Source organism: Diplotaxodon limnothrissa, linkage group LG17 (assembly GCF_057381915.1).
Source record: "Diplotaxodon limnothrissa isolate DT_005_m linkage group LG17, D_limnothrissa_male_GT1.1, whole genome shotgun sequence".
Classification (NCBI taxonomy): domain Eukaryota; kingdom Metazoa; phylum Chordata; class Actinopteri; order Cichliformes; family Cichlidae; genus Diplotaxodon; species Diplotaxodon limnothrissa.
The window spans coordinates 19,336,843-19,458,738 of NC_140612.1; the positions used below are offsets into that span (position 1 = coordinate 19,336,843).

Below are 121,896 nucleotides of genomic sequence, written 5' to 3' on the forward strand. Positions count from 1 at the left end.
CCTCGAACAAATGGCCATAATTTCCTAACCGTAGGGGCTAGAATGGACATTTAGACATCGTTTTGTTCAGAAGAGATGGGGGGAATCTTCAGGTCTTCATAATTCAGAGATAAAATATAAATTGTTAAAGATATATGACTTGTAAAACACTGTAACTAAGTAGAGGTGAAGCAAAAACTGCCTTGACATGCCCTCAAACAATGTTTTGTAACTCTAAATCTCTATGGAGCATCAAAATCATTCTTTCACCGTAAGAAACAGCAGGCTTTGGTAAACAGTCATGGAAATTTTCAGGGCTCTGTGGAAATCCATCAAAAAGATATGATGAGAGAAAAAAGTGCCTCATTTCCAGAGTTTTAAATCTGATGAAATCTGAGCGAAGAACAAATTTCCTACCCTCAAACAAGTGTAACTCATCTCAGAACGGTAATAGGTGAGAAATATATTCTTGAATTGTGAGCATCAGGAGTGTCTGAAGATATATTGGCACAAGCCTCATGTCTTAACTTCTAGTTGTGTGGATGCCTTTGAGGGCATCCACACAATTAGGTCAAAATTCGTACTCATACACAGCAAATTCTGGTTTTTGGAATAAACTCTCTGGGAGTTCAGATTAACTACATTTGAGTGTACATGCGTGACCATCGAATAAACTCTAGTGCAGAGTTAGAGTAACTCTTTTCTGGGAGTTGATTTTTCAACTCTTTATAGGAGTTAAAACTAAACTCTCATGGAGTAAAATTTCTACTACCATAAAGAGTAAAATGTAACTCATAACTAGAGTTCATTTTGATATTAACTCTTTTATAGTGTTACTCATCAAATGAAAAAAGGTTTTGGGTGACAATTACTACAAAAACACAATACTGATTATTATGAATGTATGAATTTTATTTATCAAAAGTATTGTGGAGGTATGTAACAACGACAGGAGAGGTCTCAGTGTCTCACTCCAACAACTTTATTAACTGACAGAACTTCACATATAGTCAGCGCCAAAATCTCCACCCCCACACTTCCCTTCAACTTGTGTGTGAGTGGAGCCACCTGGTGGTCCGCCACACATACCCCCCCTAGAACACACAGTCAGGTCTCCATTCAGTCCAGGACCCTGGGTCTAAGCAAACGACCCGCACGACTGAACCTGGGAGGGAGAGAACAGGCAGAGGAAGGTCCATCCTGTGAACGAGGCTGGTGAAGGCGAGCAGGAAAGGCAGGAGGAGGCTCAAACGTTGGTGGTCCGGGGGTAGTCCTGGGGGGAAAACCAGAGACTGTCAACCCCAGCACAGGAGGTCTGCCACGGCGAGGGGCCTGGGCCGGCACTACATCACTGTCCGGAAGAACATGTGCTGGTTTAAGTCTGTCAACACACACAGTCTCCCTTCGACCCCCAAAATCCAAAACAAAATGTTTCTGGCCCGGTTCAATAACCCTGAACGGGCCGTCATACAGCGGCCGCAGCGGTGTCCTGTGGGCATCGTGCCTGACAAAAACAAACTTAGCAGTCTCTAAAGTCTTTGGAACAAAGGTGTCAGGCACGCAATGGTGCACCGGACCAGGAACCCGAAGCGAGTGCAAAAGCGGGGTGAGAGAGAGCACCGATGGATCGAAGCAGGGAGGAGGATTTTCAGGCAAGAATTCTCCAGGCACGCGGAGGGGCTGACCAAACACTAGCTCAGCTGGGGAAGCGCCGAGATCCTCCTTAACCGCAGAGCGCAGCCCAAGCAAAACCCACGGGAGGCGGTCAACCCAATTGCCATCCTTTAAGGAGGCGCGAAAGGCAGCCTTCAGCGACCGGTGGAACCGTTCACACATCCCATTAGCCTGCGGGTTGTATGCGGTTGTGCGGTGGACTTTAGCCCCCAGTCCATCAGCCATGGCCGACCAAAGCTCGGAAATGAACTGGGGGCCTCTGTCTGACGTAATGTCCGCGGGTGGGCCGAAACGCGAGACCCAGGTCGACAAAAACGCCTTGGCCACCACTGCTGCGGTAGTGGACGCCAGGGGGACCGCCTCCGGCCACCTGGTGGTCCGGTCAACAACAGTCAAAAGGTGCGTAAAACCTTGTGACTGCGGCAAGGGACCCACCAGATCGACATGCACATGATCGAAACGTTTGCCGGGTATGAAGAACGGCTCCAGGGGCGCCTTGGTGTGTTTATGAACCTTCGCGCGCTGGCAGGGAATGCACGCCGACGCCCATTCCTTAACAGATTTGCGAAGGCCTGGCCAAACAAATTTAGAGCTGACCAGTTTAACAGAGGCCCGGACCCCTGGATGAGAGAGAGCATGTACCGAGTCAAAAACTTGACGACGCCAGGAAGCGGGAACCACAGGGCGAGGGCGGCCGGTGGAAACGTCACAGACGAGGAGGGGACCACCGTCCTGCACGGGTCTGTCCTCCAGTATGAGGCCCGTCTGGGTGGATTTAAGCGCGAGGATGTCAGAGTCACCGCTCTGATCGGCAGCCATGGCGGAGTAGTCTATGCCGAGAAAGACGGGAGAAACCAGCGCACGGGACAAACAGTCAGCCACATGATTGGATTTACCAGCCACGTGCCGAATGTCCGTGGTAAACTCAGAAATGGCTGCCAACTGGCGCTGCTGGCGTGCACTCCATGGATCGGAAACCTTGGACATGGCAAACGTCAAGGGTTTGTGGTCCACGTATGCGGTAAAGTGACGACCCTCGAGAAAAAACCGGAAATGACGAGACGCCAGGTGGAGCGCCAGTAGCTCCCTGTCAAAAACGCTGTAATTGCGTTCGCTGTCACGTAGCGTACGGCTGAAAAAGGCGAGCGGTTGCCAGACACCCGAGATTCGCTGTTCCAGCACCGCACCCACCGCTATGTCCGACGCATCAGTGGTCAACGCAATCGGCGCTGAGGGGGATGGGTGGGCCAGAAGGGCAGCATTAGCTAACGCTGACTTAGCATCAGAAAACGCTTGGATGCTGTCCGGAAACCAGTCAACGGGGTCATTAGCTTTTTTACCCTTTAACGCCCCATAAAGGGGCTTCAGCAGATGTGCCGCTCTGGGGAGAAAACGGTTGTAAAAATTCACCATCCCCAAAAATTCCTGCAGTGCCTTAACAGTCGTGGGACGCGGAAATTCCGAAACAGCTCGGACTTTGTCAGGCAACGGAACCGCGCCCTTGGCGGAAACACGGTGCCCAAGGAAATCGAGAACGGGCAACCCAAACTGGCATTTAGACGGATTAATAATCAGTCCATGCTCCGCCAAACGCTGAAAAACCTGACGCAGATGGAACATGTGCTGCTCTTTCGAGCTGCTGGCCACCAGTATATCATCAAGATATACAAAAACAAAGGGCAGCCCGCGCAAGACCGAGTCCATCAACCGCTGGAAGGTTTGGGCGGCACCTTTCAGGCCAAACGGCATGCGCAGAAACTCGAAAAGGCCGAAAGGTGTAATTACGGCGGTTTTGGGGACATCCTCCGCGCGCACGGGAACCTGGTGATATCCCCGTACCAAATCGATCTTAGAAAAAACCGAGGTCCCCGCAAGATGGGCGGAAAAATCTTGGATGTGGGGAATGGGATAACGATCGTTCTCCGTGACATTATTAAGACGGCGGAAATCCCCACAAGGTCGCCACCGACCATCAGATTTAGGCACCACGTGTAACGGAGAAGCCCAGGCACTGTTCGAACGCTGCACGATGCCCAGACGCTCCATGGTGGCAAATTCTTCCCTAGCGACAGCCAGTTTGGCGGGGTTGAGGCGGCGCACGCGCGCGAACACCGGGGGCCCTACTGTAGTTATGTAATGCTCTACCCCATGCTTTGTCACCGTGCTCGAGAAAGTGGGGACAGTGAGTGAGGGAAACTCAGAAAGCAAACACTGAAAAACGTCACCCGAATCTACTGAGTTAGCATGCACCACGGGCTGAGCACCCCGAGTCAAACAGGGTAATGAGGAAAAGGACACAGCATCAATTAAACGTCTGTTAGCCACATCAACCAGTAGTCCGTGAGCACAAAGAAAATCAGCGCCTATTATAGGCACAGAGCTAGCAGCAACAACAAAGTTCCACTGAAAGTCACGGTCGTGAAAGCAAACAGTCACCAACCTTTCACCGAAGGTTTTGATGGGAGAGCCATTAGCCGCTGTTAGCAATGGCCCGCAACCCTCAGCTAGCCTGTCCGAGCCAGCCGGGGGAAGAAGGCTCTTCTGTGAGCCGGAGTCCACCAGGAAACGCCTCCCCGAGCGTGAGTCCTCTAAGAAAAGCAGCCTTTCCTTGTTGCCAGCGGTCGCGGCTGCTACAGAGCGCTGACATGCCCGTTTCCCTGGGTCTGGAAACTGCAAGGCGGGAGGCAGCGCCGTGCCTTCGCTCCAAAACGCTGGTGATAAAAACAAAGCCCCTTTCCGCGGTGCCGCCGTGCAGCGATTCCGGCCACAGTGGACGAGTCGGAGGGCCCGTGGAGCATCGGTGAGGGGGAGGGGGAAAACGCTGGTGGGTCCTGAATAACCGTCTGGACGCCGAAAGTCCTGGTAGCCAGGAGGATGCGATCCGCCTCTTCCGCAAGGGAGCGGTAATCCTTCGTGGCCAATAGCGGGGAGTTGGCAAGGCCAGCGCGCACTGGAGCCGGCAGCTGTCGAAGAAAGAGGTGGGTGAAGAGAAATCCTCCGTCCTCCGCACCCAGCAAGGACAGCATGCTCTCCATGAGCTCGAGGGCGGTGCCGTCGCCCAGGCCCGCGATGGAAAGGAGTTTCTCGGCCCGCTCAGCATCAGAGAGGGAGTAACGCCGCAGCAGCAGCCCCTTGAGGGCGGCGTACTTGCCCTGGGCTGGGGGATCCCGGAGGAGAGTCATCACACGGCGGGTTGACAGCGGGTCAAGTGAGGCCACCACATGGTGGTATTTAGTGTCGTCGGCTGAAACTCCACGAAGAGCAAACTGAGCTTCTACGTGCATGAACCATGAAGGAGGATCGTGAAGCCAAAAATCCGGCAATTTAAGCGCCACAGCAAACGCAGCCATCGGCGTAGGTGAAGGTCCGGCGGCCGCCGATGCTTCCAGGCCAGAGCTGGCTTCGTCGTCGAGCCTTAGCATGTTCACTACAGGGGTCACCAATGTGGAGGTATGTAACAACGACAGGAGAGGTCTCAGTGTCTCACTCCAACAACTTTATTAACTGACAGAACTCATACATTCCCAATGATAAGCTAATGCAAACTGATGTTTCCTTGCAAGTGATACAGTCAAATTCTTAAAGTTCTTAACACAGTCTTTGAAAAATTTGTGTTTGGCTTCAAATCTCATGGTCCAGATATGAATGAGAGGACCAATCTTTCGAATGCACCTTGGATAGTGGACCATGAAATGATGTTTTGGAATTAAGTTGTTTGATGGGTATAGTTCCTTAAAGAGTCTATGGTGTTCAATAATCAGGTGCTTTAAATACACAGTCATTCCTTCAGTGATAGAGTATGAGAAAACTATGTTTAGAATGTGCAACAACAAAAGCAACAAATGCCAGTGCAAATCATCCTCTGGTACCAGGTCACCAAATATCAAAGGTATGTTTGTGATCAAACAAAGTGTTTGTGATGCATTTAAACCTATTCCATGCCCTGCACGATCCAGGTTAATATTCGTTGGTTTATTTTTCTTTTCCATATAGCCGTAATTAAAAGCATATATCCTATTTAACAAGCTATCTTTAGAGATGAAGTATTCGATTAAATATTGAAATAGCAACTTGACTTCATATTGACCAACCCCTTCCAAAATATCATGCATGATGTCAACGGCATAATTTTCCGCAATATTGAAATATTTTAATGAATTAAGTATGCTCTTTCTTTTTATGCCGAATGAAGATGTTAATGTTGGATCATCTACCAAATTATTATAATGTTGGTTATTCAGAATTGGTGATCTAAGAGTTAAACATGGGTCGTCCTCTGAGAAAACTAATTGAGCTGAAGACTGATCAATTAAGCAAAATCTACAAAAATAATTAGCTCTAAACGATTCCAAAAATCCAAGAATGCTATGCATCCCCAAGTTATCACCTGTAATTTGTGCCAGAGTACCAAATACAGGAAATTTAGCAAATGGAACAGCAATCCCACTCGTCTCTAATATTTTCAGGTCCTTTACTAGGGGCTTCAGGATTTCATCAATTCCATATTTTTTTGCGTCTTGTGCATAAAATAATGATACCAGATGAATGTTCATTAAAGCCGAATTCAGACTGGGAGGAAGATTTCTAAGGATGAAGTAAAGGCAGCCAACTTTGTGTATACCCTTTTTTGAACCTAAAGGATTTGCACACTCAAATTCGTCATAGTACAATTGGACTTGGATAGCAAACTTGCTACCTGAAAACAAAGGATGACTTTTGAAGTAGCTTCCATCACAGAAGTCCTGATATGTGTCAGACTGGGTGCATATTTGCATCATCTCACAAATACTTTCATTCTTAAAAATGAACTGGAGTGTTTTCAATATGGGAATATATATGAATTTGTCATTTACTGGGACTTGCTCATAGGTTCTAGTTTTGGTACATCGTCTAGTATCGTATCTTACTCCTAGGTGCAATTCAACTGGCTGTACCATTTCCCACTTATCTCTAAAATATTTTTTACATTTGCTTTCAGAATTCAAGTGACTAAACGGATTGTCCAAATTTTTAAATAAATCTGCAATGGCTGATCTGGAGGGACTGTCATTTGGTAATAGGGTCAATAATTGTTCCTGAATATTAGATTGCCAATCTCCCACAAATTCCTCTAAGTTCTGAACTGTAGAAAGAACTACAGTATTTGGTACACCACTTCCTAAAAGTCTGGCAATAATGGAGGCAGACATGTCCTTGCTCTGATTTGAGAATGAAGGGCCTGCTTCAGAATTTTGGCACTGAGATGATGTGGATGGTGTTTCATCATTTAAGCACTGAGAACTACTAAACTGTTGGGTATCATGGTCAGAAGGGGTCTCATGAGGAACACATGTGCTAACAGTAGCATGTATCTTATTCAGATGTCTTCTAAATCCAGAATAACTTGAGAATTGTAAACAACATCCTATCTGACCACATTTTAGTTTCAAATTTTTGCCAGGATACATTCCATGAACTAGTTTTAAATGTCTGAACAAAAGTAAAGCTGTAGCAAAGGATAAAGCACAGAGAAAGCAGGTCAACATTTTGAATGCATAACCTGGTTACTACTTATTCAACAGCTTTGCTCGCAACTCTTTGACTCTTGGACTTTCCACTGTTGTGCCTACATCAATATTGTACACAGTGGTCTGCAAAAATGTGTACAGGCTGGACAGAGCGTCTTCATATTTCACACTGAAAACAAAGTGGCACTTGAACAGCTCATCAAATGCACCCAGTGATGTGCCTGACTGACATGGAAGAAGCTTTCGATCCAAGACTATGTAGAAGCTGAAAACCTGTGCTTTTGAAGTCCCTGTGGCCAGGAGATATGGCTGAGGGTTTCCTTCATTGTTCATGAGGTGATCCTCAAGGCGCTGGCAAGACTGAAACACAATAAAAAGCATCACTTTATAAACCCTTAGGTTAAGAAAAAGTGTTCCATGAACCACAGTATCTGGAACTGGATCACATTATCTTGACAAACCTTGTGAAATTTAACCAGATGATCTATTGCCTCTCCAACACTCATCTTCTTTGGCTGTTTCCTTCCAGCTGGTTGTGGCGTGAGAAGGTGCAGCAGAACAAGAAGAGAAGCCATGTCGCTGTCCCACTCTGCAGACAGTGTTAAGGAGTTAAATACTAATGCTGGAAAGGGGAGACAGAACTGAACTTCACTAACATATAAAAACTGGTTGAGGGTATGAGCAGAAAATAAGTGATCCATACACACATTATCCACACTGCTGCTTTTTTGATAACTTTTAAAAATGAAAACTAAAATTACTACACTAATAAAGTGTTACTTTAGGACACTACCTGGCTCATCAGCATCATCCATTTCTTCGTTCAAAGCAGATTTCAGCAATCTTTTCAGAAGACAAGTCTCTTTAAGGTCTCTGGCTTCCCTGGCAACCTTGTCTTTAAAACTGGTGTTCCATTTTTCCAGGAACCTGGAAGCAGTCTCTACTCCAAACATCATTGCAAAGTCCTGCAAAATCTAACAAAGGAGAAGTATGTCCATTAAAATCAATTTTTTTAAGTCAAGTATTTTTCAGATCCCCATTTGTTTACCTACCAGTCCTTTAGTGTCCAAAAACCGAGGAAACATCTGAAGAATGTTTGCTGATTCTTGTGGGTCATGGAGTATCTGCTGACGATAGTAGAATGTCTCTCTCATCTTCTGGAAGACTATATCTTGGTCAGTGGTGTGATGAAGAAGAGACATGGCTTCCATACATTGATCTCTTGTTTGCTGGTCATTAGTGAAACCAAACTTCCTTCGTGATGTGGGCCCTCCTTTCAGTTCCACCCTGTTCTGTGATGCAGTGGGGGGTTTGGATTGACGTTGCACAGTCTTGATACGCCACTCAAGAAAACCTTTGTTGCTCTGAATGTCATAGAAATGCTCCTACAGAAAGAAAGAAATTGCATACATTGTAGAGTATATATATAAATAAAATATATATATATAAAATATATATATATATATAAATATATATATATATATTTATATATATGTGTAGGGAGAGAGAGAGAGAGAGAGAGAGAGAGAGAGAGAGAGAGAGCAAGTCTTATTACACACTACAGTTGCAGAGCAAACTCACATATCCCTTTTTGGAGTACGGATCCTTCAAAGATGGGAAGAGTGACACGATTCCAAGTGCATGAAACTCCTTCGTTGCTTTACTTACAGTTCTCCTGCAAAAGCAGAAGTGTTTTTTGATAAGATCCTTGCCAGTTTTAAAAATGAATAGAATAAACATCATTCCTCTTACCCTTCCTTTTCACGCATGTGAGCTACAATGATGTTCACCATTAATCGCCTGGTGGAATCTTTCAAACTCCCAGTTTTTTCATACTCATGGATGACAGTCACCCCTGCTGGTTTGGAAGTCAGAATCTGCTCCACTGTCTAAACACATTTGATACAAAGAACAAAAAAATTGACAAAAAATGAGACTATTTTAACCCAAACAACAATTTCAATCTGTGGATTATACATATGAACTACATGAAATACTATATCAAATTATTTTTCTCTAATCTGTTTTATCTTCGTGTTTAAGCTTTTTCAAGTAATGACAACTAAAGAGTCAAATACAAGTCTATTAAGTAATGTATCTACATTTCTTGCATGTATGCTGTCCAATAGAGGCTGAACCATTTGAAGTCCGGCATCGCTTGTGTCACTGCTCTGACTGCTGGTGGTTGAGACAGACAATGTATCTGTTAGACTTGGAGAGGAGGGCTCTTCCACATGTTGCTTCAGGACAGTCAAATCTGAGGGTGACAAACAAAAATATTACAATATAAGGCATATACAATCAAAAATCAACCACAACAAAGCTACCATTTACGCACATAGGCACATACGTAAATTGTATGCTTTGATTAAATTATACTTTCTCCCAGGAGAACAGATGGTTATTTTGTATTTTATTATGGTAATATACAATTTACATACCACAAGGTGTGAGTGTCACATAGTGTGTTAGGTCTGAGCAGTCACGCAGCTTCTTGGATGATTCTGTTTCCAGGATGTCTGAAATGCATGTGATAAATCCAACTTACTGTTGAGCCATGAAAGCAGCATTTTGTGATTGTTACCACAGGATATTAGACAAATTAAAAAAGGTTTATTTAAGAGTAACTGTAGAAATCAAATCCCACAAAATCTATCAGAGCATATATTTACTTACCTTCAGCTGTATAGATGACAAAACACACCTCTTTGACTCCTGCAAGTTCAGGAAAGACATCCTCATCCACCTCTATACCCTGCTCATCTGTGACTTTCAGTGCTGCATTTTCTGGTATGAGAAACTTCTGCTGCACTGAAGTAAAATCATCACTTAGTTAATAACAACATTATCATTTCCTCTTTAATGACTTGGTACAAACCATGTATAACTTACCTGCACTCATAAAATCTGTGAAGCTGACTTCTTCCAATTTGACATATTTCTTTGTCTCTCTGTGTTTTACTTTTATCAACATCTTGGCCACCTATGGAAAAAAACCTTTACTAATATGAAACATAACATGTGGAAGAAGAAGAGGCTGTTTATGATAACTTTATGTGAACTGTGTATAACGTAATCCATAAACACTTTCTAACATTGAGCTAGCCTGTCCACACTAGCTACTGCTTAAAATCTATTTAGCTAGGCTAGGTTTAGCAGACAATGTGACCGCATGTTTGCCGCGTCCTTGTCTTTTCAGGTGTGGCGAGTGGCGACAGGGTTGTGTGCATATCTGTGAAGCAGGACTAACTAACTTATGTTAATGGTACCTTGATATCTCATTAATGCAGGCTGCACCTCTCTTTGGTTAAATACGGCCATTACCATGAGTCTAAACATAATATTACTGTAGTTAGCTAACGTTAAATGAAACATTAGTGTTAAAAAAAAAAAGAAATACAAATGAACGTTTTCATTGACAACGTGAAATGTGTATCTTCAAATACAGTAAGATAAGTTAGTTAGCTAACTTTTGACTAATGTTAGCCTAGCTGCTATCAATGAATCAGCGTAACATGCAGAAAACACGTGTAGTGCTAGTTAGTTAACTTTATATTTTACTTATGCATCCATGTAACTGAATATATATATATATATATATATATATAAATAACATTACTACACTCACAGAAAATTCCAAAATAAATAAAGTATTTTTACCTCCTACATGTCGGAGTCCAAGAGACAAGCACAGATAGACAGGGTAACGGTCGACAGACAAACAACACCAGCAATGTGTTGAATTAGACTCCTTAGCACTCAGTGAATGAACACCTAAATATTACACCGCTTGAGAGTACTCCCCAACACTAACTGTAGTATAAGGTGAAAAATAAACTCCTGGAATGTAACTCTTGTGCACTTTTATGCCTTACTCCAAAATATTTAACTCCAGAGATTTGCTGTGTAAGTTGAAATCCACACACAACCAGGAAACCTGGGCACAGAGTTTTACACAGTTTTTTGCTTTGTATCTGTAACCAGACCTTAACAAAAAAAAATTGTAACTTGTATAAATACTTTTTACAAACAAATCTTTCTACACACACACACACACACACACACACACACACACACATACTCGCTTAAGTCCCGTTTGGGGTCGCATATCTTAACTCCCCCCCTTTGGGGACACCACTTTCTGTATGGTTTAGAAGCAAGCTGGCAACTCAGTTTTACTCCTCCAAGACCACAGAAATAAAAAATCACTTGAGATTTTAATTTTAAGCAACTTTTGTCCAGACAGTATTTTTACCTTCCCATTGGGGACTTGGAATGTTTAATGTCCCCTTTGGGGTCTTCAGCGATACACAGATAAAAAAAACTATTTTATGCCACTTTTGGGGACCTTACTTCCATTTGGGGTCTTCGGCGACACACACATACACAAACTATTTTATGCCACTTTTGGGGACCTTACTTCCATTCGGGGTCTTCAGCAATACACACATACACAAGTTATTTTATGTCAGTTTTGGGGACCATACTTCCCTTAAAGGCAATTCCTTCAAAGTACAATGTAATGTTAACTACCCAATCTAACAATAATCTAAACAATAATTAAGGTCTCTATTTATCTTGAAGAAATCAAAACTATGTCCAATGTCTCGGCCACAGAACAATTTAAATTTTTGACTGCATTTATTACTACTGTGTTGTTTTGGGAGTTTATATGCACATCATTAATGCAGAGAAACTTGGATAAAAAAAAATCATCTGTACTATTGAGTGTTGGTTACCAGCAAATTGTAAGGCAAGAACTTTGCTTCCAAATATGTTCACTGGGAAGAAGTCCCTGGTCCCCTGTCTTCATCTTGATCCGTTTTCTTGTTCTATTGTGTTTTTGTTGGCTCCATACCTGACAGAAGAGACTCAATCTCATTGCTTGAGGAATCTGGATTTTGCAGATCTTTTTTTTTTTTTACATTTCAGGCATTTCTCATGATGCTGCTTCAGCTTGGTTAGTCTTGAGTAGATAAACATCAGTTAAATAGGCAAACATTAGACAGTTAAACTAGTTTTTATATTCTATTTAAACTAAAAGAAATTTCTAATTTCACCTATGAATTGTTAACACAGATAATTTGAACACAATTACCAAGAGTTCATTTGATTTTCAGAAACTATCCAAACCTATCATAAAAGATCTAATTTAATTATTAATAAACACACTACTTTAACCTACATTAGAAGCAATCAAAATATCCTTTACATCAGGGCACCAATAAGTACAGTATTAAAGATCTGTGAGTGATAAGACAAGCTGTACGATTTTAGAATGGATATCTTAATTTTAGTTTTCACTGATGTTACGAGTAGATTTAACATGAATAACAAATAGACAAGCGACAATTAAAAACTGCCAAAGAAGATGACTCTTATGACTTCCGGGGACATTTCTAACAAAAATGCACTGCGTTAACCTGAATGAGGACAATCAAAAGGATATACATAAATGAAATTGAATTGATATAGTACCAGAGTACAGTGATCATTAACTGATCGTCATTCCCCGGGCGCCCAATGGCTGCCCACTGCTTCACTGAGTGAATGGGTTAAATGCAGAGAGCAATTTCCCCACGGGGCTCAATAAATTACAATAAAGTACACACTTTCTTCTTCTTTCTTTCTTCTTCTTAACGATCAGTGACCATTAACGGTTTTGTCACTGATCTCAAGGGTAGATTAATACTAAATACAGAAATATACCTCCATTTAAAAATTGCAAAAACATATGCAACAATAGTTATTGGTATACCTGACTCTTATGACTTTTGGGGACGTTTCTAACACAAAAACACTCCGCTTTAACGTAAATGGGGACATTCAATGGGAAACTTTCCTTAGGAAACTGGTTAATACAATGAACTCTGATCATTAAACACATGCATATGTTAAGGTATGTGTAACTACTTTTCGGATTGATTTCTTTATCTTAGTCCTCATTCTGATTGGTATTTGTTCTGTATTTTTAAATCTTAGACATAATGAAGGGGTTGTTCTTTCTTTTAACATAACCCTTGCTTGAGTGTGGGGATCATTGATAAATTGTTTACAGACTTCATGGATAGATTTATACTGAAAAAGGGACATGATACTATTTTTAGAAAAAAAATCCCGCAACATATCCAACTATAGTCATTAGTATGCCATATGCTTATGACTTTTGGGGACGTTTTTAACACAAATGATTTGGGGGATGGATTGCTTTATCTTAGTCCTCATTCTGATTGGTAACTGTTCCATATTTTCATATCTTTGACATAATGAAGGATTTTACAAATATAACCCTTACTTGAGTGAGGAGATCACTGATAAATTGTTTGTTGACTTTATTGGTAGATTTATACAGAAAAAAGGAACATGATAACATCTTTTAAAAAAATCCCAAAGCATATCCAACTATAGTCATTAGAATGCCATAAACTTATGACTTTTGGGGACGTTTCTAACACAAATACACTCCGCTTTAACCTAAATGGGGACATTCAATGAGAAACTTTCCTTAGGGAACTGGTAAATACAACGAACTCATTACACATACCTCAACATATGCATATGTTTCATAATGAAACATATGCATATGTTGAGGTATGTGTAATGATTTGGGGGATGGATTACTTTATCTTAATCCTCCTTCTGATTGGTATTTGTTCCATATTTTCATATCTTTGACATAATGAAGGATTTTACAACATAACTCTTGAGTGTGGTGATCACTGATAAATTGTTCTCGAACTTCATGTATGGAGTTATACTGAAAAAGGGACATGACACTATTTTTAAAAAACAATACAAAAACATATCCGACTATAGTCATAGGTATGCCATATACTTATGACTTTTGGGGATGTTTCTAACACAAATACACTCCTCTTTAACCTAAATGGGGACATTCAATGGGAAACTTTCCTTAGGGAACTGGTAAATACAATGAACTCTGATTATTAAACACACGCATATGTTAAGGTGTGTGTAACTACTTTTTAGGATTGATTTCTTAATCTTAGTCCTCATTCTGATTGGTATTTGTTCTGTATTTTTAAATCTTAGACATATTGAAGGTTTTTTTTTTTTTTAACATAACCCTTGCTTGAGTGTGGGGATCACTGATAAATTGTTTACAGACTTCATGGATAGATTTATACTGAAAAAGGGACATGATACTATTTTTAGAAAAAAAATCCCGCAACATATCCAACTATAGTCATTAGTATGCCATATGCTTATGACTTTTGGGGACGTTTCTAACACAAATACACTCCGCTTTAACCTAAATGGGGACATTCAATGGGAAACTTTCGTTAGGGAACTGGTTAATACAATGAACTCTGATTATTAAACATCTGCATATATTAAGATATGTGTACATATGAACATAATGAAGGATTTTACAACATAACTCTTGAGTGTGGTGATCACTGATAAATTGTTCTCGAACTTCATGTATGGAGTTATACTGAAAAAGGGACATGATACTATTTTTAAAAAACAATACAAAAACATATCCGACTATAGTCATAGGTATGCCATATACTTATGATTTTTGGGGATGTTTCTAACACAAATACACTCCTCTTTAACCTAAATGGGGACATTCAATGGGAAACTTTCCTTAGGGAACTGGTAAATACAATGAACTCTGATTATTAAACACACGCATATGTTAAGGTGTGTGTAACTACTTTTCGGATTGATTTCTTAATCTTAGTCCTCATTCTGATTGGTATTTGTTCTGTATTTTTAAATCTTAGACATATTGAAGGTTTTTTTTTTTTTAACATAACCCTTGCTTGAGTGTGGGGATCACTGATAAATTGTTTACAGACTTCATGGATAGATTTATACTGCAAAAGGGACATGATACTATTTTTAGAAAAAAAATCCCGCAACATATCCAACTATAGTCATTAGTATGCCATATGCTTATGACTTTTGGGGACGTTTCTAACACAAATACACTCCGCTTTAACCTAAATGGGGACATTCAATGGGAAACTTTCGTTAGGGAACTGGTTAATACAATGAACTCTGATTATTAAACATCTGCATATATTAAGTTATGTGTACATATGAACATAATGAAGGATTTTACAACATAACTCTTGAGTGTGGTGATCACTGATAAATTGTTCTCGAACTTCATGTATGGAGTTATACTGAAAAAGGGACATGATACTATTTTTAAAAAACAATACAAAAACATATCCGACTATAGTCATAGGTATGCCATATACTTATGACTTTTGGGGATGTTTCTAACACAAATACACTCCTCTTTAACCTAAATGGGGACATTCAATGGGAAACTTTCCTTAGGGAACTGGTAAATACAATGAACTCTGATCATTAAACACATGCATATGTTAAGGTATGTGTAACTACTTTTCGGATTGATTTCTTTATCTTAGTCCTCATTCTGATTGGTATTTGTTCTGTATTTTTAAATCTTAGACATAATGAAGGGGTTGTTCTTTTTTTTAACATAACCCTTGCTTGAGTGTGGGGATCATTGATAAATTGTTTACAGACTTCATGGATAGATTTATACTGAAAAAGGGACATGATACTATTTTTTTTTTAAAAAATACAAAGCATATCCAACTATAGTCATTAGTATGCCATATGCTTATGACCTTTGGGGACGTTTTTAACACAAATACAATCCGCTTTAACCTAAATGGGGACATTCAATGGGAAACTTTCCTTAGGGAACTGGTTAATACAATGAACTCGGATTATTAAACGTCTGCATATATTAAGATATGTGTAATGATTTGGGGGATGGATTGCTTTATCTTAGTCCTCATTCTGATTGGTAACTGTTCCATATTTTCATATCTTTGACATAATGAAGGATTTTACAACATAACTCTTGAGTGTGGTGATCACTGATAAATTGTTCTCGAACTTCATGTATTGAGTTATACTGAAAAAGGAACATGACACTATTTGTAAAAAACAATACAAAAACATATCTGCCTATAGTCATAGGTATGCCATACAGCATTCTTATGACTTTTGGGGATGTTTCTAACACAAATACACTCCTCTTTAACCTAAATGGGGACATTCAGTGGGAAACTTTCCTTAGGGAACTGGTAAATACAATGAACTCTGATCATTAAACACATGCATATGTTAAGGTATGTGTAACTACTTTTCGGATTGATTTCTTTATCTTAGTCCTCATTCTGATTGGTATTTGTTCTGTATTTTTAAATCTTAGACATAATGAAGGGGTTGTTCTTTTTTTGTAACATAACCCTTGCTTGAGTGTGGGGATCATTGATAAATTGTTTACAGACTTCATGGATAGATTTATACTGAAAAAGGGACATGATACTATTTTAAAAAAAAAAATACAAAGCATATCCAACTATAGTCATTAGTATGCCATATGCTTATGACCTTTGGGGACGTTTTTAACACAAATACAATCCGCTTTAACCTAAATGGGGACATTCAATGGGAAACTTTCGTTAGGGAACTGGTTAATACAATGAACTCGGATTATTAAACATCTGCATATATTAAGATATGTGTAATGATTTGAGGGATGGATTGCTTTATCTTAGTCCTCATTCTGATTGGTAACTGTTCCATATTTTCATATCTTTGACATAATGAAGGATTTTACAACATAACTCTTGAGTGTGGTGATCACTGATAAATTGTTTGTCGAACTTCATGTATGGAGTTATACTGAAAAAGGGACATGACACTATTTTTAAAAAACAATACAAAAACATATCCGACTATAGTCATAGGTATGCCATATACTTATGACTTTTGGGGATGTTTCTAACACAAATACACTCCGCTTTAACCTAAATGGGGACATTCAGTGGGAAACTTTCCTTAGGGAACTGGTTAATACAATGAACTCTGATTATTAAACACCTGCATATATTAAGATATGTGTAATGATTTGGGGCATGGATTGCTTTATCTTAGTCCTCATTCTGATTGGTATTTGTTCCATATTTTCAAATCTTAGACATAATGAAGGATTTTACAACATTAACCCTTACTTGAGTGAGGAGATCACTGATAAATTGTTTGTTGACTTTATAGGTAGATTTATACAGAAAAAAGGAACATGATAACATCTTTTAAAAAATCCCAAAGCATATCCAACTATAGTCATCAGAATGCCATATACTTATGACTTTTGGGGACGTTTTTAACACAAATGATTTGGGGGATGGATTGCTTTATCTTAGTCCTCATTCTGATTGGTATTTGTTCCATATTTTCATATCTTTGACATAATGAAGGATTTTACAACATAACTCTTTAGTGTGGTGATCACTGATAAATTGTTCTCGAACTTCATGTATTGAGTTATACTGAAAAAGGGACATGACACTATTTGTAAAAAACAATACAAAAACATATCTGACTATAGTCATAGGTATGCCGTACAGTATACTTATGACTTTTGGGGATGTTTCTAACACAAATACACTCCTCTTTAACCTAAATGGGGACATTCAGTGGGAAACTTTCCTTAGGGAACTGGTAAATACAATGAACTCTGATCATTAAACACACGCATATATTAAGGTATTTGTTCTGTATTTTTAAATCTTAGACATAATGAAGGGGTTGTTTTTTTTTGACATAACCCTTTCTTGAGTGTGGGGATCATTGATAAATTGTTCTCGAACTTCATGTATGGATTTATACTGAAAAAGGGACATGACACTATTTTTAAAAATACAATAACTGGTAAATAACTGGAACTGGTAAATACAATGAACTCTGATTATTAAACATATGCATATGTTGAGGTATGTGTAATGATGTGGGGGATGGATTGCTGTATCTTAATCCTCATTCTGATTGGTATTTGTTCCATATTTTCAAATCTTAGACATATGAAGGATTTTACAACATAGCCCTTACTTGAGTGTGGGAATCATTGATAAATTGTTCTCTGACTTCATGGATAGGTTTATACAGAAAATAGGGACATGATATCAAAAAAAAAAAAAAATACAAAACTATATCCAACTATAGTCACTAGTATGCCATATTCTTATGACTTTTGGGGACGTTTCTAACACAAATACACTCCACATTAACCTAAATGGGGACATTCAAAATCCTGCAGCTTATTTATGTTTCTTTGTTTCAGAATAATAAATAAATAAATTAAACAAATAGCATAATATTCCTCTTTATAAAGCTTATTTATTTTTTCCGTTTCATTAGCCTCTCTTAATTAACAAGATAATCCTCATTGTTAGCTTGCACATGAAAAACTTAAGGATGCTAATAAACATCCTTTATTATTTTAGAATCATAAAAGCATAAAAAAAATTAAATCCCCTAAAATATTGAAAGTTTGGTTCATTCAAACATCCCTTGATGTTTAATCCAAGACGGCTCTGAATGTGTAACTTATATGTGGCTAGCTTTTTCGGGCTAATTAGCTCAAGTCTTTTTTTTCCCAAATCATCAAGGGCCCATCTAGCAAACCAGTATTAGCAGTTATTACTAAATAACTTTCTTACATTCAAACAGAAAATGCTGAAACTTGTCAGCAGAACCCTTAAGATATAGGTATTAAAAACTAAAAAAGTTTTAATCACTTTTCATACCTTTAAAGCTGCTCTACATGCTGCTGCTTGCACACACCTCTATGGCTGCGATCAAGGCCTATGGTGACATAGAGGTCTTACCTCACCTCCTCTATCTTTAGGCTGTCCCTGCTCTGTCCCTCTTCACTCTCACACACACACGAACTCCAGACCTGCATTCATCTCTTTCCTCTGAGCCCCCCCACCCGACAGACATACAAAACTCTAAACATCGCCCTTTGACTGCCCCACCCCCACTTGCACATGAACTCTTTCCTGAAAGCACTCTGATTGTATGACACTAGTGTTCATTGTATTATGTTGTACATAGGACTTTTGTTTTGTTTTTATCTTTAAGTTTTTCACTGTACACTGTAGACCGTGGGAGCATTACAATTTAAAATTCCTGTGTATCATCTGTACATGTGGGTTTTCACAATAAATTTGACTTTGAACTTGACTTGAGTCAAGCTCTGCACATATCTCTAAGGCCCAGTCAACCATGCTACAGAAGCTAATCTTTCCCACTTGTATCCAGGATATAATTTTTTTTCTGTCATGATCCATATGTAATGACCATTGTCTTACACAGTTTTTGATCAGCTCTTAAAGAAACTTTGGTGAGAATTAAGTTTTATGCCATATGCTTGTGACTTTTTATGCCTTTTAGGCAGTATTTTACATACTACCTAAAAGGTATTAACATTGAAATTTAAATTTAGCTCAGCTGTTTCACCAAATTTTGGATCCCTGCACCATCCAACAGAAATTCAAGAAACATCTTAAATATTTTGCAATAAAAGTATCAAGAATTTAGAGTAATTTATGTCAAGCTGCAGTTCAGAAAGCAAATATGAACCTAAAGTGCTCCATTATTTCATGCATCTGCTTCACATCATGCCAAATAATTCTTTAAAAAATATTAAAACTATTGATATCATAATTACGTGAAATATGACTCTTTTGTATTTTCTAGTGTCTTCGTTACCCTTTGAAAATATAATCTACTAAATAGTCTACTGATTTCTATTATTTAGTCAAGAGAACAAATGTTTGTTTATATAAAACCATTCATACAGAAGAATGTTGAATAAGATTTTCAAAAAAGATCAGTATATTAAAAGAAATCTTACACTATAATAATATAAGGGTTAGGGAGAGGTAATACACACACAAAAAAATCCAAGATATGTCACTTTTGGGGACAGTGGAAATTCTTGCAATTTCACACACTTCCACTAGGGGCAACATAGAGTTATACACAGATTGCAAAAATTTTTGGGGGCAATGTCATACACATACACAAAAAATCTAAAAAATGTCACTTTTGGGGACAGGTGAGATTTTTGGATTAAAATATGTTTTAGAGCATGCTGAACGTTGTTAGAGGTAAATCTAATTGGGGACGGTGGTTTTGGTCCCCAAAGGTAGAGGTGTCCCCAATTGACTGGTGTGTGAGCTGACAGAAGTCCCCAATTTTGACACAAGCAAACTCACACACACACACACACACACACACACACACACACAAATTCTCATCTATAAATGCACAAACATAACTTTTTCAGATATTTTGGTTTACAAGGTCACAAAACACAGTTCACAAATATGCATCTGAAGTACAAAATATTTATGACCGCAATTTGAGCCCATAAATATCCACAAAATGTGTCTTTTTTGGCTACAAATTAATAAAAAACAAACATGAACACAAATTCAAAATTCTGCAAATGAGCTGAATCCTGAATACATGTACACAGAGGGGCTGAGACCTCTGTGTCACAGTCTAGCTGCAAAGCTGACTGTGTGGACTGAGGAGGTGGACCCAACAGCAACACACGAAGAGACAAAACAAAACTTGAGTGTGGCAAACGAGCCGTTTATTTAAAAAAGAAGACAAACTAAACAATAACCTAAACTGGGTGAACTAAGACTGAAAAACAAAGAAACCTTGAACATGGGACCAGGCATGGATACATGGAAAAAAACTGGAAACATGACGTGAACTTGGCAGACGTCCTGACGACGAATGACTGGAAACACACAGACTAAATGCACACATGAGGTGATCAGCGGAAGTGGAAACACATGGGGGAAAAACCTGATATGAATGAACAGGGGGAGAGTAAAACTAAACACATTTGAGCGTAGAAACACAAGATCTCATCAAAATAAAACAGGAAACATAATGAGACGCAGACATGACAACAAGAACTTGACAACACAAGACATGCAGACATGAAACACATGAAGGGCGAGGAAGACTTAACACAGGGGTTGAAGACACAAGGGGAATCTAATAACAAAGAACTATAACAGCAACCTAGGCATAATAGAAATGGACTTAGAAAACCTTAATGGACTTAAACATAAACCATAAACATCAAAATACACTAAAACTCAAAATGCTGGGTCAAAAAAAACGCAGGATAGTGACACTGAGGTTTTTAGACAGCACCAGATCACAAATCATCAGAGTTGCTGAAAGGAGGCGTGGTTTCATGTCTGTTTATTAAAGGGGGTAACTGCATCAGCGGCAGAGCCAGGCTGCTGACCTTGAGTACCAGCTGCAGCTGAAGTTTGGACATTTTTATTTTTGCCTGCCAGGAACTGAGATAATACGAATGAGAGGTTTATCAGAGGGATTATGTGGAGTGTGACCAGGCCACTGCTACAGGAGTGTACACTCGCCTGCTACAGGTAGCTCAATTTGACGTGGTAGACCGCCTCCTGAGCCAGATATTTCTTTCAGCTGCATCCTCACATGGCACTAACCATTATAGATTCATAATCATTTTCCTGGACAGACGCAGGGGTTGTCCTTTCTTCTTTTGAGATACAGTTACTACATACACAAATACTTAAATACATGTATAAATGACAGCAAAGGTTGCTAATGTGTGCCATATGATTTATAAACGAAAGCTAAAATAATCCAAAACAACAAGGTGTAATGGCTCGATACATGCCTTATTATCCATGTTAAGAAATCCCAGAAAGTTAACTTTGTTCATAACACACACACACACACACACACGCCTTTATTGTGAGTTGATGCAAAACAACTAGAAATAAAATTAACATCTGATTAAAAACCAAATAAAACGGCTTTTTTGTCTGTGTGTTTGCATCTAAATCTGTGCTTTTAATTCAGCTTAGACCTGAACGTCACTGACGGACCGACCTGTCACTGTTACTCACCTGTCACGGTTTCTCTCCACAGACTGCTCTCAGCCATGACACAGGCGGTTCCTCCGATCCTCTCCATCACCCCGAGTCGGGCTTTGGTTGATGAGAAATTTCAAGTGTTGGTGGAGAATCTTCCTCCAGGATGTCCGGTAACCCTCCACTCCCTCCACCACTCTGAGGACAAGGACGACTGGGAGGCATATGGTCACTACGTCAGCGACCACAGAGGCGTCGTATCAGGTGGGTCACCACTGACTTAGGATGCTGTCTCAGAGCTGGTCTTTGGAGGGTGAACAAGCTAAAAATGTTTGTGTTGGACAGTTTTTATTGGAATGTGAACTCGACTCCCTATGTGAGCAACTTCCTGTCCTGCTCATCATGCTTAACCCTTGTGTGGTGTTCGTATTTTTGTTACTCAGCCAGTGTTCATGGGTCTGGTGGACCCGCTAGAGTTTTGGCTTTCCAAATTAACACTATCAAACAATTTTATGTTAAATTACTCAACAGATGTTTACTTCATCCCAATTACAAGACATATGAACAGCAAACATGGTTAATTTTTTCCCTTTACCTTTGTTAGATCACATTTATGAATTAATGTGCTTCTCGTTTTTCTTTTATATAAAATGTTATAAATAAATCAGTTATAATCAAGTGGAGTGAGTGGAAAGACACAACACATTTACACGTGAAAAAATAATTAATTGTTTAATTTTTCTTTTGAAAAAAACTGAACACGGGTCTCACAGACCCGAACACCATACAAGGGTTAAAGAGATTCTCACTCTTTTTACCTCAGTAAGCTTTAAAACGCTTACCTGATGTTTTAGTTTGGGGTTTTGGCAGTTTGTGTTTCTTGGTTGATGCTGATGACTTCACTAAAACTGCTTTATTAGATTTTCTTTAATACAAAAAAGGCACTGTTGAATTTGGAGTGTGCTTTCTGAATTTATGTGTAACTCATTGTCTGTTTACATTAATGATCAATGCGGAGATAGGTGACTTAGATTCTTTGAATTGTCTGCTGTTTAAAGAACATGTCACAGTTCTGTCTCATTGTGACTCAGCATTTTGAGTTCTTATGTTTTGGTTTGATTTAGCATTACGGGTTGTATTCCTACTTCTTAGGTTTTGTTATTGTGCCCTCGTGTTTAGTGCAGGTAAGGTTCAGTGTCTAGTCTGCATCTTTGTAAATTGTTTCTTGTTCTCTGTTTTATTTTGAAGGTCCATGTCTTATGGCAATGCTACTCGTTTCGCTTCTTCTGTCTCGTTAGGTCTTATTTCTCCCGGCTGTGTTCCCACCTGTTTCTCATTCCCTCATGTTCTTGTCTGTGTATTTATAGTGTGTATTGTTACCTTAATACAGTTTTACCCGGTTCGTAGATTCCTCAGGCCTCCAGAAAGAACACCGGGGACTCAGTAGTCAATCTACAACACTTTTATTAATCCACACTCATTGGTTACACTTATTGATTACACCTTCTAGAAGGGAGATGTACAGGACCCCGGAACTCCTCTGCAGATCTCAACCCCTTTGTCCGTTTCCCTCAGTTTTGTAGAAGTGACCCCATGATAAATTGCATACCCCATGGTAAGCTGCAAACTCTGTGTCTGTGTGTATGCACAAGCCTGTGAGTGCCTGTGTGTGTGCGTACCCGTATGTCTATGTGAGTGCATGTGAGTGAGTGTATGCGCGTACTTGTGTGTATGTGTGAGTGCACGTGAGTGAGTGTGCGTGTGGATGTGTGTGCGTGACAGTTAAAACACTATGTGCGTATATTTCTATGTATGTGCCTTCTTGAGGGCCATAAAAGTCCATCTCCCTCCCAAACCAAAGATATTTAGTTACAAACTTTGAGACTCCCACCCAGGCATGGCCTGAGGAATTTCCACTCAACATTAACTCCTTTTTGTCTTAATCTCACAGTTCAAGTGGGGGAGGGTCTCCTAGAAATCTACTTCTAAGTTCATGACACAATCAGGCCTTTATTACATTGAGGGCAGTGTCAGTGTCTCTACAATAATTCTAGATTCTATGTTAACACATTTCTAAACTCTAAATCAGCTAAACATTCCTACAGTATCCTCCAGTGTTCAGCGTTGTGTCATCCCTCATTGCTGTGTTACGCTCCTGGTGTTTCCTCCTGAACTTCGATCTCCCAGTATAGTTTTGTTTTGTATGCTTTTCCCCTGCCAGCAAATAGAGCTGTGGGGTTTTTTTTTGGTTTGTTTGTTTGTTCAAGTTACCGCGTCTGTGAGTAATGCATTTGGGTCCTTTCCTGCCTGCCTTCACACAGCACATTCACCGTGACAGAACATCAAATACAGTCTTGTGCACCCTGGAAGATTCCTTCCCTGTCTGCCTTGATTTAGATAAAAACCACTGAAAACCGAACCACATCTGGACCTTAATAATCAATAAACTAACTTGTTACATTGCTTGATTTCAATTACTCAAAATATCATGCTCATGTATCATAATTAGGGAGTACTACTAAAATACTAAGTTTATTATTATTAGTAGTAGTAGTAGTAGTAGCTGTATTAATAATTGCTGAAATTATGATGCTTTCATTGCTGTGGGAATATTTAAATCCATTTATTGTACCTTCACACAACATTGATGTATGTGTGTGTCTGTGTCTCTTCAAGGTGAGTATCACCTGCTAGTCTCTTAACAAGTGTCACTGGGTGACCTTGATCAAGTCCTATTCGTGAATCCCAGGAGGTGGAAGGGCAGGACTATGGGCAGATGATCAAACTACTGACTTCGTTTACATTATATACAACACTGAAAATTAATTTACCGATGGCCACCTAATAAACAGGGTCTTTCTCAGGATATGGGGGCTATTTTTGATTTTTGGTAAAGGCCATCTTCCGGATCCTATTTCTGTGATATGGTTTGGAAGCGATTCTGAGATTTTAGTTTGTCCCATTTGATCACTGGCAGAATATAGTTAAACCCACTCACACAGCACACTCATTCTTATATCCCATATGTTGATATCCTCCTGTTACAGTGATTTTTTTCCAGGTTGTGTTGTTCTTGTCAGTCTTCTGTGTCCTTGGCACAGATATGCTGTCCTGTTTTGTTAATTTAAAAAAGGGTGGGAAAGAAATTAAGATGGTAACTGATTATTGTCAGTGTGAGCTCTGCTCACAGACTTTTTACTGTGGTATTAATCAGTAAAGTAAGTAAGTAAAACTCTAAATGAAAAACAGTAAAAGAAAACACTAGAAAGAGTTGAATGAATGAATGAATGAATGAATATGAATGAATATTCTTTATTGTCATTGTCACAGGTACAATGAAATTGAAAGATGTCTCAGGTACAATGAAGTTAATTATGATACAATCAGATGGACTGGTAATGTAAAAAGATATGAAATAAAAATGAAACCAAGTCAAATGGAATAAAATGGTTTTTATTTTCTTATAGTTACCGAGGATTTGAGTTTTGGAGGCACGTATACGGGAAAAGAGCCCATGGGCTTGCTGTGGAGCATGCGGCCGGTCCCAGGCAGCCGCGAAGGCCTCAGGTAAGGATTCGGTGGTCATCTTGCCGAGCTCGTGGCGTGTAAAGGAGCTTAAGTTATCACATCAATATTTATGTCGATTATACCAGTTTCGGCATGACAAGGACTGACTTGTACGCCTTTCGGGAGGTAACAACAGACATAATTAGGCTGCATAAAGCCAACGGTGAAAGTCTTTGTTTAAGAAAAATCCTGTCTCCATAAAAAAAAACAGCAGCCTGTAATGTCATAATAAGGAATTACAATACTCATCTTGGCAACACTGTACAGGGAAAAGAAAGGAGTAATAGATATTTGTTTAATTTTGTGCATTGAAGGACATATGACTAACTAACACCATGACTAGTGTGTGTGTGTGTGTGTGTGTGTGTGTGTGTGTGTGTGTGTGTGTGTGTGTGTGTGTGTGTGGGTGGACTACCCTTTGTTTATTCTGTTCAATAACTCGTATCATTACTGGTCAGGTTAAGGAAGATAAACGTGTGCACACCAATGCTGGTCAACATCTCAGTCCACAGTGGACACGAGGACTTCAGGGACCGGACCCCTCTGGCATCAGCACTCGCAGAGAGATGGTACATGGCTCCTGGTGTCAAGAGAATTGATATTAATAAGCAAGGAGTGCAGGGGACCCTGTTTATACCACCAGGTACACCGGAAATAAAACATTTACTACTTCTTTTTTTCTTCTTTTTTTTTTTTTTTTAAATAATCTGGATTTTGTGTGATGGATGGGTGACACTTCTGACCCCGAAATTACTACATGAGGAATATCCTCTTTTCCTGACATCAAACTGTCATGGTCCTGGGCGTTTTGTGTTTAGTGATTATTTTCCTCTGTTCTAGTTATTCTGTGTCCTCCCCCCTTGTGTCCGGTTCGGGTTCTAGATTTCCTGTTTTGTTCTGAAAGTCTGTGTCTGTTGTCATTGTGTTCAGCTTGTCTCCTCCGGTCCTCATGTGTATTGGGTTCAGCTGTTCTTCCCTCCTGTGTGTGATTACCCAATTACCGTGTGTGTGTGTGTGTGTGTGTGTGTATATTTAGTGGGTGTCGGTCTGTGTTCATTGTCGGCTCGTCTGCGTTCTATGGTGTTCCGTTCCCGTCTCTGCGGCTCTCTGCCCCACACCCCTTTTGTATGCTCTCAGGTTTGTCATTTAGTTCTCCCAGTTTAGGTTTCTTCAGTTGTTTTCTCATGCTTCGTTGTCTCTTCTGCCACTGTCACCTGTAAATAAACCCTCACTCATATCATCAGTCGGCTGCCTGCATTTTGGGTCCTCCTTTCACTCCACAACACGACTGCTGCCCCAGCCGTGACACAAACAGAACTAAGAGTAGAAAAAACTGACTAAAATACTGTGTTTGATTCTGTTTTTTCCCCTCAGGTCCTGGACCCTTCCCTACGCTGCTAGACATGTGGGGAGGCGGTGTAGGGCTGCTGGAGTATCGCTCTGCCTTATTGGCATCTCGTGGTTACGTTTCTTTCTCGCTGGATTACCTAAGGTCTGAACACCTGTCAGCAGATGTAGAGTTTAAGTACTTCGAGGTTTGTGCGATTTACATACTAATGTGTTTTATGGGGTTTTTTGTTTTGTCTTTTTGGACAAATAATACTTTTCCTTTTTTTTTTTTTTTTTTTTTTTACTTACACTTCCAGTTTTACATGATTAGTAATTAAACTCTGGGTGAAATCATTAAAAATAATAATAAAAAAAAAATCTTTCAATCTAATTTTTCTTCAATGCCGTAATATCTAACACATTTCATTTATTTCACACTTGGTTCAACAGTTTCCACAGAGTTCTTTCAGACAAACCAACCACACTTTCTCTCCGTATAGCACTGCAACTATGCCTGAAAAGGAGCAGGAAGAAGAAAATATTCTTTTTAAACCCTGCCCCCTATCTGCAATCCAATTTATATTACAAGTGGGCACCAAAAATCAAGGAACAAACTAACATTTATCTCCGGTTCTAACGCAAACCAAACAACAAATTTACAATCAGCAATATACCACTTCACATAGTAACAAGGAGAAAAGATAAGTAAATAGAATAAAATGAGGCAAAAAATAACGGATCCTTTTTCAATTAACTCCAATTTCATTCATATTCTTCATATTGAGTTATCGTTTTAGACATGTAACACTTTTTAAAACAATGTAAATTTATACATATTAAAACCTTGTTTTAATATCTCATTAATTTCCAGTATCACTCTCCTATTAGACAGCATTTAACATTATTAGGAACCATCCTCAAGTGATACCAGACAGAGTTGGAATTCTTGGTATTTCCCTGGGCTCCACGGTGGCCTTCAACTTAACAGCCTACAGCACCATTATTAAGGTAAACGTGGTGGGTAAGATTTCCTTCCTTCTTGATGCAGTGATATTGTGGATTGACAGTGATGAAACTGATTGTCAGTCTCTCGTAACAGTTTGGTGTCCTGTGGATTTGGTGGCTGTCAGGCGTGAGGGCCCCGGTGGTCTGATCGCCACTTGAAAAGTCTGGCTGTAGGTACTTAGGATGTGGCTTCTCTGTTAGGAAAGGAGCCTGAACTTCTTAACCACCAGAAAAGTCAGAAATGAGACCGTCTTTAGCATCCTGAAGAGGGTCTCGACTCTTTCACTATGGAGTTGCCCTTGGTGAGAGGCAGCATGCAGGTGTGGGTATACTATTTTCTACTCGGTTTAGTGGGTCCTGACTGCTGTTTGCACCTAATAACAATTTTTCTTAGACTGGTGGATAAGGTGCTGGAATGTGCTCCATCTTGGCACTCCATTGTCCTACTGGGTGAATTTGGCACTTATGTGGGCAGATGAGGTGTAAAGTGACGATGCTTGATGGACCTGGCCTGCCCAAACATACAGGGAGTGCAGAATTATTAGGCAAATGAGTATTTTGTCCACATCATCCTCTTCATGCATGTTGTCTTACTCCAAGCTGTATAGGCTCGAAAGCCTACTACCAATTAAGCATATTAAGTGATGTGCATCTCTGTAATGAGAAGGGGTGTGGTCTAATAACATCAACACCCTATATCAGGTGTGCATAATTATTAGGCAACGTCCTTTCCTTTGGCAAAATGGGTCAAAAGAAGGACTTGACAGGCTCTGAAAAGTCAAAAATAGTGAGATATCTTGCAGAGGGATGCAGCAGTCTCAAAATTGCAAAGCTTCTGAAGCGTGATCATCGAACAATCAAGCGTTTCGTTCAAAATAGTCAGCAGGGTCGCAAGAAGCGTGTGGAAAAACCAAGGCACAAAATAACTGCCCATGAACTGAGAAAAGTCAAGCGTGCAGCTGCCAAGATGCCACTTGCCACCAGTTTGGCCATATTTCAGAGCTGCAACATCACTAGAGTGCCCAAAAGCACAAGGTGTGCAATACTCAGAGACATGGCCAAGGTAAGAAAGGCTGAAAGACGACCACCACTGAACAAGACACACAAGCTGAAACGTCAAGACTGGGCCAAGAAATATCTCAAGACTGGTTTTTCTAAGGTTTTATGGACTGATGAAATGAGAGTGAGTCTTGATGGGCCAGATGGATGGGCCCGTGGCTGGATTGGTAAAGGGCAGAGAGCTCCAGTCCGACTCAGACGCCAGCAAGGTGGAGGTGGAGTACTGGTTTGGGCTGGTATCATCAAAAATGAGCTTGTGGGGCCTTTTCGGGTTGAGGATGGAGTCACCACCACAACAACCCTCTCAATCCTGCTTCTCCGTGATTTAACACCGCAGGCGTGATCTGCAGGTGCGTCCACAAGGCACCACAGACCACGCCCCACCACACACCCCATCGCTCAACTGAGGCCAGGGAGCCATCCAGCTGAACCTACCTACTTCCCCCGCCCCACCGGCCTCAACCCAACGACAGGGCAGTGTCTTTTGCTGAGGCCGCCCAAGTCTCCTGCGGTGATGGCAATGCTGGTCCGGAGGCCGGCCACACTTATAGCGGCAACGCTGGCCCGGCGGTCGGCCACCTGGCGAACTGGCATGACCGTGCGGGCACAGCCGTGAGCACCTGCTCACTGCCGGCTGGACCGGCATCAGCCTGTGTCTCGCTCTCGGCCCCAGGTCGTGCAGGTCCCCCTAACACGGGGACCTCCGTCTCCCCGCGCAGCTCCTCCATCGTCTCTGGCTGGAGCAGCTGCTCCACTGCTCCACCGCTCCGCGCAAGGTGGTGCCCAGGGGCATCTTTTCAGGTGGCGCTCGGTCTGTTCCCACAGCTCTTCCTGCTGGTGACACACCTCCACCGCCTGCTCCCGCTGGATAGCCGCCGTGCCAGCGATCATATGGGACAGCTCCTCCCTTCCCTGGCTCTGTTGTGGGCCTGTCATGCCGCATCCTGGGTTTCGGCACCAGTGTGGTGGGGTTAAGGCACGACAGGACCACAGATCCGTGTTTTGAGCCATCTTTATTTTTACATCCATCCGCATGGACCACAGACCACGCACCACCACAGAGTGCTATCGAGCTTGGATATCTTCCAGAACTCTTGCTGCAGCTGACAAGTGCTGGCAGGCCAAGCAGAGTGCAGCCCTAGAAGCCATGGAGGAAAACTTTCAACTGGTCTTGAAGCAGTTCCAGAAAACCATCAGGTGTCTCAAGTAGGGGAAGCAATGCTGTACTCACACTGTGTACAGTATGCATGAGACCCAGTCCGGGAGTCGAAGGAGTATTTCAACAGTCATCTCAATCACACCTACTCGCCTTCTTTAGAGAAAACAGAGGCGGATAATGAGGGGGACGACTCGCTCACAACTCGTGGAGAGGTCAACCTGGGGTGGACCAGCTCTTTATCCTCTTAAAGACATTTGAGGGTCTGTGGGAGTTTGCGCAACCAGTCTGCATGTTTCGTAGACTTAGAGAGGATATGCCCTGGGATGTCCTGAGGAGGTTGGGATCTCTGTCTGATTGTTGCAGGCTGTTCAGTCCTTGCCCAACTGTAATGAGAGCTTGGTGTTTTTTTTTTTCCAACAATAAGTTGGACTCACTCAGAGTTTGACCTGAAGTCAGTCAGGTCTGCCTTTTATCACAAATTCTGGTCTCAATTTATGGGACAGAAATTCTAGGTGGAACCAAGTGGCAGGCATACTCCCTTTTAGTGGTGTCAGGATCACATCTGGTTTTTGCAGGTGACGTGGTTCTTCTGGCTTCATCACCTGATGACCTCCAGCTTGCACTGGGACCGTTCACAGCTGTGTTCCCAGTTGGAAAAGAGTGGAAAAGTTTTTGGTTGAAGTGCAGCTTAGTATTTTCCATTAATGTGTCTATATGGGTTCTGCTAACTTTGTGCAATTGAGAAAAAAAGATGTACATTTACATTTTTCAGTATGACAAAAATAAGCACATAAAAGAGACCTTCAATGCAGATGGTCAAAATGGCAATTCCAGGAGGTTTAAACATTCCATGTTTTGTTGAAAACTAAGTTGGAAGCTGGTCTTTGGGTCTTTTAATTCAATGTGCAACATCAAATGTTTTGATTTATCATTGTGTTCCAGCCTCGCTGCATTGTTTGCATCAGCAGCAATCACTATCACCCACCTGGGACCCTGAAGGCCGGGTTTAAAATACTAAGCAAGTACGTACTGTTGACTGTTTGTCATGAAAATTTAATGATAATACAAATTATTGTTACTAATATGTATCATAGGCATTTTCACAAGGCACATTTCGATGAGAACAACTATATGAGCTGGAGAAGTTTTGCTCTGGATCTTATCGCTGACCCCTCAAACAACGTGGAAGTGAGTGCTGTATTATACTGCATTATACTACCAGTAGACCTAATGACCTCTCCAAACCTGAGTTGGACCTCTTAGTTCCTGTGGGATTTTTAAATCTGCTTTGTTGACAGGTGGGGAGAATTAACTGCCCGATGCTGCTGGTTAATGGCTGTGACGATCAGAACTGGCCTACAGTGGAGACAGCGGAGGAGGTTAGTGATGCTCTAAGACACGGGTCTCAAACCCGTGGCCTGGGGTCCACTTATGGCCCACGTCATCCCTGCTTGCAGGCCGTATATTGACATGAAGAAATATAATGCAATTTGGCCTTTGAAGTTACTTTTTTTTTTTGTTAGGGAGAATTTGTTTTTTGTTGAAAGCAATATTAAAAAAGGTTCTTTAAAAAGCAAAACATTATTTAATATAAAGGCAATATGAGCAGAGAGCCCAAACATGTTGAGGGACTGGCTGTGTTAGTTCAGTGAGAGAGTTATTTGTAAAGAAAACTATTTTCACTAGTAGTCCAAAACTAATGCGTACACTTATTTCCGCATTTTTATTTTGTTAAATACAAACAAAATTATAGCAGAAGTGCTGCCACGTGTCTGGCCATTAAGAGAGAGTACCAGTTTGTTTATTTGGTAGTTTAATGAAAGTTAGTTAAGAGTGGGGGGGGGGGAAGAATATTTCGTTCACATTCGAATTTATGGTTTGTTATACAGTATTTGAAATTTAAAAAAAAATAAAAAATTTGTGCGTGGTTTCTTGTTTTTTTTTTTTTTTTTTAAAGTTTGTTTTCTACTTGAACACCAAAGTGGCCCTCCAATGAGATGACAGTGCCAGCAATGGACCACAGCTCATTTAAGTTTGAGACCCCTGTTCTAAGAGCATTGGTTTAAAAGATGTATTCACACTCCAAAAACAATAAAAATTTCAGAATATGAACTTTGTTAAATGATGATGTCAGCATAAAATTAAAGTTGACCTCTGACCCACAGGTGGCCAGGTTGTTGCGTGAAGGTGGAAAGGAACACCTGCTGAGCAGATTAGCGTATCCGGGTGCTGGACACCTGATTGAGCCGCCATTCTCTCCTCATTTTAGAGCTACGAAGTTTATCATACTAAACAGTAAAAAGAAGGGTCAGTTTCTTTCTCTCTCTCACATACTCACACACACTTCAACCTGACTTCCAGGAAGAATTTCTGGTTGTAACCACTATACAGGGAGTGCAGAATTATTAGGCAAGTTGTATTTTTGAGGAATAATTTTATTATTGAACAACAACCATGTTCTCAATGAACCCAAAAAACTCATTAATATCAAAGCTGAATGTTTTTGGAAGTAGTTTTTAGTTTTAGCTATTTTAGGGGGATATCTGTGTGTGCAGGTGACTATTACTGTGCATAATTATTAGGCAACTTAACAAAAAACAAATATATACCCATTTCAATTATTTATTTTTACCAGTGAAACCAATATAACATCTCCACATTCACAAATATACATTTCTGACATTCAAAAACAAATCAGCGACCAATATAGCCACCTGTCTTTGCAAGGACACTCAAAAGCCTGCCATCCATGGATTCTGTCAGTGTTTTGATCTGTTCACCATCAACATTGCGTGCAGCAGCAACCACAGCCTCCCAGACACTGTTCAGAGAGGTGTACTGTTGTCCCTCCTTGTAAATCTCACATTTGATGATGGACCACAGGTTCTCAATGGGGTTCAGATCAGGTGAACAAGGAGGCCATGTCATTAGTTTTTCTTCTTTTATACCCTTTCTTGCCAGCCACGCTGTGGAGTACTTGGACGCGTGTGATGGAGCATTGTCCTGCATGAAAATCATGTTTTTCTTGAAGGATGCAGACTTCTTCCTGTACCACTGCTTGAAGAAGGTGTCTTCCAGAAACTGGCAGTAGGACTGGGAGTTGAGCTTGACTCCATCCTCAACCCGAAAAGGCCCCACAAGCTCATCTTTGATGATACCAGCCCAAACCAGTACTCCACCTCCACCTTGCTGGCGTCTGAGTCGGACTGGAGCTCTCTGCCCTTTACCAATCCAGCCACGGGCCCATCCATCTGGCCCATCAAGACTCACTCTCATTTCATCAGTCCATAAAATCTTAGAAAAACCAGTCTTGAGATATTTCTTGGCCCAGTCTTGATGTTTCAGCTTGTGTGTCTTGTTCAGTGGTGGTCGTCTTTCCGCCTTTCTTACCTTGGCCATGTCTCTGAGTATTGCACACCTTGTGCTTTTGGGCACTCCAGTGATGTTGCAGCTCTGAAATATGGCCAAACTGGTGGCAAGTGGCATCTTGGCAGCTGCACGCTTGACTTTTCTCAGTTCATGGGCAGTTATTTTGCGCCTTGGTTTTTCCACACGCTTCTTGCGACCCTGTTGACTATTTTGAATGAAACGCTTGATTGTTCGATGATCACGCTTCAGAAGCTTTGCAATTTTGAGACTGCTGCATCCCTCTGCAAGATATCTCACTATTTTTGACTTTTCTGAGCCTGTCAAGTCCTTCTTTTGACCCATTTTGCCAAAGGAAAGGATGTTGCCTAATAATTATGCACACCTGATATAGGGTGTTGATGTCATTAGACCACACCCCTTCTCATTACAGAGATGCACATCACCTAATATGCTTAATTGGTAGTAGGCTTTCGAGCCTATACAGCTTGGAGTAAGACAACATGCATGAAGAGGATGATGTGGACAAAATACTCATTTGCCTAATAGTTCTGCACTCCCTGTATTAGGTACACCTGAAAATCAAGGGTTTGAATTTTGAGGTCCCTTAAAAATATGTTTACACACCAGGTTGCTAAAATCTTCTGCTTTGTGCTTTATTAGTTAGCTCTGTAACTGTGTGTTTTTCAGTGATATTACTGTGGGGAGGACACACTAAAGCTCATTCAGATGCTCAGGAAGACTCCTGGAGGAAGATCTTGAGTTTTCTGCAGCTTCACTTGTACCATAGCCCGAGTGTTAAAGCAAAACTGTGAGAGTCACATGATGTCGAATCACTGGTGTGATATACTGACCATGGTTTCATTCTGCAACTGCTTTACTTAGATGAGTCAGGCTATGTCCACACGTACACAGGTATTTGTTAACACTAGGATTCTGTGTCAAAAAAGCTCAAAGTGTGTTGTTGTTTAAATGCAGGCATGAAGCCATAATAATTTTATAACCATATTTCTTATTATGAACCTTGCTTGATTATGTAAGCTCATAGTGAGTACGTGTTTTCCCCCCATATCATTAGTCTAAACTGTTGCTTTAAGACCCTAAAAACACCTTTCATCCATACACAGTACTTTCAATGCTAAGAAATATTATTATATACACTACATACATACTTTCACTGATATTTTCAGTAATTTTATTCTATTTAAGACAGTGTATTATTGTCTTAATGTAATTGTTTGACTAATTAACCTCAGGTGAAGCCATGGTTGCCCGCCAGACAACGAGAAAACAAGTAGCTATTGTACGTAATAGGCAGTTAAATAAAGAAAACAACAAAATACATAAAGCCGTGAGAGAAAGAACTCTTAAAGATACCTGGAAAAGAAGAGAAGATAAACAGAGACCATAGAGTCCAGCTAGCTTAAACACCAATGCTAGCAACTCAAGCCAACCAGACACATAAAAAGAAAAGTGTCAGTATGGCTCAAAGTCATGTGACACGAAAGCGGTTTGCAATACTTGATTCACCGCGATATGGATCTCTCAGCAAAGTGCAAGGATCTCCAAAACAGATTGAGATGTATGGATCTCAAAAGGAAGTGAAGGAAAGGATACGGTCAGGTTTGTGAAACAGCTACTTCAAGAATGATAGTGACGTTCCTCAATGCAGCAATAAAAGATAAGATTATAGAGCAAGCATGGAGCCAGAGACAGGTCTTCTTCCAAGATAAACGGATCTTCTTCAATCAAGACTACACTCCCAATGTAGAAAAGAGCTAAGGTTCACGAAATCATAAAACAACTAAAATAAAAAGAAAGTGCAGGCGAAATGTCTGTACCTGGCAGAAGTGAAAATTAAATTGGATACCACAGAGAAGACCTTTGCAACACTAACAGAGGCTGCTGAAGGAGCTCGAAGTCAAAATGCGCTGCAGAGAAAGAGGGGCACGGAGCTGTCAACACATTGTTAGATAGTTAAATATGTTTATTGTTTAAATAAGGGAAGCATATATTATTGTACAGAGATTATGACTTATTTACATTTTGTAAATTATAATGTAAGCAGAATCATTAACCCAATCAAGAGAAAAAAATTTTAAATGTGTATGCCCAAAATGAAGACTGCACTTTTTAAAAGGGATTGCACCTTTTGTGGCAGATAAAGGAGGAGGAATTATACTCAGGGGAGGAGATTTTAATTTGTACTCTGAAGACTAAACTAGACATATTACTGGTAATAATAAAACCTCAGTCCAAAATGACCTACTAGGCATGATGACTGAACTGGAACTGGTGGATGTCTGGTGTCATTTTCATCCTAACAACAGAAATTTTACATTCGTGTCCCAAATACATGGAAGATACACAAGGATAGTGAAGATATGCGTACCTATTTTAGAGTTTAGAAATGTGTTAGAATGTAGAATTATTGTAGAGACACTGACACTGCCCTCGATGTAATAAAGGCCTGAGTGTGTCATAAACTTAGGAGTAGATTTCTAGGAGACCCTCCCCCAGTTTGAACTGTGAAAGTGAGATAAGGAGAGGTTAATGTTGAGTGGAAATTCCTCAGGGCATGACTGGGTGGGAGTCTCAAAGTTTGTAACTAAATAACTTTGATTTGGAAGGGAGATGGACTTTTATGACCCTCAGGAAGGCACGTACATAGAGATATACGCACATAGTGTTTTAACTGTTACGCACACACATCCACACGCACACTCACGTGCACTCACACATACACACAGGTACGCACATACACTCACTCACGGGCACTCACATAGACATACGGGTACGCGCACACACAGGCACTCACGTGCTCGTGCACACAGACAAAGAGTTTGCAGCACACCGTGGGGGTGTTATGATGGGGTCACTTCTATAAAGCTGGCAGTAAATAACAAAGGAGTGAAGATTTTGCAGAGGGACACCGGCCTGGCAAGTCTTCCCTTCTAGAAGAATGCATGCTTAAATGAAGATGAATAAAGGTTTTGTGAAATAACTACTGAGTCCAGTGCATCTCTGGATGCTCGAAGAATGAAAAAGAACCTGGGTAAAACTGATTTCCCAACAATAGACTTTTCATGTCAAAAATCGACATGTATAGGATAAAACAGATGACAATTGAATCAATCATTGTTTCTGACCATAGCCCAGTTGTTATGAAAATGAATATAAGATCAAATGACAATTTAAAGACAAAGTAAAAAGACTAGAGAGAGAACATCAACAATATACATTTAAAAAGCTAAAAGAAGCTAGACAACAATTAGATGAGCTACTACCATACAAGGCAGAAGAGGGTCTCAGATATTAATAAAAACTGTTATTGGCCTTTCAGCTCAGAAAAGCACAGTTCCTAAGATCAGAAATCAAGAAATGAAACTCAAACTAAAGAAATATTCAATACTTATGTAAAATATTACAGACAGTTGTAAAGGAGGAAGCACAAAAACCTCGGAAACAAAAAAAATTGAGTTCCTTAAACCCCTTAAATTGGCTAAAATATCAATGATGGAATAAACTAAATTAGTAGTACCTATCACAGAAGCTGAAATAAAATAAAAGAGTCAATGCTAAATTTAAAAACAATAAATAACCCCCCATATTATGCAAAGTATATAACTCTACACTAAACTCAAGAGACGCCAAAATCATGGCTGGATGCAATTATTACAGTCATGCATATGGAAGGAAAAGATCCTATGCATATCATACCGTTCATGGTAACACCGGTATAATGTTGGGCAACGATAAGAAAATGAAATATCGCGATAGAATATGGGTAAACGCGCATGCGCAGTGCCTTTGTTTTCATACGCACATGGCGGGAAAAGCATGGCGGCAACGGAAAATGAGGAGGGCGAAAGCGGATTGTTGAATGAAACGGATGAACCAGAATTGGTTTGTAAAAATGCTGCAACTTCAGTGGTGTGGAACTGGTTTAGCTTTCGTCTGTCAGATGCACAACAAAGCACTATTTTTGGTAGAGCATGCTAGCGGGCCGTCGTTATTACCGTGTTTTTTGGAAAATACGGCGCACTTAAAATCTGAAAATCGACAGTGTCCCTTATAATCCTGTGCGCCTTATTTATTAATTCTGGTTGTATTTACTGACCTCGAAACAATTTTATGTGGTACATGGCGCTCGAAAATCTGTCTAATGTTTCAGTCCGACTTTGCTAAGCTACGAAGCCGCACCACTTGATGGACTGTCAGAGAACCGCTTCAGGTTATTAGGAGTGCACATCATTTGAACAGTCTTTACAGGCCAAGCATATATCTCCATCTCTCTGTCTAACAGTAAGATGTCTGTGATATATAATAATCCAGAAACTTTAAGCCGAGCATCCCGAGGACTCCAAATCCTGCTTCCTTCCCTGAGGATGCCTTTGTGTAAAGTGAAGGCTAGGAGCACGCTGGTGTTCAGTCACCTGAGCAGCATAAGAGTTCGAATGTGCTCGACAAGTCTCAGAGTGGGTCGGCTGATAGGATAGTGAGGTGGCAGCTTCACTTCAGAGCCCGACGGCATCACAGAGTATCTGCAGGACCAAAACAGATCTGAGCTGTCAGACTTTGGAGCATTTACACATTTCTTCTTTATAATAAGAAGTTAACGTGAGCACGTATGTACTTAGTGACTGTTGTGGCTGTCTTGAGCATACCTGAACTCCTCTCTGAAATGCGAGCGCAGGTGCTGAGCCAGCTGGCTGTTGTACTGCAGACAGGCCAGCAGGAGGTTGAGGCGCTGGAACAGCAGGACGGACTGAACGGGACTGGGGACCGACACTTGCAGGCCCGTCAGAACCAACACCACCTGCTGGACCTGGTAACCAATGAAGGAGAGCTGCGGGGACGGAGAGGGTCAGCGTTTGAGTAATTCTTATCATTCTGACAGAAATCACAGTTAAATCTGATGAGACCTTTACCAGGTGGGGATGAGGCTGCAGGACTCTGAGGATCCAACCGACAGACAGGAAGTTTTCAGCAGAGACACACCTGCTGGTCTGAAACACGAAGAGTTGAACAAAAACTGTGTTTGTTTCTTGTTATGTGGATATTCAGAGCTTTCTTGGACCATATCATAGCAAATAACAAATGTTTTAAAGCTATGCAATCTGTATATAGCAGTTGAACTTTTTAGATAAGTCTACTGTGTACACAAGAATAAGAATAACTTAATGTATTAAGCTAAACTGGCTGACACTTTCATATTATTCTTGTGATTTCTTATTGGCCCTGTTTATTTAATGCAGGCCAGGTGACCCTTTTCTGGTTTAAAAAGGATGGCGAGCCAACAAAGGGCAGGGAGCAGGATTCTTAACACATCATTTCCCCCGTTTATGGACAATAGCGCTTGGACATTTCTCATGGACACCCAGATAAAAATCATGGACTTTCTCTCATCAGTGTGGACCAGTGTTTTTGAATTGGTGGTGTGTTATTTATGGGGAATATTATTGAACTTGAGAAACTGTATTGCTTGATCTAAGCTACAAGACTGTTTAGTTGTCTTTGTGCACCTTAAACCGGGCACCACTGCACCAGGAGTAATTATTTAAGTTTTTCCTTTTCTTTCCTTGTTATTTTTCCTTGGTTTTGTTTAAATACATTGTACCTGCAATAGCGTTCTGTGTTGTGTGTATTTATTGATTACTGACCATCAGCTTCAGTAGCCGTTCTTTAATCTTCTGATTAATAATATTCTGCTTAATACCTGACGTGTATTAATTCATTAGTGCTTCATCAGTGTTACAGTTGTTTAGTTTTTGTAATTCCCAGGAGAGCCTGAGGTGTTGCATAAACACATTTTACTCACAGCTGAGAAGCGCCCCCGTTGTACGCTTTATCAAACTCACCACGTGGCCTACGAGCAGCAGTTCAAAGAGCAGAGAGGCGGCGGTGTCCAGATACTCAGGGAGTAAGGCCTGAAGCTGTAAGAGGCACAAGGTTTAATGCATCGAAGGCACATGAAAGACACTTGATGTGAGCAGAGAGCAGCTCACCTCTGAGTACGTCAGAAATCCTCCGCTGTGAGTTTGTGGCTGAGGGTCACATATTAAGGCAAGCAGCATTCGGGAGGCCAGAGCACCTCTGCAGGGAAACAACAGTTAATGCAGAAAAGGGAAGGTGTGCTAACATCTGGAAATGAGCTTTATAACTCTTCTCTGGGTTTCACCAGACTACAACAAAGGAAAGCAGCTCCAGCTGCAACCAAAGAAATGATAGAAAATCTCCCTGAGAATAATCACATTTATTATTTTCTCACTTTTTATTTACTATTGTTAATAGATAAACCTCACAAACACACTGGAGACACATCAGTCTATAAGCCATGAATCTGTGTACATTTCTCTCATTTTAATACAGAAAAAAAAATAAGTAAAGACTCCTCTGGAGCTCAGACTGAATTCAGTTTTTGCCATCACACTGGCATCATTATCCATCTATCGTTCAAGCCTGTATGATTCAGATTTATACCAGTTTTTACAAGAATTTTTCTTTTATAATATTTCACAAAGACACCAGTCTTCTTTTGTAACCACATCCTCTTCAAAAAGGCAGAAATCCTAAACTTCAGCAGTACGGGGAATCTCATATCTCGGCATTTTAACTTTTCCTCAGGTACTTTGGTTTCTGCACTGCCTCCAATGACTCGGACGATTTACTCCTGATATATGATTAAAAAAAACAACTGATGTTTACTCGCCACTTCTTTAGTGGATGTTATGAACTCAACCCTGAACTTCAGCCTCGTGTGATATGCCAGTGTTCTCTTCCCATTTAACTTAATGTGTCCAGTATTCATTTCATTTTGATCCTAAACCCTTCGAGTAGTTCTGTAGTCCTCTGTGTCATTGTGTATCATCACTGTGTCAGTTAGTGTATTGACTTCCTTAGATGTGGATCCCTCACTTGTAGATACATAGAAAATCTCTTTATTCCAATCTAAGCTCCTTTTAGGCCTTTACAGGAGCTGCCAACAGATATTTCAACATACCTGAAATGAGGACTGTTTAATGAAAGGAACAAACATACACTGTGTTCTGTTTACTTTTTGGCAGAGAGCAGGCTGAGTCTGGCAGCTTCGACCTCCGTCTCTCTGAACATGATGGCGAGCGTGTCAACGATCAGAGAGCTCAGTCTGAAACACAAACAGCAGAGCTTCAGTCACATGCTCATCATCATCGTCATAGCAACACACAGCAAGGAAGATATGACCTGCAGTTAGTTATTATATTGTTACTATAAATATTATCACAGTCGCAGATTCTTTCAGTGTTTTAGGTAATATTGCGGTCTTCATCCACTCACTCTGGATTTGTTCCTGAACAAACTGAATCCTGTGAATACTGCTGTTGTTGGTATAACCGCACGCAACAATAACAGGACCTGTTCTCAGTACCGATAAGTGCGAACATTAATGGGACTATAATGTAAACTTCAGCTCTTTACATGTTCTTTATTATCTACTTTATGAATGAGGAGGTGAAACTGCTTCAGGCTCGACAGGAGAAGGCAGAGAGAGGAAACCTGCCAGTGAGCAGGTTAGGTTCACAGTGTGTTATGCTGTTAATGCAAACTAAGTTTAAGTTAGCTTGTTTAAAGAAAACTCAGTTTCCCTCATCTCAGGCTTCAAAAATCTGAAGTTTTCACAAAACCCACTTTCTGGAAACAGCTGTGAAATAATGCACATCATCTCTGTAATCGCCACGCTGAATACAGTCAAAGAAACACCTTAATGAATCTGAAATCTCGCCTCTGTGGAGCTATGAACACCTGCTAAGGGGCTTACAGGAGCTGATCTGCTGTGTAGAGTCCACCGAGGCTCTGGCGGCCGTGAAGACATCCCTCCAGAGTGCAGAGCAGGAAAGTACACACCTCACTGGACTGGAAAACAGAAAATGAGTCATTCACTGCAACTCACAGGCACGTTCTGTACGTCAAACACACAGTGCCGAGCAGGTTTTATAAACTTTACCCTCCAGAAGAGCCGGCGCAGGGTAACGCTGCGGTGCGCGGCGGTCCTCAGCTCCTGCAGCAGCAGGTACATACTCTCCACGCTGCTCCCGTCCTGCAGGAGCTCGGAGCTCAGCTGGCCAAACAGGTGAGCCGTCCGCTCCCAGCTTAAATATAACATCAACATTAATACCGACGTTTGAGCCTGTTAGCAATAACAAGTTTAAATGAGCCTAAACTCGTCACAGTCCGCTGTGATGAACCTTCAGGGCTCAGATGAGGTTTCTCAGAGCAGGTCGAAATCTCTGGAAATGTTTTTATATAAATCTTTATATTGGAATATGAGCGCTACAGCTCAGCACAGCCAAGATAAAATAATATTTCAGTTCATTAAAAATATTTCATGGTCTCATTATTTAAGCTCCACTCAAATGTAAACTAAACAAATGTACGTGTTTGCAAATATTAAATGTGCAGTGAAACATCTGGAGCTGATGCAAAAGAGGTGCAGTTCTCCTGAATGTGAACTTCTGCATGATTATGCGTGGCTGATGCAGGCGGCTGTAGCTGCCAGCTGTCTGATAGGCTTCACCTCAGCTAACTGCAGTCACTGAGCTGGAGCTTTGTGGGGAGCTACCATACTGTAATCTACAGCTACTCCAGGACGCCTCGGCTTCAGTCTCAGAGAGTATCCACAGCACTAATCAGTAGAGTGGAGTCCAAAACCAGTGGGTGCCGTCACAGTGGCTATGTCCAGTGTAGTCTATGAGTGAATGATTTCTGTTTCCACAGTAACAAACTGACCTGTGACCTTTATTCTGACTGGACAAGCAGGAAGTTGTGTGTCTGCAGTCTGCACAGAACAGTTTATTACCTGATGGCAGCAGCAGACAATGAAACGCAGTTCCTCCTTCTGTAGAGCGGATCTAACAAAAGGGTGGACCTCTGAACACACACACACACACACACACCTCAGAAATCTGAGCGAGTACACCATCAGACACATGTTTTATACTTTTATACTTTTTCATTTTATACTTCCTGTTTTTTCTTATTTTGTATTTTCTTTGTGTTTATGAGCCTTTCTGATCTTCTGGTTCTTGGTATTAGTTCTTTATCGTTATAACTAAACTAGTTCTCAGTGTAGTTACAGATTACTTTAGGGTGATTAGTTCCCTTTAGTGCTCCCATTCTGTCCTTTTATCTTTCTCGCCCCCCTTTCAGTTGTGCCTCACTTCCTGCTTCATTTTGATAGTTGTTCCTTGTGTTTGCTTTCAGTTTTGCTTCTTTTGTCTCATCCTCTGTGATTTAGCTGAGCTGTGTTTTGTTCTCCCAGCTATCTCCACTTCCCTCATTACCTTTCTGTGTCTGTGTGTATGTAACAAACAGCTTGCCTTTTGTTACATACAAAAGTTAATCCCTGTTTTCTGTGACTGCATTTAAAGTCCATATCATTACACAGGACACGCTCTGTATAACCTGCACACTGTGACATTTACTTATCTACTCCAAAAATCCACAGGGCACCTTTAAGCTCCACTTTCATATAAATAACCACAACATTTCTAAAGCTAACAGTCAATGTGTTAAATACTATTCATAGACAGTCTTCACTCACAATACTGAAGCTGTTCCACAAGCTCTGCAGGTGGAGGTAAAGTCTGGACTTCTCTGAGACGGCGTACAGGTGGAGCTCCGCCTCCCACTCCTCCTCGATGTCCACGCAGCCTCGTCTCAGCAGACGTGACAGGACCGAACCGATCCTCCTTTGTAACTGTAACAGCACACACAACAGAGCTCGACCAAATTTACAGAGACGTGTGACCCTTGTCTAAGTTACTTCAAATTGAATTTGAGTAGATCTTCATCGGAACAGCCGCACGTTTATACCTGACCACTCTCGAGGGTCTTCAGGCTTTTCTCTGAGAGCAATGGCGATGAGGCAGGTGAGCCTAAGGGGGAGTAAAAGGGGGGAGGCTGCGGGACTCTCGTGAGGCCGAGAGTCTCTGGGTTCGGGCACGAGGCTGAGCGGGTGTGCTTTAACACTGGGGGGAGCTCCTCCTTCCTCCATTGGCTGCTGGAGAGAAGAAACAGCGCAGACATCAGGTTTCTGTGAAGTGTCTGCATCATCAACTGTGTGAGTTTCATGTCGTATTCCAGCTGCACAAAACAATTAAAAACACTTTCCTGATCAGCTAATGGTCTCGGTTGCTAGTTTGAAGTCTACCTGAACACAACACAAGGTTCATGTAGTAAATTAACGTCACACTAGAGCCAAATAAGCCTCTAAAATATGCTTTGCTTTTCAGAACTTCTTTATTGTTTTTCTGCACAAATGTTGCAGCTTAAAAACAGAAAGAGCTCTCAGGTAGATTCACACAGTCATGATAGTCGTGCTCCTGAGACTTCACGCTGTCAGCTCATCCTTAGGTTCAACTTTACAAGCAGTCTAAGGTTTGGGAGTGGCAGTGAAAGAAAAGTGTGTACGTTTAATGACCTACCGGGGGTGAGCACAGCTGAGCAGCAGGGAACATTAGCGTGAGACAGCTTTTACATTTTATGCTGTTTGCGTCTGTTTTACAGTGCTTCGTCGTTACCAGGCAACAGTTCAATGACAGTAAATCTGTTCCTTCCTCCCTCCATCTCCTGCCTCATTCACAGAAGAACTCAAGGAGGATCGGAGCCCCGCATGCAACCAAGTAAAAATGCAAACTGTCCAGCAGCGAACCAGCAGGTCCTCTTGCTGTGGGAGTTTATAAAAACGTGTTTGGAAAACACATCTCTACATTTCAATCATCAGTGGGCACATTCTGCTGAAAAAGGATAAATGATGGACCAGCAGTACCAGGTGGATGTTACCTGCTGCCTGGTGTGTGGATGAAGCACTGCAGGTGTGATATTGAGGAGCAACACTGGAGTCACTCTGTGAACATGTTAATGAGCAGCAGGTAAACTAGTCCCTGGAGTAAATAAGTCATGAGCTATCTGAGACACTGGGGTGGTCATTACATACTCAGGTAAAGTGGCTCAGCTGTTAACAAGTTCACAACAGACAACCACATTACAGTGTTGAAGTATCCCACACATAAACTTTCACTGTCTGCCTCACTCCTGCACACTCTGCAGCTTCTAAAATGATTATAACCAAATTCAACACTGGCATTACGTAATGTGTTTGCAGGGAGGACTTAAAAGCCTTTATGTGTGAGTATCCTCAAATAAAACATGCTTCTGAAGTGTGTCTGTGTTTTACTCACCTCTCTGTGGAAAATCCTGTGGAGAAAATGGAAACACAGGATGGCTAGAGTTACAGATAAAGAAACAAGACGACACATAAACCTCACTGGTGTCTTTCCAAAGGATCAAATCTCTGAAGAGACCATTCCACATGTCTCTGACTCGTCTTACAAAAAGCATAAACTTCAGTCTGATATCATTGCGTAGCATCATCAAATTACATAAACTGTCTCAGTTACCTTGTAATGTGCTTGTTATTTCAGGACAGTGGCTGTTTCGGCGAGAGGACGGGGCTGCAGGAGGAAGGCCCTCTTTCTTGGCTCTCTTTAACCAATTGCGTTGCTTCGCTGCAGGTTTTTTGGTGACGTAGACGATCCGTATGTGTTGGCAGCGTTCCTGATGCTTCCCACTGAGGAAATCTGGGATGTCGTTCACCTGTAAAAAAAGACAATGCTGTAAAGATTATAAAATGTGACAATATGAGGGAGCAGAATCAGAAATAAGACAAAACCAAGCGGTGCAGAAACGAGTCGACAGAAAACTGACATTAGCGCATCGATTCTAATGATTGACTATTTTTCAAGCAAATTTTGGTTTTGTAGAAACTATTAATCAAACTATTAATAAAAAGATGAATCTATACATTATCATGAGTTTCAGCCCTTAAAATAAAATCGGATATTTACAGAATAACAAGATTAAATAAAGATAATGTTTATATTTTGTGCCATATACAACCTTTGAACATATATACAGTGGGGCAAAAAAGTATTTAGTCAGCCACCGATTGTGCAAGTTCCCCCACTTAAAATGATGACAGAGGTCAGTAATTTGCACCAGAGGTACACTTCAACTGTGAGAGACCGAATGTGAAAAAAAAAATCCATGAATCCACATGGTAGGATTTGTAAAGAATTTATTCGTAAATCAGGGTGGAAAATAAGTATTTGGTCACCTCAAACAAGGAAAATCTCTGGCTCTCACAGACCTGTAACGTCCTCTGTAAGAAGCTTTTCTGTCCCCCACTCGTTACCTGTATGAATGGCACCTGTTTGAACTCATCATCTGTATAAAAGACACCTGTCCACAGCCTCAAACAGTCAGACTCCAAACTCCGCCATGGCCAAGACCAAAGAGCTTTCGAAGGACACCAGGAAAAGTATTGTAGACCTGCACCAGACTGGGAAGAGTGAATCTACAATAGGCAAGCAGCTTGGTGTGAAAAAATCAACTGTGGGAGCAATCATCAGAAAATGGAAGACATACAAGACCACTGATAATCTCCCTCGATCTGGGGCTCCACGCAAGATCTCATCCCGTGGGGTCAAAATGATCATGAGAACGGTGAGCAAAGATCCCAGAACCACACGGGGGGACCTGGTGAATGACCTGCAGAGAGCTGGGACCAAAGTAACAAAGGTCACCATCAGTAACACACTACAACGGCAGGGAATCAAATCCCGCAGTGCCAGACGTGTTCCGCTGCTGAAGCCAGTGCATGTCCAGGCCCGTCTGAAGTTTGCCAGAGAGCACATGGATGATACAGCAGAGGATTGGGAGAATGTCATGTGGTCAGATGAAACCAAAGTAGAACTTTTTGGTATAAACTCAACTCGTCGTGTTTGGAGGAAGAAGAATACTGAGTTGCATCCCAAGAACACCATACCTACAGTGAAGCATGGGGGTGGAAACATCATGCTATGGGGCTGTTTTTCTGCCAAGGGGACAGGACGACTGATCCGTGTTAAGGACAGAATGAATGGGGCCATGTATCGTGAGATTTTGAGCCAAAACCTCCTTCCATCAGTGAGAACTTTGAAGATGAAACGAGGCTGGGTCTTCCAACATGACAATGATCCAAAACACACCGCCCGGGCAACAAAGGAGTGGCTCCGTAAGAAGCATTTGAAAGTCCTGGAGTGGCCTAGCCAGTCTCCAGACCTCAACCCCACAGAAAATCTGTGGCGGGAGTTGAAAGTCCGTGTTGCTCGGCGACAGCCCCAAAACATCACTGCTCTCGAGAAGATCTGCATGGAGGAATGGGCCAAAATACCAGCTACTGTGTGTGCAAACCTGGTAAAGACCTATAGAAAACATTTGACCTCTGTTATTGCCAACAAAGGTTATGTTACAAAGTACTGAGTTGTATTTTTGTTATTGACCAAATACTTATTTTCCACCCTGATTTACGAATAAATTCTTTACAAATCCTACCATGTGGATTCATGGATTTTTTTTTTCACATTCTGTCTCTCACAGTTGAAGTGTACCTCTGGTGCAAATTACTGACCTCTGTCATCATTTTAGGTGGGGGAACTTGCACAATCGGTGGCTGACTAAATACTTTTTTGCCCCACTGTACATGAAGTACTTGAAACGGTCACATGGGCAGCCCTAACAATAAGTACATACCAACATTACTGACAGCTGTTAATCATACCTGAGTCCTGCTCCGTGATTGGTTTCCAGGCTTCCTGCAACTCAGGTGCTCTGAGGCTCAGTGCAGCTCAGTATGAGCAGACATGAAATATGCAAACCAGAGCAGGTGTTACGCTCTTGTTCTCGCCATCAGCAGTAAAGGTGAGAAGTGAAACCTATAAATCGAACTAACTCGTGTGTAATCTGAAGAGTTTAACAGGGATTAATCAGCAGAAGCCGGTTAGTCAGTGAACGCATCATGTGACATGCATGTAATCTAACGTGCTTTAGTCGTGGTTTGGCTGTCACTCAAGGTTATGTCAGTTAAGTCTCCAAAAACCTAAACTTATTCAGTTTACTGTCAAATTAGACAGAAAAAATTGAGCTTTAACATATTCTGCTAATAGAACTAGCTCTAAAGATCCACTAATTACCTCATTGGGTTCAGCTTTAAAGATGTCACAAGTCAAAAATAATAGAAATCTATGGGGTCCTAATTATAAACTGCAAACTTCATCCATATTTATCTCTAAATGTTCTTTAAAAATCTGGAGCTTGGTTTTAAACCTAAGCGTGAAGAGTTAAACGTCAATATCAAGTTTAGATTTAAAGTCTGACTGTAAATTCTCATCTTTACGGCTCTGGTCAGAAAAAAGCTAGACGAAAGGCCAGAGCCATTTAAATGTGTGTGATGCTTCTTCAGCCCTAGCTCTCAGCCAAACTTCACTGCAGGAATATCAACCAAAGTGCAAACAGGTCACAACCCTTTGGGCTTTGTTTTGCTGTCTTCTCTGGTTTGTTCACAGTTTAGGTTTCAAAGATAACTGAGATTTTCCTTGACTCAACATCCACTCTGTGATGTCAGTCTGGAGATTATTTCGTCTTGATGCATTCTCAATCATCCAGGTAAATTAATCTCCAAAGGTTGATTCTGTTCATCTGGATGTAGCGTTTTCAGTGGGAGAAACGTTTCGTCACTCATCCAAGTGACTTCTTCAGTCGACTGAAGAAATCACTTGGATGAGCAGAATCAACCATTGGAGATCTGGTGAATATTTGTAAAAGAAATACAGATATTTTCTTCTACAGCCACTTCAAAATGTAGGCCTTGTCTTGTCCTCTTTCACCTGATGTGATACACGTTGCAGTTTTGACACAAATCCCTTCTGAACACATCCTGTATACTCATTACAACACAGCTTCCAAATGCAATGTTAGGATTTAACTATTAAAGTTTTCGAGCCTTTACTGAACAAACGAGACATGAACACTTCACAGTATGCCTATTTTCTCGATTCATTGATAAATATTTGGTCTGCACAACAATATCCATGACAGACATTAAAACAGTCACGTCATCATTTAAGATAAAAATACTGGAAATGAGTGCTTTAACTCTGTACTGTTTCTTTTAAAAGTTTACTTTTATTTACCTTAAAAATAACTTACCTTAAACGCCAATTTAATAGAAAATCCAATAAATATGGTAGAAGGTTTTTCTGTTGATTTTATATCAATATTAAAAATACATATATTTTTTTATCATTTATTGAAAAAACCCGACGTCTTAGGTCTTCACAGTATTTACACTTATTTTCTCCAATAATAACAAATATCTATCGGCAAAATACTAATTTTTTTTTTCAAAATATCGTATCTTACTTTATTAAAATCAGGTTATAACAGGTCATGTTCAGATTTTTTGTTTGTTTTTTCGTTTAATAAAATCAGCTTTTGGATTTTGTGTCGGTTAATTAGGGCGGGATTAATGCAGTAGAAACAAAAATAAATACTTTTTTAAATCACTTTTTCTGTTCAAACTCACCAGCTCGATGTAACGCACGCGCCTGAAGCTAACGGCTGCCGTGAGAGTGCGTGGCGAGTACTCGGTGAGGTACACGCACTCGTCGCTGAGCACCACGTGCATGTACACCTTGTTGATGGACTCGGACAGCACCACGCACGGCTCGTAAGCCCGGATCCGTTCGTACACCCTCCGCTCCAGCTTCCGCTGCAGGAACGAGTCCAGCCGCGCGTTCCGCCGGCACAGCAGCGACCCGGAGCCGCTGTGGGCCATGACGGGACCGCTCCGTGGAGCCGCCGGTAACGCCTCTGGGATTTCAACCGCCGCTTTGTCGCGAGGCAGGTGCTCACAGGTCCAGCTCCATCCGGTACGTTTGAAAAGTCGAGTTAAGATGAACACACGCCGCTGGTTCTGTCCCGGTTCTGGACAGTGAGCTGTAGGTAAAGCGCCAATGACTCGAGCCGTCAGTGCGTCTGCTCTCTGATTGGTCAGCGAAGAGGAGCGGAACATTGCTGATTGGCCAAACGCAATAATTATGTAGTAATTACTGTACTTAAATAATATATGTCATGATTAAATAAATAAGTATATATATATATATATATATATATATATATATATATATATATATATATATATATATATATATATGTTTTACTGAGCCGTCTGAGTGAATAAATAATGATGCACATGAAGCGTGTCGCTCCCAGCGAACCTGCTCACTGTACCTCTTTTTACATGTTTTATACAAATAATGGTTTGATATGGAATTAAACCTCATTTTATATTTAACATTAGTTATTAATTAAATGATTCTGTTTATTCATAATATTTTGGGGGAATATTTGTTAATTTCTCATATTTTATTTGCTTAAAATAGATTACAGGTTGCAGTTTTATGAATTTCTTGTGATGGATATTAGCCTATAAATTAGATTGTTGTAATTTAATAGCATTATAAAAACATACAGTCTGCGTTAAACCTTTTGAATGATAATAAAATATTTTTTCTTTTAATTTCGATGTTGTTGCACTTTCTGACTCTTACCACTAAGAGACGGCAGACTGCAGATTATCACAGTTTCTTCCTGTCTCTCTAACACGGTTCAGTGAAGAATAAATCTTTGTGCTGCTGCTGACAGATTGCGTCTGTGTGAAGCATGAAAAATGCTGAAAATGTGGCATTGTCTCCTTCATCCTCCTTGTCCTCCTCATCTTCCTCGGGATGACCGTTTCAAGCGCAAAGGCGGTTTGAAGGGAAGTTTTGTAACGGGATGAAAATGTTAACGGAGGACCACACACACACACACACACACACACACACACACACACACACAACATGAAGGTTGTTGTTCTTGCAGTGTTGTTTCAGAGTCAATCTTTTTCACTCAAAGAGGTTTGGTAAAGATTCAAATTCATCTTAATCTGCTGTTTGATTCTGTCTTAAAAAAATTCTAAATTTTGTGTTTTCAGCATCCTCAACTCTGAATAGACTCCAAAACACCACAAAAAAGTGAATGTTTATAAAGACTAAATCATAAAAATTATGCCCTTTCTCTTGTTGGGTTACAGCTGTCACTGCTTGCAGTTTTAGTTTACTGGTCCTTGTGAGCCGATCAGTACTGTACTCCTTTATCACCATCAGCACCATCTTCCTCACCATCACTGTGTCTGTGTGCAGCTGCAAAGAGCAGCGGTGGGCTGACCGCGCACACTACCGTCTTTGTTCTGCAGAAGAAGAAGTAAACACTTTGCCAGCAGACAGAGGGAGAATATAGCCTCATGACAAACACACACACACACTGGATTTGGTTGGTTATGACCTTTGTGGCATTTTGAAAGTATCAAGGATTGTAACATCTAGTCTTTTTACTGAATCAAAAGGAGATGCTGGAGTTTCATGAGTTTGTGTTTGTCATTTAAATTCAGTCTTGCTTAATACACAACATTCAAATTACTGTCACCTTACAGTAATCCTGATACTTGTACTTGATGTGTTCAGTTTAGTTATTTGCACTCGCGTTCAAACTACTTCCAGTCTTCTTCTTCTTCTGGCGTTGTTACAGCGGATGATCTGCCTCCATCTCCTCCTATCCCAGCATCCTTCTTCTGCCCGGCAGTTCTATCTTCATCATCCTTCCTCCAGTATGTCTTCTCTCCCTCGTCTGCATATGTGCAAACCATCTCAGGCTCTCTGACTCCAAGCTGTCCCCCTGTCCTCCACTTGCTTCCAGTGAATATCTGAACATGTTCAGCTTGGCCTCCAAACCAACATCACAGCAGAGGGTTAAGGTTTAATTAATAACTACTAGTTAGCACCTCCACCCTGCCAGCAATCTCTTCTTCTTGTGCACTCTGTTGCTTTGGATGGTGACTTTCATTCCTCTTCTCTGCAGAGCATCCTTCCACTTCTCCAGGTTCTCCTCCACCTGCTCCTTACTCCGGCTGCAGATCAAAGTTTCATCTGCATCTGTATTCTCTAGATGTTTGCAGATCTCCAGTAAATTGCCCAAATTGCTCAGAAATGTAAATTTTTACAGTTGCAGCATTAACAGACACCCCAGAGTAGCTTTTCGAAAGGCAAGTGTAAACAGACTCACACGGCTTACAGTCAAACATTTGAATGTTTGAACTCTGATTCTGATTTTGATTTTAATAAATATGAGAGAGCACAGTGTTTATTTCTGACTGTGGTATTTCAGTTTCTGAGGCTGTTCTCTGTAGATTTGACGGAAACGGGATTTTTGTTAGACTTGTGGTTTCGTTTTTAATAAATCTGGAGAATTGTTTTATTCAGAAGTTTGATGTTCGGTCCTGTGATGAACAAAAGTCCAAACAAAAGACAAAGACGTACAGAGATCTCTCTCTCTCTCTCTCTCTGTGGGTGTCGAGCAGTCGATGGTCTGTTTCCTCCCAGCAGCAGCTGATCTGATCGGAGGCTGTCTGAGCAGAGCCGAGCAAACGGCGACAGGTCGACAGCAGGAACCACGAACATCACTGAGCGAGAAATAGGAGATAATTTCAAGACTGAATTAGTCCAAACACGGCTGAACACTCCGCAGGGATGACGGCTCTAACTAGCTGGGAGCTGTGCGTAAAGTACGCGCTCTTCATCTTCAACTTCGTCTTTTGGGTAAGTTTAAACACGCGGGATGAAATATTTAAAGCTCCAGCCGCCCGTGTTTATTCATTTGCGCACAGAAATAAGTCTTCATCTCTCAAATTTGAGCCTGGAAAGATGAAAATGTATTTTTGTGTGATGTGGTTTGTGTTTAACAGAGATGAACCGAGGAGCGTTTTGTTTTGATTTAGCCTATGGCATTTTGAACACTAGTGTGTTTTGTTTAACGTCGTTCCGGTTTGTGTGTGCTCTTTTATATGAAGCTGATAATATTAATTTTGTGTTTGTGTAACTATCCACTAAAACCGCACTTCGCATTTTTCTGTTTTCTTGTTTCTGACATTCTGGGATGCTGTTGCAGCAGCTGTAGACAGCTGACAAATTAAAGGAAAACCCCACGGAAAGCGTCAATAAAGTGCAGACACACGACAAACCACCGGAACAGCTTCGGTGTTCCTCAGAGTACTAAACAGCCTGCTAGTTGATGGTGTTCATTTCTGGTGACTTTAAAGTTTCGTTGGTTTTGCAGTAGTTCAGAAATCCAGTAGGGGGCGTAGATGAGCCTAGCACGTCATTCAAAGACAGAGCGGTTGCCTAATCAGTGCTTTCACCTCCTACTCAGGTGTCCTGTGCAGCGAGGAAGCTTAAGGCAGTCTGAAGGATGGCTCCTTAAAAGTCTGAATGATTTCTCAGGGCAGAGGTCAAAGGGTCGAAGGGCCAGCCTCGGGTCCACACCTCCACCTCAGGAATGTAAAACACTCCTTTACATGTTAAAAGTCCTGATGTACATTTTAAATTCATCCATCAGTTCAAAGAAATAACTTCTTTTTTATTATTAAAATGAAAAAACTCTCACAAATCTTATCGTTTTTTAAAACGTATTTTTACTACCACACTACAAACTCATATTGAAAATGAAAAAAGAAAAGGTTAAAAATCTGAAATAAATCAACCATCCATCAACCATCTTCTAATCTAGCTATCCATCTCAGGGTCTGAAAAGCAGGGTACACCCTGGACTATATGAACTGAGTTAAAGGGAATCAAATGTCTGATTTGTTCCATATGGGACATTAAAGTGGAATATTAAGTGCTTCCTTATTGACTCTGGTAAGCTATTGTTGATAAGCTTCATATCATTCAGCACAGGACAGATGGGGATTATTTTGAACTGTGAATCATCCAAAGCTCCTCTGATGGAGTCTACGAATAAAAACATGGAGCTGAAAATGAGCAGAACAAATCTTTTTAAGGATTAAATTATTTGTACCAGTTTTTTCACTCATTTATGTCGAGCTGCTCACTCACTTTCTCTGATGAATGATCGAGTTCAGTCAAGCCATCAGAGTTTGAGCTCAACAAACAACAGCAGCTTATCACTAAAGACATCCTTAGAGAGAACGAGAGTGACGAACAAAAGACAGGCGGGGAGAGATAACGGAGGCCGACAACAAAGCCGGCGTTGTTGGTTTCACTGGGTCCACTGGGAGCCGATGCAGCGTTGAGTTACTGCAGCAAACAATGAGTCTCCCAAGAGGTGTGAGGATACACCTGTGGAGTTTTTGTTTGTGATTCCTCTGAAACAGCTCGTCTTTTTTTTTTTTTATCTGTTTTTAAAGCCAAACGCAGGAGTATGGAGGTAAAACTGACAGCATGAGTCCAGCTGTGCAGCACAGAGGTTAAACTGGAAGAGTGTTTTTATCTTAAAAACAGCACTCAACATGTTTGTTTCTCTTTGTTTCTTTTCAATCAAAGAGCATACTTTTAAAATGCTTCATTCCAATTAGAATCAGTTACGGCTAAGCAAGTCCCAGAAACTGCAGTCCTCTAGCATCCACTGGAGGCCCTATAGAGTGAGGCAGTTTCCACAGACTCCAGTATTAAACTGCCCAACTTATCTGAGATCCCCATGTTGGCATTATTCCTGCATTGCAATAACGTGATTAAACTGCTGTGATATTATAGCTTTGAAATGTGAGGGACGAGAGAAAGAAGTGCCTTTGTTTACATAAACCTCTTCTGAAACAAACGCTAAGCATTTCAAGTGTTTCCTTTATTGATTTATATAATATAATAAATATATTATCAAGTTGGGTTTTTTTGGGGGTTTTTTGTTACTCATGTTGGTTTGCTAGAGATAGTTTTTAATAGCATGAGCCAAATTCTGGGCTAATTGTAATTGAACGCTGAGACAATGTGATTGGTTAGCTGCAGCGTCACCAACATTATTGTGATGATATAGTAGGATGACCAACTGTCCTCTTTTTTTGCACACGCTGACTTCTAAAAGCTTATATGACATATTTTTATTTCACCATTCATTAACCGCACAGAGAAGGCATAGTTTAAATATGTTAACGTTTTCTTTAAGCAAACTGTATTATTAAAGTTCTTTGTGACTGGCGCAAGTGTCCTCTTTTTTGGAAATCAAAATATGGTCGCCCTATGATATAGGGTTAACTTTAATGAGGCTTTGCAGACACTTGATGTTAACTTGGACACCTCGAGTCAAACGGACTTAGAGACCACGTGTCATGAGGGGAAACTGGGTTCCCTGACCAGTGGTTGCTGAGAATGTGATTGTTAAAGCTTCGGTTACACAGACCTAGAGACCAGTCAGTGACAACCACCCTGGCAGCCACCTGTTGCTTGGGAAAATTAAGTATTCCCCAACCTGTTGCCAAAAACCTTGTGGTTGCTTTGGAAGTTTGCATGTAGATTTCCTCTCCAGCTACTCTCTGAGCTGTAGTGAGACAGTGAAAAAAGGATTTCCCTTCAAATTAAAGGTTGTCCCCTTTGTAACACATTGGCTGCAGCGCTCAGACACAGCTTTTACTTTGAAGGCGAATCTTGTCCATTTCCAATTTTCCAACCTTTACTGCTTTAACTGCTTTAGTAGTTTAGAGTAATTGCAGACAAACTGCAGACAACCAAAGAAACCAGAAGGAGGTTTTTGGTGCAGCAGCTTCTTTAGAGAGAGGCAGAAACCTCCAGGAACTACTGCCACATTATTTCCCTAGCAACCGGCGGTTGTATCATGTCCAAATTGGCAGACTGCTCTTGAACAGTATTTGCATGATGTCACCTAAAAAAAAGCAGAAATAAACATGTTTACAGCCTCTGTGCTCTCTATGGATGGTTTAAACCTTTCTATGAATTGTACTGTGGGTAATAATTCATCCCCATGGAAAACTGACATTAGTGGTGTGGCCACTTTGATTTAAAGGCTGTTATTGAAGCCACATAAATGAAAGATAATCAAACTTTAAACTGAATCATTTGATATAAATCTTTGTTCTTCACACAGGAAGCAGATTTTCTCTCAGCCTCAAGTCTAGCAGCCAATCAAACTGGGAAACACAGTGTCGATTAACATTTATGAGCCACATGTGAGGTATATGAAGGTTTTTAATTAATGGTGGTCCACAGTGAGTTAGGAGTTGACATCTTGTTTCATAAAGGAAGTGTTAAAGGAGGTAATACAAGAAGTACTGAGGCACCTTTCATGAGTATTTAGAAAAGTCAAGAGGTGTTAAATGCCTTCACCTGTGTTAGACAAGCTGGGTTATGCAGCACACATCCGATTGGATGTGTGCCCCTCTAGCTCCTCCCTCAGCCAGGTGAGTGCTCAGCAGGGTGTGGCTCACAACAAAAGCTGCCTCTCTCTGTCACCTCTCTTCATTCTCCTTCTCCTCCTCACTGTGTGACACTCAGGGCGCTTTTTCTTCCATTTTTCTGCGTAAGAAGATATAAACAGATCCGAGCACCATGAAGAGACAACAGTGCATCAAGTACCTGGTGTTTATCTTCAACCTTCTCTTCTGGGTACGTAGCCTGGTTTAGTGAGTGGACTGAAGTGGTTTGGTTGCTTTGGATTATGCTGCTTTGTTTGATTGTTTGATGGTTTCTGTGACTGGATCAGATTTCAGGAAAGACTCACAATCTAAAACACAGGCAGAGTTTATGTTTGGCTGGAGCCGCAAAATCTTTAATAATTTGACTATTTTTGATGTTTTGGGAGCTTCAAACCTCTAAAACCATCATTAAATTTGTGCTTTTGTCATCGAGGCTCTTTGAAAGAATCAAAGTGGCCTCACGCAAACCCACGTAGCACTTCCTTCTGGGGAGTTTCAGCTCACAAATCTTTGCTTTTAATTCGCTTCCAGTCTTTATTTTATGTCCCACACTAATCTCTGTAAATGCTGCAGTTTGTTGCTTCTGCAAACTAAATCATCAGTGCTGTGACAGTTTATCAACCTCACAGTCCATCACAAGACTGTCGAGAAGTTCTGGTGCCTTTGAAATGGTCACAATCTCGGTCACCTCCGATGCAAAAGGATTTGACTTCAGGAGTATTATGAGTACATGGTCTGTGGCAACCACGGCCATTAAAATATGTGAAATCATCACGTCATACTGAAGGATGGGGGGGGGGCTTGTGAATTGTGGTCAGATGGATGGATGAGTGATTGATGACTCACTGTTGCAGGAGCTTAAGGAATTTTCTAGATGGAATTTCCTAAAAATGTTCCCCTTTATGGTCAGGTAGATGGTCAGGTGGAACTGACATGGAATGACACGGCACATCTGAGTTTTGACATATTTGCTAAAACTGATTCAAAAGTTAATGCAGTTTAAGGCGAAGGAATGAAGATGGGCAGGAGACCGAAGAATGTCATTTCCTTGACTGCAGACAGATGGACATGCTTGGAAAACGTGCAGAGCGACTCAAAATGAAAGAGCAAGATAAACGAGTGGCTAATTTGCTCAAGAACTGCAGTGACTGTAGGGCAGCATGAAATTACAGCCTGACTTGGTGGTTTGATGCAGTGCATGCAGCATGCAGGACAGAACAAAGAGAACTGGCCGGGTAGCTTTGAGCCACTTTTATGTTAAGGTGACGTCACACACATACAGGTGAGAGAGTGAATGATCCCCAAGCCTCCTGATTCATCTCCAGGATGAGGGATTTTACAGAAATTACAGAATCAAGTCTAAAAATCACAGATTTTAAACAGACTGTGAATAAATGGCATTAACTATTTTAAGCAAAACTGCTTGCAAAGAAACAGTTCTCAAACTGTGGGTTGTGGACCACGAGGTGGGAAATATACAGGGACGGTAACAGAAGCTTCAACCACTACAGTTCAACTGGAATGCTTTTTAAATGGTTTTGATAAATGCAAATAAAAACCGGTTAGACATGAGGTAAAACCCGAGGTGTAAGTCTGACCTACTAAGTTTAAACGGTGTGTATATATTAAGAAAAGACATGATTTGCATATGACTCAGGTGTGCTGAAGCTGCGCTGCTAGGATGTCAGGTCATTATTTTACAATGTGCACCTGTCAGAAATTTATGCCAGCACTGAGAGGACTGGAGTGAGTGATAAACTTCCAGGCGACTGGAAAATGTGTATCTGTGTCTCTGCAGTGCGTCACCTCCGGCTGTTAAATGGTCTTTTGTCCTGTAGGACTCCATCTCATTGGTGGACCACCCTGCCCTCTAATTTAAGTTCGTCTATTGGCCCCCTCCTCCAAACACAAACGTGAGATTAGACTGATTTTACATTGAGTCGGCCTCGAGTGTTTCTGATTATTAACCTGAAGAAGTTTCCCACAGTGTGAAGAGCTGTAGGTTCAACAGCACCACTAATTTTTTTTTTTTTTTTTATCACACCTGGAATCAGTTTTGCTTCACCTGTCCTCACAAGCAGTTACAGTTACACTTCACCAGACTCCATTCACAAAAACTGCAGTTTTATTTTCCAAAACATGGGAGAAATTCTACTTTTGATTTGCTGTTAGGTGGTACCAGCCTGTGCATCGCCAGAACTCCCAAACTAACCTCGTCATGGTTATTGTTGTTTCTGCATGGCTAATAGTGCTGCAGAGCAGCTCTGTGGTTAATGAGAGCCAACATGAACCTCAGGGGAAAATGCCGTTTTAATCTCCTCCACACACAACAGTCGAGTCCCTAGAGTGTTTGTGGTTCACTAATACCAACATCCCCAGCATTCAGGATGCCAGACGTCCTTTCTTTTTTCTATATCCCTTTTTTTTTTCTTTTTTTTATTGTTACAAATTAATGACAAATGTTTATTTGGGTTAATTCATGTTAAATATTCTGCAAATGTTGGTAATGGTGCACTAGACAAGCGTGAGAGCGATGTGAGAAGGCTTCTCACATGAACTCTGCTATTGTTCATAACCAGCGATTTTCACTTTACTTTAATTTACTGAAACTGAAGTGGACTGTGCGTGCCCTACATGAAGCCGTATGATTTGTAAGATCATTCTTCTAAACTTGGCTGAAAATTGAGTTTACTCCCTCAGATTAGTGTCTAGGAGGCTCATGGTTCGTGATAAAGTTGCCACCTGCAGTTATGAAAGCTGAAACTACCCACAGAGACTAAAATAGTTTTCATAGCTGCCTGTAAACATGATTTTTTGTTTTTTGTTTTGTTTGTGTTTTTGCTTTTGCTTTTTTTTTTTAAAGTAAAGCGGGATGTTGTAACCTGAGTGTAGACAGGGATCGACTCAAGTGGACAAGAGGAACTGCAGTTAATGGTAGCGCATTGATGATGTCTCAATATTCATATACAGATACTGGAATTTAAATCTATTGATCTGTGAAGAGATTCATTTGAATATCTGCTGACTAGTCTGGACAATATACTATATATAATTAGATAGGGATGATTAAATGAAGAATGAGTGGAAAGTTATCCATCATACATTAACTAATACTTGCATTCAAACAGTAGCAGGTAAGATGTGGTACTTTAGTCAAAGGAGCTTGCAAAGAAAAGCGTCTGGACTTCTTTAAGTTGCTTGAAGACGTTTCACCTCTCATCCGAGAAGCTTCTTCAGTTCTAAGGTCAAATGGTGGAGAGTCCCAGATATAAACCTAGTGGGAGTGACCCCCCACAGAGGGACAAAAGGACCCCCTGATGATCCTCTAATCGCCTGAGCCAAGGTGTGAAACATCTTCAAGTAACTTAAAGAAGTCCAGACGCTTTTCTTTGCAAGCTCCTTTGACTACGATGACCTGGATGACTGAGAACCTTCACAGACATGTGGTACTTTACTTTCACAACATGATGGGGTCATTTCTGACTTCTGCTGTCTATGACGGATATTTTAAAATGCTCTATTTTCATGTTAACATGGACTCCTGCTATTCTAGCCCTGTTTATTGCAACGCAGTGTAGAGATGAAGTGGAAAGTTGCGTTGAGACTGAGTGACACTAGTGAAAGGTGCAGAGGCTTAAACCTCCATTCTTTACAGAGCGAGTGGTTGGATCAGACAACGACTGCAAGGCAAATAAAGCAAACTGATCCTGCGTTCTTTAAGCTCGAGGCTACGTTTGGAAAGATTTACTGATGATGATCATAAGGTGTGCCTGGCTGACTTAACGCTGACAAACCAGCGATGGGATGATGTCACATGCTGACAGTTACAGGTGTGGCTCTGATTGCTGGAAGATTTCTACTTTCAGTTTACTCACATTGAGGTCACACTAAGTCGAGCAGCCCAAGGCGTTATATAAAATGACCCTCCTTATGATGTTTCAGGCAAGTCTGTGCATCCCAGTTTGGATGACTGACTTACAGGTTAATCTGACATGGAGCCTGAAACGCACAGTTGTGTGATAAAAGTGAATGAAAGCAATGGTGTTTGCTTTTAGAGGTGTATGAATTATGCAGCTGATGCCTCTAATTCTCCTACATGTTTACAGCCTGATGCTGTTTTAGTCTCTGTAGGGAGTTTATCTTGCAATTGACTACAGGCCTCGCCTACGAGTATTCATCATGTTTTATCTGTTGGAGCATTTATTTGATAACCTGGCACTACAGTGTTCACAGTACAGTACAGCCAGTCAACTTGTGCTGCGGGTTTAATGAACGTCTAGTATTTTACAGAAAACAATGGCGTGATGATCCTCCAACTCAGTTGGGAATTTACAGCTGTGCTTCAGCATGTTAGCTAATACTTTTTAATGAATTAAATATTTGCTACTTGAAACATTTTAACAGATTGTTATTTAACTCTAACCCTCTGTTGCCTCTAACGCCCATATTAAAGTGTTTCTTTGTTAAGGATTCTGGTTAACAACAATAAAAGGATGGTACACTAGCTAATGCTAGCATACAAAACTAACAATGAAAGGGAATTTTTCCCAATGACATTAAAAAACAAGGTAAGCTGCTACGCTCGTTGTCATATTATTTGTATGCCTTGGTGAGCTAACGCTGGCTAGAAAAATAAAGCTGTCTAACAGGGTAGAATTGTCAGACAGAAGTAATTTAAAATTTTGAGTTGATATCTCAAAAAAAATTTTTTTCTTAAATTTTATTTCTGCATTTAAATCAAACATAACATGCTTATACAAATCAACCGAGAACAATTACTGTCTTTAACATTTGTGAACTTATAAGCATGAAAGGAGGAAAAAAAAAGAGAAAAAAAGAAAAAAAAAGAAAAAGACCTTCATCTTTCAAAACCTTCCTATTCATTTGCCACTTAAATTTTTTAAGCAGCTTGATTCATTGATTCACTCATTCATTTGGGCAGGAAAACCCCCTCGGATATCCATGGCTCATCTTCAAAAAAACACTTCCTACGGGGGGTTAGGTCTCCCTGTGTTTAGACATTATTATTGGGCAGCAAATTCAAGAGCTCTATTGTACTGGCAGTGGGGTTCGCCTATTGATTATTGTCATGACAAGCTTCCGATCTGGCTCCAGGTAGAGGCAACAACAGTATCTGAAGCTTCATTACCGGTCTTATTGTTTTCTAACACGGGTTCTTGTAATAATTCGCTCAGTCGTAATTTTGTTGTTAAACACTCCTTAAAGATATTAAGTCAAATGAGGAAATCTCTCAAACTACCTGATTTTTCAGTAGGAATGCCAATAATACATAACTACGTGTTTAAACCAGGTAAAATGGATAGGGTGTTTTTAGAATGGGGGGGGAAAGGGATTGAAATACATTGAGGACTTATATACAGATGACAAATTTATGTCCTTCCTTCAACTTCAAGAAAAGTTTCAGTTACCTCAATCACATTTTTTTTCGTTATCTTCAAATAAGGAATTTTGTTCAACAAAACTTTTCAGACTTTCCACTGAAGCCACGAAGTTATACTTACTTTGATATAATTCGGAAAGCAAATTTTAAACATTTGATATCTCAGTTTGTTAAGTGCTTTACAATCCCAGTTGATTCCGACCGAATTAGGAAAACATGGGCTGAAGACCTCGGGGTCTCTCTGTCTGAAGAGCAATGATCAAATTGTTTGTCCAATATTCAGAAAGGCTCAATAAATGCCAGATATAAACTAATCCAGTTTAAAGTCATTCATAGACTACACTTTTCTAAACTCAAACTTAACCGGATCTATAATTCTGTATCTCCCTTATGTGACAGATGTAAAGTTGGTGAAGGTTCCCTTGCACATTTATTTTGGCATTGCCCTGTTTTGAATGCTTTTTGGAGCCAGATTTTTATGTGGTTTTCAAACCAATTTAGGAAAAAAATACCACGTGATGGTACATTGGCTATACTTGGATCATTTGCATCAGTCGAATCTTTTTCCTTTTCACAAAAACAGATAATTACAATGGGTATGCTGGCTGCAAAGAAACTTATTCTTTTACAGTGGCGGTCTTCTTCGGCCCCGTGTTTTAACAGGTGGCTTAATGAGATGGTGTCTGTGGCCAGGGTGGAGCAGATAAGATTTGATAGAAAGGGGAAACTGGCGAGTTTTTGTATGATTTGGCAACCATTTCTAGAATTCCTAAAAGAATAACTGATCATAATTTATGCCTCACACTCCACGTGAATTATTATTATTTATTTATTTTTTAGTCTATTTCACTCTTTATTTAGTTAATATTGTTATAAATTTTTTTTTTTTTTTTTTGATATCTCAAAATTTTAATTTGCCAAGTATTTTGGAATTGTATTTGGAGTTATATTTGAGTTAGTCAAACTTTCAAGAGAGAATTCAAGACCTTGATTTACAGATAGCACCCCCACCCCAAAAAACCAAAATCCTGAATCATGGTCAGCAGACCGTAGGAGGAACCAGACGGACGACATGTTGGGGCAAAGTGTTGCCATTCGGCCTGAATGCTTTATGGTGTGCTTCATATACTCCCTGTTGCACAACAACAGACGTCAGCGTCATGCTGCAGGACATTATGGGAGTTATTTGGGTGGCAACAAAGAGTTGATGTAAACTGTTTTGTGGTTGCTGAGGTGATTCTGAGTCATGGTAGTGGGTAATTACTGTTTGAGACAAAGTATGGCTGTCATTTATTTATCTGTGGATGCCTTCATATCTAAGTCTCCGTTGTGCAGAGGCTCCACATGTACTGAAGTCATGTTTCCTGGATGGCTCCTCTGTGATTGGGTTGGTCTGGATTCAGGAGAATAAGCCGGGCAGCAAGTCGAACTTCATTCCTCAAACGTTAGCCTCATGTTCACCTTCAATGAAAGGGATTCTTATTCATCCACACTAACATACTTTGATTTGAATATGAAACCATTGCATTCCATACTAGCTGCACATAGTTTTGCAACAGTGAAGCATCACATCATCATACCTTACAAAAGCCAGTTCTTTCATTTTGCTCTGAGCAGCTGTTTTTGAACACCTGTCTAAATGACTGTGATGGGTCCATAAGTTCATGGTCTCTGTAGTTTTCTGTGTTTTTTAACACAACCTCAGTTGTAAATCACTGCAAAGCAGGATTAATCTGGTTATTGTCTAAGGTAGGATGCTTTATACTCGATCAGCTGCCACTGTGTGGGTGTCCACCTCTTCATGTCTCTGCATGTTGTTTAACCCCCAATCTCTAAATAACGTTCACATCAAATACTCTCCTTGTTCCTGCACGTCTCAGATTATCGTGCTGTTATAGTCTGGTTCTTATGAGTTAACTCAGATGTTTAGGATAAAGTTGCCTCTGATGTACTGTACACTGCAGCATCTTTTCCTTTGTTCTTTTGTTGTGTGCTTTATTTTTTTCTACGGTCGTCGTTCGAGTATACAGTGTAATGACAGTGGAGTGCTGTGAGGCAGGTCCAGGTGAGCCCTGTGGTTTCAGTCAGGTGATACTTCTCAAATCCAGCCTCATTCGGGCTTTTCACTTCTTCTCTCTGTATCTAACTGGTAATGTGTTGCCTGTGTCTTAGACCCCCGGAATTATCGACCCGCGCCTACAGCTGTTGTTGGATTTGATGAAAGTGTCTGTTAATGCGACAGACTTGAGCTGTATGTGCCTTCATTATTTTAAGAGTGGATAATAACTCAATAACAATTTGAAAAAGTGCTCCGGTGGTGCTGGCTCTGTTAACTTACCTTGTTGTGAGCACAGTGTTCTTCCAAACATCAGGAACAAGGTCACACGTGCTGCAATGCCTGCTTTAGAAGCATTTCTGCAGGTTCAGACCACAGACATGGACATAGCTTCTGCTTGTATGAAAAATGAAGTCTGCGTCAAACTGCCTTTACAGCTGCATTGGGGTTTTTTTATGCCCACCAGGGGGCGACCCTTGCGGTTGGATAGAAGTGTAGAGGCTCAGTTTCTCTCTGACTTCAGTCCTTTTCTTGGCTCAGTTGCTAGTTCTGTATCTTTTTGCTTAACATGAGTTTCTCTGTGGTTTATCTGTAAATGAGGACAAATGTGCAAAATGACACTAGTATTTGAATATAGTCTCACGGAGAGAACATTAAACCTCCTTCAGAGACAGTAAACATGTTTTTCGTCTTGCAGCTGGCAGGAACCGGCGTGCTCGCTGTGGGACTCTGGCTGCGTTTTGACTCCAGGACGGCAGGACTGTTCGAAGGGGAGGAGTCGCCCTCTGTCTTCTTTACGGGTAAGGCCCCTGCTGGTTAAACCCTGGATGCAAAACACTTACATGGAAACAAAAGACCATGAAGGAGAATAACCTTGAGGATGGCAAGAACCCTTTATAGAGCACAGGTGAAGCATCTTAATCGCAGCAGCTTCACTTTTACATTTTTGGATATCTCACAACCATAAACCACAAAATAACAAAAAGAACATACAAAGATTCAAACTGCACAGAAAGACGGGGAAATGATCAGCTCCTCCTCCACTATCATGGTCTTTGAACCTGCCATGGAGTGATGGTGGTGGGTGTTGTTGTAATTACAGCTGACGTGTCTGTAGTGTAGCTTTGACGCACATTACGAGTCTGTTCGTTTTATCATGCTGTCCTATCAATGTAAAGTCTGACACTGCTCATTTCACTCCAACCAGCAGAAACCGTGCCGAATAATCTGCAGCTGAAAATAGTCCCCAGTAACCACTTCGTCCTGTTTATTAACAACCACAGCGTTGTTTCTAGAATGAAATCTTTATATTTGTGGAGGAAGTCATAATTTCAAATTAAATGCACTACAGCTGCATTTAGCTCTGTCGGGCTCTGGACGTGGATATAACCTGACCTCAGAGAGGCGGGGCACTCGGAGGGCAGCTGAGGCCAAAGTTGGTCCACAGCGAGGCGGCTCGTCCAACCCAGCAGATCCCTCCACACATAGCGCTCATTCTTCCCGGCGCACAGGGACTCCTTTGTTCTCAGACTTCTGTATTCCCGGAGGAACTGTCCCACCCTCCCGTCTTTGTGCGTTGCATCCATCAAACTGATAAGAGAAGTGGGCAGAGAGGAGACGGAGGACGGGCCTGACATGACAAACATCTTAATAACGGCTTTGGAGGAGTATTTGTGTGTGTGTGGCTCATGCGCTCACTGTTGTTGTTATCCGACAGCCTGTTTATGATTCATCCTCATGAAGTCACCGTTGAAGTGTCGAATCATCGCTCTAAATCACCCTGCAGCTGATTCCCACTCACCAGATCGTGACTGAAGGTGTTTTTGATAAATAACTCCTCATTAAAAACAGCTTCTGGTGCCTCTCAGGCCTTCGTGTCTGTTCGAATCAGAGCGGCAGCAGCCCTATGAGCCAGAATGCAAATCACTGATGTACATTTACATTTTTAAAAGGCTTGAGCAGGTAAATCAGGGCTGATTTCCAATCAGCCTTCCACATGCACTTGTACACTCACTGACACTTTATTAGAAACAAAGCATGGGTTCTGTTAGAGTTGATGCTTTTGAGATTGTCATTTGTGCTAAGATATATAGACGTGGACAAAATTGTTGGTACTCTTTGGTCAATGAAAGAGAAACTCACAATGGTCACAGAAGTAACTTTAATCTGATAAAAGTAATAATAAATTAAAACCAATGAAAGTCAGACATTGCTTTTCAACAATGCTTCAATTGAATTATTAAAAAAAATAAATGCATGAAACTGGTCTGGAAAAAATTATGGTACCCCTAGAAAAGAATGAAAATAATGTGACCAAAGGGACATGTTAATCCAAGGTGTCTACAATCTTGTAATCAGTCAGTGGTCCTATATATGGGACTCCAGGTAGTCACTGTGTTTGGTGACATGGTGTGTACCACACTCAACATGGACCAGAGAAAGCGAAGGAAAGAGTTGTCTCAGGAGATTAGAAATAAAATCATAGACAAGCATGTTAAAGGTAAAGGCTATAAGACCATCTCCAAGCAGCTAGATGTTCCTGTGACTACAGTTTAGGGCTGGGTATTGTCACTGATTTCTAAAATCGATTCGATTCCGATTCACAAGGTCCCGAATCGATTCTATTTGCCTCAGTCAGAAATATTAAAATTCTGATCACGTATCAAATATCCATATTTTTATATCTATAAAAAGAAAGCTGACACTTGAGACTTTATCAAAGGTGTAAGCATCACAGCAGATGCCTTTGTGTCAAAGTAACTGAGGATAAAACAGAAAAACATGAAGGTGATTTTCCTGGCCTGGGATTTTATAGCAGATAACCTTAAAAATATTCTGCAGTAGATCAAAAACAAAAGAAAGTCATTAGTCAACATATGAACATTACCTGATGCTGCTGAAGTGAAGCAAAGTTACAGAGGTTTTATTAGAGACACAGCTAAGCATTTTTGCAATTTTGCATAATTTTAAAAAGTTTAAATTATCGTTATCCAAGCTAGAATTGATTTTAATTGATAAATCAATAATCAAAACCCAACCCTACTACAGTTGCACATGTTATTCAGAATTTAAGATCCATGGGACTGTAGCCAACCTCCCTGGACATGGCCGCAGGAGGAAAATTGATGACAGATCAAAGAGACGGATAATCCGAAAGGTAACAAAAGAGCCCAGAAAGACTTTTAAAGAGATCAAAGCTGAACTTCATGCTCAAGGAACATCGGTGTCAGATCGCACCATGCGTCGTTGTTTGAGCCAACGTGGACTCCATGGGAGACAACCAAGGAAGACCCCATTGTTGAAAACAAATCATAAAAAAGCCAGACTGGAATAAGCCAAACTACATGTTGACAAGCCACAAAGCTTCTGGGAGAATGTCCTGTGGACAGATAAGACAAAATTTGAACTTTTTGTCAAGGCACATCAGCTCTATGTTCACAGACAGAAAAATGAAGCATATCTAGAAGAGAACACTGTCCCTACTGTGAAACATGGAGGAGGCTTTGTTATGTTCTGGGGCTACATCTGGTACAGAGTGTCTTGAATCTGTGCATTGTGCAATGAAATCTCAAGACTATCAAGGATTATAGAGAGAAATGTGCTGGCCAGTGTCAGAAAGCTTGGTCTCGGTCACAGTCATGGGTCTTGCAACAGGACAATGACCCAAAACACACAGCTAAAAACACCCAAGAATGGCTAAGAGGAAAACATTGGACTATTTTAAAGTGGCCTTCTATGAGCTCTGACCTCCAATCCTATTGAGCATCTTTGGAAGGAGCTGAAACATGCTGTCTAGAAAAGGCGCCCTTCAAACCGGAAACAACTGGAGCAGTTTGCTCATGAGGAGTGGACCATAATACCTCCTGAGTGGTGCAGAAGTCTCATTGACAGTTACAGGAATCGTAACGAAAGGTTGTGCAACAAAATATTAATTTGTGGGTACCATCATTTTTGTCCAGGCCTGTTCCATGCATTTATTTTTTTAAATAATTCTATTGAAGCATGGTTGAAATGCAATGTCTGACTTTCATTGGTTAACATTTATAGAATTTTTATTTATTATTACTTTTGTCTGTGACCATTGAGTTTTTCTTTCATTGACCGAAGGGTACCAACAATTTCTTGTGTATGTGCTGATAAAATGTTTCTCGTTATTAGGTTTCATGCTTCTACGATGGAGTGAGCGGCCTCGTCACTTCTGCTTTTTACACGTTAGTCCGTTGAAAGGTCGCAAACTGTACGGGGTGTGACTGGTTGATAAGAAGTCATGCCTTGTATGGTATGGCGAGGGGCCACACACACACAGACAGACACACTCGCTCAGATACGCTTGCATTACACTGTCACATGGATAACTGAACCTGTTCTTAATCCTTTAATTTTTTTAAAATCTGTGTCAACAACAAACCTAAGAATGGAGCATCAAGTTCTAATGTTAAACTGTTGAATTGAACATCAGAGTGAATCGCATCCCATTTAACAAAACAAAAAAATGTTTTGTTAAATGTTTTGAACAGTGTGGTGCTGATATCACTGAGGTTGAGATTATGTGCATAAATTTTAATTTAATCGTGTCTCCTTTGTTTGTAACTGGCCTTGGGAACTTAAAGGCACAGGTGACCCCAGAATGCTTGTTTCCTCTGGCCCATCTGAATGTTTTGTTGCAGGCGTGTACATCCTGATCGCAGCAGGGGCTCTGATGATGGTGGTGGGTTTCCTGGGATGCTGCGGAGCCATCAAAGAGTCTCCTTGCATGTTGGGACTGGTGAGTGATTTCTTTTGTGTTTTAGTTCTCCACATTACATTAAAGACGGGTGACTTTGCTGTGAATCATGAATTCATGCTCAGATTTTTCAGTTGGCACATTTCAGAGATGTTTGGGCTGTAATCACACCGATCACCAGGAAAGACTCCTCAATTTCACCACAAGCGTGTTGGCTGCTGCAGCTCCGGTGTGATGTGACTGTTGGTGGCGATTTGCTGTTATGTTTTTACAAAATGTTTTTGTCCTGCGATTGAAATGGTCATATGAAATTGGTGGATGTGATCACATCCACCAATTTCAATCTACTCTGAGCCGTCATTTTAAATATTAAATGGCTTTAGTTTTAACTTACATTTCAGGTCATCTCTTCCTTAGTCATCTGTTATTTGAGCTCTGTGCACAGAAAAGGTGAACAGCAGAGCTGGTGCACAACAACTTAAAGTGTTGATGTTATGTTCACCACACATAAATCTATGGTTGAGGAAACTTTGGACAAAAGTGACAGATAAAAGTAAAAACCCACTCAGTTTCCTTTCAGGACTGATAACCAAACAAAATCATGTCTACACTCCAAATCTTCTTGTTTTCCGGTTTAGTTCTTCTTCTTCCTGCTTCTCATCTTCGCTGCAGAAGTGGCTGCCGGGATCTGGGGTCTTTCCAACAGCGACCGGGTAACTAACTCTCCCCTTCTGTCTCTCGCATGTATGCACACATTCTTTGTTGATTGACAGGAGTGTTAACTTTGTCCGTGTGTCTTCAGGTGGTGGAGGACATCACAGAGTTTTATAAACAGACTTACGCCAACTACAAGGACACCAAACAACCAGCGCTGAAGGAGACCCTCCGCCTCATCCACTTTGGAGTGAGAACACACACCTGGACACCTTTTATGCAACTTGTTTCCTTATTTTGAAACAGAACAGATGACTGCCTAACCTGTGTGGGCTATTCTCCCCCCCCCCCCTGCAGCTCGACTGCTGCGGTCCAACAGGAACGGTGATCGATGCTGCCAGAGATATCTGCCCCAAGCAGGAGGGGCTGGAGATCCTCGTCACCAAGGTAAGGCAGACTGCAACAAAAGGGAGATGACCTCTCATGTCACATCATGTAAATTTTTACTTAAACATTTTAAGATCTAAGAGATTTGTACTAAAAAGTGCTACAGCTAACATTTTTCTCTAGGGTATTCTGGCTTTGTAGAAATCAAGCTCAGATTTGCATCAGACATTTGGTTTAAAATAAGATGTGGAGCTCACACCTGTTTTTGCTGTTTTTGCTTCACGGTCCTGCTTCCCTCCTGCAGAGCTGTCCCGCTGCTATTGACGAGGTGTTTAACAACAAGCTGCACATCATTGGTGGAGTTGGCATCGGCATTGGAGTCATTATGGTGAGTCTGCCACTAATGCACATGTACTGAAACCTTAAGTAAAGCTATCATATGGTTGTTAAACTGGCACAAAGCCTAGAATGTGTCAGGTTTAGAAATGGTTTAGAAAAAGCCAAGTGTCTCATTGTTCTAGTAGTGGGTCTGGCTCGTGATTTATTTATTAAAAACAAAGCCAATTCACAAATGTTGTAAACCTGGCCCCAGTAGGGGCGACATCTGTGGTTGCAAAGACACTTTCATATGTGTAGAAATCTATGAAAAACGACATTACTACTTACTTCATATATGACATCAATAAACACTTTACTGGTGAGTTTATGGCTCAGTCATGAGTACAGAATGCTAAATATGAAGTCTGATGATGACTAGCTATGATTTTTATTGGCTAGCTACCAAACTGTGTGGTAGTTTCACACTAACTAGACATTCTACTTGGTTTGGCCCCTGAAATTTGACTGGCCTGCCCTGATGCCACCAAAAAAATCAATCCCCAAGGACTATTTTCTTTCATAGAAGAACAAGAAAAATATTAAATATTTACATTCAAGAAGGTGGAATTGGTAATATTTTTTTTTTTCAGGGTTGGTCCATTTTTATCATAGAAAATATTTAAAATGAACTTATCAAGATTGTGAAATTTTAAATAACCAAAATACAAAATTATGGAAACTTTGACACTTTTGTAAACAGTGTGGTTTATTTCTTAATGCCACATTCCTGTGTCCTGTGACTCTCTGCAGATCTTCGGGATGATCTTCAGCATGATGCTCTGCTGTGCCATTAAAAGGTCTAGGGACTATGTGTAAAAACCCATGAAACGCCGTCCACCTTTAACTCTGCTGCTGCTTCAAATCATTTAAGAAAGAATAACAACATTTGTCCCTCTGTGTGCTGCTTGGGTCCGTACAGGATGGCTTCGTCGACCTGTGAGAGTATGGCTCCTTTTCAATGACGCCTCTTTAATTCCTCCACTCTGTGGGGTCTGCAGCGAGTTATTTATACCCAAAGTAACCTGATAAGTGATAACTGATACAATCTTTTAAATCAAAAACCTACTTTTCATAATAGGACAGGTTTGAGCATATGCAGGTGAAAGGAGACTTTTGCGACTCTGCTGCCCCCTGGTGGACGCCCCATTTTCTTTAAATCCTTTCCTTTAAGTTATGTTTACAAAATCTGCTAAACGTTTGAGCTAACAGGGTTTTTGCAGCTAAATGAATGTTAATGACCCATGTTTTGTTTTAAAGCTGCGTATTAAAAGCTTTGATTATTTTTTATTTTATAAGTTTTATGCAAATGATTTAATGATTGCAGTTCATGTCTTTAAGATGTCAAATAAATGAACTAAAACAAAGATTTGTCTTAAATGGAGTGCTTGCTGTGAGTGCTAAAGGGGTACAATACAGTCAAATGTACAAATGTTAGGAAAACATTTAATGCAATTTTAACATACTCTAAAAAATTAAAAATGAGCTTAATGGGTTATTCAATTTTTATTTATTTGTAATATAAGGTTTGGCTAACACTTGTGTACAATTGAATAAAAAATTACATTAAAAAAATAACGAATAAAACTATCTGGACTTGAATTTTTGTATTTCTGTAGGGGCAATGCACAGTGGGAGGTGTGTTAAACTACATGGTAATACTGAAAATGTGACCATCAATCCAAAATTACATTTTAAATTTGATTATATTTACAAAAAAGAGGCATTAAAAGTAACTTTACCCATATGTGTGGTAGAAATAAAATATTTCTGAGCTGGTTCATAATTTTAAAAATTTCATCAATCTCAAGATTTCTGCTCTTTTGTCAATTTTTTTTTTTTTTTTTTTCCCTAGCAGGGGGAGGGGGGGGAACCCAAACTACACTACAGACTGTTTTCGAAAACCATAACACGCGTGTTTATAAACGGGTGGCAACAAAAGGTTGCTAGAAATCCTTTCCCCCCCCCCCCCCCCCAAACACCAATAAAAACAGACAGCCCAGCAGTGAGGTTTACAGTTATACTCCCATTTCCTCACTGTGACTATTAAAAAGAAATACACACGCTTTGTAAAACAAAATCTGATTTAAAAAAAAAAAAAAAAAAAAAAAATTGAGATATGATGCAAATTTTTACTGAGCATTACACCAGAGAATTGAACCCAGTTAGCTTAGCATAAAGACTGGTCACAGCTTTATCCAAAGGTAACAAAATCAACTAATGCTAACACACGGTACAAATGAGATGTTAATTAGTATCCAGTCTCCGTACCAAGTTAAACTTTTAACTCTATGCAATCTCATTCTACCTGAAACAGTGGATTGATATAGTTAAGATGACAGTGAATGTCATAAAAGTAGAAACAAAAGCAAGAAGACATTGTATTAAAAATGCTGTTTGACTCAATTTTCATGTTCAGGATAGATGAAGAGGAATGCATCATACCAACAACTGTCCTCACAATGCATTGCATCATCCATGGTCCCCACAAAGCAAACTGTACAAGTACGTGTGTGTGTAAATTATTCATCCCAGGTGAAGTCATATGGCTGGAAGTCATCTCTCAGCTGTTTGCAGCTCTCCTCCTCCTCCTCTTTGCTTTGTTTACACTCTTTCCAGTCGGCTCGAGTCGGGATGTTTAGCACCGCCTCACTGGCCAGAACCTCCCTACGCACGCACACAAAAACCCCCACACCGTTACTCTGTGACACTGACATTATTCTCCCACAGTGCAATTCTGAACTCCCATCAAGTTTTTTTTCCCTAAAATTTCATGACTGACATTTTGGAAACAGCAATTTGTCATTTTTAGATCAGTGCATATTTATGTGAACAAAACACATTAACAGTGTGCAGAATTATTGGTAATAATTATTTACCAATATTACTGAATAACATGAGACTAAAAAATAATTTTCTGCAAACCAAAGCATCTTTTCCCTGACTTAAACAGGTTTGTAGGTATGTTTGTGTATACATAATGGGTAAGTCCTGACTGTCCAGCTCTCTGGAGCCCCCTGTGGAGGCTTTTGTTTTTACACTTTCTGATATAACGTAATTTTTCTGATGACGTTTTGATAATTCTGTTATTTTATAGAGAACACAGGTATAAACAGAATGACCTGCTTTCTCTTTTTATTTTAATAATCTAATCCAAATGTGATTAAAAACGCATCTGGACAACATTTGCATTTATACATAACATTTCATAAGAAACAGTTTTATTTTAGCTTTAAAAGATGACACTGACAGTGCTGAAATTTTATGAGGCTCTTCTTTATATTTACAGGCAAACAAAGGGTGTTTAATGGGGACTGATGCTCACCTTCCAAACTGCAGAGGAAAATGTTTTTGAATGCGGTAGAAGAGCTTCTCCCCCGAGTCCAACTCTACATAGAAATATGGAGTCCCTGGAGGAGCAATCTGAACACACGTTTAATTCAGCTTTTCAAATAGATGTTAAAAATCCCAGAATAGCCAAACCACTGTACTCCAGGTGTGTTTACGGGTACCTGCTTGAGGTCAGTGTGTTCAGGAATCTCCATCATCTCCATCTGTTGCTCCTGAGCCTGGACCATGAACGCCTCCTTGATGTCCTCTGTGGCACAGCGGTTCAACGGCACCGGCACAACCTGAATGACAATAATAACAAGAAGATGATAAATAAAGTGATCAGCAAATGTGGCAGTAAATAAAAAATCATTTTACGTTTCTCTTCCTGCGCTTGGATCACAGGAATCACACTCTAAATAAAGATACAAGGAGTTTAAACGTGCTAATTTATTGCCCAGGTGTGACTTACTTTGTGAATAACTGGCTTCTTGTATGTCAGCAATAGCAGACTTAAAAAAATATTTATCTAATTCTACGCTCAATCTCAAATTATTTTAGCAGCTTTGCATAAAGTGCACAAGTTTACCACATCTTTGTTGACCTTTTTGTTTTAGTTTGTGTTACTTCATCATTTATTACAGTGAAATATCTTGTGTACCTCCATAATCAAATTTAAAATACAAAAGCAAAAAACAATTTATTAAAAAATAGAATTATGAAGCTTTAGCTAGTTATTTTAGATTAAAAGTGGCACAAATGAAACGCTCAACTTTTATCATTCTTTTCTTCTCAAATTTTGCACTCTAAAGTGAAAAATATGACTTTTTACACTTCTACACACTGCATCTGTCAAAATGAGAAAATATTCACCCTACAGTATCATTAAAAAACAATACGAATAACACTGAATTAAAACATGTTTTCTTGGTCGTGTTTCTACCTGCAGCTGCAGATGCTGGCTCCTGTAGTTCCTCTCAAACAGCACACAGCGCTCTCCTTTGCTCTTGTAGAACTTCCTCAGGGCTGACTTGTACTTCTCCATCTCCTCCACCACCTCCGAGCTCAAGTCCACCACCGACTGGTAGTGTCCGATGGGGAGGATCAGCACATGGCGAGGAGTCAAACCGCCTTTGGCCAGCGCGAGGTAACACTGCAGAACAAATCATCCTCACTCGGCTCTAACGCTTTTACGTGAAGTCTCGAAGGAGCTTCTGTGATGTAGATTTATGAACAGCATGAACTCACGTGTGTTCCTATGCTGATGACGAGGTGCTTCTCCACCTGAGGGCTGGCCAGACAGAACCAGCATGGACCCGAGGGCTGAGCTGCACACAGAAAAACAAATTATCTGTGTAACCTCACAAAACCACACTAACTAATGAGTTCTTTCTTAAACCAGATATAAACAGAGTGTGGCTGGACTCACGGTGCCGGCGGGGCTGCTTGGGCTGCCCCTGATGATGCTGCTGGTCTCGCCCTCGCCCATCTCCATCAGAGTGCCTCTTCCTGCCGTGGCCCCGAAAGCCTCCACCCTGCTTCTTGCTCAGGTCGAAGAAGTACTGATTGGCTGGCTCCTGGCACACATATAACAACATTTTGTACTTTAAAACCTCAAATACACATTCAAAGGTGATTTAGATAAGAGTCGAGGTGAATTCTAGTGACTATGAATCTCCACAGAGGACTCCAAACAAACAACCTCCTCTGTGGCGCTGAAGGCCGTCTTTTGTGTGTCCATCTTGTCTTTCGTGGGGCATCTGTACGGGTTTTCTGTGACGTCTTGCGGTTGCTTCACAAGCTCTGCGGGGTCCATGGTCTTCATGGGGATTATGTTGAAGGCGTACAGATACTGCAGACAGAAGGTTTTCACTTGTCATGACACATCTGGAAAATTTTTCACAGCAGGAACCTTTTAGCACAGATCTGCTCTGTTACCTGCATTTCCTGCAGGAGAACCAGGGTCTAAATTAGAGTTTTAAAATAACAGGGAGAGTCTAAATTTAGTTCAGCTGAATTGGCTATTAGGGCTTCCTGTTTGCACTGGAAACATTGGTCAGTGAAGAAAACTTTAACTTCTCTGTGGTTTCTAAGCATTTTTAAGGACTTTATTAATCACAGATTTTGATGTTTTCCTAACTTTTAAGAAAACCTTGACACAAAGTTTTAATAAATGCAGCTATGCACATAATCTCCATGTAACTGATTCTTTGTCTTGCAGGGAAACGCACCTTCTTCTTGGCGGGGTTGTTGACGGCCGCCAGAGCAATGAAGCGGCTGACGTGTTGAGCATTTTCTTGAAGAACAATGTGATTCCTGCCGATAGACACAGTGAAAGATGGGAGTAACATAAAACAAGAACCAAACAGTTGCTTCGAATCAATCTGACTTCTGCCAGGGGGGTCACCCCCTACTGGCCAATCAAAATAATGCAGGTTTAAGGCTCTTTGATATCCAGAAGAAATTAATTAACAGGGTCATCAGTGAGCTCCCTCACCACTCTGCAGCTTACCTGTATGGGAGTCTTTCATAGTGAGCGCCCTCTAGTGCTGCAAAGTGGTATCGTGGTTTCAGTTTGTCTGCGAGGCTGGCTATCGAGTTGCTTCCACAAAGTTTTGTGTTCACTTCCTGCCGAACAGAGTTCAGAAGAATCCATTCAGCATCTCGTGGGGTCAGAGGCAGTAAAATTAAAGCAGCATAGACATCTTCATTACCGGGTTGTTTGCGTAGTGCCACACTCCTCGGGGCCACTGCGATGTCAGCAGGATGTCAACACCTTTAAATTTCGAGCTGCTGGTCAGAGGAGTCATGAGGGCCACCAGATCTTTGGAGGTGAAGCAATGAGCCGGCGCTGGTTCCTGCCGGGCTTCCTGACCGCTGACATAGGCGATCTGCAGTCCCGACACGCCGGTAAACACACCACGCCGGCCTGTAACGCACAGATGAGAGCACTGTGTCACATTTTGGTTTCATGTTTTTATTAAAAGGTCATGAATATGTGTGATCGCTTACCGAGATATGTGATGTTTTCAGCAAGCTCACAGCCATCGGCGTTTGGGAAATTCTTTACCGTTTCCTGGCTTGCTGCTCCGAGGATGTAAGTGTGGATGGGAGCTGAGGAGGCGCAGAGAAAAAAAAAAAAAAAAAAAAAAAAGAGGCTTTTGAGTTTCCTCAGAAAAAGCCAAAAAACATGCTTGCTTTCAGCATGAACATAGGAGGCGCTGTTGAGTTCTTATGCAATGCTATTAATGTAACAGCGCCCCCTGTGGTCAAAAGCAACAATAAAGATGAGCATCTGCCCAGATGTTCCAGATTTTTTCACCTTTCTTGGCTCCGGTTTTGTACAGCTGCCACTCGGCTTCAGCTTCCGGCGTCGTTCCAAAAAACTCTCCAACACACAGCAGCAACTGGTGGAAAACAGATGTGAAAATCACCACAACTTAAAGACGATTACAGGTGTTTTAATATGATAACTTAACACACAGTTCTATACAATGATCTACCAGGTCATTGAAGGTAACAAGAAAACATTTAAGGGGATGGATGGGGGAAAACTTAGATGGAAAAAAAAAGAATAAAAAGTTTTATGAGAAACAAAATGAGATATTTACCAGAAAAAGTCTGTAAGGACAAGTCTATAAACAAGTGTGTGTTGAAAATAAATAAACCGGTTGATTTAGAAGAAAAAACGCAAAATTGCCAGAAAAAAAGAGAAACAGCTGACAAATTCATGTAAAAGCAACTGACAAACTTACAGAGGAAAACTGGTAAAAGAATAGAAAATGGCAAATTTCTAAGAAAAAGCTTACTGTAAAAAAGGCAAGTCTATGTGGAAAAAGGAAAAACAAATTATGATAAAAATGTAATAAATTAAAATAATTTTAAAAAAAGAAAAACATCCATCCATCCATCCATTCACTTCCGCTTATCCTTTTCAGGGTCGCGGGGGGCGCTGGAGCCTATCTCAGCTGTCATAGGGCGAGAGGCGAGGTACACCCTGGACAGGTCGCCAGTCTGTCGCAAGGCTAACACACAGGGACAAACAACCATTCGCACTCACATTCATTCACACATTCACACCTAGTGACAATTTGGGTTATCCAATTAACCTATCCCCACAAGCTGCATGTCTTTGGACGGTGGGAGGAAGCCGGAGTACCCGGAGGGAACCCACGCAGACACGGGGAGAACGTGCAAACTCCACACAGAAAGACCCCGGCCTGATGGTGGAATTGAACTCAGGACCTTCTTGCTGTGCGGCAACAGTGCTAACCACCGTGCCACCGTGCTAAAATCACAGCTAGTATAACAAGAAAAAACTGTCAAATTTACATTTAAAAAAAACTAAACAGATATAAAACCCCACAAATCATTTAAAAAAAATTAAATGATAACTGGATAATGTGACGCATCTGACTCACATCAAACTGCCCAGTCTTCTTCTGGATGGCCTGGACTCGGTTGAACAAAGCGTTCAGACGGCCTTCAACGTCCCCACACGCCAAACTAGAAACACGCATGTTTTAATATTTTAACAATCAAGGCAATTCATAGATGATTTCCTCTGGAAAACATCAGACAGTCTCCAAACATCTGTTGTGTTTTTGGGACTTGAATGATGCCTTACTCATTGGTAAAGTTGGACACTGAAACATCAATAGCACAAAGTGCCTCTTTTATTTTTATTTATTTATTTATTTTTAGAAAGAGGAACAATACATATTAATGAACATTTTAACAAATGTAAATATGCCAGATTATGGCCTTGGGCTAATTTCCATCTGCAGACCCTCTGGCAGGTTGGTGTTAAACACAAGTTAGTAAAAACATACAGAGACACTATTTACAGGTCATGTGACAAGGACAAAAACAGTGATCACATTATACTAGAACAAACAATGACAAGAAGAGTGGACACAGAGGACAGTATAGACAACAATAACGGAAACACATCAATTATATTGCACAAACCCCAGTATTGCACATGCCCTGACTGTCGTGATATCGCGTTCACCCATTGCACTAACAGTTGTTTTTACCTTTTTGTAATACACTAACTCTTTTTCCCATCCAATATAAAGCATGATTATTAAACATGATCACATGTTTGCGTGTCCCTCAGCCGCCCTTTTAAGTGACTCTTAAAGATGGGTAGACTTGTACTTTCCCTCACTGACAGTGGAAGACTATTCCAGAAGCTCACTCCCTGATCTGACAGAGCATTCTGTGAAAAGGTGGTCCGCCTGAATGCCAGTTCACAATCACCTCTAACAGTGGCTCGAGTCAGTCGAGACCTGCTAGACTTTTGTTTAATAAAATCACTCATTGGTGGAGGTGCCAGACCATGTATAACTTTGTATATTAGACAGGCAGATTTAAATAATTTGAAATTAGTAAAATTTAAAAACTTGTATTTTTCTAAAATTTGACAATGGTGATATGAAAAAGGTTTTTTTATGCTCTTTTGTAGCATACTTCGATTGGACCAATAGCAGCAGAGTTCGTATTAAAATAACATTAAAATAAAATAAATCAACAGAACTCGTGGATATCATTCTGTTTAATTAAAATGACGTTAATATATTCTGGTAAAGTGCAGATTTTTCACCACAAACTGCAAATATCAAACATGCCTCTACGTCTGGAGACTGTTTAATGCAACCTTGAATCATGCAAGTTTTTAACGAGGTTCTGTATATTTCAGTGTAATACATTATGCCGAAATAAAAGTGATGACCTCGTATATTTTCAAACCTTTAAACACATTTTACATTAGGCGGACGGCTTTAGAACCCATCCTGGGGGTGGATGAACACTGACGTTCAGCAGTGAAACGCGTATTTATAACATATAAATCTGAAGTTAATAAGAAACGCTTAAAATTTCTGAAATTTGTTTTAAGTCTGATGAGAGTGGTCACATTTTTGCATCTAAACAGTTCCGAAAAAGTCAACAATTACAAGACCCTGACCCGGTGAGGTTTACACGCCTGTTAACGGAAGGGTTTTCATATTTTTCTTTTACCAACGTGTTTGTATTAGAAACGGAGATCCTCTAACATCATAGCTGAAACAACATAATCAACATGGACAACATAAACAGCATCGATTTAACCAGAAGCTACATTTAACCGGACGCTGCGTCCTGTGTTCACTGAGCAGACTTACACTCTGAGCGGCTGCTCCTCCATGTCCCTGAGCAGATTTTTACTCTAAATCTTAAAATGTGGGATTTGGATTTTAGCAGCTTCCATTAACCGCCCGTCGCTAGTAACTGTCCGACTAAAACAAAGGCGGAACTATTTGTAATTTACGAAGCGGGAGTACACGCGGCTGCGCGAGACACACTAAGAAAGACAAACATTTATTAAATTAAAAATGATAATTTTAATTTCTAAAAACTACAAGAGAAGTAGCTCAAACAGTAAGAAATATTCCATGTGGCTACCCGGACAGATTTCAGTGCGGAAATAGTTGTTGCCAGGTTTGATTTGAGTGGTTTGAAGAAGCTGCCGTGTTTCAGTACGTTGTTTCTGTTTTTTCTGTAGTTTACACCTGTTCTTAAATCCACTCAGCTCTGTAATCCTGATTTTACTCTGTTTTAATTATTAAATCTGCAGTGTGTTTGTTTATTTTATTTATAATTCATATCAATAATGGGACAGAAGACTAACGAATGAATGAATTAAAGGACTTCACCAGGGAGGTAAAATCAAGCATTAACTAACAAAATAAGCAAATAAAAATAAAATTCTAAGACTTTAAATAGTTAAATTAACTGGAGTATGGGTCCTACTCGGGATACAAACTGAATGTACAAAAAACACAAGTTCTCAGTAGTTTCTATAGAAAGCCCTGATAGATACTGATAGATAGCAGAATGGGATAGGATCCTCTCCAGATTTATATGGGCGGGTAAAAAGCCAAGAGTTAAGTTTAAAACACTTCAGCTTCCCAAGGATAGAGGAGGACTGGGCCTCCCTTGCCTACATGACTTATTATAGGACAACCCAAATAAGGACTCTGGTGGGCTGGTGTAAACCTGGATATTGTTCAAGATGGAAGGAAGTGGAATTTTCCTTGGGAGGCAACTTCCCTATCGGGGCACTGATAGGAGATCCCTCAAAGTTACGTCTCCTGGGAGCCCCGGGCAACCATTGGATGGTAAGCTCAATACAGACATGGAAAAGAGTACTTAAAAAGTATCAATTAAATCACAGAGCTGGATTTCTTAGGTGGTGGGCTAATAAAGGTCTCACCACATACAGTACCTTGTTGAAAGACGGAAAAGTGATGAGTTTCCAGGACCTTAAGAATAAGTTTGGGTTGCAAAATCAAGACTTTTTTTAGATATTTGCAACTGAGGGACTTCCTGAATAAAAGCTAAAACATCACCAGTTATCGACTGGGAATGAAGAAATTATTTACATATTCGAGAATGCATTTAGAGATGCACCCTATCAACAAATTATTTCTATATTATATCGTTCACTGACCAACCTGGGGTCATGATACAAGATATGTTAAAGCAAGATGGGAACAGAGGGTAATCTATCCCTAACAGGAGAGGAATGGGATGGGATCTGTAGGCAGCAATGGTCGGTAACAAGCGCCTCCTCGTGGAGGGAATTCAGTTGGAAGAATGTAATTCATTATTTTAATACCCCGGCTCAAAAATCCAATTATTCCCATAAGACAACATGCTGGAGGCAGTGTGGACATGCAGCAGCAAATCATTTCCACATTTTTTGGGAATGTCCTTGTGTGGCTCCATTTTTGAAGGAAATACATAAGGTCCTGGAAACAATCTTCCAAAAGAAAATACAATTTAATTTTGCAGTATTGTACCTAGGTAACTTAGAGTCTTAAACTATGTAAAGCGGATAAATATTTGTTCAGTGTGCTGTTGGTAGCTTCCAAAAAGGCCATAACCCATTGTTGGCTTAATGAGGATACTCCTACTATAAATGAGTGGACTGACGTGATATATACTATTTTTGTTATGGAAAGAATAACTTTTAGGCTAAAGTTGCAGGCGGACTCATTTGACGAATACTGCTCGAAATGGTTGAACTATGTACAAAATGGGAGGCCCGATTTTGTATAATCTCGTTGTATTTTGTGGTTTGTTTGTTTTTGTCTTGTTCCCCCCCGCCCAACACACACACTGTGATTAAGTTGTATTGTTGTACATGTTGTATAAATAAGAAAACCAATAAAACACAAATGAGAAAAAAAAACTTGTTAAATTAAAAAAAAACAACAACAACTCATCACACATTTGCCAGAGAAAAATGCAAAATTCACGAGGGGAAAGACAACCTCATATTTTTTACTCTTACAACTTTCAGTTTTATTGATTTGTTACATGTTTTAATCAAACAAAAATGTGTTTTCCTTTTTACCTTTTTATGGCGCTTCAGTCGTAGATGTCGTTTATTAAAAACCATGAAATATAATTAACATAGGCATGAACAATTTACGGATACTGTACGGACCTGGCAGCCCGCTGGCCTTCGCGCAGCCGAGCCTCCATCCTGGCACTTACCTTCATCCTGGTAACTTGCAAGTTCCCGGACTAAAAACAGGAAGTAAGTAGCCAAATCAAAAGTAAAATTCACCGTCTGTTTGGTAGTCGAAGCCAGTGAGAGGTGCGGAGAAAACTCGGAGCCATAAAAACTGCACCAAAGCCGAGAATAAAGCGCAAAAACAGTGTCAAACTGCACAGACGCCATAAGCTGCAGCTTGTCGACTAACATGGCGCCGGAGAGTTTTCGTCTTTCATTCAGCTGCTTAGCTTTCAGCAGGCTAACGGTTAGCATGGAGTCAGCGTCACTGAGTGTTGGGAATGCCGGTCTTTGTTCGTATCACATTACAGCTTATGCGTTAGAACAGCGCTGGTCTCTTTTCTAATATTCATGTAAGCGTACCATTAAAGATGCGTTAGTCTGCGCAGAATCGATCTTTTCATCAGTGTAAATAACGATGCACAGCAGCGTCCGCCAAACTCCGTTTAAAAACCTCCAAATTTGATAGAGTTTTGATAATTAAATGCCAGTAAACATATCATTGATCGTAAATTGAAGGAAAACATTAAAGACTTAAATTCTGTGAACTCGCTGTCAAAGAAATGCGGAATATTTGAAAATAATTTACACCTTTCTTTGTTTGTTATATTTCCCCTCAAAACAGTGGGGGGCGGCAGCGAGCAGGGTAGAATTATTACATTTTATAAATCACGTAAAAAATGATAGGTACTCCCCTGAATTTACCGGCCGCATCTGATAATAACAAATGTTATTATACTTTATTGTTGGGGAAAAGAACTGTCTGTGAGCATTCAATTTTTCTTTTAATCCTTCTGTTTTTCAAAGCAGCTTGGCGTGTACACAATAAAAGTAACACATGTTAACTTGTATGGTTTACAGTATTTATTGTCTTCATAAACCGGTGTAAGATCACATGCATCACACATCTACAGTGACACTGCTGGAACTGAGTCACAGTGATGGCGCTTAGCTTAAAGTGTCAGATTTCAGAAGGGAGTTCTGACTGTGATTTTTAGTTTAGTTGCCTATCAGCTCTTTTTCATTATAAAAAACATCTGCTAAAACATTTGATACTTTCATTTTTGCAAACTCAGCATCATAACATGTCTTAAAAATTACAAAAGCAACACTTCTATACCTCACCTAAAATTAATAAATGATGTTTTATTTACCGTGTTGTGCTTCTTTTTATTAAGAGGGTGCTAACTGTGCCATGTGCATTGTTTTTATTATTATTATTATTATTGTTGTTGTTATTATTTTATCACTGTCAGTGAAATTTGAGTTTTAGGCAGTTAGTGTGATTTTTTTTCTATATATAATATATGTACATATTTAAAAAATATAATTATGTGATCAATCACCCAAATGACCCATTTGGAGCTAGAAAAACCCTGATGGTTGGACAGAAAAATGACTCACTTGGAAAGTGACATTTTATTACTATTTTTTTAAAGAAGCAAATAATTAACAAGCTTAATCAGGACTGAGATTAGTCATTAGTCAGATCTAGTGTGTAGAAATCTTGATTTTCCCATCTTCAGGCACCCACAGAGTCGAAATCCGTCCCAGTCCTTGCAGATCTTTGCTGTAAATAGTTTTTCTTATGAAGGTTTCTAACTGATTGAGGTGACCCTGAGGTGTTTGATGCCAAAATAACAGCCGGTTGAACCCTGTAAATACCAAAGAAGCTGCTTCAGCTATTATATCATTGAGTATAGCAGACGCTGATCGAGAAAAAAGAGAGAATAATCCTATATAGGGCGCCTCTAACCTACAAGCCGCTTTGCAGCCTACTATGAACACACCAAATTGTGATAATTTGGTGTGTTCGTAGAGAAATTAGTACCTGAGAACACCTGTGGCTGTGAAATCGCTCTGAGTTCGTCTTTGTGTCTCTCTGCAGCTGCAGGATGAGTTTAGCAGCAGAGGATGACGACGCCGGCGCTTTAGAAAACGTCAAATCTGTCACGCTCACTCAGGACAGTGATGGAAGCATCATACTGCACTGTCCTCCCTCTGGTGGGTCCACACACACACACACACACACACACACACACACACACACACACACACACACACACACACACACACACACACACAAATCCCATCAGTAACTAATCAGTACACTTAAAGTATGTTCAGGGTTTTTAATTTTAACATTCTGTGTGGTGATTTTGATTAAATTAAAACACTTTTGTTTTTTTAATTGTCACATTTATTTATTTACTTTTTTGCTCCTGTGGGTTTGTTTCTCTTACACTGCACCTGAGTGGAAACAGAACAGCCAGGGTTCAAATTTGTGATGTTTTCTTGTCATTTTTCCTATAAATTTGAGCGTTTTCCTCATATTTTTCAGTTTTTAAGTTTTTTTGAATTTTTTAAATTCATGTAAATTGGTCATTTTTTCTGATAATTTGTCTTTTTTTCCTCATAAATGAATTTTTCTCCTGATAATTTTCCAAGTTTTGAAATTACCCAATTTAAAAAAAAAAAAAATGTTGTTTTTTCTAATAAATGTGACACTTCTTAAAACGTATACGTAAGAAAAACCCCAATTAATATAAAAGTGAAACTAAAAATAACAACAAAAACTTTAGATGATGTTTTTGTCAGATTAAGGCTATAGAAATAATTGTGTGTGTAATGGATTGGATTTATATAGCGCTTTTCAAGGCACCCAAAGCGCTTTACAATACCACTATTCATTCACTCTCACTGGTGGAGGCAAACTACAGTTGTAGCCACAGCTGCCCTGGGGCAGACTGACAGAAGCGAGGCTGCCATATCGCGCCATCGGCCCCTCTGGCCAACACCAGTAGGCAAGTAGGGTAAAGTGTCTTGCCCAAGGACACAACAACCAGGACAGAGAGCCCAGGGATCGAACCGGCGACCTTCCGGTTACAGATGCGATTCCCAACCCCCTGAGCCACGGTCGCCCTGTGTGTGTGTGTGTGTGCAGACGAGGACTCGGAGCCACTCCAGAAGAAGCTGCGACTCTCCACACACGAGCAGGAAAACTCGGACACGCCTCAGTTCTCCGTCGTCACGTTGCCAGGTCAGACGAGCTCTGGACCGTTCCCCGTTCATGACTACAGTGAGTCACACTGAAATCACCTCACACGGTTGCTGCTAACAGCTGCTGCAGCTGCATCCTGATCAGAGGGTTTTCATTTACTCAAACTCTAAATTTACTCAAATCCAGCAAAAATAACAGAAAATACAAGTGAGGTAACTCAGATTGTTCAGATCCTGGTCTCCTTAGCCAGAAAGTACCTGCTGGTGACGTCATCATCCTCATGCTGGTTTATGGTGTTTGCTGTTAATGTCTGCATTAAATGGCACAAATAAAGCTTCAGATATGTGAAGTTGTTTGGGTTTCTGGCGGGATAATAAGGTTCGAGGGTAAAAGATTTTCCGTGTCGTTTCTCAGTGTCGGACACTCAGGCGGAGACCTTTGAGGTGACGATGACGCCCACGGCGGACGAGCTCTCTGAGGACAGCGTCACTCAGATTCAGGTGGTGCTCAGGCTCCTTTTTTCTTATTCTAAGCGTTCTGTGTTTGCTCTGTGTAGTTTCCTGTAAGGATGAGCCACCAGTTAAAAGTGAGCTGTTTCTGCTTTAATAAAAACAAAGTGACGGAAAACAAAAAGGAGTTTTATTTATATGAAATGGATTAAATGTAAGAGAACGGGGTGTGACTGAACAGAGGTTTTCATTTTGATCACTTTGTGTTTGCAGATCCTACAGGAAGATGAAGACTCCCTCTCAGCCAATCAGAAGACGGAGGTGTCGCCTGTCAGTCAGGCCTGGTTCACAACTAAAGAAGACAAAGACACGCTGGCTAATAAAGGTACCAACGAGGCCAGAACCTCTGTAGCAGACAGTGAATGCAGCTCACTGAGAGGCTTAGAGAAAACAGCACGGCCCAAAAGAAGTCAGACTGTTTGGAAGTCTGTGTGAAAATGAGCTCAGTGAACTCTTTCCTGATGACTTCATGGTGTCAGACTCTAGTTTAGAGTCCTGTTGAAGACAGCATGATGTTTATTTAGGACTCCTACTGCACACCTTGTAGTCCGCCTCGATGGATGTTGGAGTCCGTTAGCAGCAGCAAAGTACACAATAAAAAGTTCTAATAAAGCCAAACTTAACAAAGGGGAAAAAAAAGTCTGGTTAAAAGCTGATTTTTCTTCTCCTTTTTGACTTTAAATGAAACCAGAATGTATAAAATAAACATAATTTTTTACTCAAACCAGCGACTGGAACCATGAACTCCTCAGGAAAGACTTTCATATGGCTGGAGTCCAGACGAGTCACCCCCTGCTGTTCATTAGAAACAATGCAGGTTTTCATGTCTCTTCCTTTTCAGGTCATAAGTGGAAACAGGGCATGTGGTCTAAAGAGGAGATCGACATCCTCATGAGGAACATCGACCAGTACGTGAAGGTACGTGGGGTTGGTCCCTGACATAATTTCTGCCTCTGTGACGTCTGATGACGTTAAACTGTTCTTGTGGCCACGATCTCAGGGCCGCGGCATCGAGGACCCGGCAGAGATCATCTTTGAGATGTCCAAAGAGGAGAGGAAGGACTTCTACCGCTCCGTGGCGTTGGGATTGAACAGGCCGCTGTTTGCCGTCTACAGACGAGTCCTCCGGATGTACGACAACCGCAACCATGTCGGCAAGTGAGTGCACAGAGAAAAGATGGTGTAAGAAAGGCAGTGCAAGTTTGTTGGTTTTTGTTTAAGGAGTGGTTTGTGTCTTAGGTACACTCCTGATGAGATCGAGAAGCTGAAGGCGTAAGTACAACTTTGTTTTAACGAGCGCTTGATGACGGTGTAAAATGGATTTCACACTAACCCGTGTTTATATGTGATGCGTTTAGGTTGAGGGAGAAACACGGGAACGACTGGGCGACTATCGGTGCTGCACTAGGTCGCAGTGCATCCTCTGTGAAAGATCGCTGCCGGCTGATGAAGGACACGTGCAACACAGGTACTGCACAGCAGCCGTTTGTACTTGTAGAGATATTTAAATGCTTGCTTTTATTTTGAAATTCGCTCTGTTTTTAAAAACCAGGTAAATGGAGCGAGGACGAGGAGCGACGGCTTGCCGAGGTCGTATACGAGATGGCAGGGGTGTCACCGGGGTCGGCGGTCACAGGAGGCGTGTCATGGGCGACGGTGGCTGATCGAGTCCGCACACGCTCAGAAAAGCAGTGTCGGTCTAAATGGCTGAACTACCTGAACTGGAAGCACAGTGGAGGAACTGAGTGGACGAAGGAAGATGACTTGAATCTTGTACGCAGGTACGGCGGTGTGGGCGTGCACACGTGTGTGTGTGAGCGAGCATAGTGAACCATGTGTAAGCTTGATACCGTGTTTCAGGATATCAGAGCTTGACGTGGATGATGAGAATGAAATTAAGTGGGAGGATCTCGCCGGCGGATGGAGCAGCGTTCGATCACCCCAGTGGCTCCGATCAAAGTGGTGGAGCATCAAGAGACAAGTGGCCAATCACAAGGACATCCCCTTCAGTGGTATGGATACACACACACACACACAAATTAATACCGTCATTTATTTCCTCATGTTTCTGATTCTCTTCTTCTATTATTAAAATCTCGTGATGTGGTTTGCGTCGCTAGTCCTCCTGAAGGGCCTCCAGGAGCTCATGGCCTCCTCGCAGTCAGCATCTGTTCCGGGCAGCCCCTCCTCCCTTCAGATCCGACTCACCCGATTAGACGAGAACAGCGGCGGAGCCAGCCCCGCCCCTAGCTCTGTGGCCGCACTGCAGATTCCCTTACAGATCCCGCTGCAGATCACACACCTGGGTGAGCCTCGCACGCCTGCACTACACCACCCACATGTTCACTTCCTCTGCGTGTGCTGCTGCTGTGGCCACACTATTTTTTTTTATGGAGATACTAAACCACCATAGAAGAAGAAGAATTAGAACCAGACTACGCTGATGAATCAGAGAAGAAGGTGACTGAGGTTTACCTGTTGGACAGCGTGTAACAGGTGTGCTGCCTGCAGCTGAAGATGTTCTTGTCCTGACAGCGAGACCTCTGACTGTTGCTCTGTTTGTGTTTCTGTGTTAGCGTCAGATTCAGCGGCAGCAGCTAGCGACAGCGAGACCATCACACTGAATGCTGGAGCGCTGCAGACCTTTGAGATCCTGCCGGTAAGCACCACGAGCGCCTTTCACAATAAAACACATGAATATGAATGAATTTAAAACCTTTTCTTTGTGCAGTCGTTCCACCTGCAGCCCACCGGCACCCCGGGAACCTACTACCTCCAGACGACACCCAATCAGGGCCTTCCATTGAGCTTAGCCAATAACAGCACCGTTACCCTGACGACGAGCTCCTCGCCCTCATCTCATGAACACATTATCCTCCACAGTCTGTCGGTCAGTTTATTGCCCTGCTGAGGGTAAACGTGTGTGTGTGCGTGTGCATCTTTTCACATGCTTTCCATCTCCAGGCCGACAGTCTCTGCTCCAGCGATGGCGTCATCATCCAGACTGTCACCTCTGACCCCGCCTCCTCCTCCTCTGAAGCCCTCAGCCAGCAGCAGCTGGTGGTGGAGACTGAGACCCGGGGCCAGGACGATCGTCTCGACGCCGCAAGTCTGTTGGAGGGGTCGGAGAGTGTCGCCACGGAAACTCAGGAGCCAATGACGAATGGCTTCAGTGACACAGACAAAGTAGAAGCTTCAGTTTTTCCTCACACGTTGTTTGCGTGCTTTTAATTCGAAAAGCTTTCTGTTAGTATCGTTCTGTTTTTGTTGAGAAATAAAGGGGTGGACAAAATAATAGAAGCCAGTTTTGTGGATTAAAACTTTTTTATGACCAGAATATGTAAGAATTTTAACTTAAACAAAACAAATAAATATATTTGTACAGTGAGAAAAAACAAGGGGGGAGGGTGGGGTCACAACACAACCAAGTCAGCTGTGTTGTCCTTGTACCCAGAGGGAGCACACAATGATGACTGAACAATACAACAGTGTGTGTTTGTGTGTGTGTCAGGGCCTGCGTTCCCCCCCGATGGAGGCTCCAATGGTGCATTCTGGGATAACGTCTGGGAGTGCCGTGCTGATCGTGTCTCCTCCCAACATCAGTAGCACACTAACGGGTAACACGCACACACAGTTAAAGTAGAACGTAACTGCGAATCTATGCTCTGCCTCCTGTCAGTGAAACTATGGCAACCGTGACCCATGAGGCTCAGCATCTCCTTTACTGCTCAGAGACGAGTCCCTGTGTGCTGCGTGCGCTGCTTTAAATTCACACTGTTTGATTGGGTTTTCAAGCCTTCGTGTCTTTTAAATGATGAGGTTGTGCTTTAGTGTCCACGCCGCCCAGCTGTATGGCGGGGTGGTGAAAATACCCAGGCTTCCAAATCTGATGCCCTCTACCCCTGTGGTGCACTTGGAAATTCTGATGATTAAAAATAGAAAAATAAATTAAAGAAACAAGAATTGTTTAACATGAAAAATATAGCCTGAAGTTTCTCTCCAAGTGTGTAATCAGAGTATTCATACTGCTGCACGAATTTCACCTGAGCATCACTTCCTTTGTTTTTCATCAGATCCCATCTTGGAAAACCAGGAAGTCTCTGACTGAGTCGGACTTCCCGCTGCAGCTGTCGCTCAGGGCGACACCTCCACCCTTGGGCTTGACCCGGCATGTCAGACTGTGATACTCCCTCCTCTCCTGCTTCCCGTTTCCTCTTTAACGGATGCAAGCACTTTAAAACTAAACGGAACATTTTTGGAGTCCCTGAATGAAATGACCGCAGTGCCAAAGAGACTCTAAAGCCTGGACACTTTAATGTGAATGGACCCTTGGATCTGAAAAATCATCCTTTTTCATTTTACATGAAGTTGTTTTGTCGGGATGGTGACAATGATCAACAGAACTCAAAGGAATAGTTCAATGTTACACATTTTCCACCTGTTTTTTCATGACTTAAGTACACCTTTATTTATTTATGCTCATTTTTGAAGACTTTAAATCGTAAACTGCTGTTTTCAGCAGGAACTTATGTGAAATTTTAAAGTAAAAAAAAACATAATCCTGAAGCTGTGGTCAGGTTGGCTTTTATTGTGAAAGGCTGGGCTTATTTGCCCTAAAGAGGTTTATCCTGTTCCTCTGTAACACACAGCTCTGTTTCCATTGTTTCATAGCTGGTAACGCCTGTAACACCCGCTGGATTTATCCGCAGCTGAAAATAGTCCCTCAGAGAGCATTCATTCCAACAGATGGCGCAGAGATGGGAGTGCTGCTGGTTTTGATGTTTTTTGTGAGTTTTGCTTGAACTAGTCAGAAGTCATAGCTGCCCACAGAGGCAGTGATTTCTTACGGTTGGTGTAAACATAAGCAGCCTTGCATGATTAATGCGGAATCCAGTTTATAGTCTGGTTTGGTAATTCTGGGCAAACCGGCCCTTTAAACAGGCCGGTTGGAGGATTTACTCCAAACTAATTAAGCACCAGGGTTCTTCTTGCCATTGTTCCCTGGTTGCTAATGCTGCCTCGTGCTGTGGACGTATCAGATTCTACCTGATCATCATTCAACCTACCAAACGTCGCTACTAGTTAGTTTTCTGTCTTCTTTCTGTTAGACTCAGGTTTATTATCTTTAGATGGAAAATAACCTCCTGCTCCTGTTTTTTTTTTTTTTAAACTTTATTGAAAAGAGGATCTGAAGGCTTTTAAACCCTCGATGGTGTTTTTTGGAAAATTGGAAAACTGAAAACCTTATATGAATAACAGGTCATAAAGCAGGAGCAGCAGGAGGAATGGATGCTTGAGGACTGAATGGATCTGAAACAGCCAGATTAATAACAGTGACACAGCTTTATGGGTAAAGCCATTTACAAAGCTTTCATTCATTTCCACTGGTGCTACAGCTGGCCTGAGAGAGAAAAAGGGTAGAGAGAGAGTGTGTGTGATTTAGAAATGCTTAGTGCAAAGAATTGGCAGTCTGTGTAATTCGGCATTTAAATCCAACTTAAAATCCTCTCAGCCACATGTGGACAGTAATTATATACACGGTTATCAGAAGCCGACAGACGGAGAAAACACAGGTTTGCATATTTCCGATGTGCTGCTACAGCTGCCTGCTAACGTCTACAGTACTGAACTGCTGCTTCCCTCCATGCTCACAGCCTGCATCCAGGTTAAAGGAAAAGCCCACCTGGTTCTCACCTGAGCAGGTAACAGCAGCAGAATACATCTGAATTTGGGCTGAGGACAGAAAGCCCCCTGAATGCACCACTATGGGTTTTTATATTAGTTAATGGTAACAGACGACACACACCACCATTAGCTTCCGTTTTCTCTCCTGAGAAGGGGTGGTGGTGGCATGGCATACTATAATCCATAATTAGCAGATTCTCAGACTAACAGATAAGATGAGGTTATGGTATGACAGTGGCCTGGTCCTTTGTTCCCTTTGTGAGCTTGTCTATGTTTGAATTGTTCTGAAGAGTCCACTTTGGAAGTAGATTTAGGATAAAACATGTTTATGCCTTCATAATGTCCACAGTCTGTATATAAAAGATGGACATGGCCATTGTGACGTCTCAGGTTTGTTGGGCACCACCATGGTTCATCTCTGCTGCAGCTGTTAAAGGTTTGAACAGTGTATCAGGATAAAAATATGTTTATTTCTGTGTTTTAACAAGGGAGTCTACCGACTCACTGCTGGTGCCAGCCTCTAGTGGCCACTAGAGGAACTACAGGTTTTGTTTTTGGACACTTTCTCCCTGGGAAAAAACAGAGCGAAGCTGGTGAGTAAAGGAGCTCTCTGACATCCAGCCTGCATTCCTGCCTCCTGCTGTCCTGTTAATGGGACCTTTGATGGCGTTTTGTTGGAGTTTAATGATCAAAACTCATATCTTTAAAGAACTGCAGATCAAACGTGAGAGTGAAGGAAAGATAAATGTAAAAGACGTCAGATTTAAAGCGACTCTGAGAATCAGAGGTGGATTTTTTGTGCGTATAAACAGTCGACTGTGTTGTGCTCCAGCAGTTTGTCACCTCTTACAGTACATCATCATCCCACACTGAGTCAAGTCTCTGTGCACAGTTCCCACTGGTGCTGATTCCACACCAGGTTCAAGTTTATGTAACAGTTATTATTTTGGTCATGTGACTCCTTCACGCTGGTCCTGCTCATGAAGGCTACGTGTTCCCTTGTTCCCGCTTCCTTGGCCCTGCCTTTACCTGACGTCATGGAAGTAGAGGTTGGCACATATACACAGCAGCACGATGGACGCCAGCATGAAGTAGATCAGATTCCTGAATTTGGGCTCCAGGTTGCCCTGCCGGTACCAGAATATCTGCAAGACAGAGAACAGACGTTTAAAGGCTCCCTTCTGTGACCCGGCGACCTTTGCGTGAGCATTTGGCCATGTTTGTTTACCAGCACTAACGTAGAGCTGCAGGTCAGCAGGATGCACACGGCGAAGAAGATGTTCAGCGGCCGCGGAGGCATCGTGGGAAACACAAAGGAACAGATGACAGTCACCTGCAAAACAAATGCTCGTGAATAAAAATACATGCTAGTGAACATACGTCACTCTTCTGTACGTTCTTTTGAGCACAACCCGCATGAAGCGACAGTCGCAGCCAGAGATGGTAAAGACTTCTGATAGCTGTGGTTGCTAACACTTTTGGTCGTGCAACCGTTTTGCAGTCAGCTGACATGAACTTGTCCATTCTGGTCATGCGACACAAACTGAAAGCGTTGTCCTTCAAAGTAAGGGTTTCATCTCAGAGCTCATGTTTCAAAATGTGCAACTTTTACTTTGAAGGTGAATGTTCCATTTTCTGTTTGCCCCCCACTTTTTGGGGTTTTAATGCCGTTCCACTCAGTGAGTGTTTGCAGATATGCTGATGTCTCGTGTGCAGCCTACAGGAAACCATAGACAGCTGCGATTTCACCTAGCAACACCAGGTCTGGGAACAACATTCTCCCCTCACGACCTGTTTTTAATATCACATCCAATATGGCCGATAGCTCCAGGGCGAGATGTCGCTGACCCTCGGGAAACACTTTTCTGATAAACTTACTGGCTCAGTCCCACGTTTTTAGGCACACTGAAGAAAAGATAAAAGCTGGTGAACTTTGGTTTGGTTTGGTTGAAAGGAGGGTTACCTGAGGTATGCTCATTGGTTCACAGCTTGTGATTGACAAATCATTAGCCGTAAGGATATCCAGCTACCTGGTGGATAATTTAGCTGCACAAATATTAAATGATGCTGTTAACAGTTATGAAAATAATCCCAAGTTTGAGTTCCTTTATTCTACTCCTTACTCTGAGCTTCAGACAGACAGGCAAGGTCAGGCTTTGTAATTCTGTCTCAGGACACCAGCAGCATGGGTTTTAGATCAAAGAGGTCTCTGGCTGATGGACAGATGTGTTCAGGGACAAAAAAAAGAAAAAAAAAAGATTGAGACACTGCACTGAGAGGAGAAGAGCAGCAGCTGCTAGACTGGCTGGTTTCACCTCCGCCCACTCAGGAGCGGCTTCTTCCTGTGTGCCAGAGCAGGTGTGGTGACATTTTTTTAGGTCTGTATGAACGATGCGGAACTCACCAGAACCACCACAGATGTAAATCCCCCCACTGCCGTGTTGATGATTCGATCCTGCAAGAAACAGATCAGATGAGTGCATCACCCTGAGGATTACGCACTGCTGATCAGACCTGATCATTTTCAGCTAAAGTGACTCTAATGAATTACTTCAGTACAAGCAACAGTTAATAAATATTCAGATTAATCCGCTGCTGAAAGTAGTCCTCAGCAGCTTTTGCTCTTTATACACAGCCCAGTCGCTCTCCTGCAGAAACATCAGTAATGGCTGACATCATACCCGAGCGGACGTCTCTCCAAACAGCGGTCTGTTGTCCAGGCCACTCGTGCCATACGTCCTTGTAGTGAAGTCATCCATGGCGGCGCCGGCAGTACAGCCCCGACTGATCGTTTCTCAGCAGCGCCACTTCATGGAAAAGCTGCGACAGTTCTGCTGCATACTAGCCGTGTCTTTCTGCACGCCAGGGAGAAGACGGTCAGTGTGGGCGGAGCCGTGGGGACATTATAGAGGTGTGGGCTAAAGGGACCAGGTAGGCTGCTGCTCCTCCTTCACTTTAGTGACAGAAAACAGAGACTGTTAACAAGAGGCAGCGTGGGCAGCGCTCCCTGAAAAGCATTAAATATCAGAGTGTCAAAGTTTCTCTGAGGAACGACATGATTGTCTGTCAGTAGTGGTCAGCCGCTGCCGCCAATCAAAGGATACGTCAGAAAGATTTACACTGTAGTTCCTCTTGCTTCACTTCCTCTTTGTTTAGGATAGATAACAAACCACAGCTGCTGATATCGATACAGTGAATGGTACAGAAAGAGGAAGCTCAAATCAAAACCTCACAGACTCCTTTAAAGAGCTGTGAGCTACAGCGTGTCGTTAGTCTGGCGGTTCACAGGCCGCTCAGTGAGATCATGAGCCTGTCGCTGCTTGCTCACACGCTGACCTCACTACTTTACAGTGTGATGGAAAACCGGGAGGAGAAGCAGAAAACATCGCTCTGCTTCTGCAGTGAAACTGAAACAAACACCTGCTGCTGCACAGTTCTTATGAACACCATTAATATTTCATACACAGCAGAATTCACTTTATATAGAAAACAAAGTGACAGCTGTGGCTGAGGCACAGAGAAGCCAGCCACATCTGGAAGAAGATTCCACCTGATCCCCCCAGAAGCAGCAATGCCTGTTCTCTATAACAGAAGCTTTGAAACCCCCGTGAGGGATGCAGTGATAAAAACAAAAAATAAAATAAATAAAATGGAACCTCGGGCCTCCCGACTTATAAACCCTCCTGCAGCCTCATTGCCCGTTCCATTTGATTTTCTGTTGTTATAAAAACACCAATAAGGACACATTTACCGCTAAATCTTTACACTGGTGACACAGCGGCCTCCTCCAGGCTCTCCCAGGCTGCAGATTTTCCTGTGTTGAACCTTAGTAAAGCCTTTAAAAACACTTAAAGTGTTTATTAGAGAATTCCATCTATAAAGCACGTAGCAGCTTGGCGTTTCGTGCTCGGATTTTAATTTTATCCTGTTTGTTTTTGTTATCTTTGATAACGTTACAAAAATAAAGAGTTTCATCTCAGGAGAGTTCCTGACTAAAGAAAAAACACAAATATAGTTCATGAGTGTTTAAGGATGAGCATATTAGGAAATTATTTGAACTCAGAGGTCGCAATACTTATTTATCGTATTGTTTTATTACTTGTTATTCTGTTTGTTAAAAAAACAAAAATAACAACAACTACTTATTTATTACTTCTTTTTTTTTAAAAGAAATTCTGTTTCTTCATTATTTTGTTTCTTTTAGCTCCGGGACCGTGTGTACATAATTTCGTTCCACCTCATGTTAACATGTGATGGAAATGACAATAAAGCTCCTTGAATCCTGGAAGAGGAGTCTGGTGTCAAAGGTCGGCGGCACCAGCGCACGTTTCTGTCACAGATTTTATCCGGTGTAGTTTCTTCAGACACCGACATCAAAGCTGGTTTTAGAAAAATGAACAAAAGCCAGATGTGGACATTAGACTGTGGTGCCCACAGTGGCTGTCCCACTGATCACTGAGTCACTCCTCTGCAGTCTGAGGGCCTTAACAGGAAATACTGGCAATGTGGAGCTAAACTTTACTAAAGCTACAAAATGTGAGCCTGCAGGGTGACGACATCGCCACACGGGCACAGATGCATCCTCTCAGCAGATTCAAGCACCACTTTCATAAAGGCGGCTGCAGACATTTCTTCTTTTCTGGGTGAGAAGGCGGCAGGAAAGGAAATAAAACCCTCAGCAGAGCTTTCTCAGCAGAAAAAACAAGAGTGCAAAACAACAGCTCTTTTATCACCGAGCGTACGGTCGGCCCAAGGCGACATTCCTCCTAAGCCTTGTGATTCACTAGGCCGCTTAACAAGAAACCCTGAGTCTGAACAGAGGCACCGAAAAACAAAAATGACACCCCGATAAATCCAGATAAAGGAAGAATACAAACACAGCAGCTTCATACCAACACAAATCAGAGGAAAATATCGAAATCTGCACTTTAAAACACATGAAGACACACCAGGACTGATACAGGCAAAACTAAGGAGGAGAGAGAGGTTGTGTAGTCATAAAGCAGTGGTCATTCTCAGAGTACAGCGAGAATTTGCCAGGAAAAAGCATAAGGCTATAACATCAGATTTATGAGCAGAAAAACTGTAAAATCTTTGTCAAATGTGTGCTGCTTTAATATGTACGATTTTCTCACAAACCTCTGACTTTAGAAAGTTTTTAAACTCATCAAACATGATTAAAACTGATTTTTAAACTCTATTCCACTGTAAACGCCACGTTTCTGAGATCACTTGTGTCGATCTCAGACAAAATGTGGCGCGACAGCTGAGTGCGCCTGCGTTTTCACGGTACAAACACACGGGTGTTATCTGATGTCCTTTCTTTGCTTGTGTCGTGCACACTTCAATCATCCCGCTCTTGTGCAACTGTGGCACCAGCAGAAAGGTTCCAAGGAGCACTCTCGATAGGAACCACGTTCCCACAGCTGTGATCGATCAGCTTTAACCTGGACAAATGTTTGTAGAGTGCTACACGTTTTACAGAGCTCAGAGCTTAATAAATGTAAACAGTGTGTTACTGTAATGAAAAAAGCATTAAGCACAAACAGCCTGACAGCGAAGTCCCATGTGATGAAGGTTTGATTATTTACCTCTGAAATGTTAGCAGGACCACAGTTTTGGTCAAAAACGTCTCTCTTGTCAGTAATGGTTGGTTTCAAGTTACAGGGACATAAAACCACAGACAAGCTGCATAAAAATAAAAACACGGGGAATTACTGAAAATAACTCGTTAGTAATTATTATTGTTTCAGTAAATACCAATTTCCAGAAATCTCAAAGTCTTTAGCATTGAACTGTCCTCCAACACAGAGAAATTAAAGAGCTTTAATCTGCTTTGAAAACATAGTCTGACTCAAATTGATGCTGTGCACTCTGCGGGCTCAGTATATAGCTTATCGTGTCTGTAATCGCTCAAGTTCACTCAAAACAGCTCAGTAGCTTCACCTGAGGGTTAACGACCATATGTTAGCACTACGAGGAGAAAACGCTGGAGAAGAGCTCGTATCTTAGCCATTAATATTATTAAGCATGCATAGAAATGGAAAGAAGACGGTAACCTTAAAGCTGCCTTCAGTAGTGTAAGCTAACCTGAGATTTACCCGTGATAGGGCCAGCACCGAAGCGGGTGATCTGAGCTAAGCTAACTCCAAACAACTGCTCCCCGGCTGCTCGAGAAGTGCCCACAAATTTACCAAAAAATCTTCCTCTAATCTAAATCTTCCAGTGAAACATACCTGCCTCCCACTTCTGTGTTGACTCTACTGGAATCAACTTCAGAGCGATCAGGGTCACAGTTAAAGGGAATTAAAGCCCGGCAGGTCCGCATCGAGCTGTTATCACAGCCGATCTGTAAGATAGCCATTCCACTTCCTGTCGGTCCCACTGTACTCAAAATGGCTGCACTTCACCCTGGAGCGCAACAGGGGGCGCTCCTCAGTGAGCAGGAGTGAGTGTAGATACACGGCTAAAATAGTTACTTAGACTTGCTTATAGCTTTAAAAGGTCACATTTTATTGTATTATTTGCTAACACCGTATTTATTCTGCGTCTGAATTGAAATAAAACGGCACTACGTTTTAGTTTTTCACGCTGTGAAACAAATTTACCTATTCTGCCAATACTTGCTGAGTTGCCTGGTAAGGTATTTACGACAGTAGGCAACTCTTGATGGCACATATTTATGGACGATAAACATGCGTACATAAAACATAGTGGAAACGTTTAAGTGTTCGGAATATTTAGTTGACTGAGATGAGTGAACGTAATGGTACAAAGAGGTAGCTGCTACAAATTCTCTGATGCTGCCGCCTTCTTGCCTGAAATCAAAATGGCAGCTGCCGTAAAGTTGCTAATGGTGCTGTGACGTCCCTAATAAGCACAGAAATACTTTTTTAACTGCACTTGAAATCTGTGAAAAATTAAAGTAGAATGATGTTTGTCATTGTAAAAACATATTTGTTTAAAAATACGATGAAAATTTGTAGAAGATAATTGTAACAAGGCAACATTTACATTTTTGTGTCGCCGTCCATTGCGGACTAGCTCACGAGCGCCCTCTAATAGACAGCAAACACAAAATGTCGGGAGTTCCAGTTTCCATTAAAAGCTCTCTGCTGTTAAAGGCGAGTGGAATTATTGTTGGGCCGACGCTTAGGCCGAACTCCATAAAAACCAACAAAACAAACAAACACACAAACAAAACTGGCCGTTTATAACCAAAAGCGCCGTGTCTAAAAAAAAGTAAGAGTAATGTAACAGTGGCCACTAATAGGCACGCTATTTTAACAAATTGTTTTTTAAATTAAGTTTTTTGCAGTTTAACCCGGTAAATATATTATTTTATACAAAACATTTCTTTAAAAAAAAACAACGATTTCAGGTAAACAAAAACGATTTTTTAAAAATTGGATATTTAAAAGCAAAATTTTCCCGTAATAATTTCAGCACCCTGCTAAGTTAAATCACTCAAACTCTGAATGGAGTTCGGTGTGAAGAATAAAAGACTTCTGTCATAGCAACTTAAAGCAGTCCTGTAATATGAGTAATGGTATTTCACTCACCTCCTGCCTGTAGCAAGGCCGGATCAACTTTCTTTAATTACAAGTTAATAAGCATAAACACACTCCAGGGGCAGCTAAATAACCACTGGGTTTGATTTGAGGTGGGGGAAGCCTGAGATCTGAGAAGCAGTGGGCCCATACATAATCTCACCCCTCATGTTAGCATCACATGAGGGCAGTGTGACAAGCCCTGAGATTAACCCCAGCAAAACAGACCCAAAGAAAGAGAAACTCATGCTTGCTTGAAATCTGTTCTAGAAAATAAATTCCTGCAATGACGTAACTGAAGCATTTTCTCAGAATACAACTTCACTTCAAGATAACGTGACTCACTTTCGGGCCTTGAGTCTAACTTCTTACACAAGCATTATTATCTATAAACCATCAGTAAAACTGATTGTTTGATAATTAAATCGTTTTTTCTAACTACTGTCTAACTCTCGTGGAAATAAAAACCCTATTATTTTCATATTATATCAGCTCAGGTGGTTTACAGGGTTAGAAAACTGTGTGCTCAGTGCTGAATTAATTCATCTGTTAAAGAATATGATTATATATATATATATATATATATATATATATATATATATATATATATATATATATATATATATATATATGATTGAATTACTAAAATATCTGATCTGTATTCTTTGGTGCTCCGTTTTTCCAGATTTGCAGTCAGCGTCCTTCCGCTCTGCACATGGACTTTGGCTCAGTTATCAGTGAACACGACAGGTCACAGTAAGGCTCCAGCCTGATGTAAACAAAAGCACAAGGGCCCAGGTTTTAAGCCCATACAAACAGATCTCCCCGCTAGTTATCGGATTTTGCTGGAAGTAAGTCATGTCGATTTAATACCTACAAGCAGGATTTTAAATACTGTATTTTGTAAATTTAAGTTTGTATTATTTATGTAAGTGTGTATGTATGTATATACTAATGCTATAAAAAATATTCTGTTGGACTTTCTTGAAAACTGGTATCGGCTTAACAAAGTGGTTAAATATCATTTTAGTTCTTTTTAGATTTTATTAAAAAGTAGCTCCTTAGATACTGCAGAAGATGTTAAACGTATCATTCTGTTCCTCCGGTAATCGGCATTGAAATAATCCCAAAAGCTCCATTTTATTTTAAAAATATTTTAAATAATTTAAAACCCTTTGCCTCTCGGTCGTAGCTGGGATAGCCCCCCAAACTATTACATTTTTCTTTTTGTATTACATGTAAGTACGGAAGAGGATTAGGCCACCGGGGAAAAAAGTGGCCATATTGTTTTGTTCCTGCAGCATCTGGACTCCCCAGGAACCTACGCCAGGATCCTGTTTGTGGACATCAGCTCTGCCTTCAACACCATCCTTCCAGACCATCTCCGAGACAAGCTTTCCCAGATGAATGTGCCTGACCCCATCTGCCGGTGGATCACTGACTTCCTGACGGACAGGAAGCAGCATGTGAGGCTGGGAAAGAATGTCTCGGACTCCCGGACCATCAGCACCGGCTCCCCTCAGGGCTGTGTTCTTTCTCCTCTGCTCTTCTCCCTGTACACCAACTGCTGCACCTCCACCCACCAGTCTGTCAAGCTAATCAAGTTTGCAGATGACACCACCGTTATTGGACTCATCTCGGACAGGGATGAGTCTGCCTACAGGAGGGAGGTTGAACGTCTGGTGTCCTGGTGCAGCCACAACAACCTGGTGCTGAATGCCCAGAAGACAGTGGAGATTATTGTGGACTTCAGGAAGCACACAGCCCCACTCCCCCCCATCATCCTGACTGACACCCCCATCACCTCTGTGGACTCATTCCGCTTCCTGGGTACCACCATCACCCAGGACCTGAAGTGGGAGCCCACCATCACCTCCGTCATTAAGAAAGCCCAGCAGAGGATGTACTTCCTGAGGCAGCTGAAGAAATTCAACCTGCCAACACGGACGATGATGCAGTTCTACACTGCAATCATCGAGTCCATCCTCACCTCCTCCATCACCGTGTGGTACGCTGGAGCCACTATCAGGGACAAACAGAGACTGCAGCGTGTTGTGCGCTCTGCTGAGAAGGTGATTGGCTGCAGACTCCCATCTTTGCAGGACCTGTACACCTCCAGGACATTGCGGCGTGCAGCTCGGATCTCAGCTGACCCTTCTCACCCTGGACACAGTCTGTTTGACCTGCTCCCCTCAGGCAGGAGGCTCCGGTCCATTCGCACCAGAACCTCTCGCCATAAGAACAGTTTCTTCCCCTCTGCTGTTGGACACATGAACAATAACCATATGACTGTTCCCGCTACTAACACATGACCCTACGCTGTGTTCACTGCATCATTCCATGATTGGCACTGATCACCACCTGCACTCATGTATATATCTTTCAACGTAGCACTCTTAATTCTTATTCTCATGTATATATCTCATGTATAGCTCATGCACATATCTTTCTACGTAGCACTTTTAATTCTTATCCCTACTTTTATTTTTTCATGTCTATTTAAGTGCTATTTATGACACTATGTTTGCACTGAAGCACCGCAGCAATTTCCTAATGTTGTAAACCTGCTCAACATTTGGCAATAAACCCCTTTCTGATTCTGATTCTGATTCTGAGAATTCTGAGAAAAAACGTCATGTCCATATGTAAGCCATGCTGAAAGATCGAGACAAAAAACAACAACAAGTAAATAACAATATATAATTCATTTGCATTTAGAAAAATGTTATAATTTGGCTTTTTTAAATGGAGTTCTGCCAACAGACGCGCGACAGATACCAAAACGTTTTATTTGAAGTAAAAGATCTGTAGACGACTTTTGGACGGACCCTGCGCTTGTTGGTTACCTGGTAACCATGAATTTTCTTCTTCTACGTTGGAGGGCAGCGGTCACAAAGTTTCATTAGATGGCCACAAACGACATGCCATCTCACTGGTGATAATAATATTAAGAAAAGAGAGTCTGGGATGGTGGCTGAAAAATTATATTAATGTTAAATGAGAAACTGGAACATCTTAAACTCACTCTGATGAAATACCAGAGGATAAGAGTTCGCTAGCTCGACAGGAATATAGGACTTCGAGTTGACACTGGGTGGCGGTAGTACTGGCTAAATGGTCTTAAAAATAAAGCGAAGAAGGGGAGCTCAGTTCCGTGGGCGGGACAAACAAACAAACAAACCGGTATTGGGAATAAAAATATGTTGGTTTCGTTAAGTTAAGTACGCATGAACAATTAACAGGAAACTGAAATAAAATAGTCGCAGTGAAGATGAGTTCGTTTGCGGGTCGGATGAAGGAGTACCCCACCATCTCTCTGGACCGGTTCGACAGGGAGAACCTACATGCCCGGGCATATTTCCTCTCCCACTGTCACAAAGGTGAGCCTGGCACCTGCACAGTTGTTAGAAACGGTACATATTACATGTGTGGCCTCCTGATGGCGGGTGTCCTCTCTGTTTCACTGAACAGATCACATGAAAGGGCTGAAAGGACCTCTGCTGAAGAGGAAGCTGCAGTTCAGGTGAAGCCTGGGTGCTGTTAAACTGATATTTAATCCAGTGATGCTCAGATATTTGAGTCAAAGTTGAGATTTGTCTCAGACTTCGGGTGAAGAATTACAATTGTGACCTTTCTGCACTAATTTACCATCTTTTAAACTTACTGTGAAACGTTACTATGTCACACAGGGTGCAGTTCAGCTGCTTGTTGTGGGCGTTATGGGCATCAAGCAGCCCCATGGTTGATCGGAAAGATGAATTGTTCCTGCTGTGAAATTAAAACCTAACACTGCTTTAATGAGCGTGTAACTCAGGGCTGAATATAAATTTGTTGTTTGCAGTCGCACTGTGAGGCTTTACTGCTCCTTTGTAACCAAAGAGCTGCTGCTGAACAATCCAAAGTACGCTTTTTGGGAGGAATACATCGTGAGTACACATCTCTGCTTTTATCAGATTGTTTTTTAAATATTTAAACAGAAGATATATAACGTGAGTTATCTCTCCTGTTAAATCATCTGTTCAGGTTCCTCTTGAGCTCGAGAGCCCGACTCAGATTTCTCTCGTGGACGAAGCATCAGGAGAGGTACTGGGTGCTCATCGGTTTGAGTCTGGCTCTGTGTCGAATTTGAAACTACTAAAAGTCAGACATGTAGCTGTAGATGCAACCTGTCATCCATATGTGTGAGTTTGTTGTTTTTAACCCTGACAGAAAGAAGAGGTCGTGGTGACGTTGCTTCCAGCAGGTCACTGTCCCGGCTCCGTCATGTGAGTTTAATTTTCCACCAACATTTGTATGTTTGGAGGATTTCACTTTTCCCAAGCTTCATGCGGATCCTTTACAAAACACCCAAAACTTTAATCACAACTCAGAACACAACTCACACAGAGAAATCTATTGTTTAGATCTTCTGATCTTTTACTTATTGAGGTTTTGTTACAGCTGGTCAGGAAATATATGATATAAGGTGACTTCAGGGTCAAATGGTAAATGGCCTGTATTTGTATAGCGCTTTACTAGTCCCTAAGGACCCCAAAGCGCTTTACACAACCAGTCATCCACCCATTCACACACACACTCACACACTGGTGATGGCAAGCTACATTGTAGCCACAGCCACCCTGGGGCGCACTGACAGAGAAAGTATGTAACCTTGTGGGTTTGTTACAGAGTATAACAAACACCAGGAGACCCAGGAGAACTTAAACACATCTCTTCTACAAACAATTCAGTTTCACCTCCCCTCCCACCTGCTCAGTCTGAAGCTCCCGTTTTTGTTAATTTTTCCATAATCGGCTAAATAAACTTCACTCTTTAACATCTGTGACTTCGAGGAATTCAAAAATGCGTTCTGTGTACACTTTAAAGGGGTCACATGATCAGGTGAGAAAATCGGAGACCAAACAAATTGGTAGTTTGTTTGTATCGCAGGTTCCTGTTTGAGGGTTCCCATGGAAACGTGTTGTATACAGGAGACTTCAGGTTGCCTGTCGGAGACGTGTCCAGAATGGAGCACCTACACTCGGGCAGCAGGTCAGTCACCAAACATCGCCATCATCCTCGTTTCATCCTGAGTTTCTCTGATTCGCTGTGTCTGGAATGCATTTTCTTCTTGAGCTGTGATTGGACAGCTCACGTAAGCTTCAGATGCGGATTGTTTTGGAGCACTAAGTTCACGCCGCTGTGTCGCGCTTCACAGGGTCAAAGACATTCAGAGCATCTATCTGGACTCCACCTTCTATGACCCGCGCTTCTACCAGATCCCATCGCGGGTACGTGCTGGTTTTCAGTCACTGCTGAGATATACAGTTAACACACAGGGACAGGTGCCAGTTCATTAAGTACACCTCGCTCAAACTTAATATTTAGTACATGAACCTTTTATTGTAAATAAGTCATAACCTCACTGACATTTCCTCCATTAAAAAATCTTGTTTGTTATAACTTGTGTTATAACTCAGGATGATTATGATGAATTAGAAGCAGTCAGTTTTCTATGATTTTAATCGGTATTTGAGCCTGTGTGTGTGTGTGTGTGTGTGGGTGTGTTCGTTTGTTTGTTCGTAGGAGGTCTGTTTATCCGGAATCTCTGAGTTGGTTGGAAACTGGATCAGTCAGAGTCCTCATCACGTTGTGTGGCTCAACTGTAAAGCTGCGTATGGATACGAGTACCTGTTTATCAACCTGGGAGAGGAGTTCAACACACAGGTCTCTTTTGTCAGCCTTCTTTCCTTCATCACCATACCATACCATACCATACCATACCATACCATACCATACCAGCGTTATTTATAAAGCACTTTCACATAAAACAAGGGTTCACAAAGTGCTGTACATATACAAATAGCATAAGCAAAGTAAAATAAAAAATAAGATAAAATAAAATAAAACATGTTAAAACACACTTATGGAAGCTACATTGAGTATTTATTAATGAAAAGTTTAGAGGCATGGTGGGTAAAACTTCAGTAGCTGGTAAACCACAGACATCAAATATGGGGAGAAACTGATGCATGGATGGAAATATTAACCTCATAATCATCACTGTAACATGAAGTCCACTGTTTTTCCTGCAGATCCACGTCAACACTCTGGCGATGTTCAAGAAGATGCCGGAGATCCTAAGCTACGTGACAACCGACCGCAGGACTCAGATACACGCTTGTCGACACCCAAAGGTCCCGTTTTAGTCTCTCACAAACAAATTCGTGGTTCCTTTACTTCAGAAGTTTAGATTTGTTTTCCTGAACCTCAATATTTCTGAAAAACAACTTTGTGGTAGTTCTGCGTTTATGATAATGAACCATTTCCACTTCTGATACAAAACCTAAATCTTTTCTTCTTTCATTCTTTCTGTTCCTGCGACACTACGTTTTTATCTGGGATTTTTGTTTGTAGGATGAAGAGTTTTTCCAAGGAAATCGGCTGCCGTGTGGATGCACGGCTGCTGATGGGACGCCTCTTCGCATCATCAGCATCAAACCGTCCACGATGTGGTTTGGAGAAAGAACCAAGAAGACCAGCGTCATAATAAAGTAAGAACAGCTCCAGCGTCATGCACTCACTAGAAATAAAGTCTGGTTTTGTGCTCCAAATGTATTTTTGTGTGTTTATGCAGGACAGGAGGCAGTTCATACCGAGCCTGTTTCAGCTTCCACTCCTCCTACTCCGAGGTAAACGCACTTCCACTCACACAGTATTGTATTTGGACCTTCTTGTTTGAAGTCATTAAAGATGTGTGCTAAACAATCACTCCATTCTGGTTCGGAAAACAGTTCGGAGAATTAAAAACCCAAAATTATCTCAATATTCCTTGCCCATGATGAGTAGATATATACTTGTGTCGCATCAGTGCTGATGTTTGAGGCCATGTTCATTTCTGTTTGGACAATGAAACCAAAGCCCCACCCATTTGCTGTTCAAACCTTTTGTTTATGAGGGGCAGCCAATCAGAAGAAGACTGCACTAAGAACTACTATGATATCAGTAAGAATTATTTTGAACTGTGAATCATGCAAAGCTGCTGTATCAGAGTCAAAGCTGGAAGAGTAGTCCACTTTAAAAGGACTTCATGTTGTTTCTGTTGCTATGCTTCTCCTGATTTTCAGATTAAGGACTTCCTGTCATACCTCCAGCCGGTGAACATCTACCCCAGTGTCATCCCCATTGGTCGAACACTGACTGAAGTCACACAGATGTGAGTCAACTTCATTTTAATTGTACAAATGTAAAAGTCTAAACTTACTTTTACTTGATTTATAATCAAATGTAACTTGTGGTAACTTTAAAAGGTTTTACTGCTGTCTTTATTCAACAATCTAACAGTTTAACACGACGCCATTTCTGCATGTCTGATCAGGTTGAAGCTGATGTGCAGGAAGCAGTCTGATGAGGCGGCGTTTGTTTACAAACCTCTGGGAGTCCTCAAACGCAGCAGGGTGCAGCGACCTACTTGTGGTAACACAAACACACTCGTAATGACAGGTGCTCTCCATAACAGCACGCGGGCCTGCCGCCACACGCTTGTTTACAGATCACTGCTTGGCCCCGTGTTTGCCTCTCACGCGTTGCCCTTCATTCAGCTTCTTCACACAAACACAGGAGGCGACGCTTTTATAAGCGTTTGAACAACAGGCAGGAATGTGTTGTGTTGCTTCAATAAGATAGACCAGTCATTAAAACAAGGCTGATGTGTGTTTGTGTGTTCAGACTCAGAGAGCGATGATGAGCTGTTTGATGGGCTCGATGTGGCACCAGTGAGGAAGAAGTTGGGAGTACAAAAAGGTAAGTCTGCAAGTTACTTGCTGTCACTTTGATTTGCACCAAAGCAGCTGAAATGGATTCACGGGGTCTGAGGAAGTTCAGCTGAGATGATCGAGTAGGCCCTTTAATTTTCCTGAGCGCTGTAGGATATGAATGTCACGACAGGAAGTGATGTCATGTTGCAGTATTTTTTTGCCCTGAGTACTTCACTGTTACTGTTTGTTTGATTTTGTTTCTTTTGTTCTATAAGTAGAGGGAACTCTCGAAACAACAGCACTCCCTGTGTGTGTGGAGGAGTCTTTACCGCTGACCATTACCGATGCCCAGCCTGCTGCTCATAACTACGTCGACTGCACTGAGTCCAACGGCGAGGAGGAGGAGGAGGAGGAGCAGCAAGGTGACGAGGAAAAGGTTGGAGCCGGACAGCCGGAGGACATTTCATCTCAGCCTCCGAGGTGGGAGGACTTCTTCACCACCGAGACTCTGACCGACAGCCAGAACAGCCTCAGGAGCCAACCACAGTCCTGCTGCTCTGAGATGACGGGCTCGCAGACACCCGATCTGTTCAGCGACGAAGAAACTGCCCCCGATGGCTTCAGCCTGACACTGTCCGGCTCGCAGTCCAATCATTCCTCTCAGAACATGGACTCGTGTTTACCCGACACCCTGATCATCCAACCAGAGCTGGATGGGCAGAAGCAGAGGGAGGAGGGGGATGATGGAATTATCCAATCGGAGTCTCAGCAGTCGTCAGACTTTGATATTCCCTGCACGCCGGAGTCGAAGGTGCCGCGGCGTGATGAGCTGTCTCAGTTGTACAGGAAGCTGGCTGCAGGAGAGGACATCAGGGCTCTGGACTACAGGACCGAACATTAATGGGGAGCTCCTAAAAAAACTGTGCAAACTAGAAAAGTAAAGCCTTAAAAAGCAGCCGGACGAGGCCAAAACAAGCAAACCACACAGCTACCTCCGTTTTAGTGACGAACCTCCAGCTCTGAGATCCCCCACTAGCACACTGGGGCAGGAGGAGAGGTTAACATGCATTCAGTGCCTGCTTCCAGCATGAAGAGTTTCTCAGCCTAATTAGAGAGCATAAATAGACCAAACTTTAACGTAATTTTCTTCAGACCTGTCGTTCTCACTTAGACCCTTAAGCTGTCACATTCCTTCTGCAGGCTGAGCTGAAACGTCCTCTCCTCCAGCGTCAGTGTTGGCCTCCAAACCCCACAGACTTCAGTTTGTTAAACCACACACTCGTTCCTGCGCACTTTAAGCCTATTGGTGGATTCTTGCACCTGTGCAGGTCACAGCTGACACTCGTTCCCTCTCTGCTGGCAGTTTGTGGTTTGTTCTGCTTCAGCTGCTGACAACAGGAGGGGAATGTTTGCATTAAAGCTAAAGTTTTGTTCCAGAAACAAATAAAATATTTATTTTTAACTCAGGTGTTATGGCTGATTATTCAAATCAAAATGGTAAATGGCCTGTATTTATATAGCACTTTACTCGTCCCTAAAGACTCCAAAGCGCTTTACACATCCAGTCATCCACCCATTCACACACACATTCACACACCGGTGATGGCAAGCTACATTGTAACCACAGCCACCCTGGGGCGCACTGACAGAGGCAAATGTTGTGTTTGATGGGAAAAAGCAGTAAGAATGCCAGACATTGCGAGTTTTTTCCCCCAATAATTCCTAAAATAAGTGGAAGAACTGCTCGACCAAAGCTGTGGTTGTGTAATACACTGCAGCTCAAACTGAATCACTATCCATGATGACATCATCAAAAATTCCAAAACTACAAATATATTCTGTATAACAATAATAAAGCAAATCTTTACTCTATAGAAACTGAGTTGGAATCATTTAGCTTTAAACCAGGTTTTTCCAGCTGCATGTGAAACAGCTGCTAGCTATCTGCTCAGCTTCACTTCAGCTTACTGAAGTCCCAGAACTGGACGTCTGCACCTTGTTGGTGCTGTTGAAGGATTTTTAATGCAACTGTCTGACCAATGATTCTAGTTTCTAGGCTAATTTAGCAGGTAACCAAGTGAGGACTCTCACTCAAAGGACTTTTTTGCTACCAGCCTTATTCACTCAGTGTGTTCAAGTGCTTTTTTTTCTACGTTTCAGCACTTTTGCACAGTGCTGAGTACCGCTGCTGGAGTTTGAATCCAGCCTTTGTCCTGATGTGTGGAGTTGTGCTCCACCTATTATCTGGATGGATATCTCCAAGTACTCTGGCTTCTTTCCATGGTCCAAACACATACATGGATCAGATTAACTCCCTTATCTTTCCAGCCCTGGAGTTTTCCTCTGTTTCTCCAGAAGCCACAGTGGAAATAAAGGAAAGGAACCAACTTACCTGAAGCTTTTGTCCTTCGAAAATTACATGCTTCATAAAATCTACTTGGAACTCAGAAAAAATAATTATCGACTGTCAGAGCGACAGTCGGACAGTTATTGTCTGTATCGTGCTTCCAACATATAACACGGAGGGTTAAAAGTGAACTTAACTGCTGGTTTTCTCCTGATGGCTTTAGACACATGGTCGTCTGATTTATTTACAGACAGAAACAAAAAAGCTTTTTACAGTTGATCTAAAACTCAAAGGTAATTAACACCATAAATGAATGCAGTTCATAAGGTTTACAGTGAATGCTAGAAAATTTTTCATCACGACTACCACCACACTTTGCCCAACATCAAAGATTTGTGGCAGATTTTCACATTTTAGAAGCTGGAAGAGCTGCATTAGAAAATCAAAATAATAACTGCCGAATGTGGATCAAGATGTCGTCCACTGAAACTTTGAGGAGGAGAGAGCCGGTGTTGTGCCAAAAACTGATTTCCGGTATTTGCCAAAAACTGATTGCTTGTATTTAAACTGCTATAAATAACTTGTTGGTGTATAATATGTGAAACATATGTCAAATGTATTCTTCATGAATGATATCACATTATCTTGAGCAACAAACAACATTCCTGTAACAAGGTAGAAGCCGCAATCACCTTTTGGCAGTGACTTTTATGTATCCTTTATGTATGCAGTTAAAAAAATATTGTTGACTTTAAAAATGTCTCTTTTAAGAGTAATCTGGCCAAGAGGACAGCTGAAATTGCAACAAATGTGAAAATAGTTCTGTAAATATATTTTAAGTGGACAAAAGGGAGCTGATTGATTATAATGTAAGTGCAGTAACACAGTCACAAAGATACTTGAGAAACAGGTAATTTTTTTAAATTTTATATATAACCCCTTTGTAATACCTGTTCACCAAAGTCTATTTAGCAACATACATAACGATATTACACATAAAAAAAACAACAAAAAAACACGCAAACATTGGAAATCAGTTTTTGGCAGGCAATCATTTTTTGGCACAACACCGGCACCACTGAAGCTGGATGACGGCAGGTTTCCTGCTCAGTTTCATTTATGTGTGAATACTCTGAGGAGGCGTATAAATTCCAGGGAATTTCCTTGAACTTGTATAGTATGGTTTTTAGGTAACTAAGGTATTATTCATGTAAGATAGACAGCAACTTCTTACTCACAGGTCGTAGACTGCACCATTTTTACCCCAAGCGGATCAAAACCTATATAAAATGAGCATCATGTTTTATTCAGTCAAACTTTAGGTTTGCACCTGAGACCATAAAATCATCAGCAGGTCATAAAGGAAGTGTGAAGTGGAGCAATTTCCCCTAAACTTCATTTTCCCCTACAAGATGGGTTGCCCCCTGCTGGCCATAAGAAAGAATGCAGGTATATTCCACTTCTTGTTCCTGGGGAGCCACGCCCATTCTTTATAGTTTACATCTGTGGTTACAACAACTGGAGAAGGCAACATTTACGTCATAGTATGCCAAAGTTTGGTTGGAGTCCACAGCAAGGCCAGCATTACTGTGGCCGTGTGCAGTGAACTTTAAAATGAAATCATGAAAATAAGATGGGCTGAAGTTGCCAATTACATGCAGTCTGTGCTGATAAGGCAGTTAACTGTAGTGAAGCATTAAAAATCTGTTGCCACATAGGCACTTCATAGACTTCAAACAGAAAATCTTCCACAAATAGTGACGTAGTTGCTGCAGGACAGCAATTTAACAGCAGAATGAAACAGGCGCTGAGCAACCTGGTATTAGGAACATAACCATTCTGCAACCAGCTGAGTCCTGTGCTGCTTTGAGATGCATTGCAGATGAATTGCACTAAGTGGTGCAAAATGACTGAATGATAGCATTGTATTGGCAATCGGTCAAATTATTTGCAAACCTTCGCCAATCAATCCAAGAGCAACTGCAGACAGTCTGAGTCAAACTGCAACTGTTTGTAGACAGTCGCCAAAAGTTGATTCTGTTCATCTGGACGTAGCGTTTTCAGTGGGAGAAACGTTTCGTCACTCATCCAAGTGACTGACTGCAGGTTTTTCCAACCTTATAGACAATACATTTGCATAATGACTGAAACTAGCACCACTGAAGTAACAATGGGCTGTGAGGTCAGTTCGTTAATCATTAATATGCAAATTCTCATGACAACAACCACTGATCAAAAATCACGATTGAAGACCACTGATCAATGGCCATGAGTACCATACTGTTTATAAGGTTGGGGAAACCTGCAGTCAGCTGAGACTGAAGAACTCACTTGGATGGGTAATGAAAAGTTTCTCCCACTGAAAACGCTACATCCAGAAAAACAGAATCAACTTTTGGGGATTTACTTATCTGGATGATTGAGCATACATCAAGATGTTTGCCGACAGGTTCCATCCCACAAGGCTACCTGTGCAATTGCATTGGGATCAAATGTAATTGCCCAGAGGTTGAGAGTGTTGTATGCTTAACTTATGGGTAGTCTTTTAGTTTGCAACAAACAATTCAACTAACAAATTTCCCTATCTGCCAGAAGGTTGCCATCCTTTTTCCTCTAATGTGACTGAGCTGTAAGCTGCATATCGTGTTCTGTGAGCAGTTTAATCTCACGTGAATCATTCAAAAATCTTGAAGCCATTGGCTGACAATACAAAAACATATAAAGCATACCTAATGACTTAATTTTTCAATGACAAGAGGAGCTATGCCATAATATTCACAAAAACTGAACAAAAGTAATAGGGACAGATGACAGCTACCAATCACTCCAATGAGGCCAAATGCTGAGCTCCCACTGGTGCATCTGCCTGGAATAAAAAGCCTGCAGCGTTACGTCGCCTGAGCAGCAAACTGTGACCAATTTGAATGTCCAGGTCCAAATCTACGTCCGGACTCTCTAACCAGTTTGTCAGGGTCGCCGCAGTCAGCTGAATCAGGTGGAGTTGATCCCATTCAAGCCTCTGAGGGGACGCTGAGAGATGAAATTGGCTCTGCTGGGTGCTGCTGCTGCTCAGTGGAGACTCGGTGGGTTCCTGATGACAACACAGAGGAGCTGATGAACGCCTGCAGGGTTTCTTTTTCCTCACTCGACAAACTCTCTCACACTGTGTCATTCTTCCTCTGTACCTATCAGTTCACAGAGAAGCACAGACTGAAATAGGCTTCGATGGGCAGCATTCAATCTATACAGAGCTCTTAGTTTGGATGTCAGTGTGACCTAAAGGTCATTACTGGTATTTTCTTTCTTATTTTAGTCTGTTTGCCATGTCTTTATATTTCAAAGTGTGTTTTTCCATACTTTTCAGGTCTTTACTGGTGTCATTTTATTTTTATACCTTACACATACAGTATAAAGTATAAAAAACAGTTTTTCTATATTTTATATATTAGGGATGGGTATTGTTTAGGTTTTATCCGATACCGGTGCCAAACCGGTACTTTTGAAACGGTGCCGGTGCTTAAACGGTGCTCAAACCGGTGCTTAAAGAATGGAGAACACAAAATTGGTCCAAAAACCTCTCATGTTCAGCTGTTTTTTTTGTAAAAAGATAACAATGTTAGACTTTTCTGCAGCTATGGGGCATATATGGTATCACTCTTGGTTGGAAGCAGTGCTTAGACAATGGAAAAAAACACAAACTTTATCCAAAAACTTCTCATGTTTAGCCGTTTCCCACTTTTTCTTTGGTCATTTTAGCCTTTTTGGCCAATATGTTAAATGCACTCGTAGCATCACTACATTATATAATACGGAGCTGACATCGCACACACACACACACAGACACACACATTAATAATAAAACGCTAACGAACACACAGCGTGCCCAGAGTTCTCTCTCTCCCAGGCTCTCGTGACCCTGAAGATCCAACAGGAAATTGAGGATGTGCTTGTTTACTTGTCATGAGTTCTGATCATATTTGGGATATAATGTGGGCAGAGACATTAGGTTTATGGCACTGTGGTTCCTCCTTGTTTATGTGTTCAGACTTTGCATTGCACTCATTTTCTTTGCTCCTACTCAAAACAGAACAATAGCTCCATCATAACCCCACAGCAAACAAACCAGGACGCAGAGCATAGAAACTCATACAAGGTCAAAGGAGGTCAGACTTAGTCTGGTAATCATTTATGTCATTATATTCAATTGGTTTAGATCACCTGTATGTCACAGTTTATTGGATTTGAACACGCCTGGTTTTGAAACAGCTTCCATTATGTTCTGTTCAAAAGTCTTGAGCCACCACTCATTTCTTTATATATTCCTTCCAAGCAGTCAGACTTGGAAGGTGCCCTTTACCAGTAGTTCTCCAGGTTTTCTGCGAAAAATTCTTTCAAAATTTTTCTTTGGACATTGGCTTCTTTTTTCCTCATTTTCAGTCCACTTCTTGTACATGGACATTTTCAGAGGAATTGTTTTGTTTGTTAAGCCTCTGAAATCTGACCTATTAATCATTTAAGCATAAAAAGCCACCTAACTCATGAGACAACTTAGCAAGAAACCAATCTTTAGACACCTCGTTACTAGCAGCCTGTTACAGAGACACATTCATTTTCATTTATTTAGTTCAGTTTACAAAAAATGCCAAAGATAACACAATTTAACAGACATAAAATAATATTTTTACACCAACTAGGTGATTCCCAAAGAACTGATAGCTGAAGACTTGCATACCTCATCAGAAGTGCAGTTTGTCCTTAAACCAGAAGAATAAACTGTAGAGGTGTAGGACTACGTGAAACCATTTAAGACCTGATGGAGAGATGAACCCAAATCAGAAAGTTTTGATTCTAATCGTCATCAGTATGTACAGAGGAGGTCAGGAGAGAGGTGTAACAGTGATCAGCCACTGGTGTTGGAGTATGGTGGAATAATGAATACAGAAATGAATACAGACGATAAAATAAATAATTGCACCCATTTTCCTATCAGAACAAATAAATGAGGGGTGGCTCAAAACGTTTGCACAGTACTGTATTTAGCAAGCACTTCAGCTGTAGACCATTGGAAACTAAGTCCAGGTGTAGAAAACCATTTAAGTTAATCCAATTTAAATGAATGAAATGCAATGTGACATTGCTGTGGGATAGATGAAACATGTCTATAAATGGGAGAATCAGCTTAGAGGTGTCTTTCTGCTTGAACATCCTTACTCAAATCCAAAAAATAGGAAATGAAAGAGGTCCCAAAGTAGATTCCCGTGGGAAAACATTAGCTTAGATCTGGATATCTTGAGGTTGCTAAACTGCAAAGACAAACTAGTTCTACAGTCTGAGTTCTCTACACGAATTTTATCCAGTTTAAAAAGAGTCCTTCCTCCTCACTTTCACCAGGTGCTGCTCATGGGTGAGATCATTGGAGTTCTCAATCTGATGTTGCAGAATCTACCCCTTATGAAAGTGTCTGGAGATCACTGCTGATGTGAAATGGTGCTGTATAAGTATAAAAAAATGAAATTGCTATCAGCTGATACTGTGGATGTGTTACCTCTGAGTGAGCCAATCTGGACTTGGGGTATGCTGCTCAGGTCTGTAGGCAACCCCACGTACACACCTCCATAGTTCCTGATCACACACACACACACACACACACACACACACACACACACACACACACACACACACACACACACAGAGAGAGAGAGAGAGTCAGCTGCACAGATCAGCTCATTAGACATATATTGGATGGCTGTGATGAATGAGATAAAAAGATTTTATAATCAAAAATGAATGACTGACTTCCGTTTGTCATCTTCTGGCACTGACTCAACTGATCTGTCGACACACACGCACACACAGAGTCAGCTGATTTACGTTAACAGACAACATGAGAGAAAGGTCAAACAACAGTGACATGTTTCAAGATGAAAATATGTTTGAAACTTTACTCACAGCTTTGATGAAAACTCAGCAGGATCTGAAGTCAGTGACAGAAACGAGATCAATCGAGAGTTAAATTCATTCCTGCTCACTGAAATCACTTTGTAAAAAAACAATTTTGACATTTTCACACACTGAAAATTCCGTATTTGTTTTATCTAGAGCAAAGAGCTACAGTGAGAAAGTAGACAGGCATGAAAACTTTACTTTGGGTATTTGTGGTGAAAACTTTGTAAAATTGGAAAAACTGATGATTTGTTTTTCAAAAGTCAGATTTAAACAGCTGTGACAGCTCAACAATCACCAATAATTTCCTCACCAGATAAATGATCTTTGACACTTTGACACATTCATCTTCCTGTCGTGTTTTATAAACTTTTCTCATTAAATCTTGATTATTAAAAGTTTCTCCCTCTCATTTCTCTCCGTCCGTCCTTTTCTTCCTTCCTTCCTTCCTTCCTTCCTTCCTTCCTTCCTTCCTTCCTTCCTTCCTTCTTCCCTTTATTTTTTTCTTTTTCTTCATTTGCTTCTTGCAATCCTTGTTTCCTTCCTTTTTCCTTTTCTTCCTTGTTCCTGTCCTTCCATGTTTCCTTTCTTTCTTTCCTTGTTCCCTTCCCCATTACCTTATTTTTTCCTTTCCAATGTTCTTATGTTCAAAATTTAGGTGAGGTTCCCATACTTAATCCTCAGATAATTCTAATATTTTATTGGGAATAAAAATGTGAAGCATTTCACATTAAACTGTTGTATAACATGTGCATCAGTAGCAAATATGCCCAACAGCAAAAAGGAGACACAAGAAGATCACAAAAAAAAAAAAAAAACAACCAGGGGGAGACAAATTAGTTCAAAGACAACACCAACCCACCCCCACCTACCCACCCCACAAAGGTTATATCATAACTGTTTCATGACAACATCAGCCTGTTTTCTAAAAACCACACTGATGTCTGACCATTGACCTATGACCTTGACGCTCTATATACTTAAAAGGTAGATTTTTTATTATCTTTACCCAGATGACTGAGCAGAACTGGCTTCGAGATTTTAATCTATATTCATGCAGTGTGTGACTCTGTGAAAGTTTGACATCACTATGACATCATAGGATGTCTTATTAAAAAAATGAAAAAGTGTGTTGCACGGCTCCCACCATGCTCTTTAATATGATACATTACTCGATATTGTTTCTTGAATTCTTTTTTTCAAGGTCAACTTTGACCTTGGGCACTAACAATCAAGGTCAAATCCTTAGCCAACTTAACTACTCAAGTTCTCCAAGACCTCGTATAATGTTGTGAAGTTTGAAGACGATCTTTGAAAAATTGTGGGTAATATACAGTTGTTACAGATTTGTACATCTGGTGTGACCTCGACTAGATTTTCACCAAAATTAAATTAGCTCGAGCTGTTATTGGTATTGATCATCAGATAAAACCTGAACATAATATCTTGAAAACCACAGATGCTAGACTTCTAACAAACAGCCAGACAGACATAAACAAATGGAAATGATTCTCCCTCCCTTCAGAGAACAAACCAGGAGTTTCAAAAAATGCACAAGAAAAAAAAAAAAAACCCAACCCAAAATGAAATGGAAAATGAGGTAAGTGATAAAGACATATCAGTCCATCAGATAGTGACTCACATGACGCTTAAAAACAACCAACATGGGAGACGAATCAGCAGAAAGAGACCGAAAACAAATAATAATAATAAAAAAAACCAGACACTAACAGAAAATTACTCACAAAACCATCCTGAAGACATGCACAATGACTAAAATCACACACTAAATTATTTTGAAACAACCCAAATGATAACAATAAAAAAGTACAATCAGTCAATCCTGATTGCTTTTAATTATAGTTAAGTAAAAGCACAAGTGAACTTTGAAACAGCAAAACACCACAAACTGCAACTGAAACCTTACAGATGAATTGCTTTCCAGCGTTTCCAGGAGTGTCAGAAATCCCTGAAAACTTTAATTGATTTTGAGCAGACAGACGTGGACTCTGCTTTCACCTCCTACAGCTTCCAAAGTCAAAAACTCTACAGACTGGACCGCTAACACCTGCAGGACATAAAAAAGTTACTAAAGCACCTTTAGTAACTCTAAAAGCAAAATAAGACACCTTAAACCTGCCAGCTGCTCCATATGACTAACAGTATGTTCAGTTTTTCAGTGTCCTCACCTCTGCTGCGGTTGCTGCTGCTGTTGTTGTTAGTCATGTGTTTGGCTGGAGAGGAATTTCCACATCCCATTTCAGAAAGAAAAGGAAAAAACAGTAGCGAGAGGAGAAATGGAGCGAGAAGAGTGAGGACAAAAACGTCTCTTATCTCGCTCTTACTCTCAGCTGAAGCTCCCAGTATAGAGAGGATTAGATGATGGCAAGGGAGGGAGGGAGGGAGGGAGGAGAGACGGAGAGTGTGTTGACCCCTGCTGCTGAGGGAGTAGAACTTCAAGTGTGTGTTTCAGAGTGTGTGTGCTTTAAAATCTCTGCGCAGTTTTGGAGGAAGCAGATCAAAGTCAGCTAGAATTGATTTAATTGGTGCATTTCTGCTCAAATGGAGCTGAAACAGGATTAGAGGAAAGTGGTGACAGAAGAGTGTTTAGCGTTCCCTGAGCAGGTTGGATCTGTGGTGTCTGGCTCTTGACGTCAGCTGTTGTCGAGAAGAAAGCAGTCTGTTCGGAAGTACTTTTATTATTGTTCTTGGCCTCCAGCCTCCTTCCTCACTGCTCCGTCTGTGCTTAAACCTACAATGAGTCATGCCACCCACACTCTAACCTCACATCCAGCCTCGTTGCTGCTCTCACCTCAATTACAGGCGACAGCAAAGTGACTTTCAGGAAATAATTTATTGTTCCCGCCGTCTCCAGCAGGAAGTGGAAAATGACTTCTGGACTCGTGCTGAGAGTTTTTCATCTTCACCAAAAAGTTTCAGCGTGCCGAGTTTGGAAGATTTGATGATAAGATTTTGCTACTATAATAAAACAAGGATGACACGCTCCTTCAGCGGCTGCATTAGAGTGAACCAGAGAAACAGGTCAGAACAATTAAAAATTAAAGGAAGGAAGGATGTCTTAAGGGTGAATAATTTGGAATTACAAGCTCTATTGTATGTTCACTGATGAAAACACTCTTTCTCTGCAGGTCTGAAACAAACAACCTTCAGACCTGCAAAATGAAGCCAAAGCTGCAGTTCCTATAATGACCACTTGAGGGCTACAGCAGAATAAACAAACTGTTTTAACCTCTGTGGACAGTTCTCTTCATAACAGCTGTTCAGAGAGCAAATTTATTTTATAATGCATCTTTTTGGATTTTGTTTAAAATAATGTGCAGCTGCAGCTGAGCGCTGTCTGTAAGGCTTCTGCTTAAAAATTCAACATGGCCGACGCCATCAATGCTAACGCTCAGGCTGCAAAGATGACGTCATGCTGGCTACATCCACCAGGCTTTCATCCGACACATACATTTTTTATGTGATCTTTTATTTATACACGAACTGATGTCATGCATCATTCTTGGGCTTGTCTGCAAAACACATCCAATGCAAAAGACATTCAGGTATCGATACAAAGAGTTCAACATTGTTTAAGCAGAGAAATAATAATCAATCATAAAGCTTTCCAGCTGCACAAATCTGCCTAATTCCAGGAAACAGAGGCTGTAAATAAGAGCAGGGTGCAGAACAATCTGAGGTACAAAAGGAAAATTGACCAAACAATAGAAATTTTAGAGAAAGAACACATAACCCAAAGTGTAATTCCACATTAAGGACACAGGCGGGCAGTATTGTCATGAATGTGCTGCAGTGGGAAGTAGGAGTGAGTCAGAAAGAACCAGCATTTCCATCAACTGTTGAAAAAATAAATCAATACAAAGTTTTTTTTAAAAATTTCTATCTCTGCTCCATTTTCTTTTAGGGAAGAAAAAGTGCAAGAGCTGTCTGCTCTTTGGTCCCTCTACCATCTCACACTTCTGTTTAATCAGTTTTCTGTTTGACATTTATTCAGCTGTGTGAAAACTATAAGTTTAATCTCAGCCAAACCGATTTATTGGGGAACAAATAAAACACTGAAAAAACGCCAAACAATAACATTTTTAAGTTATCTAAGTGACTTATATATCATGTTTAACCTGAGTAGTGAAAGACCGTGGGGGGTTTAAAAACAATGTGCTGGGAGTTCGCTGTTCTTGCTGCTCTGGTGAGCCTTGACCGCCCGGTCTGCTATTGAGAGGTGGTGGGTAACAGATGTCTCTGAAAACGTTGGAGCACTTTTGCAAAAATGTGATATATTAATAAATCGAGCAGATATTTGAAGTTTACACAGATACATTCTCACCTGAAAATATCTTAAAAGTTTATTTTGTGACCCAGAAAGAGTAATATTAAAACTATGCAGCTGCTGCCATCGTTGTTTTCCCAAAGATTCCAAACTTACTTGAATTTTCTAAAAATGATATTATCTTTGGATCTCTAAGAAAAGAAAAGAAGCTTGAAAATGTTCTAAATGTAATAATTATTATGGGTAAATTCTTCATTCACAAATGTCGTTTTCTGAAAACAAAGCTGTCCTTTTATACTCTTCACAAAGAACTCTGCCTCTTCTTCTCATCTGTAAAGTTTATGGACAAAAAACAAGCTCTGGATCTGTATCATATGATTAATGAACTAGATCTGTTAGAAAACCCCTAAGGTAAACCCCTCTTTTATGTCTTTTAATTATCTTTTGTTTGTTTGTTTTGTTTTTTTGTTTGTTTTCTTTGCTTTTGTTTGGGATTTGTTTTTGTTTTATCTATTTATTTGCTGTTGTTTGTACTTCCTGTTCATTATCTATCTTCTGTATGTTGGAATACAGCCTGTTCTGATACTATTTCAAGTTGGGAAGAAAATCTTTGTAGAGATTGCCAGATTTGTTGCACCCCCCCCCCCCCCCAACAATTAATGTCAACACTGATTATTATGCACTATTGTTTTTGTTCAAGGAGAGCAAAAAATATAAAACTCTCTCTCAGGTTGTTTGTTGCCAAAAATGGCCACCTTTTGTGTTTGTTCACAAAATGCTATAAAATTTATATTTATTAAAACATTATCTACTTTTACCGCCTTGACTCTTTAAATTAGCACCAGTCCTTTTCATCAAAACCAAAATTTTATCTACAGTCTTTTTTTTTTTTTATCTTTAAATGCCAGTTAGGCTATATATTGGTTTCCGCCCCAGTCATAGCACAGAAACTGCTCTGTTAAGAATTACCAATGACCTTCTGATGGCAGCTGATTCTGGTCTCCTATCCATCCTCATCCTTCTTGATCTTAGTGCGGCGTTTGATACCATTTCTCTCCTGAACCGTGTAGCTTCCATTGGTCGTACCCCCCTTGCCTGGTTTACCTCCTGTCTCTCAGACCGCACTCAGTTTGTCCAATTTAAATCCCATTCCTCAACTCTCTATCCTGTTTCTGCTGGTGTGCCCCAGGGTTCAGTATTAGGGCCTCTTTTATTCATTATTTATATGCTCCCTCTTGGTTATATATTCCGAAAATATAATATCAATTTTCACTGTTATGCCGATGACACCCAGCTCTACCTTTCTTCTAAACCCAATTCATCTCTCCCACCTACCTCCCTCTCAAACTGTCTTATTGAGATTAGATCCTGGTTCTCCTCCAATTTTCTCAAACTTAACAGTAATAAAACTGAAGTTTTACTTGTTGGTACACCATCTATCTTAACCAAATCCCACAGTTTTTCCATTAACATTGAAAATGCTCCTACCCTTCCCTCCCCTCAGGTTAAGAGTTTGGGTGTCATACTTGATAATACTCTTTCATTCCAGTCTCACATTAATTACATAACCCGGTCTGCTTACTTCCATTTACGTAATATTAACCGACTCTGTCCCTTCCTTACTCCTCATGCTGCTGCCATCCTTGTCCATAGTCTTATTACGTCCCGTATTGATTACTGTAATTCCCTCCTATTTGTTCTCCCTAAAAGGTCCCTTCATAAACTCCAGCTCCTTCAAAATTCTGTAGCTCGGGTCATAACTTGCACTCCGTTAAGTGCTCATATTACCCCAGTTCTTCAGCAGCTTCACTGGTTGCCCATAGAAGCCAGGATAAACTTTAAAATCTTACTCCTTACATACAAGTGTATCCATAAATCTGCGCCTTCATATTTGTGTGACCTGCTCCATATCACCACTGCATCCCCCCTTCTCAGATCATCATCTGCTATTCATCTTACTGTTTCGTCCTCACACCTTATCACTATGGGGAACAGAGCTTTCAGTCGCTCTGCTCCCCGGCTCTGGAACTCTCTTCCTCCTGCACTAAGAAATATTGACTCCCTCTCTGTATTTAAGACACAGCTCAAAACACATCTGTTTAAACTGGCTTATTCGCTTTAATGCTGATTTTATCTGTTTTCACGCTCTGTTTTGTAATTTTAACTTATTTTATGTATTTTATGACTACTGTTCCTTTTATTAATTTTGTTTTTTGTAAGGTGACATTGGGTTTCTGAAAGGCGCCCTCAAATAAAATGTATTATTATTATTATTATTATTATTATTATGTATTACCAGTAACCTTTCAGATAAAAAAAGTGAAGTCCTAATGGTTTCATAAATCTTCCTATTTATTTATTTATTTTTTCATATGAGCATCGGGGACAAGGCTGTCTTACAATTGTTGAGGTCACTAGCGTGCACCCTATTTCTTCCAGGATCACTCTTCATTTGTAGGTTTTAGTGAACTCCTACTACTGTGAAGTGGTTTTCATGGGACAAAGGCATTGTATTCCAAGATTTGGGAGATTGTAGAAATGAGCATTAATGCCCTTCTTGCCATCTTTACAGAAAAAAAGTGATCTGGAAGCTGTTAGGCTTACTTACAGCAGTAGCACTTTCTGCACCTGTATAAACTCCAGGACACATTTTCTAACAGTGTTTGTTGCTGAATGTGCTGCTGCTTTGAATTTTTTTGAGAGTTAATATTTTGGCTATGGTGTCTTGTTATGAAAAGTACCTGAGTAAAAGTGTTTTTAGCATGTGCTTCAAAGATAAATTTGACTGGGAAACCCAAAGCTCAATAGCCCGTATCAACAGAAATTGACTGCAGCCTGTGTAATATTTGATGCGTCATAATTTATTCCAGTCTATCTTGCAAATACATATTTGCGTTGCAATGTCATGCACAAACACACGCAACTATTAGATCCTTAAGATCAAACCTGTGTCCTCCTTTTGGTCCACTACAGTGTAGTAAGCCATCAAACGACCCTATTTGAAACTAAGAATATTACGTGAAATTGGTTGTTTGGCTAAAAATGGGCAAATGATGTCATTTGGTAAAAAAAAAAACAAAACCCCAAAACAACAAGCATAATTTTTATGTGTTGAGTTTAGAATAAAAGCAATTATACCTAAATTGCATGATTTAGCACTGTCAATAACAAGGAATTAAAAAATGTCATAATGCTTTTCAAGTAGCCAAAAGCTGAAAACAATCTAGACCCTTTCATTCCATTTGCATCAACACAGCAAAAATGGTAAAAAAAAGAAAAAAAAGAAACGAAAAAAAGAAGAAGTGGCCACAAATGGCCAGGATAGAGCCCAGAGGGTTAATGTGTAAAATGTATAAAATATTACTGATTACAGGGTAATACATTAATGTTAATAGCAACTGTAAGCTTTTTATTTTGAAGTTACAATTATAAACAATGCTGTTACATTTACACTAAATTTTTTACTACAAGTATGGAAATGGAAACAAGTGAACAACATTTTATAATAAGTTTAATTGGAATTCTGTACACTAGAAAAAACCCCCCACCAACACATAAAAAACACAAACAAACAGCCAGTGCCTTCATCTGTCTGTTAAACGTCAAACATTGCATTGACCTGTATTCCCTGGTCGTCAGCTCATGCTTTTAAAAAGAGCTCCATGACCTCTGCAAACTGAAAAACAAAGAGGAAGATGTCCCTCTACACAAAAACACTGCAGATGACAGGCCAGGCAAACATCTACTGTATTGATCTGTTTGAATGTCTC

At 41.0% G+C, this 121,896-nt stretch overlaps 9 protein-coding genes across 21 annotated transcripts in view; 4 read left to right on the top strand and 5 right to left on the bottom strand.

Annotated features, from left to right (window-relative positions):
• Positions 1-38,945, top strand: part of LOC146614904 (peroxisomal succinyl-coenzyme A thioesterase-like) — a 45,567-nt gene extending 6,622 nt beyond the window's left edge. Inside the window, exons 1-11 of one of the 6 annotated variants that reach the window (XR_014907024.1) lie at positions 20,240-21,448; positions 21,972-22,177; positions 25,381-25,480; positions 25,939-26,123; positions 26,855-27,015; positions 27,698-27,826; positions 30,975-31,220; positions 31,331-31,411; positions 32,198-32,339; positions 34,089-36,486; positions 36,518-38,945. Coding sequence is in view for 5 of the 6 variants with exons in the window: in XM_085376770.1 (XP_085232896.1) it covers positions 21,396-21,448; positions 21,972-22,177; positions 25,381-25,480; positions 25,939-26,123; positions 26,855-27,015; positions 27,698-27,826; positions 30,975-31,220; positions 31,331-31,411; positions 32,198-32,339; positions 34,089-34,213 (1,428 nt within the window). In the remaining variant the exon portion in view is untranslated. Of the gene's footprint in view, positions 1-20,239; positions 21,449-21,971; positions 22,178-25,380; positions 25,481-25,938; positions 26,124-26,854; positions 27,016-27,697; positions 27,827-30,974; positions 31,221-31,330; positions 31,412-32,197; positions 32,340-34,088 lie in introns of those variants that run through there. The other 5 variants (XM_085376773.1, XM_085376774.1, XM_085376770.1 and 2 more) reach the window with 5 other exon arrangements.
• On the bottom strand, positions 7,200-10,137 carry LOC146614905 (uncharacterized). Its single transcript, XM_085375519.1, has 10 exons — positions 10,053-10,137; positions 9,837-9,971; positions 9,602-9,679; positions 9,263-9,417; positions 8,913-9,049; positions 8,742-8,835; positions 8,213-8,545; positions 7,954-8,134; positions 7,622-7,749; positions 7,200-7,520 (listed from the first exon to the last, which is right to left on the bottom strand). Exons 1-10 carry the CDS (start codon positions 10,132-10,134, stop codon positions 7,200-7,202), a joined length of 1,644 nt encoding a protein of 547 aa, XP_085231645.1. The 5' UTR covers positions 10,135-10,137.
• Positions 36,843-49,279, bottom strand: lg17h12orf56 (linkage group 17 C12orf56 homolog). Of its 2 annotated transcripts, none has more exons than XM_085376767.1 (14): positions 48,841-49,279; positions 44,837-45,032; positions 44,618-44,633; positions 43,251-43,434; positions 42,979-43,134; positions 42,235-42,305; positions 41,383-41,527; positions 41,197-41,291; positions 40,456-40,545; positions 39,407-39,494; positions 39,260-39,334; positions 38,330-38,407; positions 38,066-38,247; positions 36,843-37,942 (listed from the first exon to the last, which is right to left on the bottom strand). In XM_085376767.1, the coding sequence occupies exons 1-14, from the start codon at positions 49,090-49,092 to the stop codon at positions 37,831-37,833; spliced, it is 1,740 nt and encodes a 579-aa protein (XP_085232893.1). In that variant the 5' UTR covers positions 49,093-49,279; the 3' UTR covers positions 36,843-37,830. The 2 variants fall into 2 exon arrangements, with proteins under 2 accessions (XP_085232893.1, XP_085232892.1); XM_085376766.1 differs by having other exon boundaries at positions 43,251-43,437.
• A 2,475-nt stretch (positions 49,280-51,754) lies between these two features.
• On the top strand, positions 51,755-70,651 carry LOC146614907 (CD9 antigen-like). Its single transcript, XM_085376790.1, has 8 exons — positions 51,755-51,952; positions 63,730-63,832; positions 67,700-67,797; positions 68,394-68,468; positions 68,558-68,659; positions 68,767-68,856; positions 69,101-69,184; positions 69,925-70,651. The coding sequence occupies exons 1-8, from the start codon at positions 51,884-51,886 to the stop codon at positions 69,988-69,990; spliced, it is 687 nt and encodes a 228-aa protein (XP_085232916.1). The 5' UTR covers positions 51,755-51,883; the 3' UTR covers positions 69,991-70,651.
• A 939-nt stretch (positions 70,652-71,590) lies between these two features.
• cwf19l1 (CWF19 like cell cycle control factor 1) lies at positions 71,591-78,746 on the bottom strand. Of its 2 annotated transcripts, none has more exons than XM_085376118.1 (14): positions 78,669-78,746; positions 76,923-77,007; positions 75,824-75,908; positions 75,514-75,615; positions 75,216-75,430; positions 75,014-75,129; positions 74,733-74,817; positions 74,204-74,353; positions 73,931-74,078; positions 73,750-73,829; positions 73,445-73,654; positions 72,684-72,803; positions 72,497-72,594; positions 71,591-71,838 (listed from the first exon to the last, which is right to left on the bottom strand). In XM_085376118.1, exons 1-14 carry the CDS (start codon positions 78,689-78,691, stop codon positions 71,694-71,696), a joined length of 1,662 nt encoding a protein of 553 aa, XP_085232244.1. In that variant the 5' UTR covers positions 78,692-78,746; the 3' UTR covers positions 71,591-71,693. The 2 variants fall into 2 exon arrangements, with proteins under 2 accessions (XP_085232244.1, XP_085232243.1); XM_085376117.1 differs by having other exon boundaries at positions 74,201-74,353.
• Positions 78,747-81,029: 2,283 nt separating this feature from the next.
• dmtf1 (cyclin D binding myb-like transcription factor 1) lies at positions 81,030-89,052 on the top strand. Its single transcript, XM_085375832.1, has 17 exons — positions 81,030-81,091; positions 82,956-83,071; positions 84,012-84,146; positions 84,483-84,568; positions 84,791-84,902; positions 85,419-85,495; positions 85,578-85,735; positions 85,817-85,849; positions 85,936-86,045; positions 86,130-86,358; positions 86,438-86,589; positions 86,698-86,883; positions 87,154-87,236; positions 87,309-87,467; positions 87,542-87,763; positions 88,089-88,194; positions 88,651-89,052. The coding sequence occupies exons 2-17, from the start codon at positions 82,963-82,965 to the stop codon at positions 88,683-88,685; spliced, it is 1,992 nt and encodes a 663-aa protein (XP_085231958.1). The 5' UTR covers positions 81,030-81,091; positions 82,956-82,962; the 3' UTR covers positions 88,686-89,052.
• A 66-nt stretch (positions 89,053-89,118) lies between these two features.
• On the bottom strand, positions 89,119-96,600 carry tmem243b (transmembrane protein 243, mitochondrial b). Of its 5 annotated transcripts, none has more exons than XM_085375827.1 (5): positions 96,499-96,600; positions 92,944-93,215; positions 92,667-92,717; positions 91,491-91,595; positions 89,119-91,407 (listed from the first exon to the last, which is right to left on the bottom strand). In XM_085375827.1, exons 2-5 carry the CDS (start codon positions 93,019-93,021, stop codon positions 91,288-91,290), a joined length of 354 nt encoding a protein of 117 aa, XP_085231953.1. In that variant the 5' UTR covers positions 93,022-93,215; positions 96,499-96,600; the 3' UTR covers positions 89,119-91,287. The 5 variants fall into 5 exon arrangements, with proteins under 5 accessions (XP_085231953.1, XP_085231955.1, XP_085231957.1 ...); XM_085375829.1 differs by lacking the exon at positions 96,499-96,600 and adding an exon at positions 96,364-96,459; XM_085375831.1 differs by lacking the exon at positions 96,499-96,600 and adding an exon at positions 96,353-96,459 and having other exon boundaries at positions 92,944-93,117.
• Positions 96,601-101,083: 4,483 nt separating this feature from the next.
• Positions 101,084-106,449, top strand: dclre1c (DNA cross-link repair 1C, PSO2 homolog (S. cerevisiae)). Of its 2 annotated transcripts, none has more exons than XM_085376264.1 (15): positions 101,084-101,192; positions 101,284-101,335; positions 101,654-101,738; positions 101,836-101,895; positions 102,022-102,077; positions 102,742-102,843; positions 103,010-103,082; positions 103,378-103,518; positions 103,887-103,988; positions 104,209-104,345; positions 104,429-104,483; positions 104,919-105,007; positions 105,170-105,267; positions 105,520-105,594; positions 105,824-106,449. In XM_085376264.1, the coding sequence occupies exons 1-15, from the start codon at positions 101,084-101,086 to the stop codon at positions 106,447-106,449; spliced, it is 1,860 nt and encodes a 619-aa protein (XP_085232390.1). The 2 variants fall into 2 exon arrangements, with proteins under 2 accessions (XP_085232390.1, XP_085232391.1); XM_085376265.1 differs by having other exon boundaries at positions 105,827-106,449.
• A 6,182-nt stretch (positions 106,450-112,631) lies between these two features.
• On the bottom strand, positions 112,632-116,097 carry LOC146614912 (overexpressed in colon carcinoma 1 protein-like). Its single transcript, XM_085376075.1, has 5 exons — positions 116,028-116,097; positions 113,845-113,869; positions 113,692-113,727; positions 113,441-113,517; positions 112,632-112,705 (listed from the first exon to the last, which is right to left on the bottom strand). Exons 1-5 carry the CDS (start codon positions 116,095-116,097, stop codon positions 112,632-112,634), a joined length of 282 nt encoding a protein of 93 aa, XP_085232201.1.
• Between the last annotated feature and the right edge of the window lie 5,799 nt (positions 116,098-121,896).

Excerpts from the sequence above, each read along its gene's own strand:
- LOC146614905 (XM_085375519.1), bottom strand. The coding sequence starts at position 10,134 with ATGTTGATAAAAGTAAAACACAGAGAGACAAAGAAATATGTCAAATTG. Across the intron at positions 9,418-9,601 it reads TGTGACACTCACACCTTGTG|ATTTGACTGTCCTGAAGCAA; the intron begins GTATGTAAATTG and ends TGTCACCCTCAG. Across the intron at positions 8,135-8,212 it reads TTTTGGACACTAAAGGACTG|ATTTTGCAGGACTTTGCAAT; the intron begins GTAGGTAAACAA and ends CTCCTTTGTTAG.
- lg17h12orf56 (XM_085376766.1), bottom strand. The coding sequence starts at position 49,092 with ATGGCCCACAGCGGCTCCGGGTCGCTGCTGTGCCGGCGGAACGCGCGG. Across the intron at positions 43,135-43,250 it reads AGACCCTCGAGAGTGGTCAG|TTACAAAGGAGGATCGGTTC; the intron begins GTATAAACGTGC and ends GTGCTGTTACAG. Across the intron at positions 41,528-42,234 it reads TTGTCTGCTGCTGCCATCAG|CTGGGAGCGGACGGCTCACC; the intron begins GTAATAAACTGT and ends GTTATATTTAAG.
- LOC146614907 (XM_085376790.1), top strand. The coding sequence starts at position 51,884 with ATGACGGCTCTAACTAGCTGGGAGCTGTGCGTAAAGTACGCGCTCTTC. Across the intron at positions 67,798-68,393 it reads CTCCTTGCATGTTGGGACTG|TTCTTCTTCTTCCTGCTTCT; the intron begins GTGAGTGATTTC and ends TTTCCGGTTTAG. Across the intron at positions 68,857-69,100 it reads TGGAGATCCTCGTCACCAAG|AGCTGTCCCGCTGCTATTGA; the intron begins GTAAGGCAGACT and ends TCCCTCCTGCAG.
- cwf19l1 (XM_085376117.1), bottom strand. The coding sequence starts at position 78,691 with ATGGAGGAGCAGCCGCTCAGAGT. Across the intron at positions 75,909-76,922 it reads AGAAGACTGGGCAGTTTGAT|TTGCTGCTGTGTGTTGGAGA; the intron begins GTGAGTCAGATG and ends GTTTTCCACCAG. Across the intron at positions 72,804-73,444 it reads GCCAGCATCTGCAGCTGCAG|GTTGTGCCGGTGCCGTTGAA; the intron begins GTAGAAACACGA and ends ATTGTCATTCAG.
- dmtf1 (XM_085375832.1), top strand. The coding sequence starts at position 82,963 with ATGAGTTTAGCAGCAGAGGATGACGACGCCGGCGCTTTAGAAAACGTC. Across the intron at positions 83,072-84,011 it reads ACTGCACTGTCCTCCCTCTG|ACGAGGACTCGGAGCCACTC; the intron begins GTGGGTCCACAC and ends GTGTGTGTGCAG. Across the intron at positions 84,903-85,418 it reads AGACACGCTGGCTAATAAAG|GTCATAAGTGGAAACAGGGC; the intron begins GTACCAACGAGG and ends CTTCCTTTTCAG.
- tmem243b (XM_085375827.1), bottom strand. The coding sequence starts at position 93,021 with ATGGATGACTTCACTACAAGGACGTATGGCACGAGTGGCCTGGACAAC. Across the intron at positions 92,718-92,943 it reads TTGGAGAGACGTCCGCTCGG|GATCGAATCATCAACACGGC; the intron begins GTATGATGTCAG and ends TGTTTCTTGCAG. Across the intron at positions 91,408-91,490 it reads GCAGCTCTACGTTAGTGCTG|ATATTCTGGTACCGGCAGGG; the intron begins GTAAACAAACAT and ends TCTGTCTTGCAG.
- dclre1c (XM_085376264.1), top strand. The coding sequence starts at position 101,084 with ATGAGTTCGTTTGCGGGTCGGATGAAGGAGTACCCCACCATCTCTCTG. Across the intron at positions 101,896-102,021 it reads TGGACGAAGCATCAGGAGAG|AAAGAAGAGGTCGTGGTGAC; the intron begins GTACTGGGTGCT and ends TAACCCTGACAG. Across the intron at positions 105,268-105,519 it reads GGTGCAGCGACCTACTTGTG|ACTCAGAGAGCGATGATGAG; the intron begins GTAACACAAACA and ends TTGTGTGTTCAG.
- LOC146614912 (XM_085376075.1), bottom strand. The coding sequence starts at position 116,097 with ATGGGATGTGGAAATTCCTCTCCAGCCAAACACATGACTAACAACAAC. Across the intron at positions 113,870-116,027 it reads CAGCAGCAACCGCAGCAGAG|ATCCTGCTGAGTTTTCATCA; the intron begins GTGAGGACACTG and ends CACTGACTTCAG. Across the intron at positions 112,706-113,440 it reads CCAGATTGGCTCACTCAGAG|GTCTTAAATGGTTTCACGTA; the intron begins GTAACACATCCA and ends TCTCTCCATCAG.